The 119,830-nt window shown below is 39.5% G+C and overlaps 7 protein-coding genes across 7 annotated transcripts; 2 read left to right on the forward strand and 5 right to left on the reverse strand.

The window, feature by feature from the left end:
* Positions 1 to 975: 975 nt before the first annotated feature.
* LOC146147054 (uncharacterized) lies at positions 976 to 9,309 on the reverse strand. Its single transcript, XM_083387765.1, has 12 exons — positions 9,225 to 9,309; positions 9,087 to 9,132; positions 8,312 to 8,653; positions 7,896 to 8,083; positions 7,739 to 7,776; positions 7,567 to 7,667; positions 7,241 to 7,377; positions 6,760 to 6,912; positions 5,309 to 5,427; positions 3,154 to 3,344; positions 2,445 to 2,603; positions 976 to 1,151 (listed from the first exon to the last, which is right to left on the reverse strand). Exons 2-12 carry the CDS (start codon positions 9,115 to 9,117, stop codon positions 1,048 to 1,050), a joined length of 1,563 nt encoding a protein of 520 aa, XP_083243891.1. The 5' UTR covers positions 9,118 to 9,132; positions 9,225 to 9,309; the 3' UTR covers positions 976 to 1,047.
* A 3,829-nt stretch (positions 9,310 to 13,138) lies between these two features.
* Positions 13,139 to 55,405, forward strand: LOC146147055 (plexin-B2-like). Its single transcript, XM_083387904.1, has 38 exons — positions 13,139 to 13,361; positions 13,739 to 14,745; positions 15,022 to 15,198; positions 15,669 to 15,794; positions 15,869 to 15,969; positions 16,313 to 16,448; positions 17,226 to 17,412; positions 18,534 to 18,648; positions 19,519 to 19,720; positions 20,484 to 20,588; positions 21,783 to 21,867; positions 23,487 to 23,677; positions 25,067 to 25,215; positions 26,051 to 26,156; positions 28,235 to 28,368; positions 30,327 to 30,488; positions 32,116 to 32,200; positions 33,715 to 33,808; positions 36,284 to 36,477; positions 37,685 to 37,864; positions 38,568 to 38,796; positions 39,927 to 40,066; positions 41,434 to 41,564; positions 42,270 to 42,329; positions 42,397 to 42,468; positions 42,977 to 43,046; positions 43,452 to 43,598; positions 44,770 to 44,938; positions 45,866 to 45,975; positions 46,899 to 46,950; positions 49,508 to 49,563; positions 50,490 to 50,636; positions 51,803 to 51,960; positions 52,587 to 52,734; positions 52,996 to 53,060; positions 53,139 to 53,214; positions 53,703 to 53,777; positions 54,440 to 55,405. The coding sequence occupies exons 1-38, from the start codon at positions 13,229 to 13,231 to the stop codon at positions 54,542 to 54,544; spliced, it is 5,679 nt and encodes a 1,892-aa protein (XP_083244030.1). The 5' UTR covers positions 13,139 to 13,228; the 3' UTR covers positions 54,545 to 55,405.
* A 969-nt stretch (positions 55,406 to 56,374) lies between these two features.
* LOC146147056 (hephaestin-like protein) lies at positions 56,375 to 74,582 on the forward strand. Its single transcript, XM_083388390.1, has 22 exons — positions 56,375 to 56,560; positions 56,894 to 57,035; positions 57,997 to 58,181; positions 59,497 to 59,612; positions 60,087 to 60,193; positions 60,627 to 60,821; positions 61,262 to 61,388; positions 61,920 to 62,100; positions 62,909 to 63,107; positions 63,383 to 63,462; positions 64,696 to 64,826; positions 65,389 to 65,553; positions 66,031 to 66,169; positions 66,689 to 66,827; positions 67,801 to 68,011; positions 69,264 to 69,391; positions 69,486 to 69,611; positions 70,577 to 70,703; positions 71,531 to 71,695; positions 72,073 to 72,208; positions 72,582 to 72,742; positions 73,727 to 74,582. The coding sequence occupies exons 1-22, from the start codon at positions 56,394 to 56,396 to the stop codon at positions 74,233 to 74,235; spliced, it is 3,636 nt and encodes a 1,211-aa protein (XP_083244516.1). The 5' UTR covers positions 56,375 to 56,393; the 3' UTR covers positions 74,236 to 74,582.
* LOC146147057 (ferroxidase HEPHL1-like) lies at positions 73,573 to 90,317 on the reverse strand. Its single transcript, XM_083388389.1, has 22 exons — positions 89,974 to 90,317; positions 89,350 to 89,491; positions 86,962 to 87,146; positions 86,161 to 86,276; positions 85,583 to 85,689; positions 84,997 to 85,194; positions 84,338 to 84,464; positions 83,713 to 83,893; positions 82,939 to 83,137; positions 82,418 to 82,497; positions 82,217 to 82,347; positions 81,791 to 81,940; positions 81,186 to 81,324; positions 79,879 to 80,017; positions 79,306 to 79,522; positions 78,712 to 78,839; positions 78,334 to 78,456; positions 77,908 to 78,034; positions 77,354 to 77,521; positions 76,684 to 76,819; positions 75,969 to 76,129; positions 73,573 to 75,220 (listed from the first exon to the last, which is right to left on the reverse strand). The coding sequence occupies exons 1-22, from the start codon at positions 90,129 to 90,131 to the stop codon at positions 74,676 to 74,678; spliced, it is 3,657 nt and encodes a 1,218-aa protein (XP_083244515.1). The 5' UTR covers positions 90,132 to 90,317; the 3' UTR covers positions 73,573 to 74,675.
* Positions 90,318 to 95,234: 4,917 nt separating this feature from the next.
* On the reverse strand, positions 95,235 to 99,703 carry LOC146147058 (bcl-2-related ovarian killer protein-like). Its single transcript, XM_083387822.1, has 4 exons — positions 99,334 to 99,703; positions 98,021 to 98,229; positions 97,178 to 97,270; positions 95,235 to 95,994 (listed from the first exon to the last, which is right to left on the reverse strand). The coding sequence occupies exons 1-4, from the start codon at positions 99,620 to 99,622 to the stop codon at positions 95,827 to 95,829; spliced, it is 759 nt and encodes a 252-aa protein (XP_083243948.1). The 5' UTR covers positions 99,623 to 99,703; the 3' UTR covers positions 95,235 to 95,826.
* Positions 99,704 to 101,323: 1,620 nt separating this feature from the next.
* Positions 101,324 to 108,235, reverse strand: LOC146147059 (chordin-like protein 1). Its single transcript, XM_083387907.1, has 7 exons — positions 108,157 to 108,235; positions 107,654 to 107,763; positions 106,748 to 107,134; positions 105,937 to 106,281; positions 105,028 to 105,316; positions 102,329 to 102,436; positions 101,324 to 101,487 (listed from the first exon to the last, which is right to left on the reverse strand). Exons 1-7 carry the CDS (start codon positions 108,233 to 108,235, stop codon positions 101,324 to 101,326), a joined length of 1,482 nt encoding a protein of 493 aa, XP_083244033.1.
* Positions 108,236 to 109,942: 1,707 nt separating this feature from the next.
* LOC146147060 (tubulin alpha chain, testis-specific-like) lies at positions 109,943 to 114,245 on the reverse strand. Its single transcript, XM_083388663.1, has 6 exons — positions 114,121 to 114,245; positions 113,736 to 113,932; positions 113,176 to 113,341; positions 112,442 to 112,773; positions 111,238 to 111,431; positions 109,943 to 110,228 (listed from the first exon to the last, which is right to left on the reverse strand). The coding sequence occupies exons 1-6, from the start codon at positions 114,176 to 114,178 to the stop codon at positions 110,087 to 110,089; spliced, it is 1,089 nt and encodes a 362-aa protein (XP_083244789.1). The 5' UTR covers positions 114,179 to 114,245; the 3' UTR covers positions 109,943 to 110,086.
* Between the last annotated feature and the right edge of the window lie 5,585 nt (positions 114,246 to 119,830).

The raw sequence follows: 119,830 nt of genomic DNA on the forward strand, positions 1-119,830 counted from the left end.
ATAATACCTTAAGTCCAAATAATATATTTTCACAGAGCCATTTCACCTGGAGTGGTTGATCGCACTCATTAAGGTAAAACTTTTACCACTGTAAACCAAATGAACCCGTTGTTTTTTCTTAGCGCGATTCCCTCGACTTTAGATACTTTTATTTCGAGAATAGCATGCCAACATTATTTGAATTTATGCATCACGATATGACGTAACTGCTGACGTAACATCTAGAAAAATTAGGCGGCAGTACACTTATAGACAGTATTTATTTTTCTGCAAAGACAAAAATGCAACACGAGCAGTCAAACCAGAAATAAAAGTTTTCAATCAATCTATTGGCGACGGCTTAGAACTACGACTTCATAAAACGAAGAAGTGAAAATCGCCGTTTTACAGAAAAATTCACTCTTGGCCCACACTGCAAAGCAGTGGTTCTCAACCGGGGTGCCATTTCTAATGATCAATGGTGCCTCAAAATATTTGAGAAATTTTAAGAATCAGATTTTTGCTCAACTCCTACAAATTTTTGAGTAAGATTAGAGTGGAATAAATCCAATTATAACTTCCCACGTTGTGACAGTTTAGTGAATCACGAAAAAATTCTTGTAGAAGTGCCGCAATCCATTTATTATTTCTGAGGGGTGCCGCAAGCCATAAAAGATTGAGAACCACCGGGTTAAAGTGTGGACCCCAAATAAGATAACACAGTTAAGATAGTGCTCAATCGGATTTGCCGTTAGGAGGTCCTTAGTAATATATTTTTCAAGTGAATTTTTATTTTACACGGTTGGATAGAGGCAAATCTTGAAAACGTAAAAAAAGCAAATTTGATTGAATTGGTAGAACATCAACACTCAGTACTGATGCACAAATTCCAACAAAATAAGAGCAGCAATGCGCAACGTAATATTGATGGCAAATCGTACAGCAGTGCGCGGTGCGCCAAAAACAATCGCGAAAAGATAGCAAAATACACGCAAGACAAGCGGAAACGTATAAGACATAGCTGCGGTTTCACACGGGAATGGCGCACGCCTCCCGAACACCAGTCTCCTAGGCTGTGATCAGTGATGAAACCGTGCAGCTCGAGACGCTCAAACGTCGGAGGCGGGCAAGAACGATCGGCTGCAGCTGGCGCTGGAACGACTGGAGCTCCTCTGTAAAAATGAAAAGAAAACTGACGCCAAGAATTTGACGCTTCTTTGTCCTTTAAATTTTTCGGGTTTACGGCCTTCCTCAATTATCGTGAGCTATATTCAAAACTCCAACTAATGTACTCTTTTGCGCTTGCGAATCACAGGCCTTTAAGGGCTTTTTATAGCATTCGAAAACTGAAACCTGACAACTGTGCTACGTACTTTTTTGTTTAATTTATTTTTATAAAGCAGCTTTCTTTAATATATTCTTTTATAAAGCAGGATTAATTTATATAATTAATGCGAATCGAGAAACTAATTAAAAAAGCGAAATTTGAGTTACGTTAAACTTAAGGCTTAATTGTTAACGGTTCTATACTAAAATGCAGGGGTAGGATAAGTAGCCGTGTCAACCCAAAATATGTTGGCCAATTTAAAATACACAACTTGAATTAATGCATCGCAACTGTGAATGGCGAATGATACAAGCATTAAAGGGTAAATCAAACAAAGCAGACATAGTATTTTTTCAAGGGTTGCAAAAAATTAAGGGTCCACACCAAATATTTAAAGGCCACTACAAAACAATCTATGATAAAATAACGAGCTATTTTAAAGCTTACTCCAATATGGCAGTTTATGTGGCACTAATAAAAATTTAAAGGCTCAAAATGATTGGGATTACTACATACATACGTCCCCGGAGAACCGCAACAATCGTCTTAAACCCGCACCTCGGTGGAAAGCAACTGATTGTTCACGCACAATCTTATGGTCAAGATATATTTTTGGTAAAAACATACCTTGCGGTGCATCATATAGATCACATAACAGATTAGTTAGCACAATGCGATGCTGACGGTCGATTTATAACGTAGGTCGCCACTGTAGTTCTGCTGTATAAGTTATTGCTGTTATTCTCTAAATACACAAATCACACAATCTACCGTCTACATCAGTGCTTTGCAACCTTTTTTGGCTTGCGGCACCCTACAGAAATTATAAATAGTTCGCGGCACCCTTGCTCGGCTGTAACGTTACAATAAACGAGATTGAAACAGCGCATTACCTGTGCAACAAGTTTGACAAAACCTTACTTTTTGGCACTTTTATAGTACAAAAAAAATTTATCAAGAAGCTTAATTACTAATAGGGCTAAAATTGGAATCCTAACTAATTTAAAATATCTCTCGGCACCATTGACCGTTAAAAATGGCACCCTACCTAGAGTGCCGCGGAACCCCGGTCAAGGGTCTACATAAAACAAACTACACATCACTGGTCTACATAAAACAAACTACACATCGCTTTCACCTTTCGAGTCTTCCGATGCGCGGTCGCCCGCTTCCTTACCCTCCTGTTCTGCGGGATGCTGGGAGTAGAGGGGGGCTGGGTCCCACTCGGCGCTCTCCTTGGGGTAGGAGGAGGGGACCACAAGGCGAAGGGGAGGCACCGAAGGCAGCTTGCGGTTCTCTGAAAAAATTCGTCCCAATAAGTCAGTATATGACGTGCTGTTTTGTAAATTCTTACAGACAATTAACTCGGCATTTTGTCACCTGTTAAAAGTCAATTCTCTGCGCCTTGTTAATTTTATAGATTTTATTTTAGATTCACGAACATACTAATGGGAATAGAGTCGCCGTGTACTAATTCTTGAGGTGTCTTTTAAAAAACTACTCTTAAACCACTTTAAATATATCGTCTCGTAAATGCCTTGAAATTGTTTTCAAAACACAAATAATTGCCAGGGGAGCGACAAAATGCATCTAACACAAACCAATTAAAGCAATAAAGCTGCAACGAATCTAGGTTAAAAGTAAAATCAATTAAAGGTTAAATTAGAGAAAATTAACAATGTCAATATGTTAAGGTTGGTACTTTAGCTATCAGCAGTTAGACAAACCAGGAATTATTTGAAATTAGATATTGCAAAAAATTTCCCAGGTTTATGAAAAACACAACGCGATCAGATCTGGAATGATCGGCCCGATCGAGTAAACCGCTTTTAGACAAACAAACTTACCAAGTTGGCAGATGATGCGAATCGAACCGTCGTCCGCGCTGTAGGTTCGATCCACCGACACTCGGAATTTGCCGTCCAGTCTTGCGATCTCTCCCAGCACCACGTCCGACACGCTCCGCTGATCGCGTTCCGTCTTCATTTTACGCACTGCCTCCCGCAAGCACTGACGTTTGTTCGGGATGTAGTCCGGCCTTTAAAAGTGGAAATTTTTTAAACTGCTATGTGGCGCCATTTAAATTTTATTTGTTTTAAAAAATGAGAAAGAAAGGTCTTAACATGTTAAATAAACTAAAAATATATTAAGATTTACGTATTTTTACAAATGTAATGTTAAACGCGGTGTGGTAAACAAACTATACTTCAAACACATGTGAAAATTGGATCCTTGTGAATTAAGCTAAATAGAAACAATGTTTCCATTCACATTATTTTGAAATACAACACTTTTTATGTAATGCCAAGCTAATTTGACACACATAAAACAAAGCATTTTTTTATTTGACATATAGCAACATGTTTTGCACAAACAGCGCAGTTCGACAGAATAGCTTTGTGTGTGTGAAAACAGAATACGTTCGCCCTGCACCAAATATCGAGCCGAATGACAGCATCAGAAGATCTAGCAAATCCCTCAAGTGGGAATGCACCACTTTTAATCGACGAGGAAATGGCGGCGATAATGATCCGCTAGTTGAATCGTTATGGTTTAACTTTAAACAGATCGACCGCAGATTCTAGCCCGAGAGTGGGATTCTAGCCGAGAACAAACATTTTTTGACGATTTAAATGAGAGCGCTTCGCTTTGTTTGACTCCTATAGCCTGCTACTAGCCTATAGGCTGAATTTTTCCTTGCCAGGTCTGTTTTGGGGAATAATTTGGTATCAAAATGAAATTAGTTTTTGTACTTTGGTAGTACGTAACCTTTTTATCAGACTTAATCAGAAAAAAATGGTCTTGAATGCTATTTTTAAATAAATGAATTAAATACTATTGGTAGATGGGGTTATAAAAATGAACGTTTTTCAAGAACACTTCGCAAGAAATCGCTACGATTTGTAATTAATGATTTCACACCAAAAGCCAGAATGAAAGAAAAACGTCAAGTTTAACTCTTCTGACTTTAATTGGCTAAAATATCTCACATAATAACAAAACTCACCAAACAAACGTGTAAACTCTCTGAGTAACACTGGCAGGAGTCGCAGCGGAAACTACTGGGACTTCAGACATTATATAAGTAAGTGAATGACTCCAATCGAGTGTTGCTACAAACTTTTCGAGTGCTTCGTCCAAAGCGTACAAACGGGTGGCATTTTGATTGAGATCGGCCCGATTGAGTCAAATCAATTTTACTGCTTTCAACAAAACTTTTCTTACTGCCATAGTTCTTGTTTTCAACGAAACTTTTTTGTTAAACTTACCCTTCAAGATAGAATTGTTGCGTTGAACGCAAATCAAAACTAAAAAGATTAAGTAGATTTCGGATCAGAACAGATACCAGCCTAGTATGGGGTAAGTAACGATACTACAACTTGAACGTTAGGTGTGAAGAGATTTTGAAACAAGGTCAGCTAATTTAAGCAAAGTGGGCGACAATTTAATCGTGCAATTTCCCACGGTCAGTTTTTGCACTGCCTTGAGTCGCAAATTAATCCACAGGAAATCATGCAACATTTTATACAACCCAGTACCTCAAACACAGAGCGTAGAAAAAGCGATTTTTAAGAAAGACATGTAAGCCGGCATAATGGAAAACGGGTCGATTTCATTAATTCGGCTCATCTCTACTTTCTAAATCTTACATGAATAACGTGCAACGGTTCTTTCAATAGCAATAGACCGCTTTAGGTTTGCTTAACTTAAAACTATAACTGAAAACGAAAAAAAAAAACGTTAATTCGCAAAATGTCAAAGGTGGGATCGTACAAAAACCGGTGCGAACCGGTCAAATCCCGCTTTCGGAAGTCGCACCGGTCAACAATGACGTCACACTCCCATGTCCATACGATCGATGACGTCACAGTCCCATGTCCATACAATCGATGACGTCACCTTCCCGTGTCCATACAATCGATGACGTCACACTCCCATGTCCATACAATCGATGGCGTCACACGCGTATAAAGGCCTCACTCTAAGTCTTACACCACTCACGTGCTGTAGTCACCGCATATGGTGCTGACCGCCGGGCCGAAGGTGCGCTTCAGGGTGTGGTTAAGTAAGGGCGACTTGGTGGCGGTCGCGATCACGTTGAGGAATGGCTGGCACATGTGCTGGTCCGGGGAAAACAAAAAAAAACGATTAAAAAACTGCACTTATTATTAAAAAATGCTATAATGGTTAGTGTTTAATAGGAAGTCCGATAATATCGTATAGGAGCCGATACCTGATGCTAAGGGATATTATCGGTACTTTTCCGAAACTAGGTTGATATCGGTGCCGATCCGATACCAAATTAATTTGTGCATGACAGCCATGCTTTGAGAAGCAACCTAAAGTTGTCTACCTTGGGCAAATTTCTAAAAAAATGTTGCTTTAAAAGTAGAAGATAAATATTTATAGTGCTCCCTAGCGCGAAAGCAAATTTTGGTTAACACCCTAAAAAACAGTTTAATCATTTTTTTCTTATTCGACCATAATCATGACTTTACATCAGTGTTGTAAACAAGTCATTTTGAAATGACTTAAGTCCCAGTCAAGTCATTTGAAAAATAACTGAAGTCCAAGTCAAGTCCCAGTCAAGTGATTATGAGAGCTCAAGTCATGTCATTGACATAAAAGTAAACTGTTAAACTATTAAAATTGGTAAACTTGTTCGATTATAAGCAATAATTTAACTCAAAAAATAACACAAACGCAATATAGGGAAATAAATAGGTTTAATGTGCAAAACTTAAGAGAAATTTAAATGAAAGACCCTTAATTTAATCCCAAGCTATTTGACAAAATGACTTAAGTCCAAGTCAAGTAATTTGTCCAAAAGACTTAAGTCAAGTCAAGTCATTTGAAAAAATTGACTTGAGTGCACTTAAGTCAAGTCAATGACTTTAGTCATTACAACACTGCTTTACATGGTACAGAATCGAATCACGATACTTTTTGTTCAAACAATCTGGTATCCGGACATTCCTAACCTTTTTCAATCCGTGAACCTCCTTTTTTAATGTTTTATCACATTATGCGGGATAAAATTTGTTTTTGTCTGCCACCAACATATTCTTAGGCAGAAAAGCCGGATATTTGATATATTTTATTTCCGAAACCCCAATATTTTAGACATAAAGTGCGGATATCCGATACCAAATAACGTCATTACAATAAACCAAGCGAAATTGATCAAAATGAAACGTGGAAAGATATAATATTATTTGCCTTAGGGTTAAGAAGCATAATTTATATTCGATTTTTAGAAAAAACATTATGAAGGCATACGTTGTTACAGAGCGTTAAAGGGTACAAGTTAATTTGGCATCACATTGATTGGACAAAAATCGGACAAGTATAACTATAACACTCTCTAATCCGATCCAATATTTTCGCGTGTTCCGCTTATTTAGGCAATAAAACGGTTGTTGTCCCGAGTGGCGTGTTAAAGCGCAATGTACCTTGGTAGTTCTCTGGCCAAGCCAGTTTTGCAGAACCTTCTCGCATTTGTCTAGCGTCCCCATTTGCATGCGCTTGCGTGGGTTCATCAGGTTGTCACGGAGTGCCTTAATCTTGCTCATTTCTTTAGAATAGTTTCCCTCGTCCTCATTAAACTGGGGATGAAGCAAGATAAAGTTTGTTACCAAAGGCTAAAAATATCTTGAAATCTGTCGCCTGAACCATTGATGTACATGCGGTTATAAACGATCTATGAATATCCGATAATTTTAAGTATGAACAACATTAGCTAGTTTTTTTATATAATAGAAACCAGGACTGCGGAGTTGGTCAAACACAATCCAAGTTCGACTCTGGTCAAAAATTGAAAAAAAAAATATGACATGACGAATCGTCTACTTTAGGACTATGTTTAAGCCTATACAATATGACGGGTTAATATTAGGAAAATGCTTCATCGTTATATACGTTTCTTCTGCCAACCTTATTTATCATTCTGGACAAGGGCTCAATGTACTTCTGCAAGTGCTTAAGCTTTTCCATGTACTCTTTGTCATCCTCTTGTTGCTGCTGCTGTTGTGTTTGATTGCTTGTTGTAGGACTTGGCACAGCAAGCATGCCTAAAATACAAACCAAATGCTGTATGTTCAATTAAAGAAAACGCTCCGTCAAAAGTTGTTCGACTTCGTTATTTCCATAACATCAATAACTAGTCAGCAGTTCGCATCTTCATTTTTACAAGCAAAGCCAACTACATTTCCTGAACTACAACTTGGTCGTTTTTTCGGTTAAACTACCGCTTTAAATACCTGGAGAGGGCACAGTTTGCACACTTCCTGGCGTTCTGAGGCTTGGCGATGTTGTTGGAACTTGTGGGGACTGGTGTGCAGGGGACAAACTTGGGATGATGCTGCAATGTATTTAATATTATTTTGTAGTTTTCTCCAAATAACATGCAAATAAACAAAATGTATTTGTTACCTTGGTTGTGGAGTGCTTTCCGGCATGGTCAACACAGGCTACACAAGAAAAAATGGTTCAGAAAAAAATTGTCATTTATATTTAAAACAAATTACTATTAACAATGTTTACTATTACTTAAAACAACAAAATGTTTTAACTACTATAGTTCATTTACATTTGGGGCGACTGGTCTTGGCATTTGTTTGGGAAACTGTCTCATTGGAAACTGGTTTCCAGGAGATGGATTGGACCAGGGCTGTCTTGAATAAGGATTTCCTATTGAATTTTGGGGACTTGGAACTGGGTTTCCTTGTCTTGCCATAGGACTGCTGTTAGGCGTCATATTGGGTCGAATTTGCATACCTACACAAAATATGTAAACATAGTTATACCATTATTTAGTCTTAGCACACTTCAATACATACATTTTTATTTCATTTTTTTAAACTAATTTTAAATAGTAGGTTATATGTATAAAGAACTGTATTGAACATAATTCCAAATATTTTTCCAAAAAATCTAAACATCAGTACTGACTTAAAAAATTTTTGCTTTTCACGGGTATATTTATTAATTAGTACAAAAAGATACCTTGTCCAGGAGAACCGTGGGAAAGAATGGTGTTGACTGGCTGTGTCGGCTGCATTGGTGGAAACATTCCTGTTGGCTGATTGGGCCCCAAGTCACCTCTCTGGGCAAACACAGGGTTCTGTTGTTGTTGCTGTTGCTGCTGCTGCATAGGCTGGAACTGTTGCTGTTGCTGCAGATGTTGTTGCTGTTGCTGTTGAATGGGAATGTGTTGTTGTTGTTGTTGCTGCTGTTGAAACTGCTGTTGCTGCTGCTGCTGCTGCTGCTGCTGATGTTGTTGTTGCTGTTGTTGTTGCTGCTGCTGTTGTTGTTGCTGCTGTTGTTGCTGTTGCTGCTTGTTGCTGTCTAAAAATTAAAAAAACATGTTTCCGGTTGGATGAAGCCCCTATTGCTTGGAGACAAATTTGTTTAAGTCAAAAAAAATTATATATGAACTTTTTGGAAAAAAACTCTTACCCATTTATTCTTTAAATATAGAAATTTGACTTTTGTTGTCATAACCTAAATTACCAAGCCATACTTTTGCATATTTACGAGTACAGACATAGACAATCCTAATAAAGTTGATTTTCCGGCAGGCCATTTCACACTAAATTTTGTTATAGCGAGAAATATTTTATATTTACATAATTTGTTAATATGTTCTTTTGGTACAATTATTATGTTACATTTAAATAAAGTTTAAAGCTTTTTTTCTTTGTAAAAATAACAAAAACTTAGCAGCTAAATGGTATATTTTTAACATTACCTTTCAAATTTATTAACAAAATTAACTTACTTTGCAACTTCATCATTACTGTTTGCACCATATGAACATAGTTTTCCTGAAAAAGAAAGTTTGATAAGTGTTTTAAATATTTCAACATACACATGTGCTATGTATTAATTTATTTATAATTTAATGGAATATACATACTCTTGATGTAGCTTTTTGAAAGATGTTATGTTCCAGAACAGCTGCCTTCCCAATGACATTTGTGACTCCATATTTCACAGCAGTTTCGTTACTATAAAACAGAATATTTAAAGGTAATAAAGGAATGTGTGTAATGTTTAATTATAAAGATACTTTTCTTTATTTTGAATAAAAAAAAGTAGTATACTTTCTTATCTTACATTTTGTTTTTTGCAGAAGCACGAAAATTTTCACTTTTCCAATCCACTTGATTTGCCTGCATACTTGTGGTTTTGTATAAAGGGTAAAATACCTGAACGGGAATTGCATATATAAAATCCAAAAAGGAATGCAAAACTGAAAAAAATACCGCTATTACTTAAATTATAATTTAAATACGCTACTATATTTAAACAAGAGGAAAAAATCAATCCAAGACAAACAACGAGTTAAATATTAACAAATTAGTTTCTTAAGTATCTTATGCAATGTTAACCAGTAGTAAGTGTAATGCACGGCATATAATCTAAGGAGCTGAGGTTGGATTCAGCTTTGAGAATTTTCCAAGTAAGAGGAAAGGAACTTGGTTTCACAAGTTAAGACCTTTTTGGACAGACGTCGCAATTGGGTGGTTTCCCACGATTGCTCAATTTAAAAAAAATATGTAAGTACTCTATGAACATCGAAAATCGAAACTACACCCTTCCTCGAAAACACACCCTGAAATGAAAATAGAAGAGTTATTTCAGTTTAATATTGTAAGTTCCGCGACAACAGTGATAGGACCGCAAAACCCTGAAATTAGATGTTCGACATTTTTTCGCTTTTAGACGGTTGCGAATTTTCGACTAATAAAAATAAATTACTTTACTAAAACACCATTGGCAATAAAATACAAATTTAATCCAAATAACAAAGATTTTAATACCATCAAAAAATGATTGCTGCCTTGCCACCCGAATGGGATCATACAGATTATACCTCATAAATTAAAGTATGTTTAGTTAACGAATGTACGGAATCATTTCAAATGTGTGACACGCCAAAGGTTCTATACCAGTGGTCGGCAAACTGTGAGCTGCGGCCCAAATGTGGGCCGCGAGTTACTTTTGAATAGTTTAGTGTTATCATGTAGTTGTGGGCCGCGAAAGCCATACATTCGTTGCACTTTATTTTAAAAATTGGTGTGGCCTAGAATTTTTATATTTCTCAGCGTTGTTTAGACCCACGTGGCAAATGTGTTCCTGAGTACCTGTCGAACTATATTTTTTTGCCAACTTTATATGTTAGCGCAGTGCTTTTTAACCCGTGGGATGGTACGCACTTGTGCGAATAAAGGAAATTGTAATGCGGTTGACAAACGTCGTGCAGATGAATGTGCGGATGATAATAGTACATGTTATTAGTTTTTATTATGTACAATACAGTAATCAAATAAGCTTATGCGCCCGTTACAGTTACAGTAATTTAGTCTCGTATAGTGGTTCATTGCAGCTTAAGCCATATATTTTATATCGGTCAAGGCTTAGGCACACGGTTTTAACACACAAACCCTTTTATTGCTATTTCACAAATAAAACCAAAGTCTACAAACTTACTATGCTCGTTCCGTGCGGATGGAAATTTTCGCAATGAAAAAGTGCGGATGGAAACTTTAAACTTTGAAGTTTTAAGGTTGAAAAGCGCTGTGTTAGCGCAAAATTTTTAGCCCAACCTGCTGCTTCTTGATGGATAGGCTACTATGTTTTATAGTCGGTCGTCTTTATATTTTGTTATTTAGGCGTAAAAATAATAAAATAAAAAAGCTTTGTGTAAAGTTAAAAAAGTAATTTGAACAATTAAAGGTACAACAAAAAGCGTGAAACGTGTAACTTTGAAGTGTAACGGAACGAAAATGAATTTAACAAACTTTCAATTCGTTTGAAGTTTCAATTTTTTGTTAAACGGTTTTGAGCAGAAAAAGTAAGCCGGGACGGCCAGGAATGGAGTTTCGGTAAATAAATTGCCACCGGGTGGCGTTTAAATAAAATAATTTTTACAGGTACGCCGTACCGTGAAAAATCTTCTGTTTTTACGAGTAGGCCTACATGTCGCTTTTTCACCAGGCCATCCAGTCATCTTCTTCAATAATGTAAACTGAAAGTTCAGTTGAATGTGTGCGTACGTCGAACGATGACCTTATGTTTCCTAAGGCTACTTGTTTTAGAAGTCTTCGTGACGTCACTTATGAATATTTTCATGCCTTTCGGTATTTTGTTTTTATTGTTGTTGTATTAAACTAAATAGTTTTACTCCTTGTTCAGAGTCTCACGCAGGCTCTGGGTTTTATTTACAACAAAGGTCGGCAACCTGCTCCTCATACTTTTCGGACATTTTAACTACCTACATAAAGCTTTTTTTATGTTTTACAAACTCATTGCGTCTTTTAAACATTAGCAAAACATGATTTTACCAACCCTACTCAAATTGTACCATAAATTGTATTAGGCCTAATGATTACTTTTATGGCGTTTCTTTAAACAATTTGATTGCGCCTTTTCTGTGTAATAGATAACGCCGTTCAAAATTGAAACCCAACTAATACATTTTTCAAATTGTTTCTTGTCGTGTCCTTAAAAGTAATTGCTCCTTTTTCTAATGCAAGAAACGTCTGCGACGTTTGCCTAAAAAAACTACACGTTTTAACAAAACAATTGTCAGTTAAATACCCCGCTGAGACCTTTTTCAGTTTGTCTTTGGCCCGCAACTAGAAAAAGGTTGCCCACTCAAGATCTACAACATCTTGTATATTGCAGAATATATAACTGTTATTGGTAATAACGTGTGTATCATGGTCGCCATCTTGCGTAGAAAAAAAATACGAAATTTTAACGTAAGGTGGCAGAAACGTTTTGGTAACAATAAAAACTAAGGGACCAAATAAAGGTATTGAGAATCTAATGCTGAAACAAATATATTAGGCAATTGGAAGTGTTTGTTAAAGTTTTATTCCTAAAAGCGTGGCATTATATATACTTGCTAGTCGCTACCTATAACTATAAATCGAATAAATTACCAAAGCTGTGTCACCACATGTCATTTATAAAATGTTGTTTTGTTAAAAAATTACATAATATGTCATTTTCTTGCCTACTTAGTTTAGCAATGGTTTAAACACACAATAAAATCGGTAAAGAAAATTCAGAAATGTCAGTTAATTAACTTTTTTTGGTTCCCCAGTGGTTAAGTTAGAGAAAGTAAGAAAACAGGCAAGAGTTGTGGCTCGATTCTTCCCATTGGCCGAGAAGAGACCGGGAATTTCTAAGCAGGCCAGTAGTGGAACCTGTCTCCACTAGGAAGAAGGTGCTGCCACGGAGGTGGGGCCTCCATATGTTATGTCCTATTTGCATTGATTTGTTTGGGAAGTTCTTTTTTTTCGACCCTTTGCTTTCTATTTTGCTGCTTTTGGAATACTCTGTGCACATCGATTCATTTTACTACAAAATTCTCAATTTTCGTTTATGTGTTTTAAAATCCTTGTTAAATATTCTTTACGAGCCCATTAACTGTGCTATACCACATATACTGTTGTTCGGTTACAGACGGGGAAATCTTCCATAAATCAAACTGGCTGTCTACCCAGACGCCTTTTCTCCGTTTCTGTGTCGATTGAGCAAACTTTCGTATCAGGCTTGCTGCTACGTCATACACGACAAAGGCCGATTGTATCTCGTCTGCGCGGCGCAGTCAGTCATCGTGCGCCAAAACTTCAAGGCAATTTTAATTATGCGTCGAGGCTGCCTTTTTCTCGAGGTTGTGACGCCCGGCAAGCGTACAGTCACTCGAGGCACGGCACGTGCTGTTGTGTTCAGATGAGATAGCGCCCGTCGCGTAGTAGCTTCTTTCTCCAGTCTAAGGGCAGTAGGGCTACTACCGGCCACAACAAACGAGATTAGCAGCAGACAACTGAAAATTGTTTTTTCGTTCAGGAACAGGATCAAATAAATTCCATTAAATCGGAATTATTAAGCGTAAAATATGCTAGAATGGAGATGACGGTGTTCGCACGTACCTTGCTTGTTATTTTAGGTTGTGTGTGCGCTCATCAGGTCAATGCCGCGCGCAAGGTTGCCTACAAACTTAACAAGTCAACGTTCGGCCAGAACGCGTTTTGCAATAGTAAGTAGATCAAGTGATAACAGCGTTCTTTACACTTTTTAAAACTAGCGATTCTGTTGTATTGAACAGTAGGTCATACGTGTCATTACGATGGCTTTGTTTTGAATAGTGTAGCAGTGTTTATGTAGCGACCACTAGGTTAAATGATCTCGTTATGGCATTTATTAATATTTTCGTTAGTTTCATGTTTCAACCTTACCCTGCTTGACATCTTTATTATAATGAAACATATGCGAAATTTGATTGTAGTTTACAACTTTACATGCATATAAAATGGTAGATAATAGTTTACTGAATACTAGTAGGCTACAACTATACGATATTTTCTCTGTGTTAATTTCCAAATGTCCTCATGCCAAATTTTGTTTACGCTGCAGGTTCTTCTACATTTGAAGCGCAAACCCTGGCGCTGCTGAACAATAACGTCTACGTTGGCGCCACGAACTTTGTCCTCCAGTTTTCTGCGGGCGACCTCGCTTTGGCTTCGTCCTTCCAAAGCGGGCCGCAAAACGACAGTTTCTCATGCAACGGGCCGCCGCAGTGCAATAAAGATGTCTGCACGGAACCGACCAGCTGCGTTGACAACTACAACAAGTTGCTGCTTGAGCTTCGCACTATTCTAGTGGCGTGCGGCACAACCCAGAGAACATGCGACTTGCTGGACCTGTCCAATGTTTCCGACGCGCTGGCGTTTAACGAAGCCCAGAAATGCAACCCTCCCCAGCATTCGCTTATTTCTGTCCGCAGCAAGGCCGCCACGTTGGTGGCTGCCAGCTATTTGAACGCATCGGACAGAAGCGGAGATCGGGACTTTGTATTCTTTGGCGGCAAAGATTGGGAAAAGGTGGACAACAAGGCTTCAATTCAAACCTACCGGCCGCCCAACTCAAACTACGGATACTTTTTCAATGTGGACAGCACTGCGGATTATATATGGAGCTGCCCCGATGTGATTAACGTTAAGGCATGGACGTCCGCGGATTACGCTTTCGTTATTCGAACCTCGAAGTCATTCACCAATGTTTCAAGGCTTTGTCAAAGCACCTTGATTCAGGACAGGCCTGCACCAAATAACCCGGATTTAAACGGCATCAGAAAAAAAACAGGCAGACGGTCCTATGTCCAAACGTCCATAACGTGTGGATCGGGGTTTGGCCAAGCGGTTTCAGCCAAAGTTTATCAGGACAACTTGTATGTTTTGTTTACAAACAGCAGCAGTGGCCGCAGCGCAGTGTGCTCATCAAGTATAGCGTCGTTAAACCGACAACTTGACCAAACTCGGCTAAACTGTTTTCAGGCCAAAGCGGACAAAGCGGAAAAAATCAAACAGGATGGTAATACTCTTCAGTGCAATACGATCATATCGGCATTAGACAACACTGACGTGAGTACCAAAAGACGTATTACAATATTGCAACGAACAACAATTAAATTTTATACTTTTAACTAAGTAATTTCGCCAAGTCTGAACATATTTGGACCTGACAATGTTATTCATGATCGATTTTCGGTAAGCAACCGATAGCCACAATGAAAACAATTGACTAAACCTATGATTCAATGTGATTACTGATTAGTAGGCAAACAAAACCATCACTTTTATCCAAGCCCTCTATTCCGCGATGTTTTTCTGTAAATACATCTCATATGTTATTTCCAGATTTCATGCGGCTTCACCAGTAATTTTGCGGTCGGTGATTATGGCATTTCTTCGCTCGTTCCGTTAAACATGGTCAAAATGCACGAATTTACCCTACCCGTCTCTGCGTTTACTGTGACCAGCAGCAACAATTTCACCGTGATCTTTGTCGGTACAACCGCTGGAGAGCTGCTCAGAGTATGGAAAAATGTTTTATATTGTTTTTTGTTAACCTGATCTTTCAAACCTAAGGTCTAATTCAGGATTTGACAACCTATGCGAAATACGACTACATTGGCGCATTACCCCAATAAAGATAGTACGTGACAAAACATGCCTTTTGGGAAAAACATAATTAACAAAGAAAAGGTCCTTTAAAACAAATTGTGTTTATTTTAACGGTATGTATGTATTAAGAATTATTTTAAGGTGCTGTTAGTGTTTATTAGAAGTAAGAAAAGTTTATCTTATTTTTGTGAAATCCTCTTTGCAACGCCTATACTTCTCAAAAGTTTGGCCACCCCTGTCCTAGCCTTATTTACAACCGGTGATTGAAAATTTGCTATGATTTGTGAAACAATAATAAGGTAACCAAATTGAAACAACTTAACGTCTTAACAATTGTCAAAATTGCACTAAAATGCAGTAAAACTGTGAATATGTCGCAGTATTACACGCCTCATGTTGGATCGGTCTCGCTCTCTGAGCGGATTGCAATTGCTCAAACTCCAATACTGGATTACCTTACGGTGGACAGCAACTCTCGTTCCGTGTACGGAATTACGAAAGACGAGGTAAATCAAGCCATATACGTTTGCGAATGAAAACCTTTGCTGAACTCTGGTGTAATGTACTTCTTTGATCGCAGGTATTCAAAGTCAGGACTGAGAATTGCAAGGCTTTTACAAACTGCCAAACGTGCCTGGCAAGCAAGGACCCATATTGTGGGTGGTGCGTCCAGGATAGCGCGTAAGTTTATTTTTCTATCTATTGTGATCTATTTCTATTGTGGTGCGACCTTTTTATATCACTTTTACATCAAGCTCTTTTTTACAATGATTAAGGTACTAAAAACACCATAAAAACAGTAACTATCATTTAATTAGGACATAACAAATCGTCAATAAACATATATCGAAAACGAAAAAAAGGTTTTATTTCATTAGCATAATTAATACAATAGTGTTACTTTTATTGCCATTTAACAACTAAAAAGTGCAAATGTCCAGTTTTGGGCTGGTGAACCCTATACTACATGTGAGTTGTATCCAAATGGTTGTACGCCGGGCCAACATCTTACGTTTTCACACAGGTGTTCCATCGCTGCAGACTGCGCCAACTCGTCGCGCAACGACAGATGGATCGGGCCACAATTCCAGTCCAGTTTTTGTCCGATCGTTGCCGGTTTCCAACCTATGAACGTCTCGATTGGAGCATCGTCCACTGAGGTAAATTTGTCTACTTTCTGTGCACTTGAATAAAATAGAAAAAGAACTGGCGTGGTTGCTGTATACGTCGTGTTGTTCCCGCACCTAAATAAAAGGAAGTTTTGACATTTAAGTTCGGTCATTTTAAACTAAACGGGCTTACATAGCTTACATGTGATAATATACCGTTAGGTCCACCACCGAAGTGCCACTTAAAGTCAAGTTGAACTCAACCGTACTCTAACGCCAAACAGCATACGACCTTTAAAGTTGCCTTTAATAAGGCAGTAATGTGTTTTTGATCTAGCTATATTTGTTTGTGTCAGGCTTTCTTTACCGTTTCTTAACGTGGGCCAAAGAAGCGATTTAACAAGTGTACGTTATTTCATTTGTTTTCTGCTCTCCGGCTAGTTTACATAGCTGTATTTAAACCATTTTTTTTTTTATATTCTTAAACAACAAAATAGATGCTAAATGCCACAAAAAACTTTGCCAACAATTAACTTATATATGTTTCCAATCTTTGAAATCTGCGACCCCCTTTATTTTAGTAAAACTTTCAACCACCCTTTGTTTAGATTGAAGGTTTAACACATTTCTCGGTGTCAACTTCAGAACGCATTTGCTAACTAATGTGTATATTATGATTTTTGTTTTGCATTGCGATTGACGTTTTCACATTGAAAGAAAGCAAAACATTACTATAACTGACCCACCACAGGGTTGCGAACCCAGTTTGAAAGCTGTGGCCAAAGGTACTTTTAAAACCGATTGTTGCCACTCTCCGTTTTTTTTCAGTTGCGTCTGGTCTTTGACGGAACCGAACTGAATCCGCGAGCCGACCTGTACACCTGTCATTTCACCAGACAAGTCGCGGGCCGTGACCAACTCGACATCACTTCGAACTTGGTCGGTTTTCCCAATCAACCTCGTTGCGTGTTTCAACCCGGATCCGTCGATTCGCTTCGCCCCTTGAACGGATCAGGTAGGTGCTTTTGGCGGACTGCGGCGAAAATTGTCTACTGCTTGTACTTGTTCTGGCTTTCCCTTCCATGCCTCGGCGAACTTTATGGCGCAGTGGGTCTATTCCGCCCTCATACCTTGCCAGTTGGACAGACATATACCTGTTGTCTACCAGGTCGAAAGCAACAGATACTGATTTGCAAACCTTGTGCTCTAGGCATCGATGGGTAGCATGAGTTATAACCAAACATTTTAAGAGCGGCTTATTTTCATCCACTTTTTAAACGTATTGTGATAGTGTTATATTATAAGTTGAAGCATTGAACAAAATCAGCGTGTTTCTTTTGTTTAGTTTGTTATAATCTCCAAAGTTGTTTGCCACGATGTGGTCCTCTATACCTAATTAAAAAATCAATGATTTAACAAAAGAGGTACGTGGGTTTCATCAGGGTCTGTTTTGTCTAGCAACAAAACACACCGCGAGCTATCTGGATTATTTCCCTTTCCACCTTATTTACCTTTATATACCTGTCGTAACCACTGCATTTTTTCATCACCTTTCGGTGAACTGTCACAAAAGATAAACAATGCGACCTTTTAAGCCACAAAAGTTGATTGGTTTGAATTTAATTTTTGTTTTCGTAATACAAACTTTGGGGTGCATTGTAGTAACAATGGTTTATATGGATTTTAGTAGGCTTTACAATTTCCGGGGATATAAAATCTAGTTTGTGTTAACTGTTTTGTTTTGGTTTTCACGACCTAGTTAGTTTTCCTTTTCGTGTTGCTGCTGTTTTTTTATAGCGACAGGACATTGCCTGTGCCACATGTTGGCTACACACAAGCTTTGAGCAAGTTTCGTTGTTTACGAGAAACAAAAGACCATCGACTACCGGTCGCGTTTGAAGTTGCACGTTGCCGTCAATTAAATAAGCCACCACGAAAGGATTGTAATTAGCCGGTTTGCCGATAAGCGCGCAGTGTAATATAAACGCTACCATCATTGCATCACCAAAGCAAAACGTTTCAATTGCAATTTCGCGTCAATGCCCGGTGCCTACGCAGTTAGTTTCTGGCGCGGCGTACACAATGGCAGCAGCAGGGCCATTCACCAGTCGATGATTTCCTGTTTTTCATGCACAGACCACTCCAACGTGACGCTATCAATCAAGTACAAAGGCAAGCTGATGGCCAGCTCGGCACAACTGCTGACCGTCTACGACTGTTCGCTGATCCCAAACCTCAACAACTTTACCATGTAAGATCAAACGCGGCCTTGTTTTCAACTTGTTTTCAACGATTTTTGGCCATTTATTATGACTTGATGTTCGTTAATCCTCAAATGCTTATTTGATTGTTGTACGTTTTGTAGGTTGTTGGATTTTTAAACGATGTTTACTTTCTAGTAGAGTTGACCTATCTTGTCTTCGCCTTGGTTTATGGGCAGTGGATGAGTAAATAATTACCAAGTGCTTTGTATGCCAGCGTAAGATCGGTCTAGGTTAACCGTGATACATTTTAATACAGCAACAACGTTCCAGTTATCTCCGTGTTTACACAAGGCTCCAGCCAAAAATAGCCGCTGGTGTCAGCGGTCGATAAACCGTAGCACTTAAACACGGTCGTCCCGTTTTTTAATGTGGCGAGGCTAATATAGAACCCATCACACACACACACACTCACACACAAGCCAGGCTACAGAAACGTAGATAGCACAGCATCACTGGCCGGTTTCCTGCGTTGTATATTTCGGCGTAGTGCAGGCTTCGCCTCGCTTCGCAAAGTCCTAACTAAAGTCATTATGCTACTGGAATATAAAATTAGGGAAATAAGCTTGAAATAAAGCATGACTGTTCATTATGCTACTGGAATATAAAATTAAGGAAATCAGCTTGAAATAAAGCCTGACTTGTCATTATGCTACTGGAATATCAAGTTAAGGAAATTATTCTTGAAATAAAGCCTGACTTGTCTTTATGCTACTAGAATATAAAATTAAGAAAAATAAAACCTACTGTGCTCAACTTCTCATAACTGCTGATCAGTCAGCCAGAGTGTTGACAAATAGTCGCAGCAAGCTCGAATCAACACATTTCGTCCTTTATTCTATTAACTTTTGATTTCGCAGGTGCTCGTCGTGTGTTAAGAGCATTTGGAACTGCTCGTGGTGCCCCCAGAGCTCGACGTGCGCCCCCGACGTCTGCCCGGGGGGGTTCAGTGGGACCAACAGCAGCGCGATGTGTACGACCGTGGTCGACTTGGTCGGCAGTGGATTGGTTCTGTACGGTGTTGAATGGAGCTTCAATCTAGACGTCACTAATCTACCAGAGGTGCGTTTATTGCTTAGCCCTTGTATACGCCGAAAATAGGGCACAGCGGTGTTAAGTCAAGTCATTTGCCTAAAAGACTTAGGTCAAGTCAAGTTATTAAAAAAAAGAAATTAAGTTCACTCAAGTCAAGTCATAAAAAAAAGAAATTAAGTTCACTCAAGTCAAGTCATTGACAGTTCACTCAAGTCAGGTCATTACAGCACTGGTACGTGGTCTTTACGTATGTGGATTGGCGACTACAAACCTTGTGAGCATTTATAGTTTATATAATAAATTTTAATCGTAACTCTAAAAAGGCCCAAAGCTGGGCTAGTAAAGAAAATGGGTATTTTTTTAAGTAATATCCATTTTGCCTTCGTGAAATCGCCCGAATGCGCACAACCTTTGAAGTTTTTTCTACCCCCTAACCGTTTCTGTGAGCTATTATTGTTAACTATAAGCTGACCTCAGTACTAGGTTGTAACCCTTTAAATTCGTGGAAGTTTTGAATAGGTCATTTTAGCATTGTTTAATTCGTCGCGCGTATACTGAAAAATATTGCATCTGGCACTTTTCAGAACCAGCTTTGCCTGATTGCGGCTTCCGGTAACAAAAAACAAATTTTCGTGTCAATATCGGACGTTAAGCCAAGTAATAACTTAAAAACTGATATTCTGAATTCTAATTTATATCTTGTTTATCAAATCAAGGGGCCAAGCGATTGGCGAATCCGGCCCTACACTTAATAAATGTGGCCCTTGCTGTAAAATCTGTTTTTTTGCAGGCAACCGGGTTTCAGTGCAACTACCAGTTCTGCGGCATGCTTCGGAGTACGCGCGGAATCAGCAATTTGTCAGGTTACGTGTCATGCTCCGCGCCAGCAACAATGGTAAGCGGTGGACTTGGACTTTCCCAAACTTTTTCAAGCTTCGCGTATCCTTTCGGTTTTGCTGTTTGTGTGGCGTACCCCCGAAAGACAAACAAAATGAAAACACACTTTATATGTTTTTAGGCTTAGAATTGAAAGTCTTTAATCTGCAATAATAGACTTTTTTTAGTCCATATCAATCTGCAATAAAAGTACAAACTTTAGCGAAAATGAATTTTTGGACCATAAGCGCTTAAGTGCTGATTTTTTTCCTGGCGTACATCATAAGCACGACAAACAGTTGCTATAGTGGTTGGTAGTAAGGTCACAAATCTCTTAAAATGTCTCACGCGTACCCCGGTTTGAGACCCCCTGGCTTAGTCTAACTTTAAACACCATTTAAAGCTTCGATTTGATGACAAATTAAAAAAATAACAACAATGCATCATTCCACCGGTAATTGTAGGGTTTACCACGAAATGACTCATTGGGTAACCATAATAGTTGTTAATTTTTCCGTTTTGTCCTTTTTGTAGTTTTTTTACCAGTCATGATATTTACATTCGGATCAACACTGTTTCTCAAACTTTGTTAGCTTGCCGCACAGCAAACAAATTAGAGGCATTTTTTTACAGTACAAAATATCACAATTTAACAATCGACCTTAATACACGACAATTTCTAATACAGTGATTCCAACTGTGTGCCGCGGCACACTAGTGAAGCTTTTTGTAATGCTGAAAAAAAAGTATTTGTATTACCAATAGGCATACACGCAAGTATTTTAAATACGCACTATTCATTACAAATTAATAATTTCGAGACATTTACATATAGTTTGTCGTGTGTTAAGGGCGATTGTAAAATTACTCTATTGTTGTTCTGTTAAAAAGTGTGCCGCGAAATTGTTAAGATTTGTTTAGTGTGCCGCGAGCCAAAAAAATTTGGGAACCACTGTTCTAGTAAATAATTTTATTCAAGTCTCGCATGCTAGCGGGTAAAAATATTTTACAAAATTACCAAAAAAAATTCGCGACAAACTTGAGAGAATCTCATGAGGCACCCTGGTGTGCCACGATACACAGAGAATTAAGTGGATAACTACTCAACGGGTTTTGTAGAATCGGGGTCGTTTCCAATCGGGTTTAACTACACGGATGGTAGGTTAGCAACGAAACTAGCGGGGTTTTAAATACTTTCTTTCGTGTCGTGCAGCTTGTTTGCGACCAGCGCAAGTTCAAAGTTCGAGTCTTCCTGACAAAAGGCAGCTTCATCGTGGACAGTCCAACCAGTTACGGCGGTAAGTGATAACGCCCGTATACCGTCTTTAGTGTGGCTGAACGACTCTGCCTTTCGCTATGTCATGCTGCATGAAATGCCGATCGCTTCCGTTTTGATTTCTGGAAAGCGCGTTACTTCGCATGGCGTAATGGTAAAGCGGTGCCGAAACTGCCTGTCTGACACATTTGCAGCAAAACAACTCGGATGAAGAAGGCTGGAACATTTAACGTTGCATTGCGCTTTGTAGACAAAATTTCCATTTTGCCCAGGGGTTTTAAACTGGGTCCGTAAACCCCATGGGGTGCGTGAACTTAATTTTGGGGATCGATGAATGCCTAGTTGCATAAGCATTTTAGTTACCATTATTAGGACTGAAAACAGCAGTTTCTAAAGTATACTAAACTTGTTTAATAGTTTAAGAACCCCTGGTTTGTGGCTTATGTGTAGGTTATGTTATATGCAGTGCACCAGTTTTCGGTGTGTATACACCATCACGCTTTCCACATTGACAGTGGTCAATATATCGTTCTAAAAGATTTAAACTCGTTCCGGGGCTTGGAGCAGCATTAGAGTGACAACGATACTGGCGTTGACGCAGTTCTACTTCAATTATATGATCGCCCAGGCGCTTTCACTTAACAAAGCAAATCAGATGATTCCCTTGCGTAATTTAACGCGTGTTTGTCACGGCGGTATATTGGAACTTGCGCACACAGAGACGCGGTTTAAGGGGTCGTGACCCCGGCTTACACAAGCACAAACGGCCAGACATCCCACCACGGGAATAGCCGTCGACGACGACCTGTCGTGCTCTGACATCTGGCTGTAACTCGGCAATTAGCATACTTGAACTTACGCGCAAAAGTTCGACTGGGAAATGGCAGAAGGTGACGCGACATGGCTGCCACTTCCACATGGAGGAATAACGTAGTGACTGCCGATATTAATGAGAAATTACTTTTCAACACCATTTTAAAGACGATAGTTGGAATCCTATCAATTTTCATGCACCACTTCCACATGGAGGAATAACGTAGTGACTGCCGATATTAATGAGAAATTACTTTTCAACACCATTTTAAAGACGATAGTTGGAATCCTATCAATTTTCATGCAGCGGTTAGAATCGCGTCTCCGGCGGCTTTTTATTATCTTAAGTCTAAATGGTACATGGTTTGGATACAGAGCGACTAACGAGACAGTTTTACCACAATGATAAAGGTTTTAAATAACAGCCAGTTTGATCATCTTAGAGCAGCCCTTCTTAACTTGGGGTAAATTTACCCCAGGGGAAACCTCGTTTAGGGGGTAAATCCAAGGATAGGTATTCAAGCTCAGAATATCCTGGTTTCGTTTCCAACTAAACTAGCGGCTTCTCTGCATTGCTTACCATAAAATCTACCTACTACTTCCAGAACATTGAACAACTCGTTGCCAAAAAGCAAGGGCAGCCGTCGTATTGAATATAACTGATGTAATTTGTTACTTACGTTTTTTTATTGAAAGCATCTCTTTATATGTTGGGAGTTAATCTGATCTTCATCTTTGTTAAAAGGGCGAAACATACAAAAAAGGTTAAGAATCCCTATCTTGGAGTGTACAATACGCCAATCCCTAAAAATACTAACTCTTCCACAGCGACTGTATACAACTGCGAGGCGCCGGTCAGCGCCAACGGCGACTGTGGCACCTGCCTCCAGTTCCGCGAGAAGTTCGTCGACTGCCTGTGGTGCAACGCGACCAGCAAGTGCCAGACGGTGTCCTCCTGCCCGGCGCCCCAGACCCCAGTCACCTACGTGCGCCAGTGCCCCCCGCCCACCATTACTTCGGTGAGTTTGGCCGTTGTGTTTCGCACAGTATAATGTAGTGTTACTGTAGTGTTACCCCAAAAGCGGCCGTTTATTTTGGTAGGTCGCTGATTGCAGTAATTCGTACAGTAAGATTTTTTGAGTTGGCTTTAAGCATAATTGCTTCTAAGTTTGAGAAAGTTGCGGAAACAGTACGAACACAAATCTTGATTGCCGTTACAAATTTCATTGCCTATAGTTTTTCTTAAATTTGGTTAAATTTTACAGCTTCTCTTTACAAATCCAATGATAAATTGCAGCCAGTCAGCCAAACACTATCTTGTCGCATCGCGTTAATGAAATCGCCCCACAGACCACCGAATGCGTTTCGAGGCCGGTCTGTTGTTATCTCCGCCGCCCAAACAGGCTTGGCATTCGTTCGTTTCTGGAGAAATTTTCCTCCAAAGCGCTCAACCCGATACTTCCCGTCATAGCATCGCCATTGGCGCGGCAAAGTGGTGTTCCCGAGAAGCCAAACCAGTCAGTAAACAGTTCCTCTCACTTTCGGTCACGCACTAGGCAGATAGGACTTTTTAGTGACTCGTTCCATCCCTGCATAAACCACACATTATTGTGTTTTGGTTCGGGCCTCCCTTCCTTTCGCCCGGTAAACATTTTTATCATAGGCCTATACTGTAAACACGAAAAACTTCGCGGCAGAATTTTGTGCAACAGTATACGAATCGACTGCTGTAAACCTGCCAAAACCTCTAGTAAACTTTAAACGAATTTTTAACGCCTTCGTATACAGTTTAATTAAAGTTTGATTATGATGTTTTTTTCAACAGTAATGTAAAGTGTTACGATTGACCTAAAAAAGAGCACTTTGAATCTGTGTTTTTAAAGTCGAATGTTTTTCTTGACTTAAGTTTCATGGTCTTGTTGACAAAATTACATTTTTTGAAAAGGTAATAGAATCGAAAGACTTGATTTAATTAATGTCATTATATGCGCACCGATAACTTAGAATTTAGACTATATAAAGATAACTTGGACGTTTTTCTAAAATAATTTTCTAATAAAGATGTCCTAAATTCTGCTGGTATTCCTTTTGTTGTTAATTTTAAGGTTGTTAGACTGTTGACTGAGGTAGACGGTGACATACAGTTGACTTGCTCTTTGTGTCTTTGACAATCATTTCAAAAACGGGTCGACTTGTACTTTAGTACAACGATAAAGTTTGGTCGATTCAAGATTTAGGCCAGTGATTGTAGCCTTAGAGCACTGATGCCTCGCGGGTACAAGCGCGAGACGCCTAAATACATTGCACAGCGTCCAGTCGGTGAATCACCGATGCCGAGTCACGCTGAATCACGCAAACGTCGAAACACTCCGGATCTGAATATACCAACCAGCGCCGTTTGTTTTCAGGTGTATCCGCTGAGCGGTCCAGTTAACGGAGGAACGAAGTTGACAATCGAGGGCTCCAACCTCGGCGTCGTTCCACGTGACATCATAAACGTCACGGTTGGCGGCGTTCCGTGCACGCTCAACAACGACGAATACTTGGCATCGAAGAGGTTAGATTTCTGCTGTTATTATCTCCAAATCAGATAGGCGCTTTGCTGTAGGCCTACCGCTGCTGGTAAAACGACACACTGTTTTATCTACGACGAACGCAACGTACCAAACGTTGTTTAACCCATGAAATGTTGTTTAAATTGGTTAAACTCTTGGGTTTTAAATTGGTTAAACTGTGGGTTTTGTTTAGAGGTTTTCAACTGCGCGTTTTAGATGACCGTCCTTACAGGTTTTACACTAAACATCTGAAAGAAGCTCATGATATTCTTTTTTTGTTTTAAATCGGGGTAATTCTTCTTTACCCTATAGTGGTTACTAAATTGAACCAAATTTATGATATTTGCTATGGTAAGTCCACTTAATAAAAACGTTTTAAAATTTGTGCAATTCGTATAACTGTAGAAATATATTCGCTTGACTTGATCCATTCTCAGAATCAATTTGCCTTTATGCACGTTTCCATGGTCGTACTGCTAAAATTCAAATTTAATCCACAAAAATGCGACGCAATTAAGACCAAGACTTCCAAATCGTGCCTCGACCCTTTTAACTCTTTACAGGTAGTTCGACCTGCAAACCACACTAGCCCTATTTTTAGTACAGCATTCGGAATTCGTTTCCAGTCGGCCCAACGTTTCTCTGCTGTGCTTTTGTTGAGTTTTGTTCACTGCCGAGAAATCAACGTAAAAACCAGGCGTGAAGTTGGCACGAAACTATAGAGGTCAGCCATTCAGGGCTTGCAAATTTTAAGTGGTCACCGAAACCAAGCATCTTATTTCGCTTCCCGTTTCGGGCGCAACTCGCTAACCTCGTGATTTTTGCTGTTGTTTTTAGGGTGGTTTGCCTCACACAGACGGCGGCGCCGGGAACCGGCCCCGTCACCCTTAGAACGAACCACAGCGGCAAGGCGGTCAGCTTCGGAACGAACTTCAACTATCAGGTAAGATTTTGGAGCTTTGGCTTGTATTTAAGTCTTAAAAGTTAAAGCTGCTGGTGTTACTATTCCGTGCAACACTGGTACCAAGCCCAGACAGCTTTCCTTTATATGCAAGGCCATAGAACCGCTCGCGAAATGCTGGAATCCGCCTATAGGCAAATATTTACCATGTGCTTTATGTCGGTAAGATTGCGCGTCTGGTTCGTCTGTAAACGTAGGGCGCTTTGTCGCTCCCTGCTCGACATTTGATAGATTTGACGAAATTTGCGTTTCGTATATAAGGGGACCTTTGTCCGGCAATTGCCTTGCCTGCTGGCCACGTGTTACTGCCTGCTAAATTTAATAAATTGGTTAAAGAAGACCATTTGGCAGGGCGGCTGAAATTTATTTGGTATGTTTATTTTCTTTCTTTAGCTTTCGTGTTATTTTCTCATAAATAAAAAAAGGCGTATAAACGTGATTTGTAAGGAGCTTGACACATGAAGTGCCGATTGAAACTTGCCCGGTACATTCCTAATGTAAAACACTAATTGCTAAAGAAGAAATGTCAAATGCTTTATTCAGGTTACAACTCGAAAAAGATGTGCTCCGGCGAATAAAACTTAGCGGTAAACGAACTGAAAAGATGTTGCACGGACCGAAATACAAAAAAAGATGTAGCGCGAAGCAAAAGTTCTTCACGGACCCCAGTTTGAACACCACCGCGCTATAGAAATTGACCTATGTGTACAAAGTCTCGATCGGCTCTGTAGTAATTGGACCCACTCAGCGCATTCTCACCCAAAGGGTGACGTCACTCATTACGACATACCGCTTCTGAATCAGGCCACGTTCCAGCCGAGACGCGTGGTGCTGCTATTTCGTATAGTCGTTGCCTTGTCAGCAATGCGTAATTTGTCCGCGAACAATCGAAGAGTTGTCTATAGGGCGGTTATTAATTGGGGGTCGCACCAGCGTCTTGGGAATATGCGTTTCGAAACAGCTGGCACGTGCTTACCAGTGGGTTTCGAAGCTCGGACGCGCAATCTAATTAAAACTCTGCTTGACCCCGATCATTAGTTTGTTTTTCTGTATTTAATTAAATCACGCCAGTTTGTTTTTAGTCCATTTTTGCCGCCTCAAATACCAAAGCTTCCTTTCTCACTTAGTGTGTCTTGGTTCAGTATAACAAAATCTGTAAAATTGTTACGATTTCTTGTCAAAATGTTTATGGTTCGCATAAACCGCTGTTTAATATAAATAAGGTGTTACTTAAGAGGTTTATATCTACTTAAAACAAATCAAAAAATATCCAAACAATGCGAGTATTTTAGGCACGAATAAATTACGCAATTACCTTTGATGGTGAAAACATGTGAAAAGCTATAGTGGGTTTAGAGTGACGGTTGTCCGCGACGTTTTGACGTCAGGAGCGACAAATATTACAACCGCAGCAGTTTCCCTGCTTGGTAGAAGGGCAGTACGTAACTTTCAAACTGGACAAATAAGGTACAAGGCGGTTTCATTGCGCCAATGGTAGTCCCCTGCTGGTGAACAGCCGTCGGCGCAAATAAAATTACCCATCGTTCAGTGGACTTATCCGCTCAGTACACATTTGGCAACCTCGCGATTGTCGAATCCCCCCTAAGTGCCCTGAAATTGACTTCTTGATGACCCTCGATGACTGCGAAAGGCCTCTCCAGCCTATTTCGCCATTGTTTGTTCTTACGCCTGGGCAGCAAAAAAGCAAGACTTGAAGTAATAAAGCGTGGTCAAGGTATTTTCATATATACCCAAACCAACAAATTAATAGTTAACAAGCACATCTGTCCAAGACGAATTTGACAATTGATCCTGATGGACAACAGCTTCGTAATTTATTCTGACTTTTTATATACTAATTACGATATTAAAGGTAAAGGCCCGAGAAACGCGTATTTTAGCACACTTGTAAACATATATCGCAGACCTAAAATTATAACGACAGGACCACATATTCAGTTGCGTCAAGGGCCTTGCCAAATAAAACTATATACTATACGTGGCATAAAAGGTTGGTTATAAAGCCCTGCTGTTTATAAATTGGTCATTTGTTTTCGCAGACAGTTTCTGTTTCTTCGTTTTCCCCAAGTCAAGTTCTGAACAACACGAAAGTGACGATCACCGGGAGCGGAGTAAACGCCGGAAACGGAGCCAGAATCGTCGTAAACGGCAGCACAGTCAACTGCAACCCTCGGTAAGGATTACGCAAACAGTCGGTGCCTAAATGTAGAGTATAGCTCCTTTGTGACGGCCTCCCGCGATAAGCTACCGATTTGACTTCTGATTAGTCTGCAACACGCCAAACTGCCTTATCTCAGTTACATATGTCGCCGTAGTGTAGGTCGCCAGAGCCAACGTGCAAGTGATTATGACCGTAACGCTGGTGTAAACAAGGTTATCTCAAACCCTCGGATAATTATTTTTGGTATGGTCAAATTGGACTGTTTTTGACATGTTATGGCATGCGATTGGGGAAAAAATCACTTAACGTACCATATAATAGTTTTAATAAACCAGCAATAAACCGTTTGGCTTTTAGTTTACCGAAGTTGGCTGTAACAGCTGAGTGACTTTTTCAAATGCAAAAGTCAAATGCAACCCGGACACAATTTCCAACATTAAACGTTGCAATTAGGCTGTTTCGACGACGAAAATGACGCATTACGCATCTACGGTCTCCAGTTTCTGCATTGCAAGCGTTGAGGCGCGAGAAAGCGTTCGGGAATATGCATTATGCATGCATGAAAAATCGCCGACGTAAACAGAAGTGAAGCGCGTGCGATCGCACTGTAATTTAGCCCTGCACCCGCTGGGCGCTATCCATTAGAGTTGTGTGCAAGTGTCTTTATGTGTCCGCCTACATTTCGACAATAGCTGCTGATTGTAAACCGTTTTTTGGAAATAACTGGATTTAAAAAGCGCATAATTGCACACAACTCTTTTCTTTAAAAGTCCTTGGTAATTTTTATGTGAATACTTGGCGATTGCAATGCTCATTTTGATCAGATGTATTAGTTTTGTCTCGGAAAGTATAACAGGTGTACTGCATCTAATGTCTATACATGTGTCATGTAAGCCTCTATAGTTTGTTAGGAAAACCATATCAGCTATAGTTGTATAGCAAACATAAAGTAACTGAAGCTGCACTTTACTCATTCACCGTTTTCCATAATTATGTATTTAACTCCATAAGAAGATTAAAGACGGAATATAAAACTAGTGTCTTGTATTGGAAAATATGCAGCATTTGAAACTCGTTCCACTTTGATTGCAATCTCCGTTTTAAAATAGGACAAAATCTCCTGTCATGCATAAGTCAAGGTGAATATAATGTTAAAACCGCGACGCACTTAAAAGGGTCAATCGCCTCGCAAGCCATATGCTTTTCGAGCTGGCCGTTTAGGCTTGCCAGTTTCCGGATTTAAAACGAAAACATTTCGTTAATTTGGCACTTACTGAGCATCCGCTATCGCTTGCCGACAATCGATTGCCAATCAATCGCCCTGTTTTGGCAGACACATTTCAGGCCTTGGCAGCAGCAGCAGCCTGTCCCCGTCTTTGGCAAACACAGCCAAAAAGAAATGTGGACGGGGATTTACATCGCCGTTTGCGCTCGGTTGATCCGATCGACTAAGTTCAACAAACTCGTTAAGAATACATTAGTTTAAACAGCGCCCCCGCTGTGGCATATTATCTTTGTATGTTGTAGGTGTTCTTGAGAACTAACACGTTTAGTAACGACATCCTCTGCTTTTATTATTTTAACCGTAGGCGCATAGTTACAGACTTGTTCGTGTTCAACACTATAGTTGATCTTACGGTATTCTGATACATTAAAAAACTAAGCAAGTACGTTGACAAGCAAAATTTTGGGCGGGGTAAATATCTTGACCACGAGAAAATTCGCCTGTATAAATTTTGTTTTTTGACTCCTTGTTGATACGAAAACGTTTAGCAGCTCACAAAAATTAAGTCTGTGTGGCAAATTGCTTTGATTCTGCTCGCTAACGTAAAGGCTACTTACGAAGACAAAATTAGGGAATTAAGCGGGGCAAAGACACTTTTGGTCTCTTGGCTAGGCATATACGCCAAAGCCTCCAACATTTTTAGTCTTGCACAAACAAAGCTCAGCATTTTTGGTTTATTCTGCAGTTCTTCTACTATACTGGATTGCGTTAGTCCTAACGTCGTCCAGCCCGGAAACTACTCGATCCTCGTGAAGGTCGACGGCTTCAGCAGCTACGTGCCAGGCTGGCTCCAGTACTTTGCTGTACCCGGAATATTTCGCAGCGGCCCGCTACAGAGCTTCAAAAGGTTGGTTTACATTACTCTTCAATCGAATTGCATTGATGAAAGTCTCCAAAACTAGAAGAAAAATTTCAAACTATATAAAAGTATAGGAAACCTTGTGTGAAAGTTTCAAATTAAATTACCATTGTGTAAAGAGTAAAAAAAACACACTGGGTTCGCTACGACGTTGAAACGAAATTTATTCGAAAAGTTTACACATTTGTTACCGACTTCGATTAGAGCTGTGCTATGTCTTTCATTCGTTAGTGGATATTAGGCTGTTTGGTATGTGTGCCAGTAACCCACCACATTTGCTTTTAAATTTACATACTTTTCTATATCGAGTGAGCCCAAAACAACAAAATAAGTTTTAAAGCGATGTACGTTCACTTGTAAGGTTTTACCCTAAAAAGTGTCCTATTACTTACCTGACGAAAATGCTCTTATAAGTTAGTCTTGGCGAGATCTAGTAACAAATTCAATTTAGCATTATCGAAACACCTGTCTCACAGTGATCGGAAGAAACCGTTTTTAGTTCCCGATTACAATAGACCGAATAAAATATTACCTACAAGTGCACGTTGCTTTGCATAGTTTGGTGCGCAAATGTGTCGTCGTGGTTGTTTACGAGTTCATTTTTATGAGTGATAGCCTGTTTCCTGTCGAAAAGTTCCACTACTTTGTTTTGGGGAAATGATCTTGGTACTCTACTTTTACTCAACACTTAATAATGGCGCGTTTTAAACCGGGTGTTAGTATCCTCTATGACCGGCCATATAAACTTCCCATTGCGTCAGTCTCAAACTATGATCCAGTAGCAAACGTGGTCTAGACATTTTATTCGCCAGCAGAGCGAAATCTATATATTTTGCTAACACATCTAAAACGAGCGTTGGTTTCTGTTTTCTATTGCAAATTTATTAAACCCTCTCTTGCAATTAGTTGTCCATTATGATTTTGCAAGTGAGGTGTTGTGGCGCTAAGTACATTTTAATCATATAAAATATTTTGCATATATCACCTGCTTTCCGGTAATTTGTAAATAGCGTAACAAGTTTTATGTTCCATTGAAACACAAGTGCTGTTTATCATGACAACCACACCGCGACTTAATTACCTGACACACCAGATATCCAGTCTTTGTATATTGGGTCTTATAGGAATGCCTGACCACAGAGTTTAAAATGGTCGATTGCCTAGTGTAGACATCGAGAATTTAAGCCCTACAGCAGGGTTTTTGACCTTTTTATGGTCGTGATCCAACTTTTTTAAAATATTCCGTGGCTCACTTCCTAAAGTTCTGCTTAAATTGGTTATTTATAATCAACTGAAATTTGTAAGAAATCAAAAATAACTTTAAAAAATGTGTGAAGAAGAAGAACATTTTATAATAACCCACACATAACGCAACTATTAATGCGAAGTTTAAGAATGTACTTTAAAAAAAGCTAAAGAATTAAAATAAAACTAAAATATTTACAGACGTAACAATTTCCAAATGCTCTGTGGACCACCAGTTAAGAACACATGCCCTACTAACTGGTCCCGTCAGTTCGTTTAAGAGTACAACGAACTTATATTTTAACCGTCATCACTAGCACATGCATACTACAAAGGTTATTTTTCTTTATAACCTTGCTTCTGTTTGCAGCGGTGGCCGGACGATGACCGTTAACTTGACCGATGCAAGAGGAGTCCACAGCGCTGCCTTGGAAGTGGCTGGCTGGGCACCTGTGGTAAGTAGCACTGCATGATGAATATGACCGATCTTGTGTCACTTCCCTTTACCCGATGCAACTAGGCAAGGGAACGAGGGCGGATGTGACTCGTTCAAAACGATGGGAGTTATATGTTATGGCGGTGCAAATCACGCCACGTGTTTTACCGGTGCCCGGGATTTTCTTGTACCCTATACTAAGTGGCTTTAAAGCGTCGGCGTGGCTGCTTCTGCCAACAACGTATCGATCGGCTGCCTTGTTCAGCAACCGCTAATGGCTGATAAATTTAGGGTTGGTAAAATTGTAAGCCATTTTTCCACACCCTAGGGATATATACCAATTTTCGTAAAAACATATAAAAAACGTTCTTTTTACATCGTTTAAAGTTTTAGCCTTATATGTCTTTTACTAAAGATTTTCAAATAAAAACAAACATTTGTCTGATTACCCCATACAAAGATGCAAATGTATCAATTTAAAGTTGAAAAAGGTTATACTGGACTACATTTATATTATGTGTAATAACTTGTGACTGGAGCAAGCTGTAAAGGAGGCTTGCCGCGTTAAACAGCAAAATTCCTGCGACAGTTGATTGATAGGTCGTGTCTGTCGGCTGTCACAAACAAATAAACTCACACGTCAAAAAACGTGATAAACCTGTTTCGCTAACGATTTCGCTTGCGTTTCCTTTGACGAGAGTGTTTTATACGTTGATTCGAGATAAATACCTCGATTCGAGAAATTTCTGCGCCATTGGTTCATCTATGTGTAACGCTCTCATGTCTTTTACTACACAACACAATTAATCTTACTACACAAAGTACTACACAATTAATCATTTTAGTTAACTTCCAGATTAAGCAAAACAAAACTGCTAGTATAATTTCACATTTGGGTACTCATGGATTGAAAATAGTTCACCAGTGTATTTATTAAATTGTTGACATAAAAAAGGGCAATGACATTAGCAGAATTGCAAAAAAATGACATTAGCATAACCGCGACATAATATTATTTTATTTAGTAAAATGAGTTGGAAATTATAACTATAGAGTCCTTTTATTTTTTAATTAAGTTTTATGGATTTTTTCATGGCCTGTATTTCTCATAAGCAACCTAGCAAGGCGGTCCGCTTGTTTTTTTTGACTTATTTTTTCCTGTCACCCTTAGCGGGGCCTTGGGCCAAACTAGTAAGGTTATATGGCCAAAAGTGTCGAGCGCTTTTCCCAGTTATCTATCAGCATTTGGTGTCTTGCGAAACCTAACTACATGGGCATGCTTTTATCATCACCCCTTTAATGCCACCTTTCGGAGGGGTCCAGTATAACGCCTTTTAAAACCTGTTTCGCTAACGATCTCAGTTGCGTTTCGTTGAGGAGAATGGTTAATACTTCGATTCGAAATGCATTGCTGCGCCATTGGTTCAACTATGTAAAGAAGCTTTTTTGTATTATTTACTACACACTTACAATCAATCAAGATTTCAGTTAAAATTCATATTACCCAATATAACGCTTCCCCTGTATCGGCAGCCTTGTGAGATCGACCGTGCCAATTCAACTCTCCAGTGTCGCGTGCCAGCCATCTCCCAAGTGTCAAGACAGCGGAGAGCGGTGCCCGGCAACGGTAAGTCCCAATGTTTTTTTTGTTTAAACTTCGCCAGTTTTTTCGCCTGCAACTGTAAAACGTGGGATCGCTTCGCGTTGGCGTCATACGCGGAAATTAAGTGCGACTTCCGGTCGCGTAAACTCTTGCGGATGCTAAAACTAGTTGTTTAAACTATATTGCGTGCTTTTTTTAACGTCAATGTTATTACCGCTAGGCTACGACCGAAACGAAATAGTTGCATTCTCTTTGAAGAAAACTCAGACTTGCATTAAAAGTGTAGTATTAGTGATTTGGGAGGAATTTAAAATGGCGATTTTTTCAATAAAAAGAAATAAACGCAGTTTGCTCTTTGTGTAGAATTTGCATACGCATTTTAATTTGACTTTTTGTCCTGTTCAGATAACAGCCACATATGTTTGATATAATTCTTTGAGATTGCAAGATTAGTGTGGCAGAACAGCGGTTTATTCATAACGTCGTCTTCGCGTCTCGAATTTCGTGAAAGTGACATAAACAAACGTCTGCCAGTGCTCGGCATCAACCAGCCAGTCACCACTGCACGACGCTGACATTTCCTGTGCGGCGTTCACCGACTCGCGAGTTCCAAACAACCTCGCGGTCTGTTTATAACGCGTCATAATCCCTGACTTGTTAACGCGGACCGATTCGCAGTAGCCAGGCTTCCTTTGTTCGAGCCATGTTTTCTTGATTTATCCTTCGATTGGCCAGTTTGCTGCATTGCCGCTTTATAGGCAGCCGGCTCCTTTATTTTACCCCGGTTACGGATCAAGGCTTACTTTGTTTGTCCATGCTTTCTCGATTTATTTTTCGATTGGCCAGTTTGCTTCATTGCCGCTTTATAGACAGCCGGCTCCTTTATTTTACCCCGGTTACGGACCAAGGCTTACTTTGTTTGTCCATGCTTTCTCGATTTATTTTTCGATTGGCCAGTTTGCACCATGGCCCCTTTGTAGGCAGCCGGCTCTTTTATTTTACCTCGTTTACGGATTATGGTCATGTAAATTGGTCTATTATTATCTTGTGATTCTCGTTTACTAGCCACGCGTGAACAGACCTCGTCTGTAAAGTAAGCCGCCGAACCGACTGTAAGGTTCGGCCTTTATCTGTGTTTTGGTCCTTGGTGGTGTAACCCTTGCACCGGAAAATCGTAGCGCCGATGAGTGTGCGTTGCTGCGAGCGGAAACGGAGAAGAGACTGCATGATGTGTTGCGCATACCATTTGCATGTCGATTAACGCAACTGTCACTGTGTTTTTGACCGGCGGTAATGACATGGCCTTTTTTGCGCTCTAATTAAGCTACAACAAAGGCGCTAAAAGTGATATTTAGAGTTAAGTTGAAAATCGCAAAATTGGCCGTATTTTAGGATTTAACTAGGTTTAACCCCTTTACCATCGCAAAGGCCTTATAAGTTAAGCCACCTGACAAGACAAACGAACCATTCCAACCGATTACTTGCAGTTATAGTTACACTTTTGCGTTCGAACATCATGCATTGGCAAATCGGCCTGGTTTTGAATGAGCAGGGCGTGTGTTACTGTGTTTGCCAATTCGATAATATTTATGACCCATGCGTGCCGAAGTGTCTGCATGTTTTTAAAGCTACCCATATAGGCTCTTGCGTTTAATTGGTTCGGAAAATAGCAACGTAGCGTAGCTTCACAGTCCACTGCGACCGCTCGACCACGCTGAATAGAGTGGGTATCGGAATGCGGCCAAACGAAACATGGGCTTATTTTGTTGTATGTACGCACGCTCCATTCAATTCAATGACGTCACATCACAAAATTAAAATGAGCCCAACGTTGTCGGAAATGAGCAAACCCGGGCGTCAGCCTTTTAACAAAACCTAAGTTGCGTAGTCGTGAATGTTCCAAATGTCTACTGTTGAGTTAATTAAGTTTTTCAAGTTAAAAAAAAGGGGCAAGTGTTTACCCACAACCACAACACTGTTTCTGGGTACAGATAATGATTCTGCGAATCTTGTTTAAACATTTGTATAGCTCTGATTAGATATTTGTGTAAAGTTTCACATTCCTCATAAAATCACTTTATAGGCACAGTTCGATTTCATCTAATTCTCTCATTCAGGAAACTCTGGCAATATAGTTTTACATGTGGCTTTTTCCAGCTAGGCACTTGTAGTTTTCATTACAACTTCCGCGAACATACCCAGAACTTTAGCCGGACCTGAAGCCAGAGTTGGTCACAATCAATCAGTAACTTTGTCAGGCTTCATTGCGTTCATCCGAAATAAAAGCGCGCCCATGCTTTTTCCTACGTCTCTGTCAATCCCTAAACACCAAAATCGCTTTCCGTTACTAATACCGGTTACCCCGACAACAAAAACAAGCGCAACCCAAACCCTTCTGACGTCATTGTCAGCTGGCTTAACAGAGAGACGCGCGCTCAGCCGATGACCAAAGTAAAACGATACAGCTTAACAGGCAGCCCGTCATCTCTTCCTTTTAAGGCTACGCCGTGGACCTAATTATCAACGGCGTCCATCGGGTTCCGGCCGGCACCATTACGTACCAGGACGACCCGTCAGTGACGTCACCGCCCCAGCTGCCCTGCGAGACCTCGACCACAGCGCCCTCGGGTGGTGAGCCTGCAAACGCGACCGCCCAGAAACCACCCTTGGACACCGGGACTGTGATAATCACGGTAAGATTGCGTAGCTATACGGACTTGTTATGATATAAACCAGGGATGGCGAACCTTTTCATCTCGCGGGTCATAAACACGACTCAATCCTTACAAAATGCACAAGTGGGTCATATATTTAATTAAATGTTAATTTATGCGAAACTTTGTTGCTGCGTCGTTTTAAGTGTTTGGGTTAATAATTCAAGGTTTTGGACGATTTCCAAAACGGGTTCCCCCGAATATTTAGAACCTAAATATAAAAACAAATGCTTTAGCATTTTTTATGGGATTGCAGTAGTTCAGCAGAAAGCTTTTCAGCATGGTTTAACCAGTTTTTTTTTATAATTTTTAGTCTCTTTTTAGAATTATTTATTTGTCTGCTTTTCTGCACGCATTTGTTATAATGCAGTTAATGTAGGCTTCCTCATCAACCCTAGAACACTTTTGTTCGACCCATAGATTGGACAGCCGCGATTTCAACAGTAGGTTATAGCGCTATTGTTTTTTACTTTTATGTTCTCCTGAAAATGATTGATAACATTTCAGTATTTCTAGAGAGACAAGTGGGTCATTAAAAGCTGTGGTGTCAGTGGTTCGCCATCCCTGATATAAACGAACAGGCTTTGTGGGCGATTTGGGCGCCGGTCTAAATTCCGTTTATAAATTGGCGTGGGTTGTGGATTGCATGCTCGTACAAACATCGCCCACTGTGATGTTTGCGTTTTCGGAAACGCGTACCAGTATGCGCCCACTATACCTATGCAGTGAGTAAAACGACAACCACAACTGCCATTTTTAAGCATGATGATTCTAAATCAAGCGCTATAAACCACATTTTCTTTATCACCACTTTGCGTTTCTTATTGATCTTGGTCGAACAAGTCTGAAATTGGATATATACATATTTCTGCATGAAAAAGGTTCGTATTCGGTCATGACACTATGAAGTCCCCATTAAAGGTCGTTTCAGAAAATATATTTTTTCGCTAGTAAATAGATATGTATGTATTCGATGGAACATCGTGAAAACATCCTTATTTGAAAAGGTTTAGTACCCTAATTTGTTCTACATTTGGTATTACAGCGAAGAGTCCATTTGTGGTTCTAACAATTATATTTAAATTTCCCTGGCCTAATATAACTTTTTGGTTTCAGGTGTAATTTTTATTTAGTTTAAACCAAACTATTGACTTTCACAGTTTAAACATTGTGATTTTTACACCAGGGTAAGGGTTTCAACGCAGCGGGTTCCCTGGCCTCGAATTACCGTGTTACATTGAACCCACCTGGAAGCGGATCGGTGTCGATTCCATGCGCGGTCACCTTCATCGAGGACACTTCCATCTATTGCCGCGCGCCTTCGCAGGAGCTCACCAAGTACAAGAACACAAAGCTCAGTATCACGGTAGGTGTATGTCGCTACTATAGTTTGTATGGTTGAACACACCAATTTACAGCATGCATAGCGTCTATCATACACGATTATTTAGTCCAAACGCGAATTTATATTTATATGCAAACTTTCTTACAAAATGTATGCTAGTTTTGATTTAAGAACATGTATGGATCTCTTTAAAATGTAAGGTTAGCTAAGTAGAATCCAACGTTTTACGATACACCCTTTTAACTGTATTATGCCCATATTTTTTGTTATCTTTCCTTATCAAGAGATGAAGCTATCACAGGCGAACATACATAATTATTCATTTTAACCAGAGGTTCTCATACTGACATCCGTACACCCCTTATTTCCAATTTAGTGCTAGACAAATATATTGGCCGGAGCAAAATGATATTATCAATTACGTTTTAACGATAATAAATCATAGTTAGATTGTGAACAGTATAGTTTGTATGATTTGAATTTTTTATGTAACATAGCAAGATGTTTCTTTTTTTTCGTGTTTTAAGAATTAACCTGGTTCGTCTATTCTTTTACAAAGCAAAGTGGTCTACCAAATTGAAACCACTGCTTTAAGCAACTGATTTTTTGTTTTGTTTTCGATAAAACAGAAAAATATAGTTCACAGACATAGCCTACTGTAGAATTAAGATAGATTGTATCGCATAAATCACATTCGGTAGCAACATCGAGGTTTCAATAACAGGTTACCACGGGAAACTGGACGCACACGACGCCCCAGGTGCTATACTGTCCAGCAGGGAGCATGCTCCCCCTCATCATCGCCATCCCTGTGGTGGTGGTCCTCATCCTGGTGATCGTCCTCCTATTGGTTCGTCATCGGCGTCGCACCAAGGAGCAGCAAAAGGAGCGAAAGATGATCCTCTGCAAGTTGGACGACCTTGAGAACAAGACCAGGGAGACGGCCAGAAACGGTTCGTGCTTTCCATTCAATAGTTTGGTTCCCCTATATGCTTGCTTTAAACGCCGGGATGAGATATTGCAAGCGTTAAAGTTTTGTAACATAAAATGCCATTTTTGATGAAGAAATTAATAAATACTTCTTGGAATACTTCGAGGTGCGCGATGAATTTTATCGTTTACTATCCCCTGCTTTAAACACCAGGGTAGAGTATTGCAAGCGGTAAATTTTTGTATAACCAAAAAATGCCATTTTAATTTACGTTTACAAAATTAAAATAACAAAAAAAATTAACGAAAAAAGAAAAATATATCACGTTTCGTGTTTCAATTTAAAGTCGTATAGTTGGGTTACCCCCTATGCTTGCTTGCTTTAAACGCCGGGATGAGATATTGCGAGCGTTAAAGTTCGTATAACAAAAAATGCCATTTTAATTTGCGTTTATATGGTTGACAAAATAAAATACTGGCTAAAAAATTAATAATGAAAGAAAAAAATGTGTGCTTAATATACTTTGAGGGGTGAGATAAATTTCATCGTTCACAAAAGTTTTATATAAATAGGGCTGTTATATTAATTTTTACGAAACGTGGCATTTATATTCCGGTTGCTCACCGCGGCCAGTTTATTTGTTCAATGCCTAATCTCCCTTATAACCCCCCATTGAAGACGGCGGAGGAACTCATGTCGCAACGCGTTCTGGTAAACTTATGAGGCTTTTAGCCAGTTAATGATTCGCATTACAAAACGCTTTTCTTTTCTTTTCGGTTAATGTAGAAGTTTAATATTGAAAATCGCAATGTTTAAAACAGGTTTATCGCACCTTTTGGGTTCAGCCAACGCGGCGAACCAGCTATTGACCGGCCTATTACCCATTATTACTTTTTTGCGCTATTCATATATGTATATATATAGTCAATAGTCATATAAAATGAGTTTATGAAACAACGCAAAATCAAGACCAATAATGTAAGATCTTTGCCGCTTTCGGTTTGTGTGGCGCCCTAGAAACCTTGCCAAGCGCATCGGCACGTTTGATAATGTAATTCGACCTAACGGTGACCCATTTCTCTCTGACCGATTTACCAGCATATAGCCAACACCGCCCATCGACGTGACTAAAACTCTATTTCCTTTGTACAGCCTACTTCGAGCTGCAAGTGGGTTACATGACGAACCTCACTGAGAACCTGTCGGACCGCATCACCTACCTGCCCGCCACCACCTACTTTACGCAGACGCTGTTCAACAAGACCGCCGGTCACCCGGTACAAGATAAAGCGGTGGGTTATTCGTGTGATACGCTTCCGCTTTGGCCCGGTGCCAAATTCACGAGTAAGCGTTGCCGTGTCGCGCGGTCGTGTGTTGTTGAAGACACCCCTGGCTGTGTTCCCGGCCCTGGCATGTTTTTAATCGATCTCGGGGGCCCCTGCCAAGGGCTGTTGGCCTGGCATCAACAAAATGAACTAGCTGCGTTTTACAGCTTAGCCTAACTTTCTGCACGTAATTCAAGAATCGAATACCTCCACAACTTCGATTGATTTCTTCACTGCCAAAAAATTAAGGTATAACCATATAGAAAACAACTTTGTTGTTGGATGGTTAGGTTAAAAGCCGCCGAGGTCCCAGCTTGTTTTAAAAATACCTAAATTAACATGTATTAATTGTTCATAAAGCGTGTTGAAAGTATGAAAAACGATTCAAACATCACCTAATCTTCAATTGATTTCGTCACTGAAAAAAAAAACATGTATATTAAGATATAACCACATAGAAAAACAAACGAACAAAGTTTGTTGAAGGGTACGACATGTACAAGTGTGAAATTCTGTGCTATTTAGGCGTATTTGTAAAGAGTGCGTAATTTACGAAAAGCAACAACAAAAAAACCATTAGTAAATTGACTGATTGCTTGCTTGTGTGTTGTAAGTATTGTTGAACTTACAATAATGTATTTATTGCATACATTCAACACGCAAGGTATAAACACTGAGTTTAATTCCTATTACTACAATTTTATTTCACTTCCGTCGACCATACAGGGGGTACGAGAAAATTTCATGAAAGCTCAAAGGGTAGGAGCACTAAAAAGGTTAAAAACGCTGGTCTTAACAATCGAAAGGCCAAAAGTCTATCCTTTTGACCACATGCATTGTTGAAATGCATACTCGTTTCTTGCGGTTTTCCATCCATTCACACCCACGCTGTTTCTTTCGCCACAGTTTCCGGAGCTATAGGCTGGAGAGCATATGCTGAGGGCGTTGGTCGATTTGTGGGTCCCACGACCATTGGTGTTAGAGAAAAGGGGTAAATGTGTAGTGCGGTTGCTTCACATTTCGTTCAACTGCACCACGAACAAAATATATGTTAATTGGAATTCGACGAAAACCGCATACAATATACAGTATTACTGAGACCGAAATTTAAAACGACCTTACGTATTTCCTTTGATAAAATGACGTTACCTATTTTTTTTTTATATAAATATCTTAATTTATGTATTTGGCTTTTTCTTTTTTTTTCGCACTTATAATATTTGAAAATCGATTATAGCCAATATTAAAAAAAACATACAAACGAACGACAGGCAGCTTTTTCGTTATTATTTTAACGTTAACTGATTGTATTTTAAAATGCTACTGCTGCATAGGCATTGAAGTGCGAATCAGTGAGCACATTGGACGCTCTCAACGAACTTATGACCCTGCTGAAAAAGAAGGACTTCGTAATTACGCTCATCACAACCCTGGAGGACCAACGTAGATTCACAGTTCAAGACAAGTAAGACGATTTTTTTACGATTGTCTAACTCAGGCGTGGACAACCTTTTCTTGTCGCGGGCCAAAACCAAACTCAGAACGATCTCTTAAATTTTAACTGCATAGACTTTACGCATTTTATGATAACAACCGCAACGACTGTAAATCAGGGATATAACTTGGGCATTTTGCAATTAAAAAGGAGTCTAACTATGTTACATTTGACACAGAAACAAGATTTGCGCAAAATTAAGAAAATGTTGCTTTTACATAGTTGATACAGCCAAAAAATATGAGGAATTGCCACGTACCCAGTTTGTAAAATAGGTTGCGGGCCGGATGATCTACTCTGGCGGGCCGGATCTTGCCAACCCCTGGTCTAACAGCACACCCTTTGGACTGTTAATTAATCGTATCTAATTGTCTTAAAATGACCAAGAATAATTGGTAGAAGTTTGAGTAGCAAAAAAGCAGCCAATAATTCCTAAAGCTTTTAGGTGATATAGAACTGTCGACTTAACCATTAGTTTTTAACGCTGTATAGGCTTACTTGTTTGCCCAACAAAAACCTTATCTGTTCCAAATAGAATGCCAAAAATGGATATTTATAACCTCGCCCCAGTGCAAACGGTAAGCGCTGTATTCAATTTTACTGAACCAGTGTGTATCTTTCGTAACTATAAGTGACCGTGCTCATTGCATTTTAATCCGTGTTTTTGATTTGCAGAGGCAGCGTCGCTTCCTTACTTACCGTGTGCCTTCTCTCTGATTTGCCATATTACACAAAGTACGTTGCGTTTGTCTGTTTTATCGCATTTTAGCTTCCTGAAAAAAGTGACATCGTATTTTTTTAGGATAATGTTGGAACTGCTTTCGCAGCTGATAGAGAAACACGTCGCCAAAAACCCCAAGTTACTTCTAAGAAGGTAAGACAAATCCTTATGGTTGAGTTGTTTATAGGTCATACCAAATCAGTTAAATATGTTCTAATAACAGTTAAGGTCGGCTAGCGTACTTTGAAATAGAACTATTGGTATTTTTAGATGTATAGTCTTGTTAAAATACGCAAATTTTATAGCAAAATATATTTTTTGTAACAAACAATGGCAAGACTAACTTGGATATATTTAGCGTTCCTTTGTATTTATATGAAGGACAATGGATTTTGAAAAGCAGAAATGTATTTTAGTGCATACCCCTAATGAAGCAAATTAAAAAAACACAACATATTTGAATCATAGAGGGTATTTATAAGTTGTGATTTTAATTAAATCGCTGACGCTGAGTAATACAAAATCTTAGATACATGGCAACCCATTAAAAATAATTAGGATCGCATCCGAAAAACCAAGATATTTAAATTGTATTCACTGTATTAGGAGTTAGTAACTTGCTCATTTCATAGCATTACGTGTTATTGGTCTGTTATTGCAGATCTGAGTCAGTGGTGGAGAAGATGGTTTCACATTGGCTCTCGATCACTCTTTACGACGATTGCATCACGGTAAATTAGTCTTTAATATGTGGGCTATACCACAATTTGTTTTTTCTTTGTTTTTTAAAAGCGGTTATTTCACAATCTCCTCGCTGTTAAACATGGTATTCAGGTAATTAGGATTCCTAGCTTTCTAAAACAAAGCTTGAATATTTTAGAAGAATGTTTATTTGTTGAACTAGACTCATGACACTAACTCGTCACCGTCTTTATTTATGCCCCTAATAAAGTCACACATCCTGTTGCCGTATGTCGTTGACCAGTGACGATTCCCGCGTAATTTATTAAACACGTCGATGACGTAGAATACCAACCGCAGACAACTAAATAAAAAAAACTCTAAAAACACCCGGCCTGTGAACTATTAAACCTGACTTAGTCCTTTGTAATCACTGGATTTCGATATTTCGTCAGGATAACGCCGGAAAGCCCATCTTTCTACTGACAAAGGCTATTCACTATTTGGTGAACAGTGCCCCCTGTGACGTAATTGCCAACAAGGCGATGAACAGCTTGAACGAAATGACGCTGCTGGGTTCGGAAGTTCCCCATGATCCTGTGGTAGGTGTTTTTGTTCAAAAGTTCATGAGGTGACAGAAATAAACCGCCTGGAAGTGAGACTGCGTTGGTTTGTTTTTAACGAATAGAACGAGCCCATGCTGTTGGGTCTTCAGAGTATAATGTAGGATGCAGTGCCATTGCATTTAGTAATTTCCCGGAAACCGCGTGATTTTCTAAAACCGTATTCGCTCTCACTGTAATTAAACTGTAAAAAAAATTCCATCGAAATTGAATATTAAAATGTTAATAGTATCAACATTAAAAATAGCTAATGGTACTTGAAATTAGTAAACATTAGGCACGATCACATAACGAAGTAACATTTTAAATTCTGGCATACGTGTTAAAATCGATTTTGTGAGATTCGTTTTTAAAGGGTTTAGCGAAAGGTCACCCAAGTACACGTCCTAATTAATGTTCGGGCATTCCATTAGCCCAACGGCAGGTTGTGCAATCGATTTAAGATCAAATGTCGCCGTAAAAAAGTCGGTGTCGCGAGTGGTTTTTAACTTTGTTTGATCGGAAAAACCACAACTGGACGAAATTTGATTTCTCCCTTTCGTGGCGGCTTTAAAGGTTGACGCGTAAAAATCTATAACAACCAGGAAGTTACGCAACTTTGGACTGCCTAAATATTGACAATTGTACTATTTACATTTAGGTATACTTTTATGTTTAGGTTAGCACCACAATATAACAACCACTAACCAGTATAGGTGTGCGTTTTTTTCAAATAAAAGGTAATTATTATTAACGGGGTTCAAATCACGACTGACAAAAAACTAATCTAAATAGTTCGCAGTTTATATTTAGTTCAATATTTTGTACTATTAGACAAATCTAATGCAATCGAGAAGTTTTGTATACAAAACTGTTTCTCCATGTAGTGGTTTGAAACAACAACAAGCTTTAAAAATTGCTACTGCGGAATAGTGAAAAATAGGCCAACAAAAACATTGAATGATGTACACACATATGTGTGTTAACGACTGTGATCTAGCCCTTCTGAAGCTGCTTTTTGACCAACAGCAAAGCCATGGCCGACTCCACCATGCTTGCACCATTCATCGACGGATTCTTCTGTGATGGCTTTCGCTATACCAACAAAAACAATTCATAAAAGCATCTATTTTACTAAATACCCAAATGACACGTCCGACTTCATTTATAGATTCTTCACGCGTCCATCGAAGAGAGCGCCTACGAGAACCTGAGGTCAAGCGTAGACGTCAAAGTGATCAGCGTGGACACGATCACCCAAGCCAAGACCAAGGTCATCGAGGCCGTGTACAAAGACCGACCCTACAGCGAGTGCCCCAAGCCCGATGACCTTGAGTTCGGTAAGCTTTGTTACGTTCAGAGCTGCCCAGCTTATGTGTGTACACTGCTGTTGCAGAACTGAAATAAACTAGAATGTTGGTAGGGCGACGGTCCCGGTGTGACCGGAGGTCGTGGTGAGTTCGAACTTTACTGCAAGCTAGTTGTTTTTCTAGCCTGCCTTGCTTGGCGCACTGATTCGTTTAGACTGTGATGGCTTTCCGGGGTCATAAACTGATGGACTTTTTGAGTTTAAAGCGCCTTTGAGGTGGATTTAAGGTGACGATTAGTTCTTTACACTTGGTATTGTCCTTTAAACTTAACTGTACAAAAATGATGGATACTCAATAATAAATCAACTCTAAAAATTTTTTACTTGTGGTTAAATAGTGAAAATACACCAAAAATGGTATTAATAACTGTATGTGTGGATGTTTCGAATAAAATTCGATCAGATTGAATCGTTGATAAAAAGTGGCAAACGTTAGCAAAATTTTTTCAAAAGAAAATCCAATAACTTTGGTTTTCGGTTATTTGAAAGGCTGCAAGGTAATTTTGATATAGGAAACTTGTTTTTGATTGGCAGTGACATATTTTTGATCGCCAAATATGGTCAATCGGTCGCACCTTGCCAGTAGGGTGACATCACTAGGTCATATAGGGTCTTTGAACTCAATGAATTGAGCAATGTACGACCCACAATCCTTCGATTAATTGACAGTTTTAAAATCTTGATCTTGATTGTAGCAGTTATAGAAAATCTTAGTTTCTAAAAAAAGGAGGCATTCGGTACTATACAGCGCAATCAATATTTTTAAACGAGTGCCTATAGTTAGCAAATGGATGATCGCCGCGAAATGTCACGCGGCCTTGAGGTGTTGATTGCGTCAAGGACTCATGACTTTGTCGCTTCATGCCTTTTTTAGACAAATATTCCGTTTTTTCTGCAGTGTATCTTAGCCCCAGCAATCCGACAGACGGCATTATCCTGTCCGACGTCGATTCCACGTCGGAACATGACGGACATTACACGAAGATCAACACGTTAAAGCATTACAACGTAAGCTGAGCGTATAGCCGTTGTCGCATATACGTATTTCCTCAAATTTAAGTCACGCAAGTCTTCCCATTACTTGAATACCGCGATGTTTGACTGGGAGGAAGCTGACTTTTATCAAATCGCAAATCATTAGTCGTTAAAACGTTTTTGTTTGTGTTTTGCTTTGGCAAGTATTGCCAGCAATCCCCTTATACTTAAATTATTTTATTATATTATTGCAGTTCATAAAGCTATATCTTCAAGGGGGTTTTATTTCGTTTGAACTCTGACTGTTCAGTATTAGCCTAACGATTATGCTTTATTTTGTGGCGAAATATATTTCCCTCAAGAACTTAAAAATTACCTTTATTTGGTTGACACAGAAAAGTACAGAGAATATTCTTCAATTTGTAGTCCTTTAACTGTGAGGGCGATTATATTTTTCTCTTTTTGCACTCTCAGTTTGCCATTGTTGAGTACTAAGTTTGTACTTTCGATCACTATTTGTCATACGATACGATAAAGGACAATATAAAATCAAAAACAAATCTGAGGTACTGTCGATTGGACGCAACACCAGCGACCATTAAAACAATACTAGTTCATATGGACACTGTACAGGGCTAACCGGCTTTGTCCTAGCAGTTCCAGGTAAACGCGAATATGACAATATCCATATTTTGGCATGCGACAACACTAAAATACCTTGCCGTTGTTAACGAAGATTTAACGGCAATCGTGCTTTCCGAATCGCGACACGTTAACTTGATTGCTGTTTACCGGTGTACGTCATGCTAATGGCTCAGGTAAACCCGATCTCCGTTAGATGCAGTGCAATATACTTTTCGCCCTTTGTCGTGAATTCTTGTTGGCGAAGTTTGTGTACTTTGGGGTTAATGTTAGTGTTTACTCTTGAAGTTTAAATATTTTGCGTTTTTTCATAGGTACCCAACGATGCAATTGTCATGCTGCGACCGCCCAGCGAAGAAATACCAGGTGAGCATTGCTCTTACCTAGTTTTGTTTGTGTATGTTTGAGTTATAACCAACGATATATGTCTTCATTCAAGTCTAAACAGCTAAACAACAATAATTTGTCACACCACCATATTAAACGATATAAAGATCGAACACCCATGGAGACCACATGTCACTTTACGTTCAAGACATGTTCTCATTTACTTGATAAAATGACAATAAACCTAACACCCGCAATAGCTAAAAGTAAAAAAGGTATTTTACAAAACAGCAAACTGAGCACACGAACCAATCAAAGAAACAGCAGCAGCTTCACAAAAATGACCTTAGCAAGGCGAAACGTTTTACCTTGCAATAAAACGTGATTGAGTGACTTCATCGCAATACTACTGCAGTCATGTCATTTATTTTCGCTTAGTCGATCACGCCCAGACAACTCGTTGCACCGCTTTACATCATTTACCGTGGTGCGCTTAAATTCAAATGCGCCAACCCGTGACGGGCTTTTAGCTGGGGCGCGAAAATGTGTGACGTCACGCCTTAATTGCGCAGAAGACCGGATGCGCGCTTTTGCGCAGTATCGAGGGTCAGACGGGTTCATGCTGTTGTATGGTCGAAGCATTTTTAATCTATAACAAGATGATTCCGGCCGCCGAATGTTTTTGGCAAGCCATAACTAGCCCGATTAATTCGAAAATAATTAGCGTAACCAGTCTATGCTTTTCTTCCGCCCTTTTTGTTTCCCTGCTTGCAACGGGTTTAACATTTTTTCACCATACATCTGTCCATTTTACGCGTTTCCTATATAATGCATTTATTTGGTATAGGTTCTGTTTTGACTCATCGTTGTAAAATGGTAACCCACGCATCTTGTACTAACTTTAGCACAGGGATTTAATGTGGTAAACGTGTAGGTGGTTTGCCAGTATTCAAAGCGTATGACACCTAAACCTGCAACGATAAGTCACGCGAGCGTACCGTAAAACATTCGAGTTATTCTGAAAGCGCAAACTTTAATAAAGACACAATTCAAAAGAAAAACGAACACAACAATACTTTGAAAGGATATTAAACTTTTAGATGCACAATCGTAACATGTCATGTAGATCAATTAAATCTTTATCGTTGAGAAAAATCCCAAACCGCATACAGTTGCCATTTTTACAGCAAACCCATATTGCCAAGTCAAACATTATGCCCGGGACAAGGCACACCCCCTTACACACGCACATACATACAATTACATGCACCTATTTACCAATCTACACACACACACAAACACAAACTCAACAAAATCCGATAAAAACTTTTATCTTCGCCTTTCTTCATCCATCCAATCCACCCGAAGACGACGAGCGCGATAGGGGGAGTTTCGCGCAGTTCCTGGAGCGCGGTTTCAGCTTCGACGTCCACCTGCCCCCCACCAGCCCCCGAAGCCCCTCGGTGCAAGACAGCTCCGTGTTTTTCGCCGGTCCGTATCCTATAGTGCTCCGCGCACGCGCGCACATTTGCATGAGTTGCGATCGATCGCAAAGACGCGGACCAGCCGTGTTGTATATAATTCGCATGTGTTTTTGATTCGGCAGTTTGGCGAACTCGCTCTTTTGCAGTTTTTTTTTTTTGTAATTTGATGCAAGAGTTTGCAGTAGATACCAAGTTGCATTGGTTACAATTTTGGGCATGTCTGATAACATTGGATGGAAACCGAACCCGGATCCGGATCCCAAATACCAGCCGGCGTTATCGTAATCGTACAAAACTAAGTTTCTAACAAAAATCCAGTATTAACAATTAATGTTAACTTGGCTTCCTAACGGTCAAGCAATTGTTTGCAAAATAACCTGGTTGACATAGCCTTTTTAGTTTTAATTTCAGTAGCTCGGTTTAATAACGCCATGTTTTGCCAGATCCGCTATGGGTAGCACAAAATCACCAAATATCATCCTAGTTACAATTATGCTGTAGTGGCTGTAAACTTTTTTTCAATTGTTCGCAAACATCGTTCGCTAATCAAAGGCAATTAATTACGCAATGGACAATCAATAATTGACAAAAAAGCATTCACCAAGTAAACGTATTGTGAAATCAGTGTTGTAAACAAGTCATTTTGAAATGACTAAAGTCCTAGTCAAGTCATTTGACTCAATGACTTAAGTCTCAGTCAAGTCATTTTGCTTAATGACTGAAGTTCAAGTCAAGTCATTTGTCTAAAAGACTTAAGTAAAGGGAAGTCACAGAGACAAATAAATAGTAGCACTGTGCATGCTGTGTGGCGTCTGCCAACTTTACCTAGGTCACCACCCTGGTGCCAGACAATGCGGTAACCGAAACAAGACCACTGATACTGTTTCGCCAAAATTACGTGCACGCTTTCTAAATGCATTTCCGCCCCGTCACGAATTTTCGAGGAAATGTGCCGCGCCATGCTGCCATATTACCGCGCTGCCGCAAATTTTACAATTTAACACAGCGACGCAAATCGGGGTTTCGTGATTGCTCTTGATGGCGTTATGCCAACAACATTGCGCTCCTGTTCTTTTAGCGTGGTCTCACAACGTATTTTATTTTTTTTGCAGCCTCCCCAGATTCGAAATCTCCACTACTTACCCCAGGACGACGAATTTATCACTTGGTAAGTAAATGAAATTGTTATTTTTGGGCCATGTAAAATTCTTAGGGTAAAATTCTCTCTAAATTCCGCTAGGGGGCCCCCTTTTTCAAGGGGGCTTTAAACATTTTGAAAAATAATAAATAAGATTGCCATTGTATTTGTATCAGTCTAACTACCGGTTACTGTATAAACCAGTTTTTGAATTGAAATGACGTTTTTATTTTTTTTAAAATAGTTAAAAAAAATAGGGGGGCCATTAATTTCTCAAAATTTTCAAAGGGGGCCACGGTGTAAATAAGGTTGGGAACCCCTGTTCTAAAAAGCGCCTTTTATTTTTCCGTACAGTATATTCAAATAAATAATTGAAAATAATTACAAATATGTGTACTGCTGTTATTAAACATTCCAATTGACGTGCAGAACCGCTGCATATAGGTTACCGAATCCGTTTGGTTTCCCAAATGTATTCCTGTTCGCGTATCAATTGCTTGCAATCGATTGAACAACGAATTAGTGCCGTCTTTTCCCGCCGCTTCTTAGTGACAGACGTCGCCGGACGTTTAGAAATCGAGTACGCCAAATCAATATTTCGGTAAGAAATTAAACGAAAGCGTTCGTTTGATTTGAGAGACGCCCATTGAAATGTCGAGTCAAAAGCGACAAATGTTGGCGTCACATTAAAACACAATTGTTTAGACTTTTTATATTAATATATATTCAAGTCGCCCCTTTTTGCGCCCCTAGAAAAAAATTATCTGGAATTAATACAATTTTAGTGGTTACGCCAGCCTACAACATATCCAGCCGAAGAACTTTGGGACATTTTGCTTGGTCTCCATGACTTGACTATACTATACGTATGGCTAAGCCGTACACACTTTTACATAAAGCACATATGCTGAGTATTTTTTGTATATTCAAGTGGTCCTTGAATCCTCCGTCTTTAGATCCACCCGCGTGATGACGACTCGGCCAACGGCTTCACTGAAACGGATGAGAACCAGAGCGGTGGACGGAAGACCAAGGCGCTCATCGACAACCTGATGAACCGACCCTTCCAGGAAATGTACCTCACCAGGATGGTCCGCTCCAAGGTAGAAACCATTATACATTGTATATTTTAAATTGGGAGAATTTGTGTTGCTGATCCATAACAGCGTCTAAGGCTTGGAGTTGGGACACGCATTTTACTATGCTGATTGTGCGTGTCTCAAGAGCGAAAATGTATGCCGTTTTTAGAGCATAATGGTTGGATGTTGTAGTAGGACTCAATAAGAATATAAAAGCCCATACAAAAGTAGGTATCATTTTGAACGTTTCGAAAAACTCTTTATTCATTTTCAACATAGAGCTATATATACCTACTTCTGTATGGGCTTTGATATTCTTATTATGCCGTTTTTGTTCGGTGCGATCGAATCAGATTTCAAGTTGACCAGAGTTGTATTTTTTATTGTTTGACAAACCGGGCACTTTTTGGCAAACAACATTCAACGTTAACCAACAGCTGTAGTAACTTCACGGCGCTCGGTGATGCACGTAAATGATGACAAATAGGAATTTATTCATAGAAAATAGTAGCACACCGCAACGAAAATTATTTTCGGTTACTTTTTCTTTCCTTGGTTAATTGATAGTAGGTTTCCCGCTCAAAGGTCACTAAAGCGTCGTATATATGTAACTTTTCTGGTGCATGTTCTAACCCTAAATAATAATTCCAGTTATCATCGACCCACCTGACGCTAGGGCAGGCATGGCGACAACCTTTTTAGCTTGGTGTTTTACCTCTCTGCAAGTTTTATTATCCCTGTTGGTAATTGTGTTTTTTGGCTTTCTGCATTCAGCACTCGTATCTCGGAGACAATTCCCTGTGCTTGATTGCGCAAAATCCATGTGCAGAAATGTGTTATCATGCAAATGGGGAGCACCAAATAACGTTAACAAAGCGACCCACAAAGCACAAAGCACTCAGTTACTTGCCTAAAAACGCATTGCTTTTGTTCGTTGCGACATGGTACAAAAAAAAAAATGATGGCAAGGTAATACAAACACTTAGTGAAATACTTTATACTTTCATAAAGAATACAATTATACCTCGGATTTGAAACAAGGTAGATTTACTGGAATGTGTGATAGGTCAATTTGTGACCTGCGAGCCTAGTGTATGGCAGGGGTAAAGCAGACATGGAAACACTGTATGAAAAAAAAACGTGCAAGCGCATGCAGTACTGGACCCACTGACGCCCGCTTTCCTTCACAGACTACTTTGCAGCAGTACGTCGACGACGTCTTTCGCGCCATCCTGTGTCCGAAGCCGCTGCCGACGCCGGTTCGCTACTTCTTCCAGTTTCTGGATCGCGAGGCGGAAAAGCACAGAGTGAACGAGGCGGAAGTCATTCACATCTGGAAGACCAACAGGTAAACAGACCCGCGCTATACTGCTGTTGTTGCTTGTTGCCGGGTTTTGAGAAAGGCGTTCAATCGGGCACCAATCGAGTCGGCATTTTGTACTAGCAATATGCCAACAATGCTGTAGTATTGGATTGTTTGGTTTTTAAAGACTGTAATCGGGTTTTGAAGTAATATTTAGCTACTCTTTTATAGTCCGCAGGCCGACCGCCACCCTGTAACTGACCGTTTTAACAACATTTGGAATTGCTTTTCTTAAAAGCCTTTACTTTTTAAGTACTTTTTTTCTTGCAATAATTATGTACCTTTTACAAAAAAGCTTTACTTATTTTAGTTCCTAACTGTTTTAGGAAACATCGCATTCATAAAAACGCAATATCACAAACCCCCTGTGATTTTAAACAATCTATAAGGACGAGATGAAGTATTTATCGGAGAGTTTTTTTTTAGCTATTGCGGTTATGGCTGCACCCTAGCCAAGGGTTACTCAACCGTGGCTCACGGGAAGTCGATAACCACTGCCCTGGCTCAAACGACCAAAATCGAAAACAAACAATGTCAACCCTCCACACACGTATAGTAATAACAGCAGTCAGCTGAAAGAGCTTTTATAATTGTTCTGAACTTCCGTGCAGCCTGCTGCTTCGCTACTGGGTGAACGTACTCAAGAACCCCGAGTTCCTTTTCGACACAAACAAGACGGCGATCGTGGACAGCTGCCTGAACGTTATAACCCAGGCCTTCATGGACGCCTGCACCACCACTCACCGCAAGCTGGGTCACGTGAGTCGCTCTTTCCTTGCGTGTTTTGCACTTGGTCAAGCCGCCGTCTCTGCTTTTTTAACGCTTTGTGAACGAACTAAGCAAATTGTGTTTTAAACGCCTTTTTTTCTGAAGGTTTATTAAGGAACGCTTTTCGCAAAATAAAATGATCAAAGTGACTTTCCGATTAAACTAATGAGGTTGAGTTATATTTGACTTGCCAAGTTTGAGGCGAAACCTTTGATTTTTGACTATCTTAAGTAATTTATTCTATTTGTGCAGGATTCTCCCTCCAACAAACTGCTGTACGCCAAAGACGCCGAAACCTACAAAGTAATGGTCAAAGAGTAAGTCTCTTTAAACACTTGTAGTACCACTTTTAAATTTAAACTGAAGCAATGAATCACAATTCCTGTTGTTTATAGGTTCTTCGTTAATGTTTCAAACACAGAGAAGCTTGGTGAAGAAGACATGAACGCCATATTGCGTGAACGATCAAAGGTAAAATTAATAGCACAGTCACGACTGAATGGTATTATATTTGTTTCCATATCCGCCTTGCGTCGATTATTACAACGGTGTGGGTCGCATCGCAATCGGTGACTCATAATTACAATCATTTCAAGTCTCGTGGCTGGTCTGTGCGTTTGGTAAAACTCACTTCGGAGACTTCTGAACATGAATACAATATAGATTAGTCACAAAATCGAAAAAAAGTGTGCGTTTTACTATTTTTTCTACCTATCCAACGGTAGTATTTCAAACGGTATTAAATATTTCAAGCTCTTTAGGCTGTCTGCCCCTTTTATGATGCCCGAAAGGTGTGCACTGTACAGCACACCCTAGTGATCTCATCTATTGAACTAAGGAACTATAAATAGTCCATGGTGACCTATTGATTGTGTTGACAACATAATTTTGTGGTAACTATTCCTTCTAGACAGCAACTATTCTTCCTGTTACCTTTCATGTTTATTTTTGCAATACAGAAGTACGGAAATCAGCTGAACGAGCAAGCGGCCGCGCAACTTCTGGCGTCCCACCTTCTCAAGTATCGCGAGCAGGTTAGAGATTCAATTGATTTTAGTTTCCTGATCCACTTTAACTTTGCTTCAGAACGCTGTTAAATGACGATTTTACACCACAATACAATGTTAAGTATATCTTTCGAATACATGTGCTCCGTCAGACTAGATTCTATGACGTAATGGCAGTATTGTAATGACTTAAGTCTCTTGGGCAAAATGACTTAACTTGACTTAAGTCTTTTAGACAAATGACTTGACTTGACTTGGCTTAAGTCTTTAAGACAAATGACTTCAGTTGAAATTAAGTGTTTTCATTAAGCATTATTTAAAATTGGGTTATTATCCTATTTTTTGCACATAAAACAAATTTCTCTCTATTTGGTATTGTTTAGCTAAGACTTTGCTCATAATAGGACCAATTTACCCAATTTGAATAGCTTAACATGTTTAACCGCCTGCATATTTACTCTAAACGCCACCTTGTAAAAATGGCGTCGCTCTAAGTCACTTAAATGTCAACATTGACAATTATGTCGTTTTACAACGTTCCACGTGCTTTGCAGGTTGTGGACGGTTTCAAGCCCTAGTTAACTGCCCGCATACTCACTCAAATCACCACAATGTAAAAATGTGCTGGTCGCCAAGTCGTTTTTTTGCATTGACAATTCGTCGTTTTTAATGTTCCACATGCCTTGCAGGTTGTGGACGGTTTGCGAGACAGCGGCAAAGATTCCTACGCCAAGGCAATCGAGTCGATCTGTCAGCGACTGGGCGAACGGAGCTCGATCACCACCGTTGTGTGACGTCACACTCTGCTGGACACTGGTCAGAGGTCGGCGGCGGGATCAAGCTACTCAGGGATGCGCACTCTTGGCGAAATCGCCACGGTCCCTCTGTCCGAACGGGTAAAAAATGTGCGAGGGATTGTACGCTGTACTGTTTCACGACGTTTTACGTACTTTGCATTGCTTTTTTATGATTTTAACCACAAAGTTTCAAAAGAGTAAACAAAGCAAGATGTTGCGGTGTTTAAAAAGATTGCAGAATCGATGTTTTGGGTAACATAGACAAATTTCAAATAGAAATATACATAATAATAAACCATCTAAAAAACTGTGTTTTGAATTCTATGTTAAAACAAATAAGCTTACATTTTAAGCTTTCCAATAAACTTACATAAGAGTTTTTTGGGGGTCTTATAAATCGTCACTGTGCTTTGTAGGGAAATAGTAAGGTTTTTAATTCTCTGCACAGTTGTCATTGGTATATCTTAGAAGGTAGGGAATAACCCCCTGGGCTATGCAGAAAAAGTCTGAAGTTGAAAAATACAGTTAATCATCGATCGTTGTATTTTAAATATTATAGTGTGTGTTTTTAATCGTTAAAAATACGTTTGTTTATTTTTCGTTAACGAAATCGTGAAAAGTGTTTTTGTGTCGTTTGGCATTTTAAGTATAAACCCTGACGAACGATGTCTGACAACGTCCGCATTTTTGTATCATTGTTTAAATACGTTTTGTTTGTAATCGTGAGATTCCTGATTTTGCAATATATAGTTACCACACGAAAATCGTTTGCATTTTATACGCCTTTCCACGCTGCCTATTACATCTGCAGACTGTCATGTCGCGTTGTTTTTCTGTTCCAAATAAAAATACCCTCCTAAACCGAAGGCGGCAAGTTGTTTTTTGGAGAGAGCTTCGTCTAAGTTTGGCGAATTCGTAATCAATTTTAAATTCTTTAGCTGATGATGCTTGTATAGATAGCAAAAAGTTGTGAATCACAACCAGTTGTTACGTTGGCAGCCGTGTGTTCCGAATTTATTTCTAACGGATTCAATTAATTACTATGGTAAGTTCTTTAGTAAATTTTGCAGCTGTTTTAAGCTTTTACTTGGATTTTTATTTCTATAGGCCTATTAGCTAAAATAGCGTTTTATCTGGTGCCGCATGTTAAAGCTAAATAATAATTTAAAGTCTTTTCTGTAGTGTTGTAAAGAAGCGTTCAAACTTTTCTGAAGATTGCTGAAAGCAAATCAATCAGCAACTGGCACTTGACTGAGGTTTCTATTTTTTCACTGTTGCGTAAGTCTGAAATTCGACCTGAAACAACCTGATTTGCGCTAATGATCCAGTTTATAGCCAATGCTTCAAGCAAGAGCTAACTCAGAATAAGCGCATACCTTGTTGAAAAGTGTTGTGTCACGATGCAGAGTTTCAGACGATGGTTTATTGCGGATCTGCGTTTTCTAAAGGGGGGCAGGTACAACTAAAAAGCACTTAGTTTCCGTTTCATCTTAAATTTATTTTCTGCTGACAAACTGCTTGCGAAGCGTTTTCAGCTTGCGTCACGGTCTTTACATGCGCGATCAACCTTTGAAGAGACACTGAAATCGAGGCCACAAAAGTCGGTTTTCGAGGATTGCCGCAACAGTTGAGCTACTGGGCAGAACAGCATGCGGGCCGCGCAAGTTAAAAAGTGTTGTCCACTTCTAAGCGCGATGTATTTATTATTTCTGAGTGATAGAATTTTCTGTTGAATTTATATTTTCAAGCAGTGTAATTCCGTTTGGTTGAATTCATTTTTGTCACGTAACCAATCTCTCTGTTTGTCTATTTTAATGCGACAGCAGATTAACTTCGGCTGTGCAAAATGGGACATCTTGCAAAATTTCTGGTAGCTGCCATCATAGTCGGAGCCCTTGCCAATTACTGCGAGGCCAAGGACAGGATTTACTATCTTGCAATCAAAGAAATTATTTGGGATTACGCGCCTTCTGGATTGAACGTGTACACTGGCAATAAGCTGGACTACGAAAAGTAAGTGTTTTTTCGACGCCCAACAGACTGCAAAAGTTGTGAAGGAATATATACATTTTGTGCGATTGACAATTAATTTATCTATTTTCATTTATAGCAATTTGTATATCGCCCGTAGATTCGCTATGCCATTGCTTAAATAGCAGAAATCTCCAACGAAAGCATAAGGGCAATACTACAATAATGGCGAGTAAGAAAATTTATATTAAAACTTAGCAAAAACTTAAAATGGGAAAATAGAATATTATGTAACAAAACTTCTAAAAAAATAAGAACGACGTTTTTTTTGAAAAAAAACTTTACATTGTCGTTATCTTGTTTGTTGTATAACAGGATTGCTAGAATCTACAGCAACATGTACATTGGGAAGAAATACAAGAAGGCCGTATATCGGCGCTATACCGACAACACGTTCACCACAGAAATTCCGCACGACCCCAATCTGGGATATATGGGGCCGACCATTAGAGCTGAGGTGGGACAAGTGCTTTTATTTTATCGTTGTAAAAGTTGACTTTTAATAATTGCGGTGTTGTGGCTCTTGGTGAGCTTGTTTATTCTCGAGATGCGCCGTAGAATGTCTTCACACTCAAATGAATTGTAAAATTTAACACACTTTATAAAACATTTTTAGTGTATCTGAATTCGCCCCTAAAACAATTGCCTGAAAGCATTACAGTTGGTTTTACTATAAAGTAGCCACAGTTCCGCCGCGCCGTAAAAATGATAATTTGTCGAACTGAAATATAACAAGAAAAAAAGGCATAACGTTCTACTAGTTTTGCCAGTGAAACAAGCGTTTAAATTTCAAAAGTTGTGCTTGTGTCTATTTTACTTTTGTTTCGTAGGTCTACCAATATTTTATTAGGGTTGAGTTGCTATTAATTTATACAAAAACCTATTTGATTATTACTTGTGGAAAATGAAATATGCATAGTTATATTTCAAAACCCAGGCGATACCGCTTGCGAAAAGCGCATGTACTTTTATATACATTTTACTGCAAAGGGTTGTCATCGTTTTTTTTTCAAGAAACAAACAAACAAACATCGATCGTTTATTCCTCTTAATGCTAACGTTTGTAATATTACTGACCAATGCGCAAAACACTTTATTTCCCCCGATATAAACATAAACGAAAGAGCCACAGTGTAAAAAAGGTTGGGAACCCCTGCTCCAAGGTATACTTTATATGTCAAAATCGATCAGCATATATGCCCTCACGGTCCATTCGTGGCAAGTCGGCGACCAAATCCTAGTCCATGTCCATATTTTTAAGACGCAGTATATAAACCCGCAAGCCACTCAACCTCATGGCATCTGACCGATCCGCCTTTTGTGAGCGCGATAAGCCGTAATTTAGCGTATTTCTTAGACAAAGTACTCCCAAAAGGCTAAGGTAACGCCAGGTCGTTTTTACCATTCATTTTGCGCAGGTTGGCGACCGAATCCTAGTCCACCTTTTCAACAACGCGTCACGCAACTTTACCGTACATCCGCATGGAGTATTCTACACGAAGGCAAACGAGGGCGCCCGCTACTTCGACAACGACACGCAGCACCTGGACGATGGTGTTCCGCCGGGTGGCCGCTACACCTACGAGTGGGAAGTGCTTGAAGCGTAAGTACCGACTGCTCTGATTTGTACTGTCACGGGTTAACTGTTTACTGATTTGTGCTCGCTTTGTAATTTATCGCTGTGACTACGACAACGCTTTGCCTTCCCTAATGGTGTTTAAGTACACGGTAAAACCAGTTAAAAGTCATAAAACTTATTGCGCTGCGAAGCAATAATCTACCAGCATAGCAAGTTCGAAGGGCCAGTCTGTTATTATTAGTTGCTATTTATTCCGCTTCATAATTTAATATCGCGGCAACAGTTTGCACACCTTTTCGATGCGCCGTATGATTCGGTTTCGCGAGTATTTTATTTTAGTCGAAACATGCATAGGATGACAATGACGTATGTAGGAGTAATGAAAGACCCTTACAAACACCGCATTGTATGCATGTCTTTTTGTAATAGGCCTACATATATAGTTGTGTCCCAAATTACACAGCTATAGAACCTTTATAAAACATCTGGAGTCTATGGTCAGGTCCAATATAGTTCCATGTGGGTAAAGGCCCGGAATCTTGGTAGTCACAAATTGAAATTACACTCACTCATGGGGCTTGGGTCGAAATCAGGTTCATATTAGTCACTCTTTAGTCTATGCTTATATAACGTCGTTGAAAAGCTCATATGCCACTTTTTGTGTGAAGTGATGTTCTTTAAATGCTTTACCGTCTTACTAAGTACATCTTAAAGCTTTAATTCCAAATTAGAGTAAGTTCATTTTTCGTATTTTAGTGCTAAGTAATGCTTGTTGCGCGATCCACGTAGTTTTAAGCCTTTAAAAAAGAGTTTTACAAACAAACACAAATAACAAGTGCGCCATCCTAATAACTTATTTTGTTGGAAACTGAAAGGAGTAAAATTCTAAGTTTACCGCGGAAATTTCCTGCGTATAGGTGTCGACAGCAATACAGAATATCTTCGAAAAAACATCTATCGTCACGATGTTATTAACAAGGTTCCCATCAACCGAAGAAATTTTGATAAAATTCCAACATTTCGGTGAATCCCTCTGTCTAGCTCTCATTCCTTATAAATACTCTCATTCCATACAAAAATTACCGCCGGTTTGGGTAAAAAAAATTGTATTCCCGAGATAACCACCTTCCCCCTAAAATTGATTGATGTCTGGCCCAGTTCGTTTAACGTCTAAATTTTTAACATTTTTTAACGCTTGGTCGTCTTTTTAGGTTCGTACAGGACTGTAAAACTACGTAACTATTTTTATCCACTGTAAACTTATGAGTAGGCTACCCAGTTGACAACTATTCAATAAAATGGTGGTATTCTAAAACCAATTAAATATTATCAAATGCAGATACGGCCCGGCAAAAGATGACCCTAACTGCATGACCTGGGCCTACCATTCGCACACGCATTCACCAGTCGACATCAACTCAGGCCTAATCGGTGCATTGCTAGTCTGCAGAAAAGGTATATATAGTCAAAGAGAGATATTTCGTCGATTTAGTTTTAAGATTAAAGGTAGGACGTAATTTAGGTATGTTGTTCGGAGGAACCGAAATAGGCCTCTTTGTTGAAATTTTCTAAAAATGTATTTTTTTTTAATTTTCGGTAATGTAGTGTTTTAAGTGAATGAGTAAGTTTGTCGAAAGTCCTAACTTTTGAGAAAAAATATACGCTGCTTATCAATTTAATTTTTTGACGACCCTGTGGTTACTTTTCCGAAGTACGGGAAAACACTTATTTTATTGTTTTCCACAAAATGTGCCTTGAATTCTGAGAAAAAATAAGGTTGAGTCGCAATCCTACATGTTACGGTGTTTTGGTATTGCGCAACGCACAAGCACGGTAGATTCTCGTCGAAGCGACACAGATTAAACATTTGGTAAACAATTCTGGCTCCTGGAGTGTTGTTGTCACGCATGATTGCAATTCGGCCAACAGGCACTTACAACGACGACGAAACGCGAACGGACGTCGATCACGAGTTTGTCGCCATGTTCTTCATTGCACACGAGCGTGAAACCTGGTACTTCTGGGAGAACTTGGACGTAAGTTGCGCAAATTTGTTCAGCTCAAAGTTTAATACAAACGGCTTCACAGCCTTTGAATGAAAACCGAGTCACATAGAAAGCGTACTTTGATATTTTAAGCTGGTCATATTTTACTAATTATTCAACCTTATGACTAAAACTTGGTAGCCTTAAGCACATCTCTCTTAAAACTGCTAGTTGGACATTCTGATGAAGTCCAAGGTGTGGATAAAATCAAACACAGCTGACCAGCGTTTGTTAAAAAATAATTTTACTTCTGGCCCAATATATCTAAAACAAAAACCCTCAATTCGTTTGTCGTTTACCAGTCACAAAAGGTCGATAGCGGTTTATGCCCAAGGTTGTTTTTGTTCCGTTGCGAAAAGAAGTAAACTTGTTAATCTAACACAGTTCTTCAAACAGCCTCAACCTCTTTGTTGCTTTTGCACAGCTATTCATGCCGAACCAAACGGTGGACATCAAGGAGAAGTACTTCAAGAAGGGTAACAAAATGCACGCGGTTAACGGCTACATGTACAGCAACACGCCAGGCTACCAGGTGTGCCAGGGCGACACCATCAGCTGGCAGATGATCGGTATGGGCTCCAACCGGGACCTGCACCCCATCCATTTCCAAGGACAAACGGTAGCCTACTGGGTTTAATGCGAGTAGATATGAGCATCATTCTAAGATAATTACCTTTGCAAAAATAATTTTAAATCTGAAGTATTGCGATCCGTCTCGATATCGGAGCTTGAAAACTAGACCTAAAAACCAAACAAAAATTTCACACCATTAAAAGCGCTATTCAATGTTACAAAATAAAATCATTAAGATAATGTAAGCAAAATCATTTAGTTTAACGTTTTTTAACCAAGTAGTGTTTAAGACAATGCGGCTGCGTCTTTCGATAAAAATATAGTACCGTAATCGAGAAAAGGACCCATAAACTGTATTTAGTAATTTCGCTCAAAACAGTCGTTTAAAAGATGCCATTGCAAAAGGCAAGTAAGTATATCACAGTGTCGCAATAGAGGAAGCAAAACGTTAAGACAAGCGGCAATATTGATGTATTTTTTCCACAGCTGCTGCGTCACCATCATCGAAAAGACTCCTTCATTTTGATCCCGGCCACGCTAGTGACGTCAACAATGAAGGCGGACAATCCAGGACGATGGATGATCGCTTGCCAACTGTACAGTCATTTCACCGGTAAGTTGTCATCCTACTAAAACTGTGTTTTTACATTTTATACAAGAGGCAGCAAAGTTACCAAGTTAAATTACGAATCACTTGACCACAATGGCGTAGGTTGATGACAAGTAAAAACTAGGGAAAAGCACAGATATTGATGTGGAAACTTGTAAAAATGTTGGAAATTAAGAAATTTCATTTTAAGATATCTATTACGTATGGCACAAAAGCTGTTAGATTTTAGTGATCTAAAACAGTTTTGTAACTTATATCACGTGCAGGAACTTGACTAAAAACTGGAATTAAATCTTCCAAGGCGCGACGCGTTCATATCGTGTGCCTATAGGTTAAGGTCCGATTGGAGTGCTATCCCATTTTTTTTTTTTGGGGGGGGGGGACTTTCCTTAACAAAACTGTCAACGGTATATCGGTGCTGGATTATAAATCCAATTCCTATTACCGCCCAAGCTCGACATTAAACGCTTTTGCCGCTATACGCTGCCCAACATTTTACATCGATAACATACCAATCTGTTCGTTGTTTGCCAGAGGGCATGACCGCCTTGCTTGAAGTGGACGCAACATGCCGCAAGCCTTCCTCGCCCCTCCCTTCCGACAGCTTGACCGGCGAGACGAGGAGGTACTACGTGGCAGCGGAGGAGGTGCTGTGGGATTACGGACCAAGCGGTCTCAACACCGTTACTGGGGAACCACTGGACCTTCCCGGAACGTGAGTCTGGCGCTTAATACGATTAGGGTAATTTCGGACGCCTTTAGTTGCAGTTATATTGCCCTGAAGAAGATTGCCCGAATAGGTGGTCGAAACGTTGGCACTTTAACCAAATTTTGCCGGAAGAACCATATTGTACAATTGAAACAATGCCTGGCAGCAACAGCATACTCATAAAATGTATTTATATTTCTACTTTTTAAATGTTTGGTTCTGAGCTTGGTTTGAGCGTCAATGTTCCAGCTTACCTAAATTCAATCAAACGTCCATTTCAACCCAAAATATGACTTGATTTTATTCTACCTATATACAATGGGAAAGGTTTACGTTTTACTATTTTAACAGCCCAAAAAAAACAAATTAATAACGCCAGTCAAACCAATGCCTTGTGATTCTTTGCTTTATAAACGCCTTTGCATATAAACATTTTTAACACTTGGAACGCTGTTAAAGAAGTGCCCGATACCTCGTCTACCGATATTATAGAACTATGAAGTACCCCTGTGCGATATGTTGCAAACACTTGTCTGAATTAAAACAATATATGGATAACTCCTGATAGATTGTATTATGCGAATTAGCCTCACTTGTGAGCATTTTAGCAGTTAAACTGTAGTCTATATGCATTGCCTCACTAAAACCATTTTTTATTACCGTATATAATATGTCTATAAAATTTTAATACAATACCCGCGATTCCCCAAATGTAAACTCCCGCTTTTGCACAACATTGAATTGTGGCTATAAAACAGCCTGTACAAAAAGAAAACAAAACTCTTAAATGGCGGTTTGTGTCTTTTTTCCCCAGTGATTCGGCCACCTTTTTCGAGACCGGCCCGCACCGCATCGGCGGCGTTTACAAGAAGGCCGTGTTTCGCGGGTACACGTCCGACTCCTTCGCCGACCCATCTCCGCATCCCGAGGACATGGGTATCCTTGGCCCGGTTATTGCTGGAGAAATCGGCGACACCCTTCAAGTCACCTTTAAGAACAAAGCGGGGAGTCACGTATGTAAACTTGTCGTTATGTTTATTGGCTTTACAGAAGTCTGAACAAAGTGCTATATATGTTTTGAATATTATACGTTCTTGAAATGTCTAAATACGAATGAAATTACTTCTTAAAGTTTGTTATTTCTTCCCGAATTAGGTTATAACGTTCTTGCAAAGTGACCAAAGTGAGGCGTATTAGAAATATTAAAGCCCATACAGAAGTATATAAGTTATTATTTTGAACGTTTCGAACTCTTTATTCATTTTCAACATGACTTTTGTGCCTTTAGGCTTTTAACGTGGAACCTCATGGTGTTTACTTCTCCGAAGCCTACGCCGTGTTGCCGAACATGAAGCACACATACACATGGTAAGACTTACCATTGGAGAAAAGTAAAAGCTAAAATATGCTTATGTAGCCTACTTCTGGTAAAAGCAACAAAAACATAAACACATAGTACGTATAGGCTAACTAATTATACTATGACAAGCTATGTAGTGCAAAATGTTTAAACGCACGTATAAACACATTTCCCACTTGCTTGGTTGGTCATAGTCACTGATTTGAAATCAATTAAATTACCGTGTTTTATTTGTGACATAACCATAGTTGCCATTCTAGATTATTTTAATCTAGATTTAGATGTTTTGGTTTGAATCTAGATGTAGTATTGTACAATCTAGATGTTAGATGCTTTTTTAGATTTTTATTAAAAAATATTGTATAATCTAAATTAGTGACAGATTCGCTATTGACGATAAATATTTCAGTAATTTCAAAAGTTGTTTTTTGCAAATTGAAAAAAAAAGATGAGATATAAAATCGAAATTTCAGTAACTCGTCATGTTCAGTAAAATGTTTTATAAAGCAGAAATCTTAAATCTAAAGCATCAAGCAAGTCCCTTTATGCAACTTTATACGGCATTAAGCCAACGCCTCAGGCGTTGATTAAGCTTTTATGTTGATTTTTTGTCCAAAAGTATTGAATATTTTCAAAAATCTCTTTAGATTATTTTTTTAGATTTCTCCATAAAAATCTAGATGTTTTTAGATTATTTTTTTGGTAAATCTAGATGATTACTGTGAGAAAAAAATGGCAACTATGGACATAACAACTTTATTCGATTTCAGTTGTCAAATAAAACGCTTGGGCCATATTTGTTGTCGGGAAACTATGATAGGCTATGTTTAAGTGGCATTTGGACAACATTTTGGGCAAAAAAATCTACGCCAAAGTTCAATAGTCTCAACTTAATTTTGTGATCTAAACCCTTTTTTGAAATTAGTAAATTCACTTTGATATGGTTGCTACTGGAACTGTTTTGTAAACGATTTGCATTAAACATGGACATTAATGACTTCATTTGCGCTGTCGTTCCACCATTTCGCTCTCGATCGATAATAATCTATGACATCACTAAAGCAACATGTTATAATCACTAACACACATTATTTCGAACCTTGTCCCACTCAGTTCAGAATGAAAATTGAAAATCACTTTTTGCTAGCTTTTCATTGCCACTGAAAATGTTTCACTAATGTTGCAACTTTACTAAGTCATCACAAAAACGACTTGTGAGCATCCCCATTAATTTTATTCAGGACCTTACCCGACTCGGTTTCTCCTGGTGACAACGATCCTGACTGCATCACCTACCTCTACACTTCCTCGTTAGAGTACATCTCCGACTCTAACTCGGGATTGGTCGGTCCACTCGTGGTTTGCAAGAGAGGCAAGTAAACCCCGAAACCGTATGAGAAACACAAAACCAACGATACGCAGAATACGAAATAGACGTTGACATTCCAAGCGGTAGGAAGACTGCCATTTACTTTGATTTAAAGTTTAAAACCCTTCGCTAAAAAGTAAAACACCGTCATATTAAAGAAAAACACCTGTCAGATATTAAATGTAAAAAATTTAAAATGTAGATGAAAACACCTGTCAAATATCAAATATAAAAATATCAAAGGTAAATGAAAATATCTGTCAAATATCCAATAAAACGTATTTAAGCCAAAGTTTGGTAACATTAAAAAAGCATCAAATTTGTAGTAGGCCTACCGTTAACGTATTAAAACTGAAACATTTTCAGTTATAACTTATGTTAATGTTGACTCAAACTACCTTTCACCCACATTTTAGTTATCCCCTCCCAAATGTTATTCGCTGTTTACAACAGTTTAAGTTAGGAACAAAGAGCGTTTCGAAATTCAAGTAACTTATCGCCCGTATTGGACGTATCGCTCCATTGCAAATCACGCAACATAGTCAGAAACCAGTGTGATATGCAGGAACCCTCGCCGCGTGGATGGCTAAGCGCAACAGGTACTTGATGATGACAGTGTACGACGAAAACAGCAGCTGGTACTTTAAAGAGAACCTGAAGAGGTTCGCCGGAGATCCGGCAGGGACCAACACGAAGAGCTCCGATTTTAAGGAATCCAACATGATGCATTGTAAGTCTAGGGATGTCCAATAATATCGGATCGGCAGTCTGGTAGGATTGACAAACGCCTGATAGTAGGTGGTGTCGGCACCGTTCCTAGTAACAATTTCATGTGTACGTTTAGCCAATCCAACACTATTTCAAGCTGGAAAAAATTATTTTAGTTTTAATATAACAATTCCAAACTGAAATTACTCGCCAAATCAAATTTTGTTAAAATAACATATAAAAGTTTGCATGCCTTTGCGAGTTCTCAATTTTATCTATTTCGTTAGATTAAATCAATTTTTGTATCTGATATTGGTTTACCGTGTAGGGATCCCGTAGGAAAATCAAAATAACTGCAAATTATTTTTATATCTACCGTGCTGTCGCAAAATCGGCGGGTAGAACATTTCCAAACCAAGTGCCATACTTACCTGTCTTGGCGCCTTTTACAACAAATGTATAAAATGGCGATAGTCTAACTTGTACAAACCACTTACAGCTATTAACGGGCGAATGTACGGCAATCTTTTTGGACTGGACATGTGCGTTGACGAGGACACCACTTTCCACCTACTAGCGGTCGGCACAAAGTTCGACATTCACGCCATCAAATTCGACGGAATCAACGTCAGACAAGAGTAAGAGTCCAACAATACATTCCTTAATCAAACGTGATCATGAATAATGTCAGCCTTCGAAGTTTATTATATTCTTAGTAATTTTATACAGAAAAGTTTGCCTTTTTAAGTTTTAATTAGTTAAATACAGCTCTCAGGGGCATAGTTTTTATATTTTATTGTGAGCGACCAACCGTTATTATATTACGAATAACGCCTCGTGCCAAATTTTGCCAGTGTGATGCAGCATCTGTAACCTCACTGTAGACAAGTGGTTCTCCACCTTTTACTACTTGCAGCAAACAAACAATAGAAAACAACTCGCGGCGCACTTTTGTATTATTACATAACAAGCCAATACAATTGCAACTTGATAATGTTGTACTACAAGGTAATAGGTAAATTACCTTAATAACACAAATTATAATAATAGTGTAGGTTATATCTAAGTCCTGTACGCTTGCTTGAATGCCTGTTTTTATAAGTTTCTTTATCACGTCGTAATGCTTTGGTCGTTAAACAAAATCCATGGCTGTGCAGGGATATACCAAATGGAGCGGTCAACCTGTTCCCTCACACTTCGCAAACCATCACGGTTCGACCGACGAACGCTGTAAATGGAATGGTCTACTGCGTTCTCATCGACCATCTCGCTTCCGGGATGTTTGCAGTCTTTGAGGTATTTTGCAAAAGTGACCTGGATTTTTAATAAGCCTCGTCTCGTCACCGAATGACGATAAGGCAACTAATTTAAGAAAAACTTATATTGATACGCATAAGATATATTACAAATAAATACTTATCCCGTCCGAGATACGTGAAAAAGGGTAATAATTATTTTCAGTCATCTGGATCTAGTCAGATTAGTTTTTTATCCCCAACTCTTAACACGAATTTAAAAAGCTCATTTATACATTATTTTTACCTTCTACAGTCTTGGATTTCCATTGAATTTTTATCATCTTGTCAAACAGTAAATTTAATTGTGTTCTAAGTTTGTTGCCCACAATAATCGACGCGATTTATAAATAGGCCTAAAAGTCAATTTCTTGCTGGGTTCGAGTTATTGTGTCGCCCTCGGCGTATTTCACAAATAAATGTCGGATAATATCTGATCGGTGACGATTCCGTATACCAATTGATAATATCAATACTCGTCCAAAACTGGGGTGATATCAGTGCGGATTTGATAGCAAATTAGCTTGTACCTTCAACCATGATTTGCGATCAAACGCGACGTTTACCATCTTAAAAAATCACAGATAACAATCGAAGATAATAGTCTTTCCAACGAAAAGGTAAATTGGTGCCTTACCATTTGAAGACATTGCACTGCACATTTAATTATTTACAATTTTGCTTATTTGACAGTAGTAATGACGTAATTTGATATCAAGTCGGATGGACGTATTTTTGCCCGAAATATAACCTATCGCAATAGAATACAGAGAATCGGACATTCCCAATACCAATAACCTTGTTTTACCGCAGTCCGACGTCTGCAACGAGAAAAGTTTAAAGCCTGGTCGATACACATTTTGCACGCAATCGTTTTAAATTAACAAATAACGCCCACCGCCCCAGACCGATTCCGAGTTCATAAACCGGCCTTACTTGCGTATTCCAATAACATTGTCGCGCCTGCAATGCAGTCCAGTGTCTGCAACAAGGAAGCAGTTGATGAAGCGGAGGAAAGGCAGGAAGCAGTTGAGGAGGACGGAATCACAAGACGCTACTTTATCGCGGCCGAGGAGACGCAGTGGGACTACAGTCCTTCCAAGCTCAACATCGACGGCTCGTCGGTAAACGTCAAGGGAAACCACGGCTACGATTACGCGCATCGAGAACCGGGCAAGACCATCGGTAAGAACCTGCTACTGTTTTTTTTAAGGGGCTCTAGATGACGTTGTACTGGAATGTGGACTAATTGCTTCCCACCAAGCAGTAATTTCTCATCATCAGTTCGATATCCTCGTAACTAAGTAGTCATTTCGCTATACACATTATTTCACATCAGTTCTATATCTTCATAACGAAGTAGTCATTTCGATATTCACATCAGTTCTATGTCCACATAACATAACGAAGTAGTCATTTCGATATACAAATCAGTTCTATATCCACATAACGAAGTAGTTATTTCGATATACAAATCAGTTCTATATCCACATAACGAAGTAGTTATTTCAATATTCACATCAGTTCTATATCTTCATAACGAAGTAGTCATTTCGATATTCACATCAGTTCTATGTCCACATAACATAACAAAGTAGGCGTTTCGATATTCACTTTAGTTGTATATCCTCATAACTAAGTAGTTATTTCGATATTCACATCAGTTCTATGTCCACATAACATAACGAAGTAGTCATTTCGATATACAAATCAGTTCTATATCCACATAACGAAGTAGTTATTTCGATATACAAATCAGTTCTATATCCACATAACGAAGTAGTTATTTCAATATTCACATCAGTTCTATATCTTCATAACGAAGTAGTCATTTCGATATTCACATCAGTTCTATGTCCACATAACATAACAAAGTAGTCGTTTCGATATTCACATCAGTTGTATGTCCACATAACATAACAAAGTAGGCGTTTCGATATTCACTTTAGTTGTATATCCTCATAACTAAGTAGTTATTTCGATATTCACATCAGTTCTATGTCCACATAACATAACGAAGTAGTCATTTCGATATACAAATCAGTTCTATATCCACATAACGAAGTAGTTATTTCGATATACAAATCAGTTCTATATCCACATAACGAAGTAGTCATTTCGATATACAAATCAGTTCTATATCCACATAACGAAGTAGTTATTTCGATATACAAATCAGTTCTATATCCACATAACGAAGTAGTTATTTCAATATTCACATCAGTTCTATATCTTCATAACGAAGTAGTCATTTCGATATTCACATCAGTTCTATGTCCACATAACAAAGTAGTCATTTCGATATGCACATCAGTTCTTAAATCTTATAACAAGGAGTCATTTTGATATAGCGGTATTGTCATAACCAAGTAATAATTTCGATATACTTATAGGTGTGAGTGAATAAAATACATTCCAATCACAAATTTATACTCAGGTTCCACATACATAAAGGCTCTGTACTACCAATACACGGACGACACTTTCACAACGAAAGTTCCAAAAGCAAACCATCTTGGATTCTTGGGTCCAATCATTAAAGCAGAAGTTGGCGATAAAATCTCGGTGGGTAGAAAAGCTTCAAAAATAAAAATAATTTGTCACATTTAAAGCAGTAATATATGATGTTAATCCTACGACCGATGTTATGTTTTTAAAGATTACGTTCTTCAACAAAGCAAAGCGTCCTTACAACATTCACCCCTGGGGAGCGATCGACCCCAACGCCGATAACTTGGACCCAGTTGCTGTCTTACCTGGTGAACGAATGAATTACGAATGGACGGTAGGTTTCCGAGCAATCTGGGTTGATGAAAATTCTCCTAATTTACTGGCAGCAAAATGTATCCATACATTTTTCGTCTAACGTTTAAATGTAAAAAGTGGCCTAGCCTAGAAGGGGCTGTTCATGGTGGGTTCAGTTTGATTGTTCCAATCAAAGCTGCAATATGAAGACCGAAGTTTAAAAACTACTAAGTTCAATTTTGTGGAAAATAAGATTTCGCCAGAAAAGAGTTGTATGGTTGTTAACCAGTGGGCCATGGCTCACTGGTGGGCCATGGAAACTTTTTAGATGGGCCACAGACCAATTTAGAAAAGCTAGATTTATAGAAGAATTTAGTTTTATTTGCGTCACTATACCTAACTTTACAGGAATAATGGCTTGGGGAGGAATTGAGTAGGAATGAAAATGAAACATAAATTTATTGTTATATGCTCCGCTATATTTTGTTCTAAACCTTTTTATAGTTTGTCCATTCATAAAAATTTATTGGATTACAGAATTTTCGTTCAACGAAAATGGGCCACGAAAGAAAAAAGGTTGAAAACCACTGGTCTAAACTCTATGCCATTGTTAGTCTGTGCAAAAATTATCTTAGAAACTACTTTATTTCGGTAAAGCACAGCCGATTTCCCTAATTGCGCAAATTTAAGTAAAAGGGGCTACTTAAGGTATACGTTTCGTTGAAAAAATACATAAGTCTAGATTAATTTATATTTTTTTTGTAAACAAATATATTTTAGGCCACATTAGTGAGTTATATGAATAACACCAATCATAGAAGTTGCAAACCAATCTCGGTAAAATCATGATTTGCAGCAGCTTTGCCAATTTTTAACATCAAATATCTCCAAAGTCGTATTTTCTGAAAAAAGTTGTTTTAACTTACGTCTTTAAATATGAAAGCAACGTTAGAAAAAGTATGTTTCGACACGACGCACAGATCACGACAAAGTTTCTATTTGTAGGTGCCGGAATCGGCGGGGACTAGCGGCGAACAACCAAGTTGCGTGTCGTTCATCTACCTCTCATCAGTTGATAAGCCGATTGACGCCACAGACGGACTGATGGGCCCTTTGCTTGTGTGCCGGAAAGGTTCATATTGACGTATTAGATTATTGGCCATGATCGGACCAATTTGAATAATTTAAGGGTTAATTTTTATGATAAGGACTTGACTTAGCTTTTTAGTTATCCAAAGTGACTTGACTTGAACTTAAGTTCCCTCAAAAATGACTTGGACTTGCAAGGCAACGACAACCATGCGAAACGTAGGAAAAAACAAACAATATTATAGGTTAATAACTTACATAAAATCAATATTAAGCGGTTAATGCCATCTGTTAAGCATTAAATTGGTCTAACTGGTTAAATCTTGTCACCAAACTTCAGATCTGGCTTAACTTGGGGCTTATGCTTAACTAGGGGCCTGATTATAACCCCAATTAAACTTGAATACACATTTATTGCTCTTAGGTTTTTGGAGCATTTCAGTCACAAATCAATATACTATATCCTATATATTAAGTATAGCATAACTATTGACAAGGGCAATTTGTTTTAGGCAACCCAAACGGTATCTTAAATTACTATCGAAGGGTAGCTCAAAGCGTACTTCTGCAATTATACATCCAAAAATTTTCAGTTAGACTTTGTTGCTTCTTTGAAATAACAGAGGACCTCAACATTTTAATAAAAAGAAAATACTCTTGTAATTTGAATCAGTACTGGTATACTAACTGCTATAACGCTCTGAAATGATTTAGTACCATAAATCAGTAATAATAGTTCATCAGTCAATAAATCATGCAACGTAGCACGGGCAATCGGGCATTTTCACCGAGCCCAGTTTGATAGCCAGTTATCGGAACATACAAAACCTGAGCTGATTGTATTCAACATTAACTCTGACGAATGGTTAGGCGGCCTGGACAGCGGCGACATAGACGAGGAGTTCTTCCTCCAGTTCCAAGTGGTCAACGAAAACCTGAGTCACTACATCGACGACAACATCCGGGAATTTATCGGAGTCGAACCGAGCGAATTCGTGCCGGGCAAGAACTTCGAGGAGAGCAATAAAATGAAAGGTGAAGTCTTTGAGCTGATGGCGAATCGTTTTATTTCGATTGTAGATTGTACGTTGCAAAGTCTGACCACCCCGAAAGTAGGGTTATAATGCTTTAGGTTGGTATTCAGCGGTTTTAGTAATTTGGAGATAGTCATACGGCAATCCTTTCACTGAAAAACAGACTTTTGTCGTGCCATTATTCGTAGCAGGCATATCTGACTGTTTTAAGGAACTACACAAGCCAAACAAACTTCCCAACAAGCCATTTAAAAACAACCTACTGTCAGGATCAGTTCGAAAATATATATATCGGACTCTGTAGCCCTGCTTTTCAGTAATAATGCTATCTTATTTCAGTAATTACGTTTTGTTTTTATATTGTATTTGCCTCTCCAGGAATCAACGGGTACCTGTCTCATGTCGATGGACTGAACATGTACAAGGACGACATCGTGCGGTGGCATTTAATCGGTTGGGGAAACGAGAAGGATTATCACTCGGTTCACTTCCACGCCCACACTTATGATGCGATGTGAGTAGCGAATTAAGATAATATTATAGTAATAATATTTAGATTTATGTTTGTTTTATTAAGGTAGATTGTAACGAAACCTCCCTAAAATGTATCCAGAAAATAGTCAGTTTCCAAAGTTAAATATAATTCGTTTTATTTAGTTTTTACCTAAATGTTTTAAGTCATTCTAACAACAATGTAGAACCACAATATCACCCGAGAGTATGGAAAATTGATTTACTTATAAATTAATTTCATTTTTAGCCTTTGAAAGTATTAACATGCGGTTGGCTACGAAACATTTGGCTCTAATTTGTTTTTTCCGAAAGCATAAAAGGTATGGGGCAACTGCACTGTCAAAACAGTTATTATTTTACTCTTTTCGCTTTAGTACCGACGGCGTATATCGCGGTGACGTGTTCGATGTTTTTCCGGGATTCTTTGGAACAGTTGTCATGAGAACAATCGCCGTCGGTGATTGGTTGCTCCACTGTCACGTGTTCGATCATATGCACGGAGGAATGGAAACCACCTACTCCGTGATGGACAGCGGTCCGTAGCTTTATTCTTTCCTTAACCAGTTTAACAAATATGTTTTACAAAATGTTTAGAATTATTAGTTTGTTCAAACTTGTGAAGTAGGTTAATATTAGCTTTATTATTAAAGGGATCATTGGCATTTTGACTTTACATTATGTCACACCAAGTATTTAATATGGCATCACTAGTAATACTGCAATTAATTTTAGCATACTGCGGCTACCTGTGTAAAATGTAAAAAGTGTACTTTATTATTGATATCATGTTTTTTTTATTTTTGCTTTAACTAAAAATAATAGGCTGTGTAGGTTTTTTATAGATATTCAAATATATATTTCTAAATAAAAAATTGAACTAACAGTTTGCTGCATGATATTGACATTCTTTTCCGGATTGTACATTTTCTACTTCTAATGTTAATGACCTAAGTAGATTTGTTTTGCCTAATTGTGTTTGCTCGACGAATATTTTATATGTAATTTTTAACGTAGAGGCCTGCCAAAATGTGTTGATGTACTAACAAGTCTGAGTAGTAATTATAGACCTTATTGTACCTCGTGTCTCGTTGCATAATACCATTTCTTTTTCATAAAATATTTTCTTCTTTTGACCCCAACTGTTTTTTTTAGTTTTTATTCATAATGTCTAACTGTTTAAAGTATAGTACTGCGCTTAACTGTCTCCCCAGTATAATTTTGGTCCTGTTTAATAATATATCTGCTCTTATGGTGATGCTTGTTTTTCTTGCACGACCTCTATTTGCTCGGTTTGATTTTCAAAACATGTATTTTAATTTTAACCAACTATATACGTCTTAAAAACCGAAGCAAGGATCTTTCTTTGTTTATGCTTGTTGACTTTTCTAATAAAGGACTTGATATAATTTACTAATCTTCTGCATACGAGTTGATGAGAAAACTCCATTGGCATCCGGGCTTTCCAGTCAGAGACTTCTAAAACATGCGCACTGACCCGAAGCAAACCCTCTTGGCGCAGGTATAACGGCAGAACAGGAACGTCCTCACAAGGAGTGCTGTGAGGCGCACAAGGACGGCCCTAACTTCGTGCTGGACTGCAGCGGCATGGGCCTTGCCAATTACAAAGACCTCTTCAACGGCAACCGGTGGAAGGTAAACGCGAGCAACGGGCACGGCAAGCAGCGAATGGTGGCCGCAAAGCTTGTGACCAGCATCGATCTCAGCTACAATATGCTGAGCGACCGAGAAGTAGTTAAAGTGCTCAAGCGATTCCACAATCTCCGCGTGGCAACCATCAACGGGAACCCGATTGCCAAACTGCACCGCAACCTGCTTTCAAGGAACAAGCACCTCGCCACCCTGGTGGCCAGAAACACCCCGTCCCTGACCGGCGTCGCCAGAAAGCTTGTAGTTGGTCGCGACATGGATATGATCGACCTGTCCAACAACCCCCAGTTGCTGCCGGCCTGCCTCAATCGTATGTTCATAAGCCAGGAACACTTCCAGGCTTGTCGCGACGGGCAGTAGCTCGTGCCTTTGGTTGCTCGGCAATTTTCGTTGTAAATATGTTGCTTGCCCGGACACACGTGGACCAAGGCGAAAAAGCCGAGGCAAGCGTTTGTAAGATGTACATATATCGTTATGATTTTTACGGTAAGGCTTTCAATTAAAGTTAAAGCTAAGTACACTCATTCACTGTTACGAACCACGATTAAACTCTGATTAATGTGTACAATACGGGATTCAACCACATTTGAGATAAAAACATTTCAGCGTTGAACTTTATTTAATGGATTTTGCGTCAATTGCCCATGCACAAAACGTCACACTTTACGGTTTTTAAGTCGTAATACACTTATATACAATTGAAATAAGGCAAATTTGGTGCAAGCCAGCGGCGTTTTAAACGCTGCAGAGAGATCTGGGCGAAATTAGCTTAGGTAACATTAAAAACAGGCACCTCAGCTTTAGGGTTTCAGGCAGTTTGTAAACTCCTTCATGTTGTAGAAGACGCGGCGCAGACATGCCGGATTAAGGCGCCGGTTGTCGCTCAGATCTAGCAGCGAGAAGTCGTGCGACGGTGTGCCGCGTGCCGCGTTGCCGGCGACAAGCGACGGCGACACGTAGAAGAGGCTGGGCATGTCGCGCATAATCAGCGCTTTAAGGTGCTCGTTGTTCGCGACCAGACTACCGGTTACAAACCTGACACGGTTGCCACTTAAGTCGACCGACCTAAGGTTAGGAAAGGCTCGAAGGATGCCGCGCGCCTCAAAGAAGTTTAGCCGGTTGCCGCTCAAGTCAAGGTGACTGATTTGAGATGGGTCGATCGTGCTTACGGAGCCGTTGGGCTGGCGGACGCGCACAGCAGGGCCCGGGCCTATGAGGCCGGAGCTGCGTCGCAGTCGCATGTTGCCGCAGACGCACGCACGCTTGCCGGCGACCTCGGTCAGATCGCAAACGTCGTACTTCTTCCGCGCCTTTCGCGCCTCGTCGAACAGTGCACTTGTCATTTCTGCAAATTGTTCGTTCAAGTTTGGTTTAAGGTGTTTAGGTGATAGGTATGCTCGTAGGTATGGTGCTGCTTGTTTATTGATTTGCCTTAACGTATTATATTATTATCATGAATAACAGATATGAATTTTAGGTTATTAAGATTTTTAAACAGATGTATACTTTTCGAAAATGGCAGGACAAAAGATTTACTCAGCCAAATACATAAAGACAAATGGCTTCGAAGTACCAGTAATTCGTCATAACTAACTGTTAGGTAAGAAAATATTCAGGATCCATGCTGCACAATGCCTCCCATGATGCTTACAACCAGGCGCATGGACAGTACCAATTTCAAAACCGGTAAGGCCGTAAACTGTGAACCACGTATTTTTGTTGGGTCAGTTATATGACCCCTTAAATAAAAATCCTATTTTAGTTCTGTCAATATAGGTGGAATATAGGCTGTATAAAGTCGGAGTCGGACTTGAAGATAATGACTTTAGTCGGAGTTCGGGAGTCTAGCTCAAGTTTATTTTTTCGGCTGGATTTGAAATATAACCCGCAGCCCTGCTTATAACAAAGAGTATAGTTATCGATAAAACTGCCCTTTCCAAAGTCCAAGCTGCCCTTTTAAAAAAACAAAATCATCTTCTCACGCCGTTACCACAAAACCCAGCATTACAATGCTGTACACAGCATTCACGCCTTTATACGATGTGAACGAACCGCGGGCCAGCGTTAACCTCATCGTCATTTTATGCTCTCACCTCGTGGCGCGACGGTGTAGACTGTCTCCATGCCGAGCCTGACGTGTTGGAAGACATGACAGTGGAGCAGCCACTCGCCCACCGCCACCGTGCGCATGTCCATCGTGCCGAAGAAGCCCGGGAACACGTCGAACACGTCACCCCTGTAGCTGCCGTCCGTGCTGCGAGGAATCAATAGATTTTCACAATCAAGAAAAAAAAGGAACCGGTGTCCATTTCATAATAGAAAAAAGAGAACACAGTGAAAACCCCCATAAACGACCATAGCCTATTAAACATCGAGAGAACCAGCGGACGCTCAAGTTGAATTTACGCCTGTCTAGGTCCAAGTTACAAAAAATAGTTTGTCGTTAGCCACCGTTATTTTCGCTTAGTGTTTTTGGTCCCGTTAGAATATACATCGATTAATTATTAGTAACCTTACCCGCCCTCGTGTTTTTGTAACCAATTATTATTTTGAACTAGAATTTGCTTTGCGGGCCGGGTCAGCAGTGCTGCATTTTTATCTACAGCAGGTTAGCGTTCTGACTAGGACCACAATAGTATGAAAATATATTCAAATTTTGCAGTGGAAGGCAAACAACACAATGTTCAAAGGGTCGTATTAGTTTTAGCTTTCTGCATAATTTTCAAACATTGTAACTTCTGTCTCATAATAAGCAAGGTCGAAATTTGGGTGCGTAAAGTTCATTTTTACGGCGAAATGCACACTTACATAAGTTTGAATGTGTTAGCGTGGAAGTGAACCGAATGGTAATCCTTCTCGTTTCCCCAGCCAATCAAATGCCACCGCACGATGTCGTCCTGGAGCATTTGCAAGCCGCCCACGTGAAATAGGAATCCGTTGATGGCTGTAAAACAGCGAATATGGTTAAATACTTGTATATGATTTCGTATAAGCAATTCCGAATTTTTTTTTTGGTTCCGAGGTCCACAGAAAACAAGGGCGGATATTAAATATATGAAAACATACTTGGTCAACAAAACTTCTAAAAATCAGAGACACTCATATTGCCTCCTGGCAGAAGTTTGCCAGGCCAACTCAGTTGAACTTTTATTACGTGACTAAAGATTGTTCTATCTCAGTTTTGCCGTTACCAATGGCCCCTCGAAAAAGTTTTTATACTTGGGAAATGTTCGAGTATATTCTTGTTGAGCAAAGTTGAATTACAAACCTTATAAATATATATAATAATTAGTGTAAGATTTGACCAAAATACAAACAAAGTTCACATCGTGTGCTTTTATAATGTTTTTTATTCTCTTTGGCTTTATTGCAGTGATGATACAGCTTTTTGCACGGGGAAAAACACGGAGAAAAAAATTACTGCTCAAATGTTTAGGAGGTGATGCTGCGTCTAATAAGAAGCATACCTCGAACTCACCCATCATTTTGTTTGACTCCACAAAAGCGCCGTTTTTCTTGTTGAAGCTGGATGGGTCGGTTCCGATGTACAAGCGAATGTTGTCATCCAGGTAGTGACTGAGGTTCTCGTCGACGATGTAAAATTGCAGGAAGAACTCTTTGTCAATTTCAGCGTTGTCGATCTTTCCTAAAACAAAATACAAGAGGGAGTTACGAGTTGCCTGTCTTCCATTGCTCTATAGTAAAAGTTAACGTATATATATATATGATGAAATCTATACTAAAAGTGTTCAACGTATATATGTGTGATGAAATCTCTAGTAAAAGTGTTCAACGTATATATATGTGATGAAATCTCTAGTAAAAGTGTTCAACGTATATATATACGTGACGAAATCTCTAGTAAAAGTGTTAAACGTATACATATGTTATGAAATATCTAGTAAAAGTGTTTAACGTATGTGAGTATGTGATGAAATACAATACAGTATTGCACTTTATTATCAGATTATTTTAACAGATGCTACAGGCATTGTAAACTCTCTAATAACTACTAAACCTAAATGAATTCACCTGGCCTGCAAACGACTAGTGGACCCATCAATCCATCGGCGACGTCAGCCGCTCTGTCCACTGAAGACACGTAAATGAAGGACAAGCAACTCGGCTGCTTGCCAGTGGGCGACGCCGATTCTGGAACCTACGAAAATATGACGAGTTGAGGTTGAGCTCTTTAGGCTACATTTACACGCTATGTTAGCCTGTATTTTTTATAAGGTAACGCGAATTTTCACGCTTGTCTACAAGTCCGGTTAAGAAATTTTATGTTTCAAGTGGCAATAGAAAGTCTATTCACATTACCTGCTCAAATGTGCTGATCCTGAATGATCATATTTGTTATACGAATATTTATTTTATTCACCAAGCATCGAACAGTCAAGTCGGAAAAGACATGTATTACCATCATAGGTATTTTAATTTTTAAAAGAACTTCTTTACCTTCCACTGGTATTCCTTTACTTCACCAGGCGCAACTGAGTGGTTGTGTATAGTGTACGCGGCGTCGAATGCTCCCCACGGATGCATGTTGTATGGTCGATTGGCTTTGTTCCAAAACGTCACCTATGCATTATAACGATATGCTAACTGTAACCAGAGCATCAAACTCTTAGAAGCTTTACAGCATAATTATATTCGAAGAACATACAGGTGATGTTAAAACTAAATTTTCATTAAATTTTACCTTAAAGGCTTAGTGTCACCAATAGATATCTACCAAACAATGTCGCCACCAGTCGTTTTTCCATATCGAAGCCCTTATGCTACAATTTTTAAAGCAACCGACCTCTGACATATCAACTATTGAAATGAACTTACATGTATAGTATCGCCCACTTCTGCCCGGATCGCCGGTCCTAATATTCCCATGTGTTCTGGAGTTGGCGTGCGAACGGTAAAGGTGTCGTCGGTGTAGCCAACGTACAAAACCTTCTTGTACACCGAACCTGCAAAACAACCATTTAAGTTGCTGTAGATAATAAATCACTAGAGGCTCACACTTACAAAAATAGAAATTACCTGGTTCGAAATTTTAATGAGAAAGTGAACAAGTTGTTTACAAGGGTTAGAAATATGTCCGATAATTGACTTTGTAATCCGATAAATTTTATTACCATCAGTTGTCAACCGACTATTTTGTTGATAAATATACCTTTCAAGGTAACAATTGCTGCATAAAATACCTATATTAATTTAGTATCGTATCGGTAACGACACTACCACTTAGCATTAGGTATCGGATCGGATCCGATATTATCGGACTTATCTAGTTGCAAGTTAGTCAGACAATGCTTGGGTTTCGTGTACAAAAAAATTATCAAAAGTGAGGGCACGGGATATGGCGATTTTCAGGAAGCTTTCTTATGAAACGCATCAGCTGTATAATACACAAATAACATCAAAGCAGCAAACCTATAGTCTTCCCGGGAATCCTGTGCAGGTGCTCGTAACCGTAGTTGCCCACCACGTTTACCGAGTCGCCCATCGTGTTCTTCCCGGAAGGATTGTAGTTCCACATTACTTCCTCTGCGGCGATGTAGTAACGACGAACTGTGCCCTTCGCTGCGCTATTTATTGTAGTTGTGCTGTCTTTGATCATGGCAGGGGATTCGTTGTTGCACGTCTTTGCCTGTAAAGATTGGCGGATGCAACCGTTGATTTATATTAAAAAAAATGGGGATTAAAGCGAGAAAGTAGGCTACCTTAACAAGTAAACGCTGTGACACTTTTTTGAAGAAACTGTGAAGAGTTTGCCTTATTTACATTGGTGTTTTAGTATAACATTTTGTTTCTTGATTAAATCGGAAAGCTAAACCGCAATCAAAATTTTAAAAGATAAAATATGCTACTTTAAATGATTAACTTTTGCAACTTTCTATGTCACCATCATGCCATAAAACCCAAATAGTCGGGCCTACATTTAAACTATGTATAGTGCTCATGCAAAGCGATTTTTAGAAATCGCTTACAACCAGTTAAACGCACCTCGAAAATGGTGAAGAGTCCGGCCTTAATGTGATCCATAAGACTGCAGAAGAGAACACCCGCACCGGTCTGTTCCGCTCTGACCGTCACAGTTTGTGAAGTGTGGGCGAACAGGTTAATCGCGCCCGTGCTCACGCCGCTAAAAACGCAAAGAGGCTTCGTTTTTGTGGTAATTTCTTTAGTATTTCGTCCGGCTACGAAAGTAAGATTAGGTAAAACGTGTATGTTTTTGCAACTAAAAGCTTACTTGATTACGTGTTTGACAATTTTTGTTGCCTTAGATAAAACTTATAAACTGATTAGATTGGAATAATACTAATTTGATTCATTTATTTTTTGAAGATTTTTAAACGACAATCATGGCCCACGGTTTTAAGGTGGTGTGCAAGAGCCTTTCTTTAGGCATATTGAGTTGATTTTTACTGATATTAAGTGTTGTAATGAGTTAAGTCAATGACTTGGGTTTTGAATTGACACAAATCTTTCTGGCAAATTACTTGACTTGGACTCAAGTCATTGAGTCCAATGACTTGGGTTAAATTAAGTGTTTTCACTTAACATTATGTTGTTTTTAATACATTTGAGTTGAATTGTTTCTCATAATCCAACGAGTTTAACAATGTTGATGGTTTATCATTTATTTTTTATTTTAGTGGTTCGACTTTGAGTTGACTTGGTCTGGGACTTAACTTGTATTTTGTAAACGACTTTGGTTGATATGAGTAAGGTGATGTTACGAAATGTCAAGTGGTATACATAGGAGACAAATGAATTACTTCTATTAAAATAAATTGTGTCGTTTGTTGTAATTTGTAAAGTGTTTTTTTTTTACCCAACGATTAGTCTTTGAACTAGGCCTATATATTTAATTTTTAGTAACTATGTATAGTTGTTACTCGGCAACAACAATTGTGCAGTTGCTTCGGAACTGTTATCCAAAAATACCTAACGCAGTGGCGGTTAATCAAGTTTATTGAACAGTTTTACTGAATAAATCGAGTTTATTTAAGTTCGACTTACGCCAACTTGCCGACAGCTCTCTTTGCGCGTTTACCCCCAATAAATACATACATTATTGCTTTGCCATGTCCAACGCTTTGCCGCGGCTTCCTGTCATTAGCGCCAAGTAAGCGTAATATCCTCAACGCGGGCGCTCAGCATTAACAGGAGCTGTCAGCGTTAATGCATTCAGTCTACGTAGGTCTACGCATGTTATCCTATATAACCAGGTAACGCGCCACGCGCCGAACAGGAAAAAACACATTCGGGCGCAAAGGTAACATCGCCACATAGGAAGTCGCTCTTACTTAATTTTGACGTTGACGCCGTCGAACTTAATGGCGTGAATGTCGAACTTGGTGCCGACCGCAACTAGATGAAAGGTCGTGTCCTCGTCCACGCAAACGTCGACGCCAAACAGGTTGCCGAACAGCCGGCCGTTGATTGCTGAACATGAAACGTCGAACAGTTTTAGTAACCGTTTGCTGTTGCCATACAACTAATTCAAGAAATTTTCAGCGCCGAAATTTGATCTTACAGTCGAGTCGAAACTTGCTACAAAAATTCTACACCATTACTTGGTCAGTGGAATAAACGTTTAACAGGGTAGTCCAGTTCAAACCGATTACTCGGGTGAAACATGCTGCCCATATATGAATAAGATATGTAATTTGGCATGTTATCGTTCCTATAATTTTAGGGAACTGGAAACTAGAACTGCTTGGCTACATCTGCATTGCCAAGTTGTCAACAAAATCTTCGCCCATATGTATATAAAAGATGCTAGGTTTGATATAACTTGTGTTCTTTTCCCCGGCCTGCTGACAATACAGACCAAGTGTTGACAAAATCAACCTTCTAATAATCGTACCGTTAGACTTTATAAAATATTTCAGTTATGAAAGATTCTCACAATGCATTTGGTTTGGCTCAGTCGGAATCTTCTTTCCCGCTGTGGGAACAAACATCTTCATGTTCTCCTCGAAGTACCAGCTCTTGTTCTCTTCAAACACGGTGGCAAGCAGATATCGGTTGCGTTTAGCCATTTCTTTCTTGAGCGTTCCTGGTGATTTGGAAAATCGCATCATTAAACTTTATCTGGTTGAGACATGATATTTACCACTTAACGTTTGGTAACACTCGAAAATTACCCCATGCGTTGTTAAAGTTTTTCGTTATATTTAACAGACGTCTGCGTTTTTTTGTTTAATTTGGCATTTCAGCTGTTCTAAATATTGGCCAACTTTATATCACGAATAACGTTTACGCAATTGCACTTTGTTTTGTTGTCCATTTCTTTAATTCAGTAGCAAAACAGTGTTTGAAAAGCATTTGATACCTCGCTTGCAGACCACCAACGGTCCTATTAGGCCGGCGTTAGAGTCAGCAATGTATTCGAGTGCCGACGTGTAGAGATAGGTGATGCAGTCCGGGTCGTTGCTACCTGGGCTTACCGAATCGGGCAGTGTCCTGCAGAGATTTGTTGGATAAAGATTGCTTTTTTTCAGCGTAAAAGTGGCAACAAGTTGATTGAACTTACCAGGTGTAAGTGTGTTTTTGACCCGGCATTGTAGCGTCTGATTCGGTGAAGTAAATGCCGTGCGGTTCGATGTTGAAAGCCTGCAAAACATCCCAAATATATTTTTTTACCAATGTTTCAGTTCAGTGCTCATGACAACCAGTTGCCGCTAAAATCTTTAACGTGCGAGCTTGCTTGCCGTGTTTTTTTTCATGATTGGTATGTCAACTGAACGCTTTGTCGGGCCATTGAAAGACGAAACCCGAAAAATCGCCTTGAGAATCTATCTTACATTTTATACATTTATTAGCAGTTCAACAGACAAAACATGGCCGGATTTAGGCAAGATGATTTAATCTGCTTCTTATGCTTTGTGTAGCATAATAGAAGTTTGTAAGCATAAAGCTTCACTTAGGAGCTCTGTAGCCTGGTTTAACAAAGCAGTATTCTCCTGGAAAGACGTTCGGCGGGATTGATCAGAGCTATAGTTTTGAAGATATTAAAAACTAGCGCTGAACAAACAGCCGGTCGTGGCAACTTACGTGCTTGGCGGCCGTGTTTTTAAATAGGACTTTGACGGTGTCGCCGACCTCGGCCGATATCACGGGCCCGATGATGCCCATGTCGTCTGTGCGTGGCGTCGGCTCCGCGAAAGCGCTTGTCTTGTAACCGCGAAAGACCGCTTTTTTGTAAACACCCCCGATCTTGTTCGAGGACCGTGCGAAGTAGGTTGCCGAGTGTCTGTGTGGCGAAGCGAATAAAAATTATCTTGGTTTCTGCGTCGCGTGAAAATCGGTATATTAATTGGGGGCGGCCTAAAACGAAGAAGATTCGATTCGGGTCCTTGCTTAATGTTATTTTATGTTAAGTAAGATCAGCCAAACGAGATGCTTAGACATTTTACGTTGTTGTTTACAACACTTTTATATAATAGTGTTATCAACGCTTGGTTGAATACATTTTAACTAACCACGAACGGAGCATTGTGGAACGCGATTAATTGTTATGTCTAAAATATTTAACTCGAAAAATGCACTTTGGACGGCTGGAGTGTTGTTAAGTTCCACTATAGGGCAAATCGGGTATCATGCTATAGCAGCCTAAACGATACAATACAGCATCGTTAAACAAAGTATAAATTGGAAAAGAGCGTAAGTAATTTTTTATAACTAACATCCCGATGCACTGAATACATCAATAAGTTTAAACCTAACTTATCAGTGAACTGGATACACCTTTCAGGACGCTAAGTTTTAGCTATCACGTTAGCATGCTAACTTTTTCATATACAATTACATATGACGAGAACAACGTACGTTCCACTCGCATTGAGAACTTCCTCTGTCAGTTGGTTGAATCCACTTGGTCCGTAATCCCACATCACCTCCTCTGCAGTGATGAAGTACTCCCGGACCTTTCCCGAGAGCCCGGTGGTGGGTGAGGAAGATGATGGCTTCTTGCATCCGGCATCCACTTCCAGCAGTGCGTTCATACCCTCTGCGTCAACATTACTTTTGCTTGTACGATTGAAAGGGGACACGTGCATAGAAAAGTTTTATAACAAAAAGATGGTGGAATAAAAATGAGCCTTCACATTCTAAATCAATCTTATATGAAAATTTTCATTAATAATTTCAAATAAATAGTTTGCCTTGGCACGGATGGTGAAAAACAAGCGATTCTTTTTGGAGTAGTTAAAATTAAATTATCATTGAAATTATTCTAATAAGAATGAATTTTATCTATCTTCCATAAACAAACCAATTTTAGGTTTCCAAGTTCTGTACTCAATTTGAACGTTCACTGGAAGAGAAATCACAGTCGTATGTTTTAACCACAGTTTGTATAGGATAGGCTTTGTTATTTTTGGTTACTTATGACCGCTTTCAGTCCCGTTAAAACATTTATCGATTTTTGATACGACAAGGAGTACTATTTTACCGGTGTAATGGCTGTACAGCTTGCAGGCAATGATCCATCGGCCGGGGTTGTCCGCATTCATGATCGCCGTTACGAAGGTGGCTGGAATCATGATGAAGGAATCCTTGCGGTGTCTATGATGGGACACCTGGGTCGAAATTGATGATTTGGTTCAGTTTATGTTGTATGCACAAAGTTCTAAGTTATTTGATCGCTAACTTGTGTTGTCAGTTTGCACATTTTTAAAGATAATCCTACAGATCTACACCTAACTCTGTGTAACGGATTACCGGACTACAAAGCTATTACGAAAGGCACGATTAAGGTCGCTTTTATGCAAAAAACATTTATTTTATGTGTAGCTTGTTCCAAATACTGTTACTGTTGGCTTTACAAATTTTAATACAAATTAAAAATTACTTCATCATTTGATTCACCTTTTTTAACTGGTCGTTTATATTTCTTATTTGCAAAATTCTCTAATTGAGACTGTGCGAGTGTGCGTTAATAGCCTCAAAGTAGATAGGTGGCAACCAGCTTCAATATATACCGGTATATATATATAGGCCTACATTTTTATTAAGTACCAAAATACGAAAATCGTTAATTTGATTTAAATCGTGTCACCATGAGATTACTGATTCATCAAAATCCACCAAGTCAGTCGCACATTTACTTACGGTCTGTCCTTGAAACTGGATGGGATGCAGGTCGCGGTTCGATCCCATACCTATGATTTGCCAGCTGATGGTGTCGCCCTGGCACACCTGGTAACCTGGTGTGTTGCCGAACATGAGACCGTTCACGGTGTGCATCTTGTTGCCCTTCTGGAAGAGCGAATCTTTTACCACGTCGGGATTTGCACCGGGCATAAACATCTGGGCAACAAGTTAAAAGTCGTCGTAATTGCGATCGATGGAGAAAAATCAACCCTAATTGAGTTCTCGAACTCGGCACGAGAAAATATTTTTAACAAAGTGATAGAATCAAGTGATTTTGCAAACAGTTGCAAACCTATTTTTTTTTTCAATCTAAATTATGGTGAATCGAAAATGCTTATTTATCGAAACAAAATAGGGAAAATTACGAGCTAATAAAAAATTGGAACGAGCTACTAATAACACGCTTTGCATGACGAAATAGGTTGTTTGCGGTGACCTATCTTATTATTAAGGAAGTAACATGTTTTTCCCAATAAAAAGTGTTATTTATCTATGAGCATTTTTCGCCTTCTGTAATATAAATTGCGCACACATTAGAACCAACCTCCATGTTGTCCTTGAAATACCAGCTCATCTTTTCGTGATCGATGAAAAACATGGCGACGAACTCATGGTCGACGTCTCTCCGTTTCATGTTCTTGTCGTAGGTTCCTTTGAAAAAAAGGCCAAATAAAATCGCTCGTCGGAATTTTGCGTTAGGCCTTTCACGTAATAACTGTGTAATAGGGTGATAGTAACAGGTAAAAGAACGCCTAAAAAGCCTAAAAACATCTAATTTTTGAGTTCATTTCTTCCCCGAGGAACAGCATGAAAAGTACTTTTATCGTACGTTTTATAGTTACATTCGAAGTTGTATTTTCCTAACATTTATGTTTTTGAGTCTCCCTTTAACATTGGGAGTCGTTGAATATTTTTTATTGCAAAAAATCAACCAAGGTAATAAATCACCATTAAAGGTCTTCAACTATCTATATATACCTCCTCGTCAAAGGATGGCCCACCGTTTGTCCAAAACTGCTACCCTACAAGAAACGCGTATTTATTGCCATATTTGGAAACGAGACAATGGTGATATTACAACAAACAAGACTTTTGCCACGTCACCAATACCAGTCATCTCACCTGGCCTGCAAACGATTAGGGCTCCAATCAGGCCGGTGTGAACGTCACGTGACGAGTCGACGTGGGAGTGATAGGTCCACGTCATGCAGTTTGGGTCATCGGGAGCTGGGCCGAAGCTTTGAACAAGGATGTTTTAGCACGTGTACTTCAACGTATTACGTTTTTAACTCGGATTTTTAACGTTGGAAGGTACCTTTGCGCGCGTTTAGTCTTAACTAACTGAACAACTACTGTACATTTAGATGGAGAGCGACATTGTGAAAACTTGCTTTGGTGTTTCTACCTTGTATTAAAACTGTGTGTTAGTGAAATAGGCTTACATATAAGATGTATATAACAACGTCGTTTTTTTGTGATATAACAGATGACTTGCTCCAATTGTATAGTGCAGGTGCTTTCACACAGTATTTTTAATTGGTTAGATTTGACTATAAGTTCGTATGAGGATGATTTCTTTAGCAATTTCACCGTGAAAAATCATTTTCAGAGATTCATCCGTATAAACTTACAGATGTGTATCAAAGAGGATTTTAAGAATGAAACCAAAAGATGAGCACTCTCGAAATTTTGTCCGCTCATAATTTGTCCGTTTTCTTTGATGTATACTGATGCGTGTCCGTATGTCGCCGTTCGCCTTAAGCCCAATCGCACTCAAATCACTCACCCGGGTTGTCTTTTTACCGAAATAGGCCAAGAAAAGTATGCCAAAAAAAAAACGCAAAAGCGCTTCCGTTCATAGAACGAATACGAAAGCGTACATTAGGCCTAGGGTACAGGGCAAGTCACCCTCGAATCACTCACTCGGGCCTGGCGTGCCAGACGTAGGTGTAGCGACCACCAGGTGGCACACTGTCGCCGCTGGTGTTGGCCGTGTTATCGTTGTACATCGCGCCTTCGTTGGCCTTCGTGTAGAAGACTCCGTGCGGGTGGGCCGAGTAGTTGCGTGACGCGTTGTTGAACAGGTGGACGATGATTCGGTCGCCAACCTACGTACACGACTGGTAAAAACGACCTGGGTTACCTTGTAGCCTTTTTGGGGCGCTTTGACTAAGAAATACGCTAAATTTAGGCTTATCGCGCTCATAAGGTTGGGTGGCTTGCGGGTTTATACATTGAATTTTACCAATATGGACATGTTCTCTTGTAGCTTAAATTATTATTGTTGCCCTAACAAATACACCTGCCCTATTTCGTAAAAAGGTGTTGTTTTTTTAATAGTTTTTCGAAAAATGTGTACCAAATAAATTGTGAAAAGGGAAAATACCTGCAGATGGAAAGTTAAAATTAGTTTATCGCGGCCCAAGCTTCAAATTAGGCCTACCACAACTGTAAAAAATAGCCTAATAGAACTACTTTGAGGATTCTAAGTGCGACCTTGTGGGGCTGTGGTTGTCCCAAATGTTTTTTAATCCGTTTCAAACTGTTTTATTTTTTACAACTGCCTTTTCAATGTAGCGCAGGATCCATGCAAACCAAAGTTTTTCACCTATTAAATTCAAACATGTCTTCTTAATAGATGGGTTTTATACCGTTTTGTGGTAGACACAGAGGTATGATATAGGGCAAGGCTATATTGAAACGTAAATTTTTCAACGAAATTTAAAATCACAATTATTTTATTTCGCAAACAAAAAATGTCGTTTTCACTCAGGATATATTACTCGCCTAAAAATTTAGCCGATTAATCAATGGATTACGTTTATGGTCAATGAAGGACGTATTAGCATACAAAGTGCGGCGTGAAGTTAAAATGCGTAAAGCGGATTATATTACGTTTGTCTGACTATAATTACATTTGCGCTTTCAACCTAAAGTCGTCCAGCAAGTTGTATATCTCGGAATGTGCCGTGAGTCACTAAGTAGCAACGAAACATTTCCATACAAGATCATGTCTATTTTCAAGCCAGATTGTATCTAACGGAATTTACGGGGTTCGTGTGTATAGGGAGTGTATAGTGAGGAGTGAGAAAACGGAAATTAAATCTTGTGGTATAGACCTTTTCCTCTATATAACGTTTAGAATAACTTTACTTCATTTGACTTTGTTGTTAAAAAGTTGAAAATATATGATTTTATAAAACTACTTGATTTTGAAAGTAAACATTAATTCAAATGTAGAATCCAGCATATTTGATTTATTGTTTGTTAGTTCTAAACTAGGGATGACTAACCCGCGGGCCGCCTGATGTTTACGTGCGGCCCACCACTTATTCTCACATTCAGTAGCCTTAATTTAAAACTATTGTTTCGACTATCATCAAAACGTGTAGAACGTGCAGCATTTTGTGTAGGCCTAATCTTATGTTTTTCTGAGACTATAATCGAGTCTAATGTCGCATTTAAACATCCATCGAACACTTGTGCACCCATCATTGTTAAGTAAGGTGTGTTTTTGTAAATGTGTGGTTTGCGGACGCTTTAAGAAGATATATCAGCTCAAAGGTGTCGTACCATGGCATGACACGACATGTCAACTCAATAAGCTTTGCGCGATAAGGCCTAGCATATTTGCGCACGAGTTCACTCTCGAAGAGCGGGTGTTTATAAATTAAGTTGTTTTAAAACGTCACAATATGACGTAACTTATGACGTTACCCCTTTAATTTAATATATTTTGCGGCCCCTCGAAATTTTTAAAGGCCCTTTCAGCTAAAGGTTGGTCATCCCTGTTTTAAACAAACAACTGCTTGTTTTCCAGGTAAAACTGTATTGGAAACAGTACAGTGAATTTTTGTCCTATACTTCGTATTATATTCCGATACCGATACCTGGTACTGTGAACAAAAAGTGCGACTGTGTGAACCGATACTAAATGTATCGCTAAATAAGCAAAATAAGATCAAAATTCACTTGGCTTAGAAGGTATATTCAGGTATTAAATGAACTGTTGTATTTAGTTGTCCATTTCTTACTTTAAAAAAAATGTAAACCTTTATGGTAAAAATCGCTGCTTTAGAACTCAACCTGTCAGTTTGATATCGGTTCGGCGCCGATACCACCTTATAGTATCGAGTATACTAATGCAACTACTATATTACTAGGCATACCTACATGTTTTTTGTTAAAATTACACTTTGCTATTTATTTAAAGGTTTTTAGCTAACAAGTTTCCAATGCCATATAGCGATGCTCAGGCGAAGGCTATACTACACACTACGAGGACACAATTTAAAAGGTCGCACAACCTACCTCAGCCTGAATCGTGGGTCCCATGAATCCGAGGTTGGGGTCGTGTGGCACCTCGGTCGTAAAACTGCCGTCCGTGTACCTCCTGTAGACTGCCTTCTTGTACTTCTTGCCGATGAACATGCCGCTGTAGATGTTCGCTATTCTGCGAGATGTGCATTAGGTGTACCCCACTCGTTTAAGTAGATATTATGCGTAGCGAAAGAAGTTTCAACCCACGCTAAAACCCAAATGTTTTGTTTTGTGGTAATACATAACTTAATACGGCTACTTAAACTCCCGCATTTCTCTTAAAAATCAAGTTATTTAAGTTGTATTGTGTTCTTTAAAAAACTATTTTAAAATTACAAATGAACATCAGATCTCGGGATTTAACACACCAGAATGCTATATAACCTAAATGGAGGATCCAGACAAAACCACAAAGGTTGTGAACAGATCCAAAAACAACTTTATTCAACAAGAGCAGAACACTATTTAGTTGCGCAAATAGAATCGTCAGTTCTGCTAAGATTCTTAATTCGAAAGAGCCGGCTTAGATCCTGGGGAAGGCTTAGATCTCGATATTAACAAAAAACGATTATATTATTATTTCATTAACTAAATGGAGAATGTTAAATTACTTACTTTTCGTATGTCAGCCTGTTGCCAGTAAGCAAGTTGAGGTCGGTGGGCGCGTAGTCCCAGATGACGTCCTTGATGGCCAGATAGTAGACCCTGTCCGCTGCCCTGGACACGGGTGCCAAAAACAAGCAAAGAAGCGCGATTGCAGCAAAGCGCAACATTACGAAACCACGCGAAAGCAACGACTTTAAGCAGTTGCGAAAGTTTACAGTTAAATATCTAAGCCTGGAATCATAGCAAAAGCTTTCTTTTTATTGTAAACAAGATACATATACCCATGCAAGTCTATTGTCTGAATAACAACCGATCCTGGGTTTCTAGTTTCAGGCAAACGCCGGCCGTATAGAAATGAGGATACTTGGACACCAGTCGATTCTACCACAGCTTTGTCCCTGACGCAGCAGCACTTAAAAACATATATACGCAGGTAGAGTGGGAAGAACGCTACCGTTGCTTAACCAATATATTCGCCTAAGGCAGCCGGCAAGAGGTTGCTAAGAGAAATGTATATCACTTATCATCTTACATAAACCCGGGTAGCGCGTATAGGCAACCTGCCCCGGAGGCTTTTTAATCATCAGGAAAGAGCGTTTGAAAGGTTATGCACATTCTCATGTGACTAAATGTCAAAAATATCGAACGTCAACTCGCAACTTTAAAATTTGGCAATGGAATTTTGTTGCATAAGCGAACAAGCCGTCCCAAGCTGTTTGAAGTGTTAGAACTCGTCAACGGTCCACTCGTTTGCGGGGCCCACTATTGACTATACAGTAACACCGCTATGTTAAAATCCACCTTTGGCACTTTAGAAAGCTATTTCACAACTACGGTGGTGAAACAAACTAAAGGTTTGCCTTAGCGTATATGAAGTTCACCGATTTGAATATAGGTCATGAACATTAATGCCTCCACCAGTCTGTATTTGTTGTAATTTTTATGAAACTTTTGTGGGCCCGGCACGTTGTTCAAATATCTTAAGTAACAGTTAGACGGAAACTCTGGATTTTAAAAGAATACGGTTGTCGAGCCGTGCGATTAGTCATTTGTTTCAATGCTTAGTCATTTGTATCCACTAGATTGCATTGTTATAGCACAGTGGTTCTCAAACTTTTTCTAAAAAATTACGCAACGGTCCCCTAACACTTTTTTCAGTTGCTCGCGGTCCCCTTAAAAATACACACAAATAAACATAAAATGACACGTTTGGATGGGACGGGTGCATTTACAGTCTTAGATAGGCTTGTTGATGCCGTATTTAGTATTGTAACGCTAACAAAATGACTTTATTTGAGTGATAAGTTTTTAAACCGCGACCGTACAACCCACAATGGCAGCACAGCAAGCTGTAGTAACGTAATACTTATTAGCATAACTTATGATTATGACGTCACAATGAACAATTCAGCTCAAAGCATGCAATCACGTGAATGAACAACTGATCGTAGCTTTTCATGACGAGTGCAAACCAGGGCTGGGGAGACGGAGACGGAGCCGGAGCTGGAGCCCGTAGCCCGGAGCTAAGCATTTTCTCTGGAGCCAGAGCCAGAGCCGGAGCCGGAGCCATTGTTATTATTTTTGTGGAGCTGGAGCCGGAGCCAGAGCCAGTTTTATTATTTTTGTGGAGCCGGAGCCGGAGCCATTTATATTATTTTTGTGGAGCTGGAGCCGGAGCCGGAGCCGGAGCCCTTTTTATTATTTTTGTGGAACTGGAGCCCTTTTTCAATTTTTGGTGCTAAAGCTAAGAAATTATATTTTGTTCCATCTCCAACGTTAGTTAGCCAAAAGCAATTTTTAAAACTTGCCATTGAATAAGTGACTGGTGGCACCGGAGCTGGAGCCGGAGTTATTGGGTGTATGTTTGATGGCTCCGGAGCTGGAGCCGGAGCCAAAGGATATGAGTTTTACTACTCCGGAGCTGGAGCCGGAGCCAAAGGATTGAGTTTTACGACTCCGGAGCTGGAGCCGGAGCCATTTAATAATTGCCTGATGGCTCCGGAGCTGGAGCCGGAGCTAATGCTATTTTACGGTGGCTCCCCAGCCCTGGCTGCAAACACGTTGAAATTAAAATGTTCTCCTTCAGGAGGTCTAGTTGATTTTTGTTAGGTGTTTCGCGGTCCCAGAAAATTGTCTCGCGGACCCCAGTTTGAGAACCACTATTATAGCATTATGTAACACAGGGGTCGGCAACCTTTTTTGCACTGCGGACCGGTTTAAAACTGAAATTTTGTCGCGGACCGGCCTTAAAAAAATGTTCAGTAAAGAAAAATTATTCCAACTTTTTTTAATTCGAACTTTATGCTTGTTTTGTCGCAAAGAGATGCTCCTATATAGGCATTATTGAACTTACTGAAACCTAACCTAAATTACACTTGTATATACCATTGCCGATTCCTATATTCTTACCAGCTTGTCAAAATAAGGATATTTAAAGCATTCGTTCAAAAGAAGTCACACTTTGTAACCTATATTGATGTATTATATAACCTATAATGATGTATTTCAGATCCCATTTTCGATCAGGTCCTACATGACACTTTATTAGTTAGCCTACGTCAGGGGCGGGCAACGTGCGGCCCGCGGGCCGCATGCGGCCCTTCGCCTTCTTCCAGATATTTTTCCCTAAATAAGGGTATTTTGTGCGCACCAATGTTGAAGCTTTTGCTCTTTCAGTTTCCTGTTAAAAAGTACAATGTAATCCATAGGCTACACCGCTACACTAAGGCAGTTGTTCAACTCGAATGGGAAGCATCTATTACAAAACAATCTTTATTCATAAAATTTTACTTGCGTCACATTGGTATGATAAAGAATTGTTTTGCAACAATTACACTTGTCTGCTACGACTTTTGCCGGGCATATTATTGACTGAGATGTTATGTTTAACAGCTGGTTTTTAATTATTGCTGTTAAATAGTTTGCGTCTAACCACATCTGGCCTGGAACCAAACATTGACAAGTTGGTTCAAAATATCCAACATCAGCCTTCTCACTAACTTCTATTTGAACATCCACATGTTTGTCTGCTATGATGTGCTGCCCTCCTGTAAGCATTAAATTTCCTAACTGGCCCATGTGTTAAAAAGGTTGCCCGCCCCTGGCCTACGTAATATAAAAACGACAAAAAATAATGACACAGACCGACACCTAAAAAGTATAGGATAGACATACGAACAAGGCTTGCCAGATTGGATTTTTTGACAACAAATTTCATAAATCTGGCCTTTTTCAACGTGGTTGAAGTTAGAAAAATCATTAGGCTTTTTCTGTCATTTTTATAGAGTCTAAAACTAAAATTATAGAGGCTAAAAGTAATTAAAATGCATACGTTTTTTTTGTAACCTTTCCTACTTTTATCAAAATAATAAATTATTTCATTATGGGACATTTGGCTAAATTTCCATTGCACTTCAAGGTGAGCACGCTTAAACATGAAAAACATTATATTTTATCCCATTTTTTGATATATTTTAAGTGCTAGAAGTTAGATTTTGTAATAAAAACATGCATTTTTGGATGTTGTGAACGTTCTATATACCTCATATGGCCACAGCACAGTTGTTGTAAACCTCATGATAGTCAAATACAACTCTTATGTATCATTAATAGTAGAGATAGACCGATATATCGGTTTACAGATAATATCGGACGATATTTGGCTTCTACCGATATATCGGTATCGGTAAATGTAGGCCGATACTTTTAGAACGAAAATATAATATATATCTACCTATACAACAAACAACCTACCCATTTTGATAAAAAAGCGAAGTGGTTTGATGTTGGTGACTCACTCCTGGTGCGAGCATTCAACATCTCTTTAGTTCAGCATCTCAACAAATCTCAATAGTTGGTAAGGCGGAGTAGCTTGATACTAATTGTGTTTTTTTTTATCATACCAATCAAACATGGGGTATATTAAAACGAAAGTGAATGTGTTTTAAATATAAAAATACATTTAATTGTTTTTGATGTTTTACGTACAGTTCGTGTTTGAAAAAAATATTTTTTTTGTCAACTCTGCTACGGACCGGTAACAAACTGCTCGCGGACCAGCGGTTGCCGACCACTGATGTAGCACAAGACAGGTTTCGTTTTTTACTCTGGTCGACTTTGACTGTTTGTATTGCTTAGGTATGAATATACGTTTTATTAGGTTGATGATCCCAATATGGGAGACATATATCTTACGAAATATTGACTTATTGCTTGCAAAAACTGTCTAATGATTTATTTTAATGTGATTTTAAATGAATAATATAGCCACGGGAAGAGTTTTGTCTGGACCGCAGTGGAATCCAAAATTCAACAGGGCAAAATTCAACACACTCTTCCGAACTTCCGGTCTACGTAACCTAGAAACTACTTATTGGAGAAGCATTAAATTTAAAAGAAAATAAAAAGGCCACATTTACTTCAAAATAGGTTTGTATTTTCAACAGACATTAAAGTTCGTCTCAACTGCATTGATTATAGCCTATTAGTCAGCGAAAAAGTGAAATCAAGAAAAAGAACAAGAGAAAGATAAAAGTCCTTTGACGTGCGACAAGTCGCATATACGGCAACATTATAGACTTACACTCTTAAAGGTGTTTCAGTGGCGCAACACACACACACATATAAAGGAACGCTACAGAGTATTGACGTGGCACGCAGCACAGTGCTAGTATATTGTAGAATCAAACTGCGATATTAATAGAGCTCGGAATCTGACGCGCGAAAAAGAGTGACTGTGACTCACGGCGGCACGCGACACGACGCAACGTAACGCGACGCGACGTGCGTTGAGTGGCGCGGCCTACGCGTTCTCAAAAAAAGTGCACGCGTGACTCGATGCACCGTCGTTTCGTCTTGCTTTGGGTCGCGTGGAGACGGAGCCGTTCAGTGGCCTGTGTAACCGAGACTTCTGGTGACCTGTGTAATAGGTCGAGCGTGGCCGAAACGGGAAACTGTAGTACGAAGACCGATGTTTAAAGAAGTTTTATTGTTTTAATGTAGCAGGCGTAAACGGATCCCACCGCGTATGACGCTAACGTGGTCCGAGGTACATACAAACAACTGGTCTAGTTCGTTTAAATTGCTAGCATATAGTGTTTGTGACGCAAAATTATTTTACATATTACCAATTTATCCGCAGTTTTACCGGTTACCGCCCGTGTTTTCAAATTCGCACGTGTTTCACATGCCTTAAAAGAGCTGATATGGGTGGTAATCCGATAACAAATTAGAAATACATGAGAAAAATAGTTCAGACGAAAGTAGTCATATTTTTAAAGCTAATGTTAAATGTGGGTGAATCGCCCGTTTCAATTTCATGAATTATTATTTTTTAAATAATGTCATTATTTGGTCTAAGAACCGGAAGGCAGTCTTTTTCGTACAAAACGTCGTCAGAATAGAAAACGAAGCATCAGACATGCCTAGTAGGCGGCATAGAAGTTTTTTTTACGAATTTAACGAAATTATCAACAGTAACGAAATCATTTGGTATCGGACGGCTCTATATTTCGCCCAAAATATCGGGTATTGGTGCCGCAATAAACTACCGGACATTTTCGACAATAGAAATGTGCACTGCCCTTCTCGCGTCGAGTGTTCCGTCCTCCACAAACACCGCAACCAAGCAGCACTACATAATAGCGGCTGCGGCATTCATATCGTTTCTGAACCCAGCAGCACTACACAATAGCGGCTGCGGCATTCGACTAGTTGCTGAAACCAGCATCACTACACAATAGCTGCTGTGGCATTCATATCGTTTCTGAACCCAGCAGCACTACACAATAGCTGCTGCGGCATTCGACTCATTTCAGTTCGTTCGACGGTCGTCGTTGTCGCTAGTTGCACGGCCCCGGCCGACTAAAAGAAAAGCCTCTCACAGTCGTGCAGGAAGAGCATGCTGACGACGGTGAGCGCGGCGGTGGCGAGCGCGTGCCTGACGTATTTGCGCGGGACGATCTCGAGCCGTAGCCCGGAGTAGCCTCTCCGGACGTTCTGCTGCGTGTCGAAGTGCTCCACCAGGGTCGCCTGCGTTCATGGAACGGATAATAATAAACGAGGTGTTGCACTGAATATGTGATAAGATATAAATCACTTTGACCCTTGCAAAATAAATGTCGACCTTAATTCCTGATCAGTAACAGCAGAATACTCTGGCAAAGCTAGCAATTCAGGCCAGACACACTTCAAAGATCTTAACAAATAATATATATTTCGCCAACAAAAGCATGGTTAGTATATCTTATTTCAATAGAAACATATTTATGAACAAGGTGTTAACTAATATATTTGCCTTTTTTGTGGTAAATGTTTTTCGCATTTTAACAAAGGGGGACCCAGTAGTTTATTATTACTAAAGAGTGCGCTTAATGATTTTGTTTAAATTTTAGGGCTTAAAAGTTTAAAACGATTTGAACCCTTTTTATGTCTGTTAGTGGATAAAGTACACCTTGTGGAACGCACAAATCAAGATTTTACGATACTGCAATTTTTGAGCACCTTTTCGCACCCAAGATAATATGACCACGGTGTGTAAATGACTTGATTTTTGTTTTCATTGTTATAATAGATAGATGTTAAAAAAAAATCGTAATATTTGAAACGTGGACCTGCAAATCTTAAATCTTGACCTTCCTTATCCCCTTCAGTTTTACCCTGTATGTCATGCGCCAATACCCCTTTTGATGACAATTTTCCCTAGGGCCCATAACTGGGGTAAATTGCCTATTGTGGTAAAGTTACGTTGTTAAATTGCTAAATTGGATTTGTCGGGCAAACGTTTTCATTTATCAACATGACGGAAATATTGCATTGGCCTAATCGTTGTTGTGTGGTAATATTATTTTAACTTTCATTGGTAAAAGCAGTATGTTACTCTACCAAGATTAACATTAAAAAATAATGTAGTCAGTCATCATCAAGGAGTATAGTCAAGATCAAACGAATGAAAACAACTTCAGGCCTCATTTTGCCAGCGTGGAATGCGTTGAGCGAAATATGCTGTTTTTTTAATCGCGCTGCAGGTTTTGTCGCAAACCTTATGAATGGTCTGTAAACTAGCAATGCGCTGACGGTTACAATAGCATCTTAACGAGCGTGCGTCATCGCCGTCCAAAAAACACTCCTCGCGTTGTCATAAAGCTTTGTATGCTTTGCCATAACTTTCGTCCAATTACATTCAATGGCTAACGAACAAATGTAGGCCGCTTACCCATCCTCCATTCATCAGCACCCAATCCAGCACCGTATGTCGCATGTAGTCGCTCGTGATTGCAATGACACATTCGACCAGCTCGGCATTGCCCTGAAGAAGAAAAAGCCGAATACTGTTATATTGAATTCCAAAAGTTTTCAGTGCAGTCCAGGAATACCGCAGCAACTGAAAGGTTTCGTCCGTGACACAAATAAGTTCGTTTGCTTATTTTTAACCGCGTTGCTCGATCGTCGTCCATTAATAGGCGCGCACCACGCACTTTAAACTCCAGCCCAAATTTTCTTAAACAGTCTGGCCAATCTTGGACCTAAAAATACTTGACCGGGCATCAAGCCAAGTGTACTGTTTTAGCGACATTCAAGTTCGCTTGAAATGTAATTTAACGCTCGATTGGCAACAGTGCACTTTTAAACATGACCTGTCGGCATGTCGGCATGTGCTGGAGTCAATTGTGTTATAGGTTCTACCCACGCCATTTGCTGAGACGCGGCTTTAAAATAGAGTGAATAAGGTTGATACACGGTTACTCAACACCCGCTTTTAGTTGTGCGTTCAATGAGCGGACGTAAAAAAACTTAATAATAAACTCAATTCAAGTTATTAATAAAAAACTGGTCCAAGGTAATCTAATTATACGGACCGATGTAACAAACTCATAATACATAACATTTATTAAGCAAAGCGTCACATTGCATTTTGTCAAACACCTAAATATCCCCTTTATTGTTTTACAATTTAAGTAGAGGCAAAAGTGATATTGTCACACAGCCACAGGCCCCTAAAACCGTCCCTGATACCTAAATTTGTATTTAAAAACAGAAATGCTGCATATAAATTTACCTGCGCCACACAGTCCACCGCCATAGCTCCTGCGATGCAAAATAGCGAGAGTATTTTTCCCCACGTGAAGCGCCTGCTGTCGGGTCCGAGTATGTGCGTTCCCAGCCGGAAGTACAGTCGCCTTATGATCGGTTCGGAGCAGAAGAGCTGGCCTACTTGCTTCGAAAGGCTGCCGTACACTCTCGGGTAAAGGTTTTCGAATGCGCAGCCTGCCAGAAACAAATAGCGTTAAAATCACCTGTCAAATTCATTTTACAATAAAGTGATGTATAGCCAAACAAAATGAAGCCGTCGTTACGATTGACTATATGATTTGTTAACAACATTGTGAACATGACATAACACCATTATATACAAACACAAGTAAAACAAGTTTAATAAAGTTCACGGTAAACGAACCAAATCGGTGTTCCATATAAGGTTAGTATAGTATCACCAAACCATTTAAGCAATAAAATTGGTTTTCGCGCAATTGCAGGTTCAGTGATCTATTAGGATTTAGCAACATAATTATCAAAAGGTATAAACAATAACAAACATCAGCACAGCATTAAACTATATTCATAGTTACTAACAACATTTGCTGGGAATGAAAATCAGTTAAGAGTGCACAACGTGCCTGACCCATACTACCAGCATGAAAAAGGGGCAGAAATTGACAAACTATGTATGAATTACGGTTAAACATTAAGGCGAAGTGATATTTCCCTGCTACTAAAACTCGAATTAAACATTTGGTATTCAAAAAACAGTTACATCCTTCGTATTGATGCAACAACTTACCTGGAAATAAATTGCTGTGCTGCCCTATGTTTTTGATTTTGAAACAAGGGAGTTTTGTTAAAATTGTAAAAGGGGGGCGTGTCTTAAAAAGTTTAAAAAACACTGGTCTAGTAATCTAGGCAATAAATTGCTTCTTGAGTAGTAATTTTGTCCTGGAGGGATTTTGTGTTGCGCATGAATACTTTATCGTTAGTTTGTGTGTTGTTTTCACCTTGAAAAAGGTTGTGAGTGAGGAGTTGAGAATAATTTTGGGAAGGACTACTGCTCGCGAATGTGCGCACATTTTTAAATGAAAATTGTCAACTTCAACTCTTAACTCAAAATTGTACGCATGTGTTTAAAAGCGTGTAAAATGTAGGAACGTTATGATAAAAGTATGCACATTTTTAAAGGCATTTCAAAATGTGCACACATTTTATGCACATTTTGCGCACCTTGTGCAAAACAATCCCACGTCTTCTGTCGAACCTGCAGAACTTATACGACAACTGCTAAATACACAACAAAAAAGGCAATCATAGAAATCTTACCGAGATTGAGAACCCGGTTGGAGAGCGTGTGATCCGACGCTGGTCTGGTCAGCGAAGTATACACCGGCTTGTCGTATCCGCTACGCTTCAGACGATAGCACACGTAGTCACGGCATAGTCCCGTCGTCATGGCGACCGCCCGGTCGTAGTCGCGCGACTCGAACACGGAGTCATCCTCGGACATTCCGGAGCAAGAGGAAAGGTCCTCCACTTCGTCCTCCGAGCATCCGGATTGGCACCACGACGGAGCACGCTCGCGAAAGCGCGCCCGCATCCATTGAGCAGCCATTTGGTTTACGTACGAAAAACTACATAAATGATCCTGTCAGCAACTGAGATAGCTTTACAGAAAATATATTGGATATTTGACTTAGTTGGATATTTTCTTTTAAAAACCAAAACGATTGACGTTATGTTGCCTGTTTGTAACGTTTAACGAAAAAAAAAAGATTTAGATGCCCGTGTTGGCCAAGTTTAAGTATTTTTTAAAACCATACGAGATAATTATGTTTGTACAGCCGTTTAAGGTTTACCACAAACACTCAGAAGAGGTTCGTGAGCATCGCAGTTTAGTATTAAAAAAATGTTTTATTAAACAACCAGCCAACAGGCTGAGCCTGAATAAAATTAAATCACTGCTATAGCTATGCAAATATTACGCTCTTATCTTTTTTGCTTTCAGTCACCAAAAAATGTGGTAAACTGACACCTCACTGTTTCTTAAAATTACAACTTAATAAACGTATTCAATATGTGTAATTAAAAAACTATCTCAGGAAAGAATTAAATAAAAAAGAACACGTAACGAGCGCTACTTTGTCGGTTTCGTCAAACAACCGGTTAACAAGCTTGTGAGCTTAGCGAATGTTTATCATAGGAAAAGGTCTGATTATGTTGCGGTCTATTCCACCGATATCCTATCTAAACATCCGGGAACCATACAGCACTTTAGCTCCTGTACAGCTGTAACAAACTGAGCGACCAGTTATTTACGTACGATTTCTCTGTCATCGCCCGAACCGGGCTGATGCTTTTCCTTTTCTTGCATACCGGAACAGCAAGGAACTGCACGCGTTTGTACTCAGACTGTACCCGTGTACCGGTTGTGCGACTGCGTAGCAAAGAACTTAAGACCTTGTCACACCACTAAACCGTTTCCCATATCGGCCTGCCGCCTAATTCCCTACCTTGACGTATGTGTAACCAATTGCGGGCGGGCTGACGTCTCTTTCCCGCTGATTGTTCCTTTTCCTGGAATGCGCGTTAGTTGGATGACTTGCGGTCTAATTTTACGTCTTATTAAAGTTCACCAAGTCGTAAAAAGCATTGTTGTAGCTAGCGCCGCCCTCATTTGAGTAGCTCTGACGTGCCTTTAGCCATATGGACTATGACCTTATAGGCATTGTTAAGAATTTATAATGTATTCCATATTCGACTGTTAACTTGCCTTTGCGTTGCACAATAAAAATCTAATCCCGTCTTTATATGTACACTGAACTCAGCTGACTTACACCTCAAAACGATAAAGATTTTGTCCTTGCAAGCGCAAACGATTTTATTTCGTGCGATAGATAACAGCAGATAACAAAGCAGAGACGGGCTTCAAGTCTAACAGCAGTGCCCGCCGTTGTTCGACTTGCCAGCAGGCAAGCTACAGATACAAGGAACTGTGCGTGACAGTCGAAGTCAACATTCAGAGAACAGCTTGGCGTGCCTGCACCTACACGCTGCGTGGCTGGCTGATGTGGTGCACTGTGTAAGCAAGTCGCTTCCTTTTATACTTAGTCACAGCGCGGCTCGTGCCAGCAGCTTTATCATCACGCGTTTTAATGCAACACAGCCCGAGCGTAAATGTCAGTCAGAGGCGGTGAACGTGCCCAAGCCTGTATGCAGACAAACGGTCCAAAGTCACTCTCTCGTTATCTTTCCCGTCGACTGAATCGCGGTCGGAAGCTTTCCGACGGATTATTTCCACCGATGTTGGAACATTTTAGGCAGCGTCGGATTTTTCACGCCGGCTTTGACACTTGGCACCTCGACCAGGGATGCTGGCCAGACGCAGCACCTTAAGAATCCTCCGCAAGCGCGACTGGCAAAAGCGCCGGCACTTCTTGCTCCAGCGGGCCTCTTTGCGCTGGAAAGAACGCAGTCGCTCTACGGATCACAAAAACACGAAAAGGTCAGTGGCCGTGCGTGGCGTTAATTAAAGCGGCTATTTCATGGGACGCGCCAGGTACCATTTTTCCAGGAACCCCGAGGCGGTTCGAATGTTACATAAAGGCAACCGCTGATTTTATGATTGCTGAGAAGGGCTGAACACCTCCTTTTAAATCGATTAACTTAGCTAAATACCAGATGTTTTCACGAGTTATTAGGGTTTGGTTATAATTGCGTTCAGGCTTATATCACGGTTCAAATATTTGCAACACCTAAAGCTGTAGAAAACCAAAACATGCAGGCAGTTTCCGACTGACATAGCCGAAATTTAGACGGGCGCGAAAACTGAGTCATCGAAACAAAAGTCTCCGAAATTTGGCAACGCTTTTGCTGTATATACACTATACAGTGTGGCACAACAAGTGGCACATCTAAACCGCCCAGGGTCGCTACTCATTATTCGGGATGTCCGATACTTTATAGGGTTTTATTCCGATATCGATATCTGGTATTTTAAGGAAAAATACGGCTTCCTGATTTGATAACAGTTTTTGGCATTACCATGTTTATCAAACTAATCCTGCAAGGTTGTTATGCCAAAATTACCACTACTTCCTTATTTGGAAAGGGTGCCCATGTGTTAAGAACAACAGATACAATCCGTTAGGAAACCTACCCTAACACTGCGAATGAAGGAATAAATTGCCAAACTCGTTAAACACCCCCCGTCCTCCCTGAAAAGTTTTTGTTGTCCAATCCTAGTCAAGATTCGCCAGAAGGTCGTGTTTATGCTAGATGCAGCCGCGCAATAAACAACACGCCGTTCGCTGTGACTTACTTTCGCTGGTGTAACCGGCAAAGGTGAAGGTGCCGGCCTTTCCGTGAGTCTGCTTGAAGCGCTCGTAGACTTGCGGCCTCAGGTTTAGGATTTCTCTTCGCTTCGAATCTGAAAAACAAAATAGTTTAAAGAGTTAAACTGCGTCGTTTTCGGTGACAGAGTCACGCACAAATTTTGAATGCATTCTCCTTTCGTCGGACACCAAGTGTCCTGTTTTGAATATTGTCGTTGGAATGTCTCGAATTCAAATATGTACGTGCCAAAGCTAACACGTATTTCGAGTGCTGGGATTTTCAACTTGTGTTTCGTGTCATATTTGGTTTGAACCTAAAGTACGTTTTTTTACTTTTCTTTTTGTCTTGTTTCCCGTGAATGGTGATTAAATCCGGTGGTGTGCCACATTTCTAGTTATTTTACACAACAATGTTGAGAACATTTTTCTTAGAGATTTTGAACGAATTTCTTGAAATACATACACTAGATTTAATCCAGAGCACAACCTGTTTGTTTGTCCCAATAACATGCGCACGCTTGAACAATGATTTATATTGGGGCCCAATAAACTTTCTGCGTTTCGGGCATTTTTGTCACTAGTGGATTAAAAGCCACCTAACGGGAAAATTTTTTTATGACATGTTTCGCCGAAGCGTTAATGCGCTTTAACTTCCAGCTGACTGATTTAATAATTAATTAGCGTGATCGTGTAAGGTTAATGACTTATACGGGTCAGTTTGACAACTTAGCGGTTACGCGAAAAATGTGAAAAACGTCCTATCAGGAATTCCGCTTCGGTGTAAAGGTTAAACACGTATTTGCTTTCTGGGTATTGCGCTCCACTTAGTAGGGGCAAATAATTGTAATACCGTTATTGACGTCTGCTGTCATTTGTTCTAAATTGAGTAAAATACGAAAAAAATAGGATCATAATTTGCCGCAAGTAAATCGAAGAAATATGATCGTAATATGCCAAAAGCATTATTCCAAACCGTTTAAATACCTTGGAGACTAATATTTGTCGCTAGGCAAAGGATTAGTTTAGAAGACTCTTAAAAATCTAAAATTATAGTATGTAAAGCCAAAAAAAATTGAGCGCCGAATAAAAACGGGTAAACTTACATTGTTGACAAACGCGCAGTGGCAAATAAAAAACTTTCACCATAAATCGATTCCTTAGTGCATTACGACCACCTATGATATACAGGTGCGTATGATTATGCAGTTGCTTTAGAAAGAAAATCGCGCAGGATAAATACAGGTGTGTGCCGATCATGTCTCGCCAGAATAAGCCATGGGGTCTTTACTGGGGGTAATGGCGCGTTAAAAAGTGGTGCTTACAAATCTTTAAATCCGTTTCGTCAAGAAACATGTGATAGATCTGACACCCGATATATAAATCCCAACGCCTTAGGACAAGGGTTCTTAAACTGGGGTCCATGGACACCTCGGGGGTCCGTATATTAGTTTTAGGGGGTCCATGAAGGCCTAATTGAAATATTAGTGTGATTTTTTCAAAGACAGCAGTTTAATTAAAAACAAAACGGTTTTGCACTGACTGTATTTCGACTCCATTTCACTTTCACATTTTTTAGATCAAAATCAACAAATTTTTGAAGTTTATTTGTATTGTGACCTCAATTTATGACGTCATTTTTTTATCATTTTTGTCTATCTTGTTCAACGCGACCTCAAACAAAAATTTAGGGGTCCGCGGTGAAAAGTTCAAGAACCCCTGCCTTGGTCTGTTCGTCAATGCATTTACAATTGCAAATGTTTCTATGTTTAGCAGCGGAAAATTTAACAACCCCCAAAAATATAGCCTTCACCGATGTGAATTATCTGGTAAGCGAGGTGTGATAACATTTATAAATCATTGACGTCAGTAGGTATTACGAAAAGACACAACATCATTCTTGCACGTTACCCGGAATATACACGCGCAAGCTAAGTTACGCACGTCAGGGTATAAAAGAGTTCAAGTATGCAGAAATAATGAGCTTGTGTTAAAGGGTAAGTTTATCGTAAGGTCGTTTAATAGCTTCTCTACTTTGCATATTGCAATGTATGTCAACTTTTTTTGTGGAATCGTTTTTCGGCTGTATTTTTAAGAGAACGCTGTTAACAAAGTACGATGCTCAATCTTAAATAGTTGGCGACCCTTTTTCACAGGCGCGTAACATTATTTATCAACAAAACTTCTTCTAAAAATGTTTCCATCTGTTATTTAATCCGCTTAAAAATAAAGACAATTAATTAGTACAATCACTTGTAAAAAATGAATCGAATCACATTAAATTTAAAAAAATGAACGTAATTAGTAACTTTTTAGAAACGTGAATATGAATGAAATACTTCAGAAAACGGTGCCACGAGTCATCACAAAAAGTGGTCCTTAGGGCCAAAAATCAAAACTACAAATTAAGTAATAACATAAATGGCAAATAATTTTAATTGAAATTGTGACACATGGGTTTTAAACTATTGCGTCAGATTTAGTCAGCAATTCCCCTCCCCAATGCCGTCTCGTGGTACCAAGGGGAGCCGCGGGGCTCGGTTAAAAACTCTTGTGAAAGTACATTTTAACAACACCATATGATTTCAAAACACGGTCTGTGTGCTTCAGCCCATCAATCGGTCGTTCATCACTGTATTATTTTAACTAAATGATCTCATTAATACACCCGTGATGTGCGCTTTCTCACCTTTGCTCAATGTCCAGTTGTAAACACGCACAGAGGTGCTCATCTCGATCGACATGACGTAGACCATGTGGCCCGTTCCATTCATTGTCCGAACAGTGTCGTTGACGTCATTCTGCATTAACCTGTTTACGCGTAAGTTCAAGCAGTTGGCCTCTCCTTTCTCTTTGGCGACCACTAGCGACGTGGCTATTGCTCGGCATTGCTGGCAACATTGGTTCGCGTCGCTCTGGCAGCTTTGGTTGGGAAACGATGCTTTGCACTTCGGAACGGTGCATTTCACTCCTTCGTCCTAAACGAAAGTAGCATTGCTTGACCGTTTTACGTTTTAATATGCTTGTTGCGAACAAGAAATGCACTTTGCACATCGTTTCAAGATTAAATCCCATTTGTGAAAATTACTTTTTTTAAGGAAAATTAAAACTAAACACGAACGAATACTGGTAAGCCACCACATTTTAAAGTGCCATGATTGCCTTGAGCATGTCCAATGTCTGTTGATAAGTAAATGGCTACCTTATGCAACCATGGAGTGATAGCTAATTGGCATTTTTTCGCTTTTGAAAGTATACCGCTTTTACATTTTTAGTGGCTCTGCCTTTTGTATACCGATTTTCATCCTTTAAAATGTATCATATAAATTGCCTTAATCCAACAAATCCTTATTCTCGGTATATACGTTTACAGCATAATTCGGCGATAACAAACAAACAATATTCTTAATGTGCTCTTATATCTTCCTTATCAGTTTTTTTTTTGTAAACTTAAATCCAATTTACATCATTAGTGTGCAAGTATCTTATATCTTCCTCATCTGTTTTTTTTTTGTAAACTTTAATTTGATTTACATTCTTATTGTGCAAGTATTTTATATCTTCCTTATCAGTTTTTGTAAACTTATATTCGACTTACTTTGCACGTGCACTCTACGCAAGGCTGGTCCTTGGTCAGCGGCAGGTCCAGCTTCCAAACCTCCCCCCTGGCGTAAGTTTTGCCTTGATAAAAGCAGCTGCCGCTGCCGTGTTGGTTTGTGAGCTTGGTCGAGACGTGTTGAGCAGAATTGAAGGTCTCGGCTGCTGTTTGGATGTTGTGAAAGGGAATGGTGGCCCTTTGCGGCGCCTCATTGAAGCCTGAAATCGGCGAGTCAAGCCCCGAGGGCTCTCGACAAGCCGGACAGCAGTCCTGGTCGCTCGTTTGGCTCGCAGGGGTTCGGCAGGTTTCCGAGCAGATTTTCGTCCGACAGTAAACCTCACCCTTCTGCAGAGAAATATTTGTTTATGCGATTTTTTAAAAATGGATTCGTCTAGAATTTCCAATCCTAGTTAAAAACTTTTAATTTTCCTGAGAATGTCGCAGGCTCTCTAAATTATTGGTTTTCAAGTTCAATCTTTTCTGGCCAACCGTCTAATGACTAGAGCCTACTGTGCTCACCACCTCGTGTTATAAAAAAAATCACTCAAATTTTGTGATTTTTACAACGCTCACAAAATGGGTTGAATTAAATTACCGCTTTTTACTATAGGGTCGATTTTATTTAGTAAAAAGAGGGTATAACTTAAGACAGACACAATAATGTTATTCTTGTACCCGAAGGCTGTTTCGCGTGCCACATAAATAGCCTTTGCGTACCATTTCTGTACGTGTACCACAGGAAAAGAACAGCAGCAAATTTATAAATCTCTTGCTGGCAAGTTTTACCTATAAATTCGGGGTTTTAACTCACCATACACACGCACTGCGAGCACTGCCGCGGGTTCAGCGGCAGCCCGATGCTCTGGATGCGATTTTCACCGGCGAAAAAATCACCGTGATTCCTGTAGATCCCGCGCACGAAGCAACCGGCGCTACTTGGCTGCTGCTGCGACGGACGGCCGTACGAAGTACGCCACTTGTTACCGGGCTTCGCGGTGAAGTCGAGTTGCTGGCCGATGCCCGGTTTTGTCGGCTGGCGAAAGCTGCCGAAACGCTTGTGGCTGTTCGTCGACGGTTGAGTTAAGTCGATTGCAGGCGCTGCTTGGGGTTGGGGCTTGGGCTGGGGTAGGGGTCGGGGCTGGGGTTGAGGCTGTGCGAAGGCGTTCGACATTTCACATGGTCCACAGTTGATGCCGCTCTGTTAGATAACAAAGTTGTTTTATGCATTGGTATGTCCAAGCTGAATGGGACACGTGGGACAAAGAACATTTTCACCCATTTGGGAGTATGTATGCCATTTAAGGTAATCAAACCATCATAATTTTAACAATTAAACTTTTTGATAATGTGTGGTGAACGTATAAAAGTTGGTGCCTTTTAATCTGGCAAAGTATAGCCCCGCCCACCAAAACGCTTAAAATTCGGTATTTTATAGGTTAAACTAAACCTAGTGACGTGTATAATTTTAATTTTGGAAAATAAATGGTCCTTTTACGATTACCTTGCTCCGTGATTGATTTTCAGGCTGTTGTATTATGTGACAAAGCGCTAATATTACATCAAGTGGGCAACAACAAGTGGATTCTGTTGGGTTAAGCATGTGCAATTTTCAAGAACATAGCCAGTGCAAGTATCTACTAAGTTGGCTGAAAACATATCCGCACTAACTTTCGTATTTTGGTGCAGTTCGCCAACCAAATAAATTACACCTTCTTACCTCTTTACATGTGCACATGACGCACGCTCCTGGCCCAAAACCCTCCAAATTTGGTTTCCAAGAGTCTCCAATTCTCCTGGTAATGCCTTGGGAAACGCATGGCACTGGTCCTGCAGTTGTAAATAATAATGTCATTTTACTGATATGCTTGTTTGTTTTGGTAAAACATGTCATATGACAGCTAGACTTATGTTTGACAGATTAAGGTGTCTTTCACTTTTTTATCACTACTTATACTATTTTACTTTTGATTTTAAATTGTTTTGTTTTTTATCAGCGCAATTTAGATATATACATATTTAGTTAATCTTAAGTAATTCATACTGAACACTATATCTTTGAAATATAATGGTTGGAGGTTGCAGTAAGACGTAGTAAGAATATCAGTAGGTTAGATACCTGCTTCTGTATACGTTTTCATATTCTTACTACGTAAAACTACATCTGTTTTCTAGGCTTTTTTGGTTATTTGATTTTTCGTATAAATGTTCAAAATATCCTACCTGCAGCAGGAAAGCCTTGCACACTGCAAACAAGCACGAAAGCACAGAAAGCGTGCACCGCAACATATCTCATATCCATAACTTTCAAATTGAAGCTCGCTAAATAAAAATAAACAACGCACTCTGACTGCAAACGGTTCAATACAGCGATTAGCTGTCAAAACATGACTAACTTACTCGTAAGCCGCAAAGAGAAAAAGTGCGACGGGCGAGCGAGCGCTTGCAAGTGGTACACGGATTTTCGAACCCGCCCCATTGTGCTACGCCCGTTATCACAATGCTGGGGTAATTGGGAGGCCGGGTTCGAACGCGAAGATTAAGAACCTTCCATAATCGGCAGCCGGACAAAGGCGACGTTGCCGGCACGTCCGGCGCCGCAAGGGCGCTCGCAAAACAAAGGAGCGGCACACGGCGCCCGCCAAGCGTCGGCACCGGCCGTTGCAAGTTGAAACTGAGTTCGCGCAGGGCACTTGGTTGAATACTCTCGGCGTTGTAATTGCGAACAACCAAGACGGGAGCGTTGTGTTGCTTTCGATTTTTACAACTTATACCCGCCGTTCTTTGGCGAAAGCTGAGTTATTTTTTCCGGTATCACAAAATAGTAATACTATAGCTATACTATACTTCTACTTACCCACCACCACAATTAAAACGGTTAAAAGTTTACATACTGCCGGGCGCAGGGCCAAGCCAGGCCCTACCGTTGAGCGCTTGCTTCCTAGTGGAGACAGGTTGTCAGAGGATAGGCCTGATCTATTGAAGTCATTTCCGATCACCTTTTCGGTCAATGGAAAGAAACCAGCAGCCACATATTTATTTGTTCCCCCCCACCTCCCTTACTTTCTTTTCCATCCTTTTATAAAAAAAGTTGACAATAAAAGTCACCCACTGTAATAAGATATTTGAAATTTTGTAATTCCTTGCTGGTGCTTTATGGGCTACAGTAAAATATTCTTGAAACATTGAATAAAGCATTTTAAGGTATTCTGGTCACTATTAAAATACGTGCCCTATTAGTTTAGCACTTACAAAACTTTTTTAGTTTCCACTAGGGAATACTTGCTTTTTTATAAGTCACTTAAATAGATCTTTATTGGATAAAACTATCGTAAAATGTAGATACTTTGTGTAACTTGTTTTTTACTCGTGTGTGTTCACGTTGCCCCAACGTGACTCTACCGGTTTACGAACGTGTTCTACACAAAGAAACTACCACACCAGCACAACAAAACACACCCTCACGAAAGTCATAAAATGTTCGATAAGCAGTTCAAAACTCTACCCATTTTTAATCTTTTTTTATATTGACGCCAGTGTTGTAATGACTTAAGCTATTAACTTGACTTAGGTGCACTTAAGTCACTGCGTTGCAATGACTTGACTTGAATTAAGTGTATTGACCAAAATGACTTGACTTTAATTAAGTCTTTAGGACCAATGACTTTACTTGGACTTAAGTCATTTTGTCAAAAATCTTAGGATTACATTAGGTGTTTTTCATTAAAATTTAAATCGAGTTTTGCACGTTAAACATTTTAATTGCTTTATATTGCGTTGGTGTTATTTTTTAGTTGAATTTTTGGTCTAAATGAACGAGGTTACCAGTTTTATTAGTTTAGCAGTTTAGTTAAATGTGAATGACATGACTTGAAATTGACTTGCTCTCATCATGACTTGACTGATAGGCAACCGATGACATGGACTGGGACTTGACTCGGTATTTTTTTTGGACTTAAGTCATTTTGAAATGACTTGTTTGCAACACTGATTGAGGTGTATTCCAAAGTTGGTATTAAGCACCGTGCTCTCTTTGTATTTCAGTCATTTGCAACAATACACCACACAAAAGCAATATAGGAACGCATGCGTCGAGTCACCAGGCAACGCAAAATTATAACACAGAAAGTTCCATTAACGATAAATGGAAAAGTTAGTATTCCTCATCTTCCTCGTCTTCTTCGTCTTCCTGATCCACCGAGTCAACTCCCACTTCTTCGTAGTCCTTCTCCAGAGCCGCGAGATCTTCCCGTGCCTCTGAAAACTCACCCTCTTCCATTCCTTCGCCGACGTACCTTTGGAAAAATGTGAAAGCTCGATGAACAAGTTGTCATCATGCCTAATTTGCTCTATACTATATACTAGTGGTTCTCAACCGGAGTGCCGCGGCGGTGTGCCATTTTTAGCGTTCAAGGGTGCCGAGAGATATTTTAAATGTACTTATTTATGATTTCAATTTTTGCTCTATTGGTTAGCTTCTTGATACTATTTTTTTTGTACGATAAAAGTGCCAAAAATTAGGAAGGTTTATCAACCTTGTTGCATAGTTAATGTGCTGTTTCAATCTCATTCATTGTAACGTTGCAGTTAACCACTCAAGTAAAAATACGAGCAAGGGTGCCGCAAACTATTTTTAATTTCTGTAGGGTGTCGCAAGCCAAAAAAGGGTTGGGAATACCACTGGTTTATACTATCATACAAGTGACTTGTCTGCAGCGAAACATTCGGCACTTCTAATTGTAGTGCAGGAAATGGTTTATTTTTTCTGCTAATATCGTTCTTGTCGCAGAAAAGCGAATAGTTCATTTGTCGATAGATTAGTTTATGGGCCATTTCAGTTGTGTTTGAAAAATTATTTAGAATTTAAATCCGTTAAACATCCTTTGAATTTTTCCACCTGCAATGTCGAACTTTTGACGATCCTGTTTTTTAATCAGTTTTACACGGAAGTTGCATCTCGTAAAAAAACTATCAGCACGATAAAAAGTCAGTAACATTTGTAAAAGTAATAAACAACGTCGCCCTTATTCGAGCAAAAAGGATACACACTGTTGATTTATACTTCGCTTGTTACAAAAACAACCTCATGAGATATTGATGAAACTTGATGCTAACACGCAAATTTTAGATTCTGATGAAGCAGTATTCCCTTGCAACCAGTGAGCGCTAAGTCGCCACGCCCTTTACAGGCGCGTAAAACATAAATGTAGTACTCTGTTCTTATTTCACAACGTGTAAATCTTTCGCCTTTTTTAAAAATAAAAATACACCTAAACGTAGCCATATAAAATTCACTCTCATTACCAGTGGACGAAGGCTCGCTTAGCGTACATCAGGTCGAACTTGTGATCGAGACGGGCCCAAGCCTCGGCGATGGCTGTCGTGTTGCTGAGCATGCAGACGGCGCGTTGGACCTTTGCCAGGTCGCCCCCGGGGACGACAGTTGGCGGCTGGTAGTTGATGCCAACCTTGAATCCGGTGGGGCACCAGTCGACGAACTACAAAGCGCAAGGGACAATGGAATTACGTCAGACCTTGTGTCCGGCAATTTAGTGTCAATTCCCCCTATGCTAAACCATAAGATGCGTGAATACAACTTCGAATTGATACACAGCACATATTCAGCTGTTTTACATGGTGAATTACGTTGTGAAGTAACTAGTATGATCAATCCGTAAACATCGTTATCGTTGTTAAACTTTTAATGTGGCTTCATTGCAACGCGTGTCACTTATTGATAAAATGCTCAAGAAGTAAAAAAAAAATGATTGTACGATACACAACGGTACTGCAATCTTTATTAATACCCGCATTTTTCTAGTTCTAATTCCGAAAATCAGATGGCACTCTTAAACAACAAAAATGCTGACAAACTTATTGTTTATCAGGTCATCTTTTGACAAGTTTTGTGCTTCTTTAGGTTATCTTACCCTTTCACATGATTGTACGAAGCAAAACGTTGTTCGAAAGCTTGTTAACAATCAAACGTTGTTTAACATGGCCAGTGGCCACCTGTTTTGCAGCGGTACAACAGGTTCAATAGTTAACTGAAATTATATAGAAATGAATTGTTTACTGAAAATCCAATATAATTTTTCGGTTTCTAGTTAGCTTCGCACTGCCGATAGTTTAGCGAGGAACATTGTACAATGCCTCGTTAAGCTCGATCACAGCCTTATTCGATGCCACTAAACAATTGGTTCTCCACCGGGGTGTCGCGGCATTCTAGGGTGCCATTTGTAACGTTCAAGGGCGCCGGAAGATATTTCAGATTCTTTAGGTTTCCAATTTTTGTATACGATTAAAATGCCAAGAATTGAAACGTTTTTTTTCAACTTTGTTGCACAGTTAACGTTCTGTTTCAACCTTGTTTATTGTAAAATTACAGTTAGCCACTCAGCAAAAATACGAGCAAGGGTGCAGCGAACTATTTATAATTTCTGTTGGGTGCCGCAAGCCAAAAAAGGTTGCGAAACACTGCACTAAACCATAAAGAGAAAATGCTCACCTGGATGGTTCTCTTGGTCTTGATGGTGGCAATGGCGGCGTTCACATCCTTGGGCACGACGTCGCCACGGTAGAGCATACAGCAGGCCATGTACTTGCCACGGCGCGGGTCGCACTTTACCATTTGGTTTGCCGGCTCGAAGCAGGCGTTGGTGATCTCGCTCACCGATAGCTGCTCGTGGTGCGCTTTCTCGGACGAGATGACCGGAGCGTAGGTGACCAGTGGGAAATGGATGCGAGGGTACGGCACCAAGTTGGTCTGGAACTCTGTCAGGTCGACATTAAGGGCGCCGTCGAAACGAAGGGACGCTGTGATGGACGACACGATCTGGCCTGGATGAAATAAAATCGGACTCCTTAGTATCCCCGTCCTTGGTAGTTTTACTGATGTACAGCTGCAGCTGTTCTTTAGGGTTTAGCTGTTTCTTTAAGAATGTAGGCAATCAACATATGACTGTCCAAAGTAACAACGGCCCCTCAGACTTTAGCGATAACTTGTAGGCTTATGACATTTAAAAAACACTTGGATGATGTTTCGTCTTATTTACTGAAAAACTAAAACTTAGTTCATTTGTTCCATAAAAACTAATAAGAAATGTGGGCTACGCTTCATCGTTTTTGGTTTTTGGTTTTCTTATTAATTCAAACATTGATGATTTTGTTTTACCGACAGTTTCACCCAGGGAAAATGTGCCTATTACGTGTTTCTCACACTAAATAATATTCGTATCCTACCGATGAGTCGGTTCAGGTTGGTGTAGGTGGGTCGCTCGATGTCCAAGTTGCGTCGGCAAATATCGTAGATGGCCTCGTTGTCGACCATGAAAGCGCAGTCGGAATGCTCCAGAGTGGTATGGGTGGTAAGGATGGAGTTGTACGGCTCCACTACAGCTGTTGAAACCTGAAAATGGTCGTAATAGTTTAGCATGCAAAACGGTGAAATAATTTTGCCTTAATGAAGTATACTATTGAACACTGACTTGTATGCTTTATTACTATTACGTAATTATTCCTGACGAATAAAAAGCTTTTCAAACCAATAACTTTTGATGCCGAATCAAAGACCTTCAATACTTTCTTGAACGTAGAATTTGTCCCGGTATAACAATAGTTGTTTGTTCAGGCTCATGTTTTTAATGTGTGACAATTTCTGCTGGTAATTTTTCAGCATCTCATTAGTCTATTGTTAGGCAATTTTGGCAGGTTGTTTTAATTTCGAGAAAAATATTAAAAAGCGGAAATAAGTTACATTGGTTGCTGATTTTTAAAATACATCTCAAAAAGTGTTTACTCACTTGTGGAGCTGGATAAACTGCAAATTCCAGTTTTGACTTCTTTCCGTAGTCCACCGAAAGTCGTTCCATAAGAAGGGACGCGAATCCGGAGCCGGTGCCTCCTCCGAATGAGTGGAAGATGAGAAAGCCTTGGAGTCCGGAGCAGTGATCCGAAAGTTTCCGGATGCGATCCAAAACTGTGTCGATGAGTTCTTTGCCTTGAACGGATATATTTATTTACAGTTATACTTTGCTATTTCTTGGTGAAAAAAATATTTTTGTAAACTATTCGCAAATTATACAACTGCATCGAAACACATAAAATTGTTCTTGAAGGTTTAATTCTTACACGTTTTTAATCTACTCTTGCAAAAAAAAAATTTACTGCGTGATTTAGATTACGTACCAACTGTGTAGTGACCTCTTGCGTAGTTGTTGGCGGCATCTTCCTTACCAGTGATCATTTGATCGGGGTGGAACAGCTGGCGGTAAGAGCCATTGCGAATCTCATCTGAGATGAAAAAAGGTGTTTAGAAATCGTTATCAAAATTCACATACGGTTTGTCACACAATTCTATTAATTCGCCAACAGCAGCCAATGAACTGTAAATGTTTGATTATAATCTGGGAAAATTGAACCTAAATTAAAATTCTCTTAAGAACGTTTAACAACAAATAGTTTAATGATTGCATTTAAAGGAAGATATGCCGCTAATCATGTAATAAAAATGTTTTAACATGGAAACATGAATCAACCAGTTATTGAGTATTATCACTCCAAACAAATGGGCGTTTTAAACAGCTTGCTCTCCAGCTATCTACCCTATGGCTTTGCCCTTTTATTGAGCCGTCTGTACAGCAGCAGGAGCTTTGTTAAGTGTGCGAAATCTTTAGCATTTTAAACATTGGTGATTCTCTGTCCCGCCTGGTCTGGCTTGTGTCGTTCGCAAACGTCATCAGCCTTCATGTCGCACACACACAGCAAACAGCTATCACAAACCGACGACAGTAGGCTCCAAGTCGACGAACACAGCTCTCGGAACGTGCTTGCCAGCCCCGGTCTCGCTGAAGAACGTGTTGAATGAGTCGTCGCTGTTCATTCGCTCTCCCACCACACGACCGTCGGGTGAGATGCCGTGCTCGAGGCAGTAGAGCTCCCAGCATGAGTTGCCGATCTGGACTCCGGCTTGGCCGACGTGGATTGAAATGCATTCGCGCTGCAAACACAAAAAATTCAGCATGTCGACTTGTGGCTCTGTTGTCGTTGTAACATAATTTTACGACTACCCCGGCGGCGGAAGTAATATCCGTTCAATCTATCAATAGTTTCAAGCGTTTTATCTTAACGTTCGAACTAGCTTTGCGAAAATTGAGGTAAAGAACCCTACCTTAGCAAAACAGTAATTATGAAAATATTAATCAAAGTAAACTTAATTGCCTTGTTAATTTAAGTCAGGTAAGGTCATTCTAAGTCAGCGGCTTAAGTGCGTACGCTCAGGCTTTTACCACTATAAAAATACCTCGTGACATTATATAGGTTTTGCTTAACCGAGGATTGGTGACTTTGTAAAAATAACTAATTTATAGGGTTAACCTTTAGACAAATGACAGAATTTGTTGAAACCACTTTGTCAGCAGCAAAAACAGTTCTCAAAAAAAATACAATTAAACTACCTATTTTATCCTAAATAGCTCCTAAAATGACGCTACGCTAAGTTAACGTTTCGCCAATACGTACCATGATTGTTGCGGATTCGAGAAATTCGGAATGACGTCTGACAGAATTTGTCTAAAACAGCGGCGAACACGTAAAAGAGTCAAAAGTGAGTCGTTGCAGCACCTTTACGTGGCCTGTAACAAACTTGAATGACTCAGGCAGCGGATGTGGGCGTCTTATATAGGCGCGCATCTGCCGGGCGGGCGGCTGCATTGATTAGTGGCAAGATTGCATTTGCGCTGAGAAAGCCCAAGAGAACGGCCGAGCGGTGCCATTTGCCAACGCCAGATGCGGCGACAAGCTTTTGGAATTCAAAAAGGCATTGGTGTCGGAAATCAAGTTGGTTTGCTGGCTTTGGCCGTTTCACGACGGCACTTGTATTTTGCTGATCGAAAACAAACCAGTCCCCTGGGGTCTCCACCATTTAAAAGTATCTTTTGCCATGCGCCCTTTTACGCGTTCTACGTTTTGTAATGTTTCTTGTTAACGTTTGGGGTTTAGTATTAGGAAAGGCTTGTGTCTCTTTTCCACGTGAGTACCACGCACTTTTTATTTCACGCCTATAGAATTTGTTTAATGTTCCGAGCAATCATCTTTATTTCAAACCAGACAATCATCAATGTGAATTTCGCACATTTCGCACATGAGACGTTTAGGGTTCATGGCAGTTGTAATTATACCAAACAAAGACTTTACGGTATGTTGAAGGCTTGTAAAAAGAGATTTAAACAGTTCGAAGAAATGTAGATTGGTGGCCCAAGCTGACAAACAAACAAACAAACAACATTACGTTATTAGGCTCCTAACAAAAATCAAGGCTTTTCTTTTTGTAAAAGCCATCCAATTTGTTTGCCACTTTCAGGAATTTCCGTCGTACGATGCACCTTTACGTCAGAACAGTGACAGACGTGTTTTTTGTCCCAGTGCGGTGTTTCCAGTCGCTTCTTCATCAATAATTTACCCTTTACAGATCAATGAGCGTCTGGCTGTCACTGACGTAACCAGTCAAAAGCAAAAAGCACATTTTTCTTAATGGCGGCGAAGGCCGTTGCCTACTCCGTGATTTTGTTTTATCTTTTGCTCAAACTGAAATGTTTTTCTTAATTACATAAAGAACAAAGTGGGATGGCACTAGGTAGACTTTCTGTCGACGGTCATAATCGAGCTAAACATGTTTTTTGTTTTAAACTGAGTTTTTGTATCAAATTATTTAAAAGTGCACAAGCAAGGTTATTTTGTCATAAAATGTGCACTGTTGCGAAAACTATATTATGGATCGAGTCAAGATGGAAAAATAAGGCATTTGTGTAATCTACAAGATTGCGTAAAATAAAAATTAACATATATCCTGCCCTCTTTTTTGTAAAATTTAGAAGCCTGGGCCCGCTACACACTATAGGACAGGAACGAGAATATTTTACATACTAAATATTCCAAACGTGTCAGTTTACTAGAAGTAGAAATCGGCTAAATTTGCTTAACATATATCGGTTTAATTAATTTATATCCAGAGGTCAAACATCAGTCAAAACAGCACATTTTTGTCATACTTGGCGCATGTTTTCAACTAAAAGCCAAAATAATTACACAATTTATCAGCAAAAATTTGCTGGTGTTATAGGCTACCTATCCACCTTAGGTTAGCCACCTTTGCCCTGAGTTAGTTGCATAGGATAGCAACTTTCTTAATTTTAGTGACTTTTGCTTTTCGTCCAGCTGTGCTGTGCGATCGACAAATAAGCCAAAGAATATCATTTGTCAAGATATTAGTGTGACTTTAATATTTCACATTTGTATTTTACCTAACACGCAGTGACGGATCTAGGTGATTGATGTAAGTCGCCATTACAACAACGCAAGCATTACCAATAACAATTTACCCTTGGCGCTCAATGTGCCTAAATTTACACTTGGAACAGCTGCTGAAAAATATAATTTGGCGTGGTTACCCTTTACGTGCCCCACTGAAATAAAACCAGGTTAATAGTTGTAATATTGGAAAACGCAGAAGTGCTATAAAGCAACAATATCTACTATCCAGTGTTGCAATGGGTCAAGTCAACGACGTGTCTCGCACTAAAGTGACTGGTTTCAAATGACTTAACTTGGACTTAAGTAATTGAATAAAATGACTCGGGTTGAGCTTTAAGTGTTATACATTTTATTAAAAATGAGCTATTTACGTCAATTTTTGCACGTAAAACGAATTGATAGATTATTTTGTCAGTTAAGTTTTTGCTAATTCTTATTATTTTTGTTAGTTGAGTTATTACTTATAATCGGACGAGTTTGCCTATAGTTTAATGGTTTATCGTTTTATTTTATTTTATGTTATTTGACTTGGAGTTGACGTGCTCCAATAATGACTTGTTGTTTTTTAAGGGGGGGAACCAGAGGGGTGGGGGACATGACGAAGACTCGTGACTTTACTGGGACTTTTAGTTATTTCAAAATATCTTGTTTACGACATTGACGCATTCTGAAAGCGGACTAGTATAAAGAACAACAATAATAAAAATAAATGCGCAATAAAATGTGTAGCCTACAAAGATCCTAACTTGTTTAATAAAAGAAGTCTCAACCCGGTGGGCCTATAGGACGATTGAACGCGGTCGTTCTAACACCGAACTTTTTGCGCAGATGTTCTCTTCGGCAGCGCACTGTTTGTCCTTTATTTTTGTTTGGGATAAAGAATAAGTAATGGCTTGGGTTAGAATTTAGGATAGGGTTATCGCAATTTGCACTAAAATACGAAGTGGGGGCTACAAAGACAGCGCTAATTTCCCTATAAAAATGTGAAAATATGTCAATCAAATTATTCCTATTTAGCTATAAACCGCGTAATTTTAAATCTAACATGAATCTTATTAGGTTTGCTTAAAAATTGTTTTTCAGCATTGTTTTTATAGAGATACCATTTTGTGCCCTTGAAATAATAGAGGATCCCAGCAGATTTCCAAACGAGCAAAATTAAAACAAAATCATAGAACATTAACCCCTCCCACAAACCTACGGTGAAAGTAGCCTAATTTTTTAGAATAATAAAAATATTTTTACCGAGACGTTTAAATTCTTTTAGAAATGACGTCGCAAAGTTACGTCATAATAGGACGTATAAATCAAGTAGGCCTAGTATTATGACATCATCCAAGGTTTTCGTTGGATTAAGTAATAAAATATTCAACTAAACCCCACTTTAAACGAATTTAAAAAATGACCAGTGTTGTAATCAGGGCTGCGGAGTGGGTTAAAAACAACCCGAGTCCGACTACCAAGTCCGACTTCGGTCAAAAAAATACACCCGAGCCGATTCCCGAGTCCCGAGTCCGACTCTGACTCAGCAGCTTGTATTTTACCCATTTAAGCAACTAAATTAAGGTCCACTTATATTGGTGTCATAATTGATCCACCTGCATTATATGGTTTAAAAATATTTCAACATTTGCTATAAGACTGCACTTTTACAACATTTTACCGCCTTAACAGTTTTAAAATTTGATACTGCGCAGACGCACGTCGGACTCCGGACTCGGGTAGTTTTACGCGGTCTTACTCGAGTCCCGAATCCCGAGTCCGACTCCGGCAAAACAAACCGACCCCGTTGAGTCCCGAGACCGACTCCGACTCCGCAGCCCTGGTTGTAATGACTTAAGTCAATGTCATGACCATTCTATTCGGAAAAGTTGCTGTATTACATGGCCTCACTTAAAATGTTCCGAATTACAGCTTTGGCATATATCGACAGCAATCTTGGCTTTCTTAAACGTCACTGTTGCGCTATATTTTAAATCATCCGGCCATGGTTCAATATGGTGGCGCTGCAGGTCTATGTGTTGCCTGCTTCCTAATAATACTTTCATGATTTATACAGTAGGCCCTACCGGTCTTTAGTTTAGTTTACTCAAACATTCTTGGGATAAAGCAAGTAAATGTAGTTTGAAGGAATTAGGGTAGCAAGCAAAGCCCGCTGAATAATAAATGTATTTTATGCGTCCGTTTGTTCCCCGTGATTATTTAGTCAGTAGGCCTACCAATACTAAGGCATAATACTTTACAATTTACCCCAATTATTGCACACCGGGCGCATTTTTGCGTTATTATTTTTATTTTACATGTAAAATAAACATGACAGATACTTACTCGCCACAAATTGATTGTTTACCAAAGACATTTTTGATAGCTTTAACCTTTGTTTAATAAATTGACCATCATTGTTTTTTTTATGTTCTTTTATGTTTCTTTCATTTTTTTTTATATCTTGTGAAAGTGCTCGTTTGACGACCGCAGAAGAAATAAGCTTGCAAGCGTCCGTAAGAGGCAAGATATTATTACTTATATTCTATTTGGTAAGAGCTGCGTTTTAGAATTTTTTCAGTGATGGTTAAAGAAAGAGAGTATT

This window comes from Ascidiella aspersa, chromosome 4 (assembly GCF_963924565.1).
Source record: "Ascidiella aspersa chromosome 4, kaAscAspe10.2, whole genome shotgun sequence".
Lineage (NCBI taxonomy): Eukaryota > Metazoa > Chordata > Ascidiacea > Phlebobranchia > Ascidiidae > Ascidiella > Ascidiella aspersa.

What these genes read in the sequence shown, in the direction of transcription:
- LOC146147054 (XM_083387765.1), bottom strand. Translation starts at nt 9,117, where the DNA reads ATGGTGCAAACAGTAATGATGAAGTTGCAAA. An exon ending in GCAAACTGTGCCCTCTCCAG is followed by an intron (nt 7,378 to 7,566) that starts GTATTTAAAGCG and finishes TTTGTATTTTAG; the next exon opens with GCATGCTTGCTGTGCCAAGT. An exon ending in CGCATCGGAAGACTCGAAAG is followed by an intron (nt 1,152 to 2,444) that starts GTGAAAGCGATG and finishes TCATTTTTACAG; the next exon opens with AGGAGCTCCAGTCGTTCCAG.
- LOC146147055 (XM_083387904.1), top strand. Translation starts at nt 13,229, where the DNA reads ATGGAGATGACGGTGTTCGCACGTACCTTGCTTGTTATTTTAGGTTGT. An exon ending in CAGGGAGACGGCCAGAAACG is followed by an intron (nt 38,797 to 39,926) that starts GTTCGTGCTTTC and finishes TCCTTTGTACAG; the next exon opens with CCTACTTCGAGCTGCAAGTG. An exon ending in TTTACGACGATTGCATCACG is followed by an intron (nt 43,047 to 43,451) that starts GTAAATTAGTCT and finishes ATATTTCGTCAG; the next exon opens with GATAACGCCGGAAAGCCCAT.
- LOC146147056 (XM_083388390.1), top strand. Translation starts at nt 56,394, where the DNA reads ATGGGACATCTTGCAAAATTTCTGGTAGCTGCCATCATAGTCGGAGCC. An exon ending in ATTGCTAGTCTGCAGAAAAG is followed by an intron (nt 59,613 to 60,086) that starts GTATATATAGTC and finishes TTCGGCCAACAG; the next exon opens with GCACTTACAACGACGACGAA. An exon ending in ATGAAGCACACATACACATG is followed by an intron (nt 63,463 to 64,695) that starts GTAAGACTTACC and finishes AATTTTATTCAG; the next exon opens with GACCTTACCCGACTCGGTTT.
- LOC146147057 (XM_083388389.1), bottom strand. Translation starts at nt 90,131, where the DNA reads ATGTTGCGCTTTGCTGCAATCGCGCTTCTTTGCTTGTTTTTGGCACCC. An exon ending in GCTGTACAGCCATTACACCG is followed by an intron (nt 83,894 to 84,337) that starts GTAAAATAGTAC and finishes ATGTTGACGCAG; the next exon opens with AGGGTATGAACGCACTGCTG. An exon ending in GTTGGTGGTCTGCAAGCGAG is followed by an intron (nt 81,941 to 82,216) that starts GTATCAAATGCT and finishes CCAAATCACCAG; the next exon opens with GAACGCTCAAGAAAGAAATG.
- LOC146147058 (XM_083387822.1), bottom strand. Translation starts at nt 99,622, where the DNA reads ATGGCTGCTCAATGGATGCGGGCGCGCTTTCGCGAGCGTGCTCCGTCG. An exon ending in CGGTGGACTGTGTGGCGCAG is followed by an intron (nt 97,271 to 98,020) that starts GTAAATTTATAT and finishes TTTCTTCTTCAG; the next exon opens with GGCAATGCCGAGCTGGTCGA. An exon ending in TGCTGATGAATGGAGGATGG is followed by an intron (nt 95,995 to 97,177) that starts GTAAGCGGCCTA and finishes CCATGAACGCAG; the next exon opens with GCGACCCTGGTGGAGCACTT.
- LOC146147059 (XM_083387907.1), bottom strand. Translation starts at nt 108,235, where the DNA reads ATGGATATGAGATATGTTGCGGTGCACGCTTTCTGTGCTTTCGTGCTT. An exon ending in GCAAGGCTTTCCTGCTGCAG is followed by an intron (nt 107,764 to 108,156) that starts GTAGGATATTTT and finishes TTACAACTGCAG; the next exon opens with GACCAGTGCCATGCGTTTCC. An exon ending in GCTCGCAGTGCGTGTGTATG is followed by an intron (nt 106,282 to 106,747) that starts GTGAGTTAAAAC and finishes ATTTCTCTGCAG; the next exon opens with AAGGGTGAGGTTTACTGTCG.
- LOC146147060 (XM_083388663.1), bottom strand. Translation starts at nt 114,178, where the DNA reads ATGATCACTGGTAAGGAAGATGCCGCCAACAACTACGCAAGAGGTCAC. An exon ending in AGACCAAGAGAACCATCCAG is followed by an intron (nt 111,432 to 112,441) that starts GTGAGCATTTTC and finishes TGCGCTTTGTAG; the next exon opens with TTCGTCGACTGGTGCCCCAC. An exon ending in AAGCGAGCCTTCGTCCACTG is followed by an intron (nt 110,229 to 111,237) that starts GTAATGAGAGTG and finishes ATTTTTCCAAAG; the next exon opens with GTACGTCGGCGAAGGAATGG.